The following is a 102,948-nucleotide window of genomic DNA, read 5'->3' as shown; positions in this document are numbered from 1 at the left end:
GAGCCCCCGTAAATGGTTGCCATGACTACACGTCTAGTACGTAGCCTTTATATTTTATCATACATGTTTTTTTTACCCGCCCACGGTGCGTTGTCGTCTGCGGCACCGAAACGGCGTGGAGCTCTACACCGTTGTATTGCCGGTGTGTGTACGGGTGGTCATGTTTTTATCAAAACAGATTATTTCCAATTCGTTTAACGAAAACATATGGATGCGGATATAGCCGCAAAGCTGGTGTGAAATCAGAGATGATTACTGTCCGAATTGTCAAAATATTCATACAAACTATTTGTCAAAATATTTACTTATGTCTAAATCCCTGAACATCCACGAGTACCACCCACTAGATTTTGACTGTTTAGCATGTTGTTCGTTGGTCATTATTAGACTGTTATCGTCAAAATTAGAGAGCAAAACATAAGGATATCCAGCCTTGTCTATTTACAGGAAAATAGCAAAGTTCTGACAAAATATGAAGACAAGATTACCGAGTGTGAGGCTGAGCCAATCGCGACTTGTGTAGTTTTGTTCTTTTAGACTGTTAATTAGAAAGCCAGACATTGATGCTCGGTTTCTGCCGTCGATTTCACCAAACTCTTACTAACTTAGGATTAATCTTAGGACTTTTTAGGACGAGTTAAATTCCGTATCCAAAGACGTTAGGACGCATTGAACCCATCCTAAGTTAGGACGAGTTACTCGTCCTAACTCGAGATAGGATTAATCCTAGCGTTTCGTGAAATCGGCTGCCTATGTCTATTAACATGATAGTCTGAAAGTTCTCAGACTATTATGAAGACAGACCGTGTGTGAGCCAATGACAAACAAATTGCGTCCACACACGGCACAACTCGGGATGTTTAAAATGACATCTTTGTCACAGATACCAAAAAAGAATCAACAGATATGACCATATCATTATTAAAAGAACACAAGTTTCTCTTAACAAAAATTGTGATGTTTAACACCCTTTAGGCTAATGTTAATTTGTATTCTCTCCTCGTTATTTATAGAATGTGACAACACCCATGCTGCTGCCAATTGTAACACCCGGATTCTGCAGTGCATAACTGAAACTTAATACTAGATATGGGGTTCAAAAGCAAAATGTTCCTTTGGTCGCTCATCATTCAACAACACGCCATCGAAACGTTTTTTAATAATTGACCACACAATGTTCAATAACAATTCGAATCGTATGCTCGCCAGGCTACACCCAAGTGTCTGAAATTGCTGTAATGTTAACGGATAGAGCTCAGACGCAAAGCTGATTATAAAAAACGGATCCATTTTATTCCAGCGATGTTCAGCGTTTAATTTGATTTGCTAGCTTCAGAGATGTGCTAATCCATAAAAGGCGATTTATATTACTGGACACGCGGCTCTTCGTCCAAGCCTTCGTGTTTAGAAAAACCAATTTGGAAATGTTGTCTCTGGTAGACGACTAAACTAATTTTTAGCGCGATAAACACGCTCAAGTATGGAGGTCTGAAAGGCACACGCAGAACCACAAAAATGTTCTAATGGATACCATGATATCTAAGGTTATTGGGAGTCCGGACATTTTGATGATGTCCTCTATAGGACACCGTATGAATTACCGTAGTGATTTCATCCAACTCCTTGTATTGTTTTATAACACATAAACATTTCCAAGAATGCGAAATCTTCCTGCTGTCAAAATTGTTCATGTCGGCTAGCTGGCCCTTTCGAAACACACGGCTTGCATGGCTTGGGCTCGTACTTCGTTTATTATTTTAAGAACGTACACTTTTGGTATGGGGCTTAAAAGAGCCTATAATTTTAAGGTAGCTAAAACACAACTATACGCTTACCAGAATAAATTTACCAGCCAAGGTACCATGTCACAAATACAATTTATGTTTGGTATCCTGCTCATTTTATGCTTAGCAGAAAATTGTTGAGCAATAACTCTATATGAAACTGGGCCTACGGCCAGTTGACAACATGAACAGCGTCGGAAAGTCCACAGAGAGACGCTTATAATCCTTTTAGTTATGAAAGCTCATGCAATTAGTATTGGCTTTATATCTATTATATTTTTTAACGACATTAAAACCATTATAAGCGCTTCGTTATTTATACACGGCTGTTGCATGTTGTATAATTCACACACAAATTGAAATTGTGACAACTATTCACGTGAAATCGAAGTTATCGTCAAACGTTGTTGTTATTGGGGACGAAAAAAGTATTTACTGATTTATTTTAAAAGAAGGTAACACGCGTTTGGCGTGTAAACTTAATTGAATTCGAGTTCACGGCTAGCTGTTACCACCAGAGGATCCAATGTGCCTAAAAAAATTAAGAGGTTTTTGTAAATAAATACTTATCAAGAAAAGAAATTGTGGTTTAAAAGAAATCAGAATTTAGTTATTAGTAATTTTCAGCTCACTTCAATTAATAGTTTGAGATAATTAAATCAACAGTAATATGCTGTAGTCTTCTGTTCAACTTCAGCCGGAACTTTAGGCCTTAATTACTGATGTAAGAACTATTTGTCAAAAATGCCCAAACCGCTTTGGTCAAAAACTGATTTCAAATCATTTCTTCTCTTCAATAAAGTCTTTTCTCCATTAACTTGCAACGGCAGGAATACTAATCTAATCTACCGTAAACAAACACAGCGGTGTCAGACGGAATTAAAAAACAGCTCACATGCCTTTTCAAAAACTGACATTTCGCAAAACACCACTGGCAATTTTTAGAATTTACTGTCTCGAAATTAAAAGGTGATATTGAATTTGACATTATTAAATCTCAGACTGTGGCTATATCTACTTGCTGGTCTCCTTAAAGACACTGGACACCTTTGGTTATTATCAAAGACCAGTTTTCTCACTTGGTGTATCCAAACATTATGCATACAATAACAAACCTGTTGAAATGTTGACTCGATTGGTCATCAAAGTTGTAAGAAACAGCACAATTAAGTTGAAGTCTTTGAGTGCGAAATTACCTCTTTCTCAAAAACTACGATACTTCAGACGGAGCCGTTTTTCACAATAATTTATACACTACCAACAGCTCTCCATTGCTCGTTACCATTTAAGGTTTTATGCTAACAATTATTTTTAGTAATTACCAATAGTGTCCAATGCCTGTAAAAGGTGATATTGAATTTGACATTATTAAATCTCAGACTGTTATGCGGTTATCTATAGTCTCGCACAGGTCTCCTTGAGTACGGAGAGGAAAATGCTCGTGTCATCGGAATTAATCTAAGAACCTTGCAGAGACGTGTCATGCAGTATTATTGTACACGATGTAGCCACTGGGCTTGCAGCTCGATCTACCGCGTGATGTGAATGCAGTTTCAACTCTTTTTGTACTAGAGAGATGAGTTAACTGAGGGAAAAAAGCAATAATTCTGAGCATTGCCGCAGATGTCCAACATGTCTCCCCTGTAAACACACCGTGACTGGAAAATGTATTAGACACAGAAAGTTCCCGCTTGACGTCAAACTGTGTCGGCCATCTTTACGAATACATTTTTTGAGCGCCAAATTTTAATGCTGTATCCCGTTTGATAAAGACACAGGACACTATTGGTAATTGTCAAAGACTAGTCTTCACAGTTGGTGTAGCTCAACATATGCACAAAACAACAAACCTGTGAAAATTTAAGCTCAATATTGGTCGTCAGGTTGCGAGATATTAATGAAAGAAAAATCACCCTTGTCGCACCATGGTCAAACGAAGTTGTGTGCTTTCAGATGCTTGATTTCGAGACCTCAAATTCTAAATCTGAGGTCTCGAAATCAAATTCGTGGAAAATTACTCCGTTCTCGAAAACTACGTCACTTCAGAGGGAGCTGTTTCTCACAACCTCTCCCCATTACTCGCAATCAAGAAAGGTTTTTTGATCATAATTATTTCGAGTAATAACCAATAGTGTCCACTGCCTTTAAGAATAATGGCAATACACACTTACTTCGGTTAGAAGTACGGCAGATTTCGATAAAGCATAAAGCATTTAGAGAATGATTTCACTTTGAATTAATGTGGTTTGGCCTATGGACAAAATATAAGTTTGTAAACCCAAAAATTTGAATCCGAAAAGCGCTACTGACAGTAAAACGTCTCTTAAATTGTGTTTTCCAATTACGGATTATTCTAACCGCGTGTCATCTTTGTTCCGGATTTTTGGCGATATCTCAATTCACAGGCTTTATTTATATAGGATTAAAATATTTAAACAGTTCAAAATAATTCCAAAGGTATTTGCCTTTAAACGCTTCAGGGCACGCTGGATCTTCATCAAAACAAAACATGATTGGTCGGTGAACCACTTTGCTGTCATAATAAGAACGCTAAACCCAAAGTCAACCTTAAGATCCTTTTTCGAAACTCCGCCTTGGGCTTGACAACATGAATTATCATCATTGCTCTGTGGTCATAATTAACCTATAGTTATAGTTCATTTGTTTTCTTGTTTATAATCTTCCCATCAATGGAACACGGCAAACTCCCACAAGGAGTTATTATGCCAAGCAACAGCCAATCTCTCCCCTTACAAACATTGTTTTAACATCAAGAAATTGTGATTCGATAACTAAAGACGTCATATATAGTCATTGTGAAATCAACGGTATGCTGTGGGGATTCGAACCCACAACCTTGTAATTTCTAGTCCCGCAGTCTGACCACTGGACCCTTTCGAGTCCCAGCAGCCTCACCCATGTCTCGTGACCCCTGACCCAAAAATTCTCATTAAAGATTACCCATTTGACGTGGGAATCTGTGTCCAAAATGACCCAGAAATGGGTCAAAGTGACGCAGAGTCCGAGTTTTAAAATCACGTGTAGAAACCAGTTTCCATCAGCTCAGCCTGATTCACAAATGAATCAGGCCTCCTGGTACCCTGAACCAGGTCAGAATTTACCCAGATTCTGGGTAAATTCTGACCCGATTGTTGTGGAAGTTTGGAGAGGGAGGATGATCAAGCCCTATTTAGTCCAAACCGTTGTATGTTGCTCGTTCGGATGGCGTCTATCGACACTTTTTTTTTTTGGGGGGGGGGGGGGGGGGGTCTTTTAACTAATCACATAATTCATTTGGGGTTTAGCAAGAAAATTTGTAAGTTTCCCTTGTGGTTTAAAACACGACCATTATTATACTCTCTGAAAAGGGGGTTGATTCATAAAACACATGACCATCCACTTAACAAATAAATTGACATTTCAAAATGATCTGATTCTTCGTTATCTATTATTATTTAGTTTCATTGTTTACCATTCAGCTCATCAACTGCAACACAATTCAAGCTTGTTCAAATCCACTGAATAACAATTTACATTGTCTGCACACCCTACAGCAATAAGTGACTCATATTCTATATTAAGCAGGAAAAGTAAAAGAGGCTTTAAAGCGACGTCAAAACCTTTGGTTTCTCTTTTAAAGGGGTTCATATAAACCTTGTATCAGATAAATATTATACTAAAGTGAATGTTAATGAGTGCAATGGTGAGAATATGTTCATTTGAAAGATGGAATGTGCCACAACGAGGCGAGGTCGAGTTGACTCAAACATTACACTTTTCAGTGAATGAAAGTAAATCTCGACTATTGCACGAATGCAAAACATTATTTGGTTTGCTTAAAGGAACACGTTGCCTTGGATCGGTCGAGTTGATCTTTAAAAAGCTTCCGTAACCGTTTGTTATAAAATGCATATGGTTAGAGAGTATTTTAAAAGTAGAACACAATGATCCACACAAACATGCCTCGAAATTGCGTGGTTTTCCTTTTACTATACGAACTAACACGGTCGGCCATTTATGGGAGTCAAAAATTTGACTCCCATAAGTGGCCGACCGTGTTAGTCGACGAGGTAAAAGGAAAACCACGCAATTTTGAGTGATACTTGTGTGGATCATTATATTCTAACCATGCATTTCATAACAAACGGTTTCAAACACTTTTCAAAGACCAACTCGTCCGATCCAAGGCAACGTGTTCCTTTAACATCAGTAGATCTCTGTCATTGATTTGGAGCCAAACATATTATTCAGGCATCCACTGTAACGGGTGCGTTTTGTGCTGCTGTGTTTAACCATGGAGGTAGGAATCTCCATGGTTTAAAGGCAGTGGACACTCATTATGGTAATTACTCAAATTAATGTTTAGCATACAAATAAACGAGTAATGGGTAGAGGTCGGTAGTATAAAACGTTGCGAGAAACGGCTCCCTCTGAAGGGACGTTGTTTTCGAGAAAGAAGTAATTCTCCACGAATTTGATTTAGAGACCTCACATTTAGAGTTTGAGGTCTCGAAATCAAGCATCTGAAAGCACAAATCTTCGTGTGACAATGGTGTTTTTTCTTTCATTATTATCTCGCAACTTCGATGCCCGATGAGCTCAAATTTTCACAGGTTTGTTATTTATGCCTACGTTGAGATACAGCGAGTGAGCAGAATGGTCTTTGACAATTACCAAAGGTGTCCAGTGTCTTTAAACTCCATGGTTTAACAAACAATGAGGTCTATATTATAGCGCGAGCAATATCCAGAGTAATGATATGACAATTAAACCACGCATGACCTAAAACCCTCCAATCAAATGACCAGAATATACATGTGTGTACACATTACACATTAAGGCCCTTTTCGAAACCACGGCTTCGGCTTTGGATTTGGTTTCAAGCTCCATCCTCTCACGCACGAAGCCCTGCATGAGCGCATACGCATAACACGCGCAATGGTCAAACAACCGCGGGAGCCAGCCTGAGCCGAATCCAAAGCCGAGGCCGTGGTTTCGAAAAGGACCTATTCCAGTCAAAATTTACCCGGATCTGGGTCACGTGGTGCTTGACCCAATTCTGGGCCAGTTTCACTCGCGGAATCTGTCTCAAAATGACCCAAACTTGAGTCAAATTGACGCAGAATCCGTATCATTCTTTAAAATCAGTTTTCGGTGTCAGCTTGACCCGGGAGTTTAAAGAGTGCGGGCCTGACCAATATTGGGATCAGGCTGACCGGAAACTGGTCAATGTTAATTTTGACTCGAACTTTGACCCATCATCGGGGTCAATGCTGACATAGCTTTTTTTAACTTATGGTGTAGCCCTGTGACATTTCATAAAAACCATAATTCCTGTTTTTGAAAAACTAATAGACAAGTTTAACAGTTTTAGATGTTGTTTCCTCTGACCTTAAACGAGGAGAAAGTTATAACACAATGTTCGATTTCCAACAATAGTTTTGACGATGTAACCTCTTTCAACTTATCTTTCTCATAATCATAATACAATGGTTGGATTGTTTTGTTTTGCAAGCTGCTCGGTTTTTTATCAATCAATATTTTGAACATTCCTAAAAAGGTCAAAGAAGTGTGAACATCGTTCTGATAAGGTGATTTCTCAAATATAATTTTCTAACAAATTAAACTTTCCATAAACAGACTTAAAGGTTGTTACCAAGGTTACACACTCCCTTCTGTTAAAGACAGTGGACACTATTGGTAATTACTCAAAATAATTATTGGCATAAAACCTTTCTTGGTGACGAGTAATGGGGAGAGTTTAATGGTATAAAACATTGTGAGAAACGGCTCCCTCTCAAGAGCCATAGTTTTCGAGAAAGAAGTAATTTTCATGAATTTGATTTCGAGACCTCAGATTTAGAACTTGAGGTCTCGAAATCAACCATCTAAATGCACACAACTTCCTGTGACAAGGGTTATTTTTCATTCATTATTATCTCGCAACTTCGATGACCGATTGAGCTCAAATTTTCACAGGTTAGTTATTTTATGCATATGTTGAGATACACCAACTGTGAAGGCTAGTCTTGGACAATTACCAATAATGTCGACTGCCTTTAAACAATCTTGCAAAACAATTGCATTTAAAATCAATTACCTTCTCAAAATCCTACACTCTGCAAAAAACACATCATTCAAAAACAAAATCAGCAGAAAAAGAGAGTATATGCCTATAGGGCAATAAAAAAAATCCATGAAAGTACAACAGTTTCGGTAAGTTTGTATCCAGTTTCCGGTCACTTTAACACAAACTCCGGATCATCAATGCCAGATCAGGTCAGACCCATTATGACTATGGATTCCCGGTCAACATTGTGACCAGGAAATATTTGAGATTAAAATTATGATTAATAAGTACATCATTTAAGAGTGTAATGAGTAATATTACCAATGCTGTTTCTTTCCTTTAAAATACATTATTGGAATAAATAAGAATAAACTGCTATCAGGTAAACTGAAAACATTGTGTATTTAGGTTTTAAACTAACATCGCTCAAGCCACAATATAATTAATTCAATTTTGCATGTACATGTCATAAATATAATATTTTACACATTTTTTACACAATTTTTTTTCACAAAATGGCATACATTTTTACACTATTTAGTCATTATAATGCATTAAAAAAAATGGGCTAAAACAATACGAAAATATAATTTTAAGAGACACACACGTGGGTTTTACACAAAAACGCTGGCAGGATGCCAATTTCATAAAAACCACTAAGATGGAATTTAATTGCTAAGCCAAAATGAGCAGGGAGCCAGTCAACAAAGAGTAAAGATCGCATTGCACTTTGGTTGGTAACCCGACGTGCTTAGCAGCTTTTTATGAAATTGGTCCATGGGTGGCAATGCAATACATAAGGTAACATCTTTTAAGCACACAACCTACGGGGGCTGGTAAATACAGTCAACATAATGAATAATTTTGTTCCACATGGGTAAACTATGTAGTTTTATGGAACACACTTCAAAAATTAACTGGCCTTTCTAGGACACAGTATTGTAAATATCAAACAAAGATCAAATTTAATGTCATTGAAGAAAGATGCAGTGCCTGACATCAATTTCTATCTGATGAATTTACGAGTATGTTTAAAACGGAATGTTTTCAATGTTTTGGACAAAAAATGTGAATGGGGCGCTTGAACTAAGAGTAATGCTCCACTAAATTATGATGAACATGGCAAATTTCATTGTTAAAGGGAAGGTACACGTTTGGTAATTACTCAAAACAAATATTAAATAAAAAACTGACTTGGTAACAAGCATTGGGGAGCTGTTGATAGTATAAAACATTGTGGGAAACGACTTCCTCTGAAGTAACGTAGTTTTTGAGAAAGAGGTAATTTCTCACTAAAATAATAAAATACTTCTAGCTAGAAGTCTTTTATTCCTATCTGAAAGCACACAAATTCGCCCAACAAGGTTTTTTTTCTTTCATCATTTTCTCGCAACTTCGATGACCGATTGAGCCCAAATTTTCACAGACTTGTTATTTAATGCTTATGATGGGATACACCAAATACTAATGACCAGAAAACCTTATTTGGTAGAGAGCACTGGAGAGCTGTTGAGATTACAAAACATTGTGTATAGCAAGAGGTAATGTTTTACCACCAAAGTATCGATCTGAGAAAGGCTTCGGGCATAATTTATGCAGCATTATTTTCTCAGATCCGAAAGCACAAAAATCTATGCTGCAGCACGGGAGGTTTTCTTGCAACTCTGATGGCCAATTGAGCCAAAATTTATTATAATTTCATGAATATTTTGGGATACACCACGTATAGACCACTTTGATAAATATGACCGATGTTAAGAGAGAGCCATAACAGGGATTGTCTTTAACATTTACCAGTACCCTACCTTAATATATTATTGAGGGTAGACTGAAAACAAAGAAACACAAATTAGAATGAACAACCTAAATTCTAGCAAAGGATATTGTTAGAAATATTACTGGTGAGGCAGTGAATTAGATACAGGAGACTGAAATATGATAATTAAGGGTCGCTTGTGCGTGGCTGCTTTTTAATCAAGTGCGCGGTGATGACCCGTATGGCTATATATCTATAGTCTAGCTTGATTATTCCTCTCTCATGGGACTTTGTTTTAGAAGCCTATGCATTGTATGTACGTGAAAAGCCTGCAGAGAACACCACCGCGAGCTGAGTAAATATTCACTTTTAAACTGAAGAATACAATGTTCAACTTTCATTGTTCACCATGATATTTCGTTATAAAGAAAGATGATAATGATAAGCTGGTGATGTCAAATAAGATTGAACTTGTGATTATTGTTTTTCAGTATACGTTATCCTTGCCAGAATATGCTTAAAGACAGTGGACACTATTGGTAATTGTCAAAGACCAGTCTTCTCACTTGCTGTATCTCATCATATGCATGAAATAACAAACCTGTCGGTCATCGAACTTGCAAGATAATAATGAAAGAAAACAAACTTGTAAAACGAAGTTGTGTGCGTTTAGATGGTTGATTTTGAGACCTCAAGTTCTAAATCTGAGGTCTTGAAATCAAATTCGTGGAAAATTACTCCTTTCTCGAAAATTATAGCACTTCAGAGGGAGCCGTTTATCACAATGTTTTATACCATCAACCTCTCCCCATTACTCGTCACCAAGTAAGGTTTTGTGCTAATAATTATTTTGAGAAATTACCAATAGTGCCCACTGCCTTTAAGTTAATTGCAGACGTTGCGGAATCGTCTGACCAAACATCATTGCAATGGTCTGAAAGCTTATTGATAATGAAGTTCAAACTGAAAACAATTTGTCTGTGAAATGTATCCATCTGAGACGAAGTCATATTAAAGAAAACATTTCAGTTATTTTTTAAAGCGCAGCTTATTAAGGCTGTTTCAACCAAAGTGGAGGACAATAATTGTGTTTACATGCTGAAAAATTGTGCATGTTTGTTTTTACCCTTTTTGAAAAGCTTTTATATAAATTTCAATAATGTGCTGCTCAATTTTGACTTGAGGTATTACAATTAACGTGTATATTCTGACTTTGTTTGAATTGTCTCTCTTAAACGCTAACACAATCCAAACAAATTGTCCACTATTATTTTGGTTCGGGGAAATTTTGGTAACCCTTAATTTTGTGAATTGTCTATTTGCAGCAACTGTTAGCTAATTACATAGACATTCATAACAATATTAATAATATACACATTATTAGTTATTTTTTATGGATATTTTGGGTTATTACTCATTATTTTCTTTGACAAATTGATACAGCCCATACAATAATATAGAACTCTGGAATACAATTTTCAAGAATTCTACGAACTTCTACGCTCTTTTTTCGTTAACAATAGAACTTGGACAAATACTGTGGTTTCCAATGGCAAGACATTAAATGCTTTGATTTATACAGACTGAATAAGACATCATTATGTACAATAATCATCTCAAACTCGTTTCTTCTGGAAAATGTTGAATATTTTGTACAGATATGTTAATACAAAACACAAGATGAAAATTATTGGCAGGGGGGGGGGTTAAATTCAACGATGTATGTAGTGTGCCTTGGTAGAGTTAATCACTGTGGTGACAATTTATAGTTCTCTTTACAATGCTTGAGAAATGTACCAACTCTGAGTGTTTCTCAATTTTGGATTAAATTTAAAGGAACACGTTGCCTTGGATCGGACGAGTTGGTCTATAAAAAGTGTTTGAAACCGTTTGTTATGAAATGCATATGGTTTGACTCCCATAAATGACTGACCGTGTTAGTCGAGGAGGTAAACCAAACCCATGCAATTTCGAGGCATGTTTGTGTAGCTCATGGTATTCTACCTTTACAATATCTTTCTACCCATATTTCTTTTTTAATAAAAGGTTACATAACGCTTTTCAAAGACCAACTCGACCGATCCAAGGCAACGTGTTCCTTTAATGACAACTTTCAAAAGTTCCCACGCATGGGATTGTCTTTTGTAAAGCATATTGTGTGAAACATCATCACGACATGTTGTAATTTTTGTACTTTTGTGTTTTCTATTATTATGGCATTTTTATATTGCATCTTCAGAATGTCACGGTTGAAATGAAAGTTTTTCTTTTTCAAAAAACTTGTTCTAATCCCCCACTAGACTTGTCAAAGGCTTTCGTTTGCTAATTTAAATCGAGCCACTGCCGGCCCGGAAATTCGGGCCTTTTTCATCTCTCAAAGAGCACTTCCATTGGAAAATCTTTAAGTTTATACAGGAGAGATTTGTAGCGGTACCGAGGCCAAGACCACTGGGGTCGATTTCACAAAGAGATAGGTCTAGTCCTAATTTAGGACAAGTCCTAGGAGATATACAAATTGCATGGATAGTCCTAAGTTAGGACGAGTAACTGGTCCTAACTCGAGATAAGACTAGTCCTAACTCTTTGTGAAATCCACCATGACACGGCCTTCGTGCGTGCAATTCCCTAAACTTACCGAGCACACAACTCTCTAGAACTTACTCAAAGTCCTTTGTGCGTTCGTGATGTTAGTAGGCCTCCTCTTGGATAAACCATTAAAAATGCAAAAGGCCTTGGACAAGTCTAGCTACCCCTCTCTAATTTATTTATGTTTAATATTGGAGATCGAGTATTGCTCAGCACAAATCATACATCTTCAAATATTATGTACATAAATCATTTTTAATTGCATTTTGTGCGTTCATTTACAATCCGATCAGGAATAAAATAATGATATGAAAATGACAAAGGATTCACAATCCATGCATTTCTAAATTTCAACCGTGAATTTTAAATGTCAATTTTTTCTAAGGGTAATGCTTTACCGGTAATTCGTCGTAAAAAATTGTAGAATTATCCACATAAATGGATATGAGTTACTGTTACAATTTGGTAATATTTTTGGTGGGTTTTATGAGTTTTTCAATTCATGTGAAAACCAATATTATTTCCGAATTATTGTGCCCTTTGAAGATTTTTGAAGTTGGTTACCGTTGGGCTTATTGTGAAATCTTTTTGGTTTGGAAAATGAAATCAACCGCGCCCGGGTTCATGGAGCTGACAATTCTGCTTGACAATTTTGTGCCTTATTTTATATATTTTTTGTTTTGTATGCAAGTCGCCAGACATACAAAACAAGGCCTGAAGGTCACTTCAATGTGTGGGCTACAATTACTTTATTCCAGAGGCCGTTGCCACCTACTTCTAGGGCTGAAACAGGGTTACCCCTTTACAGTTTATACATGTGTAGGCTTGGGTATGCAAAACTAATGAGCAGGGTCTGGTCAAAGATAGTGCATGTGATATGGTACTTTGGCTGGAACCTTATTCTGATGTTCTGATAATTTTGTCGTGCTTGATTTGGGTGAATAAGCATTCCATGAGATTGGGCCCAGTTTTTTATAATTAATTTATTCGTGAAACAACATCCAAGTGACATTTTTTTCACCATGCATGGATTGTGTTCCATAAACAACAAACAAAACCCGAGGATGAATATAAGAACTTATTTGAAATGATCTGTTCGTGAATTTTATCTTTTGAAGGAATCTTTTATCCTTAAACCCACCCTCCATATTTGAACACATTGACACAGTGAGTACCAAGGTTTGTGATTACCAACTCCCCAGTAGCCGTGATGGTCATCCCAAGAGGGCCACTTACGCCATCTGCTTCGTTGAGTAGATGTCTGATGAACATCCCTTCCGAGTTGAACAGCTGGACTCGATCCGCGCAGTCCGCCACGATGATGTTGCCGTCCTTGTCAATGCAGACTCCGGTGGGTCCGATGAACTGGCCGTTACCGGAACCACAGGAACCGAAAGTGCGAAGGTGGACTCCCTGAGAGGTGAAGACCTTGATGCAGTGGTTGCAGTGATCGGACACGACGATCTTATCGTTGTGTATCGCAACGTATCGCGGCTCGTTGAACTGGTTATCGGCGTCACCTCGCGATCCGAAATTATTCAAGAGCTTACCCTGTGCATCGTGGACGGTCACACGATGCTTCCCGATATCGGTGACGACCACATGACCATCGTTGGTGATCGCGATTCCGTACGGCTGCTTGAAAATCCCGTTATCTCCAAAGTGCGAGATGTACTTCCCGTAGAGTGTCAACTTCTGAACTCGGTGGTTGTACTCATCGGTGACGTAGATGCAGGGATCATCATCCATCGTGATCGCTGCGTCTAAGGGAAGCTCAAACTGACAGGGTTGGCGACCTCGGTTTCCAAACTTGCACTCAAATTTTCCCTTCCGGTTGTACACCTGTAACCGGTCGTTGTCGCGGTCAACGATCGCTACGTACTCTCCATCGACGCTGGACGCAACTCCGCTCGGCCAGTCGAACTCGCCCGCCTCGTCCGTCTCGTCTTTGAGATGGAAGATGAGTTGGGGTTTGGTGGTGGTCACAACTGGTTTGGAATCAACCACCCTCCTTGGTGATTTTGGAATGGATTCAGAGAGGGAGCTATCGCCTAGCTCTGAGGACTCAATTGAACATATCGATCTGGAATCACCCATTTCGGACATGTCGACAAAAGTCCGGTCCCCGCATCGGATTTCGCCAAGAAGGGGCAAAGGGGTGTCGATCATGTTCTCACTGGCGACAAAGTACAGCTGACTGAGCTGGTCCAATGTCAGGTCTTGCTGGGGTGAGATGTTGGAAAGCCCTTGTAGTCTGTCGATGACCTCATCTTTGATCGACAGGATGTCCAGCTCCGAGCCATGACCCAGTGCCTTCTCTGTGAAGTCGAACCCGCTCAAGAGGTTCTCAAGTCCGGTCTGGAGGCTCTTCCGGTGGGCATTCAGCTGCTTCTTGCGCCCATCACATGCGCGACTCAATTGGTGGGTGAGTTGTTTCTGCTGTTGTCGAAGTTGGCAGATGTAGTCCTCCAATGTCTTGGTGATGATGTACTCTGCCTGGCCCCGGTTGGCCTCAAGATTAGCCTCAGCCTCATCAACGTTTTTCATCGCTTCTTCAAAAGCTGCAATCTTATCCCTGACACCGTGCAGCAAAGTGTCTATTGTGTTCCTGTGTTTCGCAACTTCATCCTTCAAGAAAGTGTGGGAGTGATCTTTATGCTCGACTAGAACACAGTCTCGGCATATGGGTCGGTAACAAGACTCACAGAAAAATCTTACCGTCTCAGAGTTGTGCTTCTCGCAAAAAATGTCTCTCCTCAGAAGTTTCTTGTTCTCCGAGGCCGGCACGGAGATGATGTGGTGCTGGCGGCTAAACCTCGCCAGACGGTGATCATGAGATGGCGCACAGTTGTCACAGAGAAAATCCACACATTCTAAGCATCTGAAACTTGCCTCGGCTGGATCCGCACCGACACATATGGTGCAGACGGCTTTGCGCAGAGGTCCGTCACCCTTCTTAGCCGGCGCAATCTCAGTGAATACGTCAGATAGGTTGAGTATGAAGAAATTATCTTTCAGGCCGCTCACGCCATTTTCTGGGAGTTCCGTCTCCTGTTTGCACATTGGGCACCGGATGGAACGACATCCGGGCGGGATGTACCGCTGGACGCACCCCTCACAGAAGCTGTGAAGACACGGGAGAATTTTGGGCTTGTTGAATCGTTCGAAACAGACTTGGCAGAGGAGAAATTCCTCGCTGATTTGACTGAGAACGGAGAGTTGCGACAGTGAGGCAGCCATGATGAACGGTATTCAATACATTACTTAGTCATGCAGCATCATCATCTCTGCCGCTCCCCGTCCACTGTGCGCTTCGTGTATGCATCACCCAGTGCATCGGCGGCCTTGCATTTTCTAGCGTGATTATGTTGCCGGAAATGAGATGGTTGACGTCATTCGCTAATTATAATTTGTTGTATAGAGGGCGCTCTTTACACTTATTGGTTCGGCTCTACAAATAAAAATAACCCAGTCAGTTTCCCTTGTGGTTTACGTTGATTAGAATAATCTAAAAGCGGCCTAATATTGGTTACATAGAGCATAGAGCAAGAGCATGAAGGTAGAGCTCCCACGAACAAATTAACTACCAACTTGCGCCACCAGAAAAAGAAAACAAAAATGGCAATCAGGCCGCCGGGCCTATGACGAATCTGTGAAATTATTTTTGTAGTTTCGGCTCTACAGTAAGGTTTCAGCAGATCAGAACGAGAATTTTTTTCTTTTAATAATGAGGGCAAAATGCACGCACCCAGTCAATATTCTAGACCCGCCCCAGCCCCCACCCCCCCCCCCTGCGATTGAAAATAATTCCCGACCCTTGCAAGTATTTTTGCTATCATTTTATAATGCGCCAAACAATAAGTCTTAAAATTTAATAGTTTAGGGATGAAGGATGTTCAAGCATAGAAATTAACATAAGACATTGCGGAGTTGATTGAACGGAAAACTTATCATACACATTATACATTCAATGTTTATTACTAGAAATATTACTATAGTAGAGTTTTGTTTTACGTGTGAAAGTTATTTTCTGGCATTCTGGAAGAACCCCCCCCCCCCCCCCCCACCTCCTCCTTCTTCTCCCGATATTGGTAATTCTTTCAAATTGACGGTGGTTTTAGCAGTTCGTTATTTTAAAGAGTATCAATTTAAATTCATCTTTCTTGGAAACTATAGATATACAGATACTGCTGTAAGTGTTACATAAAACGGACCACCCCAATCACGCGGTGGTTAAACTTTTATTGAACTTGTAAATCAATACACATGTAATAATCCATTTGTTATGAATTCCATGAAATCAGCCTTCGTCAATTCACAGTAACGACTACTGCATGCAGAGTACTTCGGATACCGCCCCACCACCTGTGCCGGGGGAAAAAAAATTCACAGCCCATTGAATGACCGAGCATCCTACCTACCTCCATGGACCGAGGGTGGATATTTTAGAGAGAGAAAGTCACAAATTATTGACCACCATTTGATATGTGGTTTTCCCCACATGTTTACCCCCATTATTTCTTACCGGTACTTGTTGTTTGACCCCGTATCATAAGATTTTTAGAATTAACGGTGAAATAAAAATAATTGATTGGCTCTTGAATTTCAATAGCGCCACCACGAGTTCACAATAAGTACTTCAAGGCGTTAGTGTTGTTACAGTTGTTGTCTGATACTGCGTTCTGTGCATGTCAGTGGCACGCGCTGTTAGTGGTGCGTTTAGTTTTGAAAGCACACTCACAACTAACGTCTTGAAGCAAGTATAGCAAATGTCAGCTGTATTTTCTCATCGACTGTATCTAGTCGTGTGTGTGTGCGAAAGGCACATCGCACGTTTATTACATACATGAACTTCAACGAATATACATGTGCAAGAAGGACGAGTACATCGAGTGCAAAAGTGTGTGTGTGGGCTACATCCACTGCCTTCAAAGATGTCGTGGCAACAGTACTGTCCTCCTATTTATCTCATTTTATCTCTGTATTTTCTTCTCCAAACGCAAGGATTGACTATCAATCTTCAAGAGTCAGAAGGTAAGACAACATCAACATGATTTTGAGCATCATTACTTTACAATTGGGGGTCAAATGCAATAAATTATACGTGGTCGCCGAAACTTGTTTTCCGGAGAAGTGGGATGGGTGTATTCAGTTTGGCCGTGTCCGGGTTGTCTGCTGGTCGATTGTGCGCCGTGGGCAGACGGCACGGTTTATTCCCTGCGGCTCGGACCACCAAGGGATTAGTTAGCGATTATAAACCGTTATTTATAAATTCTCAGGGGACCTTTTATCTAAGACACTATTGTATCATCGGAAAAGTTTCCGTATGGCGCCACCACTTTTTCATTCTAAATAAAATAATATAGTATCTAATTTACCTGATTGATATATCCCTTTTTGTAAAAATGAGTGAAAAAGTGGTGGCGCCATACGGAAAGTTATCCAAATATTATAAACAATATACAGCAAATTTATAAATTATGTTGCTAAAAAATTAAGAAGGAATTTAAGGAAGCCAAAATTAAAAATAGGGGAAAATGATTGAATCAATCAATACTGAGACTGATAAAATAGCCATTCTGAGTTTCTTGTTTTGTTAAAAGAAAATTGTATTTTTCATTGCCATGTATTTAATTATTGATGTTGGTAAAAAAAGGGTAGATTAGCATTCTTGGTTGGTAGTAAAATATAAGGTGTAACAATATTTGAATCTGGCACGTTTCATACCTCATCGGGTGAATGTGAATGCGATAAAAATTCTGACATCACAAATTTGTAACAACTTTAAAATTAGCATCTGTTGACTTGTGCTGAACTAAAACTTAAAAAGCAAAACATTCGCTGCGAAAAACAACCCTGTGACGTCAAAATTCGTTTCGCATTCACAGGAAGTAGTTTAAAGGAACACGTTGCCTTTGATCGGACGAGTTGGTCTATGAAAAGCGTTTGAAACCGTTTGTTATGAAATGCATATTGTTAGAAAGATGTTTTAAAAGTAGAATATAATGATCCACACAAGTATCACTCAAAATTGCATGTTTTTCCTTTTATGTCGCAAACTAACACGGTCGGCATAAATGGCCGACCGTGTTTGTCGACGAGGTAAAACGAAAACCACGCAATTTCGAGCCATATTTGTGTAGATCATTGTATTCTACATTTACAACATCTTTCTAACCATATCAAATTTATAACAAACGGTTACAGGACGCTTTTCAAAGACCAACTCGACCGATCCATGGCAACGTGTTCCTTTAATGAACCAGGCTTTTACTTAGGATCTTTTTTGCATGGTCTAGTTTAATAAACTAAGTACTCTGCTAAAAACAACAAAATCCCAAACACCTTTTTTTAATCACATGGCTACTAAACACAACAAAATACACCACGATTTGAGATTTGAATTGACTGCCAATGACAATAAATTGCAACTTGATCAACTGGAGCATACAAACATGTGGTAGGGTGGGGGTTGTGGATAGGTTGTCTACATGTCATATTGATTCAGGCTGTAAACAAACGGTATTAAAGACACTGGACACTAATGGTAATTTTCAAAGACCCCCCCCCCCCAAAATACCCTTGTCACACAAAGTTGTGTGCTTTCAGATGCATGATTTCGAGACCCCAAAATCTAATTCTGAGGAAAACTACTTCTTTCTCGAAAACTACGTTACTTCAGAGGGAGCTGTTTCTCACAATTTTTTATACTATCAAATCAACCATTACTCGTTATCAAGTAAGGGTTTATAAAATGCTAATAATTATTTTGAGTAATTACCAATAGTGTCCACTGCCTTTAATGCATAATGATCAGACCAAGAATTACCCAAACAAAGCAACTATATTTAAAAAAAAAACACCTCAAAATCCAGCAGCATTGGGAATGCCAAAAAGGGGACCAAGTTTTAAGAGCAATCCCTGTAAAAAAAATGGAGACAAATGAACAAAGCTACACCATGGGATTTACTTAGCCAACAAAAACTACACTGACTGACTTATGGTTTTTAATGCAAGTTCCTTTCAGTGCGTGAAGGATTTTGGACAAGTCAAATGGCAAAGCTTTACACAAAAACATAGCTGAATAAATAAAGGGCAATCTGTGACATTATATGTCCTTGTCTGGATTTGAACAATGATGGAGTGTTAAACGCACTCTACTCTGTAATTATACAAAGTCCATACTGTATGTCAGCTCAGTGATGATGTCATTGACTGATTCAGAACACAATAGTTGAGTGTTGTTGTCCTTGAGGACTGGAGGAAGGCTTGTCCTTGCTCAGTAGTTTAAATGTAATGCCTGTAGCAGTGTTTACTGTTGTTGCTGTCATCTGTGTTTACTTTATGAATAAAGTGCTGTTGTTGCTGTCCTCTTCGCCTGGTTGCTTTAATTGCATTTCTTGATTTTTACCAAAAGTAATTGAATAAAAACACATTTTCTTGACAGATTTTGTCTGATGATGTTGTTAATGTTTCCAAACGAAAAAACTTTCACAAAAAGTTTGTTCTAAAACACACATCGGAAAAAAGAACTACATGTTGCTGTTGCAAACTGCTTACCAACCAGAAAGACCTGTGGTATAGTATTCAAAACATAGTTAGCCTGCCGTTTCGACTCCTAAAGACAGTGGACACTATTGGTAGTTGTCAATCAGTCTTCTCATTTGGTGTATTTTAACATGCAAAAAAATAACAAACCTGTGAAAATTTGAACTCAATTGGTCCTGTAAGTTGCGATATAAAGATGAAAGAAAAAACACCCTTGTCACACGAAGTTGTGTGATTTCAGATGCTTGAATTTGAGACCTCAAAATCTAATTCTGAGGTCTCAAAATCAAATTATTGTGAGTAATGGGCCATATTTTTGACCGCGTGAGGGCGCTCTCAATCACTTCCGGGGGTATATTCATTCATACACAAAACAGTTTTTAAAGATTGGAACACATTATAACCACAGACATCTAATCCATCACAGACAATAAGACTTTAAAAGGAGCCGTTATAATCCACCTCTAAAGCAAATTGAAACTACGGCGCAACAAAAGTGACAGAACGCCTATTAATTTGTGCAGGGCGAATCGCGTGTACCCCCGGAAGTGATCAAAATACTATTTATAGCGCCCCCGCGCGGTCAAAAATAAGGGGCATTACCAATAGTGTCCACTGCCTTTAATGACAACACAACAAACATGTAGGTAATTCGTACATCATTGTACACGTACATGTAACATGCGAGTACTATATTTGAACAATGCACACAATACTAAGTTACATTCCTCCATCATGCAAAAAATATTGCACGTGTGGGCTTACATGACAGTGGACATGGCAGATGTGTCAAAGACTGTAAATAATTCATGTTTAGTTTTTAGTTAACTACCCACCACACTTATCAATCACAGATTTGGTTTCCATGTAGTGTAGAACTTTTTTGGATCTTTAAAATTTAGGTTTATTGTTTCCAGTCAAATCAGCTCCCCTAAACCCAGACCTGGGGTCGATTTCACAAAGAGTTAGGACTAGTCCTAACTTTGACATGACTAGTCCTAGGATATTAAAAACGTACGGCTAGTCCTAATTTAGGACGAGCATAGAGCAAGGGGACGAGTAACCTAACTAGAGAAAAGACTACATGTACATGTAGTCTTAAAGGCAGTGGACACTATTGGTAACTCAAAATAATTATTAGCATAACTCACTTTGTAACGAGTAATGGGGAGAGGTTGATAGTATAAAACATTGTGAGAAACGGCTCCCTCTGAAGTGACGTAGTCAAAGATCTGAAAGCACACAACTTCATAATGATTCATTGTTTTTACTTTCATTATTATCTCGCAACTTCGCCGACCAATTGAGCTCAAGTTTTCACAGCTTTGTTATTTTATGCATATGTTGAGATACACCAAGTGAGAAGACTTGTCTTTAACAAATTACCAATAGTGTCCAGTGTCTTTAACTCTTTGCGATATCCACCCCTGGCATCTTTGATTACAAGGGCAAATATGTAGGTCAAGATATCCTTTGACAAGCATCAAGAAAGGATCCTGTTATATATGCCAGTTTAAGTTGTTGTGTTTTGTATTGTGTAATTTACCAAACCTAAACATTGACTTACAAAAAGCATTTCTCAAGGCCTTTTATTCAACAGCTATATTGCCATCGGTTACTTTTTGAACTGTTGTTGCCAAAGGTTTACATGTATATCTCTCTCTTTGTTTAGTTGACGTCATCAATTGCTAATTAATTATTTTTAAAATAGTATATGCATTTAAGACAAAGCAGATTGCTGGCCTCCTCTGTGACTCTGAACAATTGTTATTCTTGTCTTGTAGACAATTGTTTTGGATCCAGTAAAGTTTCTGAGCCCCTGTGTTCTTGTGGAATTACCCAAAATATTTGAGCCATAATAGATTTTTAATTCACTCACTGTAAATTTTGACACACTTAAAACTTAAAACACCCCAAAACAGTAAGACACATTGTACACCTGTGTGATCAATACCTTTATACTTCAATTACTAGTATGAAAATTTGATAAAATAAATACATGCTGGTCATTCATGTACATGTACTCATTTGTTTACTGTACACATACTTGGCAAAGTGGACTGCAGTGTACATCAGTGTATCTCACTGTACAGAGAGAATACATGAATCAATACAGCAAGTCATTAGATGACAAACCCATCCCACATTTCCAGGAAGGCAGTTTGATCACGTAGTGCCCCATGATAGAGCAAGGATTGTATATAACTTGTACTTAATTCATGCATGCTTGGGTAAGCTTTTTCATACAATACAGTTATTTGTTTGCTACTAACTCCAAAGGGGCAAAGTTGTTGTGTGTACTCTTTCATATAAATCCATGCAGCTCAAAATACCTCTGTAAGTCAACATGTGTGTAGTCCTTTACCAAATACCAGTAGACTTTTCAATCTAATGGGTTTTGAGTGACAAAAGTGGTATCTGAATAGTTGACTTGTGCAGGGATGAACTGTAGCAGGAAACTTCACAAGACTGCAGGGCTTGTACAGTGCAGCTCAAAATGTGTACTGGACCAGAATCATGTTTTACAAAACCAGAATTAAAATGAGAAGAAAAGCTTCTCCTGACGATGACTAGAGTAAGCTAGTCGAAACAGTGAGACCAATTCAAGAACTGACTCTGCGGTAGTGCAGTTAATTACGATCCTATAAGCTTAAGTAGTAGTCCTAGCCATCTTTCTATACCTTCCTCTCGGTACAAATGTAGAAGTAAAAAAGCAACTGACAGTTCTTTTTAGAACTGAGAAGTCTCCCGACAATCCGGTAGTAGAAATATAGAAAGACAGTTCTCTAAAGAAAAAACTCTACCTGGCAAGTAGACACAGAAACCTCACCTGATAAAAATTATTTAAAAAAGACAAAACAATATTACTGTTTTTATAATAATTATCTCATTTTGCAGTATTTGTTTTATTTAGAACAGTCATGACAGTTGTAGGCCTACTCCTATTGTATTTGGAGATCAAAAAACTTTGTAAAAAACTGAGTTATTCAAATTTGTTCTTGGATATCTGAATTTTCAGTACTTGGACACACTCGTACTCATTGTCCCAAGTACTCGAACCCGAGAAGTACTCGCCCACCCAACACCCAAGTGCTCGCCAGTACTGGATACTCAACTGCAACACTGATTTTGTCTTGTAATTTTTGCATGTTTTATGTTAGATTGTCGTGTTCAGTGTGAGTGTAATATGCTCAATTGCAGTGTGAACTTTTTGAAACAGTCAAATTCATAGTGAATTATTTGTTTCATATTATTTGCTATGAATGAAAGCAATATTGATTTCAAGGTTATGACGTCATGTCTAAATAAAAGGCGTGGAATGTCGGGTTAGTATTGTAGTTTAATATTCGTAGGTGTGTTTTGGATTTTACTGAGTCAAAAAAAGGGATATCTTAACAATAAAGAATACTTAATTGTTGTTGCACTTTGGTAAAAATGGAAAGTCTTTTTGGACAATCATCAGGCATACTAACCTAAATGTAAACTGAAAAAATATCGCTCACCAGAATATTATCGATGGTGATAACGGTTATTACCAATATTGTAGGTAGAATCGACATGCACACACGCAAGTGTGTAAACACTTGCAATCGTGGACCCTCCTTTGTTTAACTCTTTGTGATAGCAACCGTGGACCACAATGATTTCCTTTGTGATAGCAACCGTGGACCCATTGTCCCTTTTGTTATAATAGGTCCCCGGTTTGAATGTGGATACAAACCCACACACACTCAGTTGCCAACTCTCCCTCTGATTCTGTAAAAAAAAATCCCTGAAAATAAACCAATCTCAAAGCTGTAGACCTAAATGTTAAACTTGCATCGGGGATAAAGAATATAATTTGGGTTTTACCGCACTATATAGACCTACTCAGTACTTTCCCAAGTTCTGTGAAAAAAATCACAAGCATGTGGTTTTATCACCCAAAATTTGAATCTGAGAACACATTCCTCAGATTGAGAAGTGCAATTACGAATTTTCTGCAATGTTTCAAAAAAAGCGACCACCTTTTGAAATGAAATTTTCATGACTAGTTTAATCATTGTTAATTGTATGTTATGTATCTCAATTAATTTAAAACAATCAAAGTTCTTAAAAACCAGTATGTACATTACCTTTAATATGCCTTTTTGTTGTTGTCATTTTTGCTTGCGATCTTGTAAAAAATGTTCTTGTCTAATTAGTCCAGTAAAATTTTTGAGTACCAATACAATCCCCACATTCTTTTGTTTTTACCCAAAATTTAAGCAACTGGCTTTTATGTTTTAGTTTAGGGGCTTGGTTAAGTACGAAAAAAAAATATAGTAAGTACTTGTAACACAATATCATCGATGTCAGAGGGTCTATTGTGTTCAAGAAATGAACGACTGAAGTGTTGGCCTTTTACGAAGCGTCAGACGCCGTACATTTCCGTTGTCCAGAGACCCTTCATAAAAAAAAAAAAGCATCGATTCTTAACTCAACCTTTGGAGAAATGCATCATTGGGTAATATCTCAATATCCTGCTCTGCCCTTTTTATTGTCGTTATCAGAGTGGGTAATATCTCTATTTCCTGTCCTCTTATCTTTCAGAATGGGGCCATTCAGCAGGAAGAGCAAAGCAACTTGGGAAATTAAGAAATTATGACATCACAGAGCCGTACCGGCTGGACGGAAGACAACGCCGTGAAACCCATACCAAAACTGAGGTACATTCATTCATTACCACCAGTGACACTCTCTTAGATTTGTTGTTGTTGTTGTTGTTGTTGTTGTTGTTGTTGTTGTTTTTTAAACAACTGAATTTTTTGAAATAAATTTGTTAGTTGGTTCAAATGTGTCTACTTACATGTAGGCCTACTTGATGTGACTTTTCCTTAAATTTAAATAATCGAAGGTTAACTTAAATTTCAGGTCAATAAAACAAAATTGAAACAAGAATAGATTTTTATTTTTTTAGTTTACATGCCAGTGGAAAGAGATTTTCAGTTGTCTCAATCTGGCCTTTTTACACAGGCCACTTTAAATAAAAACATTGAGATCCAGACCTAAAAAAATAGCAATAATGTTAAAATCACCAGGATTAGCATACAATGTGTGAAAGGATTACTGTTACATACATTAACCTCGAACCCTTGTGCGCTAACGAACCCTTGTGCGCTAACATTATCCACATCAACTGAACATTGTCACGTGCAGAAAAAAAGGTGTTCAGGGAAGGTTTGAACAGTAATACCTTTGACCCCCCATAAAACAAGGGATAAACAATTTGCAAATGTGTGTTTTATGAAGTCATGTGAAAGCTTGTTAAACAGTAGTCTGTTGGCCAATCGCCAGTTAAAACACTTGAGTACCAGGTGAAATTCTCTCCAAGGGTTCATGCTGGCATTTTCGGTGCAGAAAAGCATCTCTGTTTTTATTCCAAATATGGACTAGTGAAAAGGTGGCAGACTTCTGTAAACAAATAAAGACCCACTTGAGCAAAAATTTAAATTTGTGATCTTTGCTGAATTTCATTTGAGGGGATCATCTGAACAAATACATACCCCGCTATAACTAAAAGTGGATGGATTCGACCCTTGTGAAAATACAGTTCCCTTTTGTTGCCATTTTTTCAGAGTAGACACTGTATTAGACTGAAACTTTCACATACATGTGACTTTCACCTGTATTATCTTTTTGATTATTTTGCCATATATATCAGCCAAGGTGTAGCGAGACCACTTTTAGTGGTGGGCAATAAATCAAATTTGGAAGTCTACCGATGGCAAAGGGATCAGCAAAATTGTGTTATGCTACCAAGAGAGCGTTGAATGGCCTTTTGATTGTGTTCTTTCTCTGTGACATTTGATTCTCCTCATCATTAGCTGTTTCTCAGATCAATGCAAAATGGACAATATTTGAAATCTGTGCTGGGCAGCATAATGTATTTTTCTCAAGAGTGCTGGGCAAAAATTGTGAGTCCTGGGCAGGCCCGCCCAGGACTGCCCACCGGTGGCTACAATACTGATATCAGCATTACTTTGAAAAAAAAATATCAATTTATCGAAGGAGAGTTAGAGTGAACTCTATTGGAAAAACCTTGTGTTCACTGATTGAATGCTTTTACCCAGGCACTTGAAGTAGGCCATAACTTGAAGTGGCATCATCACCATGGTGAACATTTTCAATCTCTTCAGATATTTGACAGTAACCTCGGTGTCAACTGCATTTCCTTCCTCTGTGGTTTCAGGTGACAGCTCCTGACTGCTTCTTTATCTTGCGTTTTGTCTTTTAAAGGGAAAGTGTATGTTTGGTAATCACTCTTAAAATTAATGGTGGAAAAAACTTTTGGTTAGAAGCCTACATTTACAGCAATGTTTGATAGAAAGCATTTTGAGAAATATTTCACCTCGAAGTTATGTGGTTGTAAAAATCTATCAGTTTTTATGTCCCAAATTTGAAACTGAGAAGCGTTACTGCAGTCACACTTGTCAGATTACTCTCTAGAGTGAAAAACACCACTCTTGTCATTTCGAGTTGTCCCTCGTATGGCTCTTTAAAAAGAGTGGTGGTTATTTCACTCTTTTAAAGGGGTTTCATTCCAAGACAGAGTGAAAAATCGCTTAAAAAAAGATGCAAACTTCAATCTAAAAGAGTGGAAGACCACTTCAAAAAGAGTTGTCCCTCAAATGGCTCTTCAAGGAGTGCTTTTTCACTCTAGAGTATGTATTCTTAAATTAGGAATTATTCTGTCTACCTTTTATGTTGAAATGAAATTTTCAGGCTAGTTTTATTGTAGGCCCCTAATGTCAACACAGAATCCAATGGTTCCAAAAACCAAAGGCATCCTCCTGCCTTTTAAGGCACTGGACACTTTTGATTATTCTCAAAGACCAGTATTCTCACTTAATGTATCCCAACATGAATAAAATAACAAACCTGTGAAATATTTAAAATTTTGACTCAATTGGTAATTGAAGTTGCAAGAGAATATGAAAGAAAGGATACCATTATTGTAAATACTTGTGTGCTTTCAGATGCATAATTAAAAGGCTTTAGGTTTGAAGTCTTTTTAATATTTGAGTGCGAAATTGCCATTTTTTTCAAAAACTTCAAAACATAGGGAGCAGTTTCCCACTATGATTTAACAGCTCTCAATTGCTCGTTGCCAAGTAAAAAAAAATTGCTAGCAATTATTTTGAGTAATTACCGATACTGTCCAGTGCCTTTAAACTGGACCTCTTCAACTCCCCTTCAATGTTTATCTCACAAGGATGTGACTCTGTCTGACCCCAGAGCCCCAGGGCTGTTCTGACACCTCAAGAAAGTGTTCCATCATCGTCCATTTGAATATCTTTTACATTCAGTCCGTGATTCTATCAAGTCCATCAGGAGTCCTTTTATAGAACATTTTTTTTTTTTTTTTTTTCGACTAGCGAGGCCTCCCTCAAGTTCATAAACATCTGGGTTTTTTGCTCATAAAAAATGCGAGGGATTGTACATTTGCTGTTTATGATGCAGTCTAAATTAAAGAGATGGTACATCATTCTTACTATTTTAGTAGGCTTGCATCTCTTTTTTTTAATGAATTAATGATTTGAAAGCGATCTTCTTTCAAGAACTATAAAAAAAACATGTGGACAGTTAATTTTTATTAGGTCTACCTAAAAAACAAAATTATGTTTGTAAAGTATATTATGATTTTTTTTTCTCTCCACAAATTCAATAAAATTACACATACAAAAAGAGAAACACTAAGTAAAGTCTAAAGACAAAACTAGACTGGGGAGGAAACAATTTTTTTTCCTAACACCTAAAGGTTCAGATTGCCTGTGAAGTGTATAGGCTACGTGTACATGTACACGTACACTACAAAATAAACATTAATTCATTATTATTAGCATTTTTACCTCCATGGTATTAGGTTAGGGCCTTAATAGTGGTGTTTGTTTGGCTTTGTGTTGAAATACAGACTATACAAAAAAACAACACAACATAACCTAGTTAATGTAGTTGAGCCTGGAATTTCCTCTTGGATAGAGCAATGGACCCTTCCCATGAAATATGCTTAAATTACATTCACGCATGCGTACAGACCCTGTTGGTTGGCAAACGCCTTAGAGTTGTGCACTAAGCAGACGCGCAATCGCGTCTGGGTGACGCACCCATTACCCATGTACAAAACAGCGCGATGTTCCCTCAATTTGCCAACCAAAACGTTAGTGCGCACGCGCTATGTGCAATTTCAGATTTCATGGGAAGGGTCTATTGGCTATTTCCATTCTATAATAGGGGCAATTCCTTCAGAAAATCTTAATGCTACCGGATAAGCATAATAAGAGAGAAAATGTAAATATCTGTTCTGCTTACCAACCTAAAGGGTCTACATGTATGGCATTTCATCATCAAGGAAGGAAGACTCTGCCATTTACTACTTTTGCATTAGTTTAAAAAATAAATGCTTTGTATAATCATTTCTTTGCATATATTTTTGTTTTGGAAAGGGCAGCGCATTTCAGACAATCGTTGATCTCAAACTAATTGAACCAGAATGTAGTACTAGGTTTAAATGTTTGTCAGTTTGTCAGCACAATGCTGATTGTATGAAATCATATCTTTATTATTCTAACTATGAACAACTTTGTAACGAGACTTTGATAATGTGCGACGGCAAGCTTAGCTATTATAGATGATTTGTACAGCCTTCAAAATTTCCCGGAGAGTCATTTGTTGACAAGAAAATTCTGAAATTCTGGATTCCCCATGATGGTCTATTGGAATTTGATGAACGATGGTGAAAGTCATCATACTGTACATGTGAACATTGATCAAACCCTTAACATGATGACAGGGCTCGATATTATTGAGAGAAAAATCCACAAGACAGTAGGGCCTGTATTACTGGACCAAAATTATTATGACAAGATCCGAATCAAACAAAAACAAAACGGGTATCTCCAAAGTTTAAACCAGGCATTATATTCAATCCTACTTTTAGGCTGATCACCGTTTGTTTGGCCTTTGGGAAAATCAGATAAAGTGTCTGAATGTCTATTAAAGGGTGTATGTACTTTTTGTAGGACAAAAAAAACACAGTTTCTACAGATTTACACTAAACTTACACAGTTTGAAGATAATGATAGTAGAAAGCTTCCCTGAAAATATTATGTGCTGAGGTGCTGTAGTTTTTGGGAAAACAATGTCATGAAAATAATTTTGGTCTCATATGAGACCAAAATTATTTTAAGCATTTACAAACGTATTTTCATGACATTGTTTTACTCATTTCTCAAAAACTACAGCACCTCAGTAAGTAATATTTGAAGGGAAGCTTTCCACTATCATTATCTTCAAACCCTGTGAGTTTAATGTAAATCTCAGAAAAATTTAGAAAAAGTGCCCAAATCCTTTAAACCCTACACTATCATTATCAAGAACAAGTAGTGATACCGAAAAACTTTCCTATGTCGTCAATAGGTGTCCAGTGCTTCTACTGAGGAAGTTTTTATGGTCATTAGTTGTTGGAGTAATTACCAAAGGTACCTCCCTGAGGTAATGTGCATTCCTTGAATGTTCCCCAAGGAAACAAAGTTTTAGGTGAAAAAGCTTTCAGTGTAGCTGGCCCAATGATTCGGAACAATCTCCCTACTGTCATTTGGGAGTCTGTTACTCTATCTACATTATAAAGTTATAAAGACTCTGCTTTCAAGTGCGCTATGATCTTGATGGAATATTATGTTATAATTTTTTAATTTTTTTTTTAATGCAAGTTCCCCCAAAACAAGGCTTAAAGCCACTCTAGGTTAAGAGCTACAAGGAAGAAAACATAGAAATGTAGTAACTCAGTAGAGCTGAAGGTAGGAATTGATATTCCTCTTAAAAGTTGGCAGATCAACGGATGAAGGGAAACATGCACCAGGCAAGGAGTTCCAAAGAGATGCAGTACGAGGGAATAAGCTACTGCATTAGTGTCTTACATAAAAAAATCTCAAAACGCTGGTAATTCCTTTACCAAACTCTGGGATAAAGTCAATTTTGACTACCCTGATACTAAATTCCATAATCTCCTTATCTATCCTCTTTATCAACCAACAAGGATGTGGAATTGTCACAATACGTGACGTGTATTTCCTGGAAGTTGGCACTGGTTTGTAGGGCACTGCACCCGAGCAGTGACACACTTCAGTGCAGAGCAGGAAGGGCTGTGTCGTCAGCCTTCTACATCCGTGGTCCTTTCTCTCTGGTTCTAACAAGGTTTTTAAAAATTTCTGATGGGACTTCTCTCAGGGTTCTTTGAGCCCAATTTCATAAATCCTGGACGATAAGCAAAAAACACTTGCTACATCTAAGCAATGAAAAGTATTGCTTAACTGAAACAAGCCCAAATTACATTAAGTTAACATTGTTGTGGCTGTTGTCCCACTCGATTTTTGCTTCAAGCAAAGAAGTTTGTCAAGCAGTAATTTCTGCTTAACAGCTTTATGAAATTGGGCCCAGGTTCTCAGTCACTTGATACCAATCTGAACCAGAAAGGATGTCCCACTTGGTGGAGAGGGTCATCGTGGGTTGAACAATCACTCTAGACCCTGATCACTTGTATCTCTGAACCTCTGTGGCTTCCTGACCCAGGTTCAGGACACCCTTTGCTGAGGGTCGTTGAGGCTTGAGGATGTGCTGTATAAATGACTCTGTCGTGGAGTTCATCAAATTGTTCATCAATTTAGAAAAAAGAGAAACCCTCAGAGAGGGCCATTGAAACAAGTTTCTGAACCTCAGAAATGTTGGGTCTGGTCGGTTTAAGCACATCCTGTGTCCTTGCTTAGACCTGTCAACCCAGAAAGGACAACCCCATTCTGAGAGGGTCAATGGAGGGTTAATGAAGGACTCTCGGACTTGTATTGGAAAGAGACTTTGAACTTTTACCACAGGGTTTTGAGAGAACTGTGACCCTCTTGTCATGCTTAAATCCAAGTCTTCCGTAAAATAAGTATGTGTTTTTTTAATGCAATTGAATCCAAGAAAAGGGACACTACTACACTCAAAATTACAGAGTTAAATCCAACACTTGCATGAGTTCGGTGAGTGACTACACTTTGAAAGTGTTGGATCCAGCGTTTTGTTTGTTAAATCTAGCATTTAATTTTTTTTTATCCAACGCAAAAAGTGTTAGTTCGACAATTTAAGTGTTATTTCAACATTTCTCAAAAAAAATTCCTTTGAATTGTTGGATCAGCTTTTTAAACATAAAACTGGTGCTTAAATTGTTGACCGAATACTTCAAAATGCTAGATTTAACATATAAAATGCTGGATTGAACATTTTCAAAGTGTAGTCACTCACTGAACTCATGCCATTGTTGGATTCAACTCTGTAGTTTTTAAAGTGTACGAGAATGGTTATGTCCCAATGTACGTGTTCTACTCGGGGTTCTCCCCAGGAATTTTCAAGGGTGGCATTCGGACCTAAATTAGGGCATCTGGCCAAAGAACGCATGCCGTCGATTTCACCAAACTCTTTCGAACTTAGGATTAATCTTAGGACTTAGGACGGGTTCAATTCCGTATCCAAATACGTAGGACGCATTGAACTCATCCTAAGTTAGGAGGGGTTACTCGTCCTAACTCGAGTTAGGATTGATCCTAGCGTTTCGTGAAATCGTCTGCTGAATTGATTGTTTTCTCCTTTGTGTTTATCTTGGTTTTAAAAACCTCCCATGCAATCTTGGGTATTCTAAATGGGTTTATCTTGATGATAAATAAAACAATATTAACAATAGTAATTGTTTACATATTTTTGTACTTGCCGCAATCATGCATATTATCTGCATTATTTTTTTGCCTTTTTGTTCCCTTTTAAAAAATGTATGAAAAACACAGTCTAGTTTGATTTTAGCGGCACACTGCTTTGCTGGTTCATTATGCAAACCAACATGTTCCCCCCCCCCCTCTATTTTCTCGGTCGCCCGTCAGTAGATTGCCTGCTGCTGACAGAGAAGCTTAAAAGAAATGTCACACTAGGACTACAAACTCTGGGGAGTTTTGCTCGTCTAACGTTTTCGGTTGGATGGTGAAGAGGGAGAGGGGTTCGGGCAGGCTTGCTCTATATTTTAAAATATTTCAGACTGATGGAAAAATAACAGATCTTGGCCCAATTTCATAGATCTGCTTAGTGAAACAAAAAAACACCTCAGAACAAACAAAATTTTGCAGACCAAAATTGGGATTACCAGCCAAACTACCGTGTTACACATGTTTAATTTGTGACTGGTTTTCTGCTAGCATAAAGTTGCTAAGCAGTTTTTATGAAAATTGGTCCTGTGCCCAATTTCACAGAGCTGCTTGTAACAAAATCTTACGGTCCACTATTTTGCAACACCAGTGTTTTTTTTTAGTGTTTTTTTTAGAACCATCAACTACAAAAGAGGGAGAGAGAGAAAGGATGGGGAGAGAGTGTTACAATAGTGTCACTCTAAACCATAGTTGCTCTACCATTGTGTTTTATATTTTCCCCATCACCTTGATTTTCACAATCAGGGATCCTTTCATGTAAATTGATTTTGATCACATGATCATGCTGTATGTTTTGATTTAAATTTATATAGTCGATTCATCACCATATGCTCCATGTCCCTTTTCATTTCTTCCGGGCGGTTGTTGTAAATGTAAACCTCGACCGAGACGATGGCTCGGTGTTCATTGATGGCGTACATGGTAAATAATGCATGCTGTGTACTCAGTGAGGCGTGTCTGCTTAATTGTAGCGTGACGATCAGCTTTGATTATTTCGCAGTTTTGTAATGATGGACTTCGGAAGGGAAAGGCACACACGTGAATCATTGGTGTACTTGAAGATAGTGTTTATTGTGAAGACAGTCTGAGTGTACTCATCAGGGGTTTCCCTTCGGAGATCCCTGCTATACGTGTTTGGATTGTGTGAATGATCGTGGCTCGTGGGCTCAAACCATTTGGCGAACTTAGAAATAATGTCTCTTTGGGTTTTTACCACAATACACGGGGTTCTCCTTAGGATTTTTAAAAATTGTTTTTGTCCTAACTTGTAGTTTTGTATTAAGTCTGTAACCCTCCTGCATTATAACATCCAGTAAGGTTCTGGGTCTAGAATAATTGGGAACCCAGGACTTGAAGTTATTTTTCAGGAATTTTCACAGTCGCCAAATATCCCTGCTGTATGAGCATAGGGCCTTCTGTATTTTGTGTGTTTGGTTTGAAGTATGCCATACTTACATTGTACTAACACACATCCATAGGACTGTTTTATCAATTTCCATGCATATATGTTGTATATTTTCTACAAATGTGATAATGGTACATTATGGCATGTTATGTATTTCCTCTAATAATATGAGTCATGCCTACATCTTCCTGAGGTTGTTCTCCTTATCTCTGACCAATGACCCACTGTCGCCCATCCCTGGTGGAATGGCAGACAGGCAAACCAGAAACAATGCTTCTGGTTTGCCAATGTTTGGTAACCTCAACCCACATTTGCTGATTAAAGGAATGTTACAGAATTGGTAAAAAACAAAATCATGAAGATCACAGATTTACATCAAACTTACACGGCCTAATGATGATGATTGTAGAAAACATTCCCTGAAATATTTCTGTCTGCAATGTCACATTTGATGAGAAATAACTTATCTAGTTTTGCGTTTGGAGTTAATCGCTCAGTGAGCGGTTTTATTCTTCTTTTTTGCATCGATGTCATGCAAAATATGTAATCGGTTTTTCACTATTTTCTCGTGACCCAGTAGGCTGATCGCTCTCAAACTTCTCCAGGTTTGTCAGTTTATGTTTGTGACGGATCACATTAAGTGCTTACACTGCCAGCAAATGTTTTGTAGTAAAACCAAATCTGTAATGTTCCTTTAAGGTGGAATTCGGAGACTTAATAAGAGCATGGAGCATGATAAGAGGAATCCATTTTCAGAAATTGTAGAGCTGACAAAATAGTAACAGTGTTCATGCTTTTTTTTATCAACCATTGACCCAATTCACCTGACGTCATCATCAGAATAATCTTGGATGCGCCATTTTGGTGGTCAATGTCACTGTGCGATATTTAGTGAGTTGCGCATTTTAGGCGACGCAGCGTTTACACGTAAACCTATTGACCACTAAAATGGTGAGCGTGGCACAGTCGCTGCAAGTGACGTCTGTGCAGGGGATCAATAGGCTATATCAAATCAGAAATAACAAACCTGTGAAAAAAGCCATAATCTCTATTTTCAAATATTTAGCTTTTCATATTTTCATCTTGGGACAAACTGCAAATGCAAGAGCGTATTTGTGTCATGAAATGTGTTTCCAAGAAATGTTGTTATAGCATTTTTTTCAACATGGGCAAGTTTTGTCATCAATACACAATGTTGAGTGTTCTTTTAAAAAATTTTAGTTTTAGAATCCTTGACTAAAAAGTCTGTTCTACATCATCAGAAGGTTTTTTTGTCTGCAATCTTCCAAAATACTTGCCATTTCTCTTAGAAGAAATGATTTTTTTTAGTCCTTGAAATGCCAGTATGACCACACTCTCTAAACTTCAGTGGACCCTTTTAATGACTACCATCAATCAGGAATCCTAGTGGACAGGAAATACCCTCTGGAGTTTAGACAATGAGTTTGTCTGTTCTGATATCGAAACAATTGCCTTATTTGTCCATCATCTTCTGAATGATGAATCTGTTCTTATTACCACAAACTTTTAAAGGCATCCTTGGTTGAGAAAAGAAACACTTTAGTTTTCAATTTTCATGTTGAAATAATCAGGGTGATTTTTTATAGAGCTGCTTATAAATGCACAAAAAGGAGCTAAGCACAGAAAATATGCTTACTGGAACTAGGTTTTATAAGTAATTTCATAAAGCTAAGAAGTGAAGCAGAAAATACTGCTTGACTAATTCCTTTGCTAAGCAAAAATTGAGTGGGGCATCATTCACCACAATGTTAACTCAATTTTGGCGTGTGACCCGTTTCTGTTAAGCAATACTTTTCTGTGCTTAGCAAGTTTTTGTGCCTACATGCTTTATGATATTGGGCTCTGATTCGGTCACATGTACAAAATGTAACTGGTATCCTGCTTATATTTGTTTACCAGAAACAATTTTGGAAACTTTGTTCTGCTTAAAGCAACCCTATGAAACTTTTGTTTATGAATTATATTTGCAAGATGCTTATGAATATGTATGAGGTATTACGTTCTTTTAAAACTTGTTTCTGGTTCTTTTTTTTCTTCGTCTACAGAATGGTCATCTTAACGAAGCAACATTTGTTCTTGAAGTTGATGGGGAGGAAATAATTGTAGACCTTAATTTAAATGTGTAAGTATAAATCAAGAATAAATATTTTGTATAAAGGTTTTCCGGTCTTTTTCAGCAAAAGAAAATAACCTCTGTTTCACTTTCATTCGTTCACATTAAAGTGATTTTGCCTCTTCAACTGAAATTGTCACTTGATTTCACTTTGATAAAAACAAATGTATGTACATGTACTTTAAATCATATATTTATTTTTAATTCATTCCGAAATATCTTTGATTTCCAACATAATGTTGTTGAACTTCATTATATTGAGAAATTTCTGTGTAGAATGTGCAGACCCTGTTTATTAATGAGATCTATTATGGCGTCATGCTTCAAAATTTACTCCTTAAGAGTATCACATAAGATTGTACTTTACACCATTCTTATGTGAGGTTAGAGACTTGAAATAATTGCCCCAATTTCATGAGGACTATGTCTATTATTAAAAATAATAGTAATAATAATACGATACAGTCATTTATATGCGCATAATGCAGGAGCCTCTACGCGCAACACAAAACGTAAAACAACAACAAAAATCAAATGAAATCGTCTTCTATCACACTTAAAATCTTCTTCTGTGGTGAAGAGAAACATGCCAAAGTATGATTAGTTCTTATTCTGAATTTATTATATAACAAAAAAAGTACTTAAAGCCATTGGACCCTTTCGGTAAACAGTATTGTCCAAGGCCCACACTTCGTGTATCACAACTTATATATAAAATAACAAACCTGTGAAAATTTGGGCTTAATCGGTCATCGGAGTCGGGAGAAAATAACGGAAAAACTCACCCTTGTATCCGCGCGTTTCGCCGTGTCATGACATGTGTTTAAATAAATCTGTAATTCTCGTTAACGAGAATTGATATTGTTTTACTGTTTTCTCAAAAAGTAAAGCATTTCGTGGAATAATATTTCAAGAGAAGTATTTCACCACTACCTTCTGTAAACCCTGTAAGTTATTTGTAAATCTGTGAATTTTTTTTTTTTCCCTGTACCGAAAGGGTCCAATGGCTTTAATGCAACTGTTACAAAAAAAGATTCATTCAAATGAGTCTTTATTGGGAAATGAGTGCATCACAAAACTGAATTTGACCTTAGATGATGGAGAGTGCCACTCTAACCATAAAGACTGTCCTTTCTCTATGCTCTGACCATCCACACATCAGTCTGGATTGTTGACTATTTTACCACGTTGACCATAATACAGTAGGGTTTGTATTGTTGTTTGTTGTTGGTGGTGGGGGTCGACATCTTGAAAATCACTTGTTTGCAATCGACCTCAACCTTGCAGTGAGTGTGTACTCTCTCATTCACCTTGAATTCATGAGGTTTCATTTCACACACAGTGATTTTTCTGTTGAATTGGCTCGGTCATCGCCATACCAAAGGGAAACTGAGAGGGTAGTGTTTCTGTGTCTGTTCTGAGGAGATACTTCTACATCTGTGGTAATAATTTGTTTGGGTTGGTGTGCAAACACGTAGGGAGAACCCAACTAAATAAACTCGCATAGCATGCAGTGCAAAATGCTCAATATTCAGATTTATACACAAAAAATATTTTGAAATTTCACACTCACAGCTTTTTACAGCGAAGGAGAAACTATCCATTGACTCTTGAACTTTATATCTCGATATGATATCATGGGGAGTCCCATGGTCAATGGAGTTATTTAAAAAAAAAAAAAAAAACTAATACCGATGTGATTTTCCAAATGTCAAAGCATGAAAAATGTGTTTAGAACCCTGCACTCTGTTGAGAAATGGGACACTGGAATTTATGCTCCAAATCTCCCCTTTTCTAGGGTTTATTGTGTAATCGTCAGGTCAGAATGCATTGGCTAAACTTCAACATTTTGAGTCCAGAATGCCAGGTTAAACATTTGGTTGATAACCCTGCACAGCGGAACCTGAACTACTTGTCAAGTTTTAAAATAGACCAACCCCCCATATATACACCGTGATAACGTAAACAAACTTAAAAGACTTCCTTCTTTTGACTTCTTTTGACAAATGATTCATACTTGAACTTAGCCAACAGAAGTCTCAGAGGTCATGTTAAAGTCGAACGGTTTCTGAGAGACTCTGAATGCGTCCGGGGGAAATTTCAGTTTGAACTGTGACTTAATGTCAAATTCGATTGGTTTATTGTGATATTGTCATTATGGGGACAATGGTGTTCTTAAGACTAAACTCCTTGAGTAGGGGGAGTCTGACGTTAAAGGCAATGGACACTACTGGTAATTGTCAAAAACTAGCCTTCACAGTTGGTGTATCTGTGTATCTCAACATATGCATAAAATAACAAACCTGTGAAAATTCGAGCTCAATCGGTCATCGAAGTTGCGATATAATAATGAAAGAAAAAAACACCCATGTCACACGAAGTTGTGTGCGTTTAGATGGTTGATTTCGAGACCTCAAACTCTAAACTTGAGGTCTCAAAATCAAATTCGTGGAAAATTACTTCTTTCTCGAAAACTATGGCACTTCAGAGGGAGCCGTTTCTCACAATGTTTTATACTATCAACCTCTCCCCATAACTCATCACCAAGTAAGGTTTTATGCTAAAAATTATTTTGAGTAATTACCAATAGTGTCCACTGCCTTTAACAGGTATCAATGTACTCCTCGGGGAGGGGAAACAATTATCCACACACCAGTGGGAGGTGCTACATGTGGGTTGCGTACATCAAGCTTGTGAAGGTTTTTTTGGTGTTGTGTACTGTCCTCTGAAACCGTCGGTTACACTCTTGAGTAACCATCAACTTCAGAAACAAAAGTTAGAGTTCAGATTTCCTGAGCTTTCATTGTAAATTGAAAATTTAGTTTTAACTCAATGAATTGGTAAGTGTTTTTTGTATCATGTATTGTGCTGATTGTGCAGCCACAGAGGGCGTATGCTATGCTTTCATTCTATTAGAAATTGTTCAACCTGTGTGCCCTGGTGGGGTGGATTTCACTGTTAGGACTAGTCTTATCTCGAGTTAGGACCAGTTACTCGTCCTAACTTAGGACTATCAATGCAATTTGTATATCTCCTAGGACTAGTCCTAAGTTAGGACTACTTAACTCTTTGTGAAATCGACCCCAGGGTCTCAACCCCTTCACCAGGGTTCACACCTTCACATGTATGTGTACATGTACATGTACAGTAAGTGCCTTGGGTCCCAACCAGGCCTGTATGCTTTGTTTTTGAAAGGGCAAGGGCACTAAGGCTTTTCTCCTTGGTTAAGGGCACCCTACATAGGTGTACATGCCCCGTCGAGGAAATTGTAAATTTCTACTGGAGCATTTCAAGGGCACCAAGGCAATGACCAGGGGGCATGGAGGCAATCACCTTTGAATTGCCTCCGAGAAGTATCAGGCCTGCCCAATTTCTGTGTACTGAATGGCCCAACCTTTGTGCCCTAGCGTTCAGCCTCTGTGCCCAACCTGCTCGATAATTCTAACCATTGTAACCATTCTAACCACAGTCCTTGGTTTTCATTTGTTCTCCTTTCCAGAGACCTGTTTCCTGTCCGGTATATGGAACGATCCCAGCTACCAGATGGGCGTACTTTAATCAGGAAGCCTGATCGATTAGTAAGTTGGCCTTACCCCCGGAACATTGACCCAAACAAAGTCACTACACACAGGTAGCTTTTAAAGGCACGCCTCTGTTTTTTTCATTGTTTCAATGTCCTGTATAATCTTAGATAAAACTGACCCGTGAAAGTACCATTTTGAACGGTGGTCAAGTTTTTGAAAAATCGTCGAAAAGGTGGACCGGTTATGTCCGATAAGAATGATCCGTAATTGGACTACACAATCAACTATAATAAACAGATCTGTCAGTAACGTTTCTCAGATTTAAATTTTGGAGAAAAAAAATGATAACTACTTCGTAGAACCACATTACTTTAAAGTGAAAGGATTCTCAAAAACATTGATACTATCGAAAGCCGCTGTGCTGCTATTGCTAACCAAGTAAGTTTTTATTGCCATCAAATTTTAAGAGTGATTACCAAACCTACATGTTTACCTTCTCTTTAAAGACGTCGAACAGCGTGTTACATTAGGATATCCTTTGCCTTCCTGCTCATTGGCAACATTTGTTGGCAAGTCATATCCCCCCAAACAAATAAAAAGAAAAATGCAAAGTGGAATTTTGTGGCATACAATTGAATGTCACAGAGATGAACATGATACTTGTGTTCATGACGCCTTTTCGATGTCGTGTGTCCCCTGAAGTACCAATGAGGCCAAACAGACAGCTTCACTTCTAACAATAAGGATTCAAGGCTTGAAACTTAGGGAGGGGGGGGGGAATCCAGAAGACCCTAGGGCTGAAATGTAGCTTACAGTATTTAAAGGCAGTGAACACTATTGGTAATTACTCAAAATAATTGTTAGCATAAAAACTTACTTGGTAACAAGTAATGGAGAGCTGTTGATAGTATAACAAATTGTGAGAAACGGCTCCCTCTGACGTAATGTAGTTGTCAAGAAAGAAGTAATTTTCCACGAATTTGATTTTGAGACCTCAGAATTAGATTTTGAGGTCTAGAAATCAAGCATCTGAAAGCACACAACTTGTGTGACAAGGATGTTTTTTTCTTTCATTATTATCTCGCAACTTCAACGACCACATGTTTGTTATTTTTGTGCGTACATGTATGTTCCGATACACCATGAGAGAATACTGGTCTTTGACAATTACCAGAGGTGTCTAGTGTCTTTAACCAGAGAGTAGTTTATGATGGATTTCTAGGAATTTTCGACCGGGGTCCAACAAGACTCCTTGTGGCTGCTGGGTTATTCTGGGGTAAAAATTTGACACCATGATTGTGGATGATGGCACATAAGTGAAAACTAAGTCAGACAGTGTTACATGAAGTCTGAAGATGTCTGCCTAATGTCCCAACTTCTCTTGGAATTCCTGCAGCTTGACACAAAAAGTATCTCTATAAATGTCACATCGAATTATAATAACAACAAATTCAGCTCTCGTACCGTCTTTATGGCTCCAGGGTTATCAAGTAAGGTCTCTTCACCCCTTGAATCATTCGTCTCCGTCGGATGCAATCATTCTCGCCATCATTCCATGATAGTTTGATTTCTTACCCTTTCTATGTTTTTTTTGCGATGTGGGATTTTTTTTGTTTTTGTTCAGCAATTCTTCCTGTGGCCCCCTTGGCTGCTTGTTAAAGACACTGGACACTATTGGTAATTGTCAAAGACCAGTCTTCTCACTTGGTGTATCTCAACATATGCATAAAATAACAAACCTGTGAAAATTTGAGCTCAATTGGTCGTTGAAATTACGAGATAATAATGGAAAAAAACACCTTGTCACACGAAGTTGTGTGCTTTCAGATGCTTGATTTCGAGACCTCAAATTCTAAATCTGAGGTCTCGAAATCAAATTCGCGGAAATTTACTTCTTACTCGAAAACTACGCCACTTCAGAGGGAGCAGTTTCTCACAATGTTTTATACTATCAACCTCTCCCCATTACTCGTTACCAAGTAAGGTTTTATTCTAATAGTTATTTTGAGTAATAACCGATAGTGTTGATACAATGTGCCTTTTGTAGATCAAGTTTTTGGCCACGACTTGAATCCCTACCCAATGTTAATGAAGATTTTGATTCTAAAGGGCATTGGTCTTTTTGGAAAATGCGCTATATAATTTATTGTTATCATTTTTTATAATAATAATGTAAAAATAATTTACAATGTACCTGTAATTTTCAGCTTCATTAGTTGTCATGTTCTTGAGAGAAAAAAGTGAAAAGTACAGAGCAATGTTTTCAATAGAGTTGCAAAACTCCGTTGTACAAGCTAAACTAATCTTTGTCTCACTGAGACAATAACTATTTTTCGTGAAATTGTGTTTATTTCGCAAACATTTCTTTAATGTGAAATACAAGGTTTTTTGACAAAGTTAATCGTCAAACAAATCATTGTTTTTTGTTTATATTTTCAGCATCATTGTTATTACCATGGTGAAGTGAGAGGCAAAAATTCATCTAAGGTAGCACTAAGCACGTGTGATGGTTTAAGGTAAGTTTGTATAGCTCAGCTTATATTTGGTTGGGTTACATTTATCCAAGTAAGCACTTCCAAGAAAACAGTGCAGTTATCAAATATAAAAAATGAGACGAACCCTGGCCGTAATTTGTGAAATGTCATTATCACCAACCAACAGCAGTAAAATATATTCCCCAAATTAAATATAACTAAAAACTATTCTATAGTAATAACACATTTGAAGTTGCACAAAACCCCTCCAAACAACAATACAAACAAACTTTAAAGGAACACGTTGCCTTGGATCGGACGAATTGGTCTATAAAAAGCGTTTGTAACCGTTTGTTATAAAATGCATATGATTGGAAAGATGTTTTAAAAGTAGAATACAATGATCCATACAAATTTGCTTCGAAATTGTGTGGTTTTCCTTTTACTTTGCGAAATAACACGTTCGGCCATTTATGGGAGTCAAAAATTTGACTCCCATAAATGGCCGAGTCAAAAATTTGACTCCCATAAATGACCGAACGTGTTAGTTCGCAAAGTAAAAGGAAAACCACACAATTTCGAGGCATGTTTGTGTGGATCATTGTATTCTACTTTTACAACATCTTTCTAACCATATGCTTTTTATAAGCTTACAAACGCTTTTCACAAGACCAACTCGACTGATCCAAGGCAACAGGTTCCTTTAATTAGTTGGTTTAGGAAAGTAATATGCACTTTGGTAGGTAGGTATGTATTAAAGACACTGGACACTATTGTTAATTGTTAGAGAACAGTCTTCTCACTTGGTGTATCTCCACATATATATATGCATAAAATAACAAACCTGTAAAAATTTGAACTCAGTTGGTCGTCGAAGTTGCGAGAGAATAATGAAAGAAAAAACACCCTTGTCAAACAAAGTTGTGTGCTTTCAGATGCGTGATTTCGAGACCAAATTCAGGGAAAGTTACTTCTTTCTCAAAAACTTTGTTACTTCACAGGGAGCCGTTTCTCACAATGTTTTATATTATAACACCCCTTACAAATACTCTGCCTTTTCATTGGTTTAAAGCGTGTCACATGATATGTCTTAGTTTTACTAGACGGGCGACCGTGTGATAGTGCATCGTTTGCCATCGGCTCCGGCTTTTATCACACGGCAATTCGACCCTGCCGGCTTTAAACGGCCGTGTAAGAACTCGTCGCTACCCTTTTATTTTCATTCCCTTAATAGTAAATCATAGTATATAAACATAGTTTCCCAATTTCTAAACACAAAACTAAATTTCCTGTTTTATATTAGTTTCTGTTGACATTGTTAATGAACAAATTTGACGAAAGACATTGACAGTATTAACAATGTCTGGTCAGTTTGTGATGGTTATAGGCCTATAGAAATGAATGGTTTTTAAAGGTTTAAACTATTTCTGTGATTCTATTGATGAAAGCATATATCATTTTTTCAAAATTTGTAGATTCTCGTTAGGCGTATAGTTCAACTTGAAAATGACTATCTTTCCCAAAATAACATGATGTGAAAAACTCAGCTGAAAACATGTTATGCTGCAATGCACTCGCCTTCAGCTTCTACATTACATGTCATGGAGCTTCGAATCAACACTTTCTGGTCCATTTTCCTTGACATAATGCCTGCGTGCTGTCAATTCCAAGAACTTTATTTCCAGACACTTTAACTGTACCCAAAGGGCCAGCCCTTGGGTGTCCCTTCCTCCATGGGTACACAGTGTACCTTGCATTCTTAATGTAGGTCATCTATTTCACCCCTGCTGCTGCTTCTCCTTAGTACTGTATAAAGATCAATATCCCAAGGTACCTCAAGGTATATTGATTGGCCCTAATTTTAGCCACAAATCCATTCAGTCACTAAACTAGGTTGGGTTGTGTGTGCTGCATGTCATCTCCACTGTACATGCTGCACATGTTATCTCCACTTGCTGGTAACTGAGTAACTGATGAATTTTCTCTTTTAGGGAAATACCATGCTTTCTAAATTAAAGTGACTGTTACAAACTCAATGTGCACGTATGGGGACAAATCCCCTTATAAGTTTTTAATGATTTCGTTAGTGAATTGGATGAACACAACATTGTGTTTTTTTGTCCATAATTGGAGGAGGTATTTGTTTTAGGAAAGATTGTACGGATGCAAAACGACTTTAAAACAGAAAATGACTTCCCCTTAACTTCACATTTTAGGCAAAGTATGCCTTTGGTTTTTGAACAGTTTGATTGTTTTAATCCCATATAAATGTAGTTATAAACAATCAAACTAATAATATAACCTGTGAACATTTAACTTTGAGAGGTGGTAGCATTTTTTGAGACATCGCTTATAATCTGGGGCGGCTATGCCCATGCAGGAGGAATAATCTGTAGTCTAGTAATACACAATCTAAGAAATGTTTCATGCAGAAACAGTTTGAATCCATTTATAAATTATCATTATCAACAGCTGCAGTGCTAGCCCTTTACCCAGAATGGCTTTTAGCCTTGTTTTGGGCAAACTTGCATAACAAATAAAAAAAATACGTGCTTCGTAGATTTTACAAGTAGGCTGAAGTTTTTATGGGAATTAAATTTTTGAGTAATTACCAAAGGTATACCCTCCCTTTAAAGGAACACGTTGCCTTGGATTGGTCGAGTTGGTCTTTGAAAAGCGTTTGTAACCGTTTGTTTAAAAATGCAATGGTTAGAAAGATATTTTAAAAGCAGAATACAATGATCCACACACATTTGCTTCAAAATTGCGTGGTTATTCCCTTTACTTTGCAAACTAACACGGTCGGCCATTTATGGGAGTCAAAAATTTGACTCCCATAAATGGCCGACCGTGTTAGTCGACGAGGTAAAAGGAAAACCACGCAATTTCGAGTGATACTTGTGTGGATCATTATGTTCTACTTTCAAAATATCTTTCTAATCATATGCATTTTATAACAAACGGTTACAAACGCTTTTCAAAGACCAACTCGTCCGATCCAAGGCAACGTGTTCCTTTAATAAGATTTTGTTCTTTTGTCTATTCTTTTTTGTTCAGGCATCTGATTTTAGTTTGCTTGTCGAAATTTACAGTGACAATAATGAAAGCAGACAATATTTATGAGACTTTTTTTATGGTGTTTATTGTTATACCAGCATCGTAATATAAAGAGACTCAAAACCTCAAAAAGTGATACTGAAACTGGGAGGAAATACTAGTCTTTAGTGTAAAGAGTAGGCTTTTAATTTATGGCTACCTAATATGGAAAGTTATACTAGTCTTTAGTGTAAAGAGTAGGCTTTTAATTTATGGCTACCTAATATGGCAAGTTACAACAGAGTAAACGGGAAAGTATATTGTGTTTTTAGGGGGAAGAGTAATTTAACTTCCCATCCTGTAGTTATACAAAAAAATACCAAGCCAGAATTGTGATTTTATTTTATCAAGTCATACACTAGGTTGATTATTGTCCTGCTTGCATTAATAATGATAACTTGTTATGCATCGTCAAGGATTATTTTTACGCTTGTATCAAGCTTAATATTGATATTATTACAAGTATATCTGGGCTTTTATTGTAAAGCGCCATTTCATTTTGACCGTAGCACTTCTATTATTTGTGTCTTGCAAGGTATGCGGAGCCACGTTCTTGAAGTACTGGTACACGCAATGTGCATGTATAAGACCTGTTTTCCTTTAAAGGCAGTGGACACTATTGGTAATTACTCAAAATAATTATTAGCATAAAACCTTACTTGGTGACGAGTAATGGGGAGAGGTTGATGGTATACAACATTGTGAGAAACGGCTCCCTCTGAAGTGACGTAGTTTTCGAGAAAGAAGTAATTTTCCACAAATTTGATTTCGAGACCTCAAGTTTAGAATTTGAGGTCTCGAAATCAAGCATCTGAAAGCACACAACTTCGTGTGACAAGGGTGTTTTTTTCTTTCATAGTTATCTCGCAACTCCGACAACCAATTGAGCTCAAATTTTCACAGGTTTATTATTTTATGCATATGTTGAGATACAGCAAGTGAGAAGACTGGTCTTTGACATTTACCAATAGTGTCCACTGGCATTAAATACATATTCATGTATACCTTCCCTTTAAGAACCAATTATTTTTTATATGACATCATCATTCCTTTAAAGGCAGTCAACACTGTTGGTACACGTAGTTACTCAAAATAACTGTTGACATAAGAACTTACTTGGTAACTAGCAATGGAGAGCTGTTGATAGTATAAAACATTGTGAGAAAAACGGCTCCCTCTGAAGTACCGGTAACTTAGTTTTCAAGAAGGATGTATTTTTCAACAAATTTGATTTTGAGACCTCAGAATTAGATTTTGAGATTCCAAAATGAAGCATCTGAAAGCACACAACTTCATGTGACAAGGTGTCTTTTTCTTCTGTTATTATCTTGCAATGACCAATTGAGTTCAAATGTTCACAGGTTTGTTATTTTGTGCATATGTTGAGATACACCAAGTGAGAAGACTGGTCTTTGACATTTACCAATAGTGTCCAGTGTCTTTAATGTAAAGAATAGGCTAACAAAATTATGGTTCGCTACTAAATATGAAACTACAACATTTTAAGAGTCATTACGAAGCATATTCCTTCCCTTTAAGGCATTCAATTATTTTCAAATGACATTGCTATCTACATTCCTTTAATGTGCAGTTGGCTTGGTTTGGTGCTGATGTCAAAAGTGTGTGCTTAACTCCCATAGGAGTGTCTCTTAAAATATCAAACCAAGCTGGCCTCAGGGCTAGGGTTGAGCAGACTATACTGGAATGGTGTCCTGGATTATCTGAGTGGGGGGGGGGGGGTTTGGGAAGTTGAATAAGTCATTCTGAGGAGAAAAAAAGATTGTTTTTGCAGAGAGGGATTGTCATAAAAGTGGTTTCTTTTACTTTGTAAAAAGAGAACATTTTGTATTGAGCAATATTTAAAGGCACTGGACACCTTTGTTAATTGTCAAAGACCAGTATTTCGACTTGGTGCATCCCAACGTAATGTATAAAAGAACAATCTTGTAAAAATTTTGACTCATTTGTCACCGTAGTTGTATATGGGCATGATGTTAGAGAAAAGTGAAAGAAAAAAGCCAAATTGTTGCAGTAAATTATGCTTTCAGATTAAAAACAAAAAGCTTCAGGGCAAAGTCTGTTATCAAAAACTATGTAACTTCAGAGGGAGCCGTATTTCACAATGTTTATTACTATCAACAGCTCTCCATTGCTCATTACCAAGTAAGTTTTCAGGCTAACAATTATTTTGAGTTATTATTTTGATTTTGAATTACAAATAATGCCCAAAACCTTTAGTGACAGACAGTTTCCTCAAGGGAACATCATGAGTGCAAGGGCTCACTCTTCAGTGTTTCCTTCCAAAGTCCTACTGAAAAACTACTTGTATGTCCCTGACGTCGCGAATTTTTAATTGTTAATTGTTCTTGATTAATCACAGCTGACTTTTTGGTTTTCAGTGGGGTCATTATCATAGATGGGAAAAGCTTTTATCTGGAGCCACTTCAAGACTCCAAGACGCAACATCTTGTCTACACACCGGAGAACGTCAAAAGAAAGAAGCAAACTCGAGGTACAGTAAGAATTGACCAGAACAATTTAATTCTATATCAAATTATCTTTTTTGGTTTTGTTCCTTATTTGTTTTTGAAAGGGGTTTGTCCGTGGGCTTTCAGGAGCTAAAGTAGGTTCAATCGAATTAGTCTTCGTCGTTCTTTTTTCTTTAACTGGTTAATTTGATTTGCTGAAATTGCTGAGCTGTATTTCAACGATATTAGACGAAGGTTTTAAAAGGTTAAAAGCTTTTGGGTGTCGTGTTTACATTGTACATAGTTTAATTGTTTGTTTTTGTTTGTTGGTTTGTTGTTGTTTTTGTGTACGAGAGGTTTGGGCTAAGACTGGCTAAGACTGGCTAAAACTGGGTCAAATGGAGTCAAAAGGGGTTAAATGGAGTCTAATAGTAGTGGGGTCAAACTCACCTTCTGAAATATAAAAGTGTACATTTAACCTTGTGATTATATTCTGTTAAATCGCAATCATATGAGGGTCTCGTTTAAAGGCAGTGGACACTATTGGTAATTGTCAAAGACTAGCATTCACAGTTGCTGTATCTCAACATATGCATAAAATAACAAACCTGTGAAAATTGGAGCTCAATCGGTCATCAAATTTGCGAGATAATACTGAAAGAAAAAACACCCTTGTCACACGAAGTTGTGTGCGTTTAGATGGTTGATTTCGAGACCTCAAGTTCTAAATCTGAGGTCTCAAAATCAAATTCGTGGAAAATTACTTCTTTCTTGAAAACTATGGCACTTCAGAGGGAGCTGTTTCTCACAATGTTTTATACCATCAACCTCTCCCCATTACTCGTCACCAAGAAAGGTTTTATGCTAATAATTATTTTGAGCAATTACCAATAGTGTCCACTGCCTTTAACAGTACAACTTTTCGCAAATACCATTGCGTAAGTACAAACTGAGGTCAGCCCTGATACTTCACGACGGCAACGACGGCAATTGCCGTCGTTGCCCCTACCGATTGCCGCAATGCCCTTCAAAAAACCAATTTTTCACGGCAATGATTGCCGTGCCCTTTTCTCATCATTGCCGCCGTGCCCTTCCTCCCGAAAACAAATTATATTCAACGGTGTCAAAGTTCGAAAATAAGCCAAAAAGTCCCGATGTCTGTGTAAATTTCACGCAACGAAATATACCCCAATTTCACGCACGTAAGGCACAACAGCAGATTTCAGGCCCGAAATACTCGAAACATCAAACGCTAGAGGGCGTTTCGGAACAGAGCGATAGCGTGAGAGTAAACGCCCTCTAGTGGTAAAATTACGCGAACCAACGCTAAACGCCTTGAGAAAAAGACTCGACGTGCCTTTGCATGCTGGGATAGTGGTTTTCCCCATGCTTGGTACATGTGATGTACCATCATGTACAGCACAGTCGTCGCGCACCGCATGCATTTATTCTGTCAACATCGTGTCAAAATGGAGCAGTTACGTGGGAATTTTAGCGTCTCTACGAAAAACTACACAACGTGCATGACCAATAGTAGGATTACGTATGAACAAAAATTATTTAGGAATTGTGTATTGTAAGTTCTTTATTGTTGTTCTTTATTTTGTTGAATTAGATGAATGCTTTCTTTTTTCATTGGGTAACAGTTAGAAAATGGAAAAATTGGAAGAACTATTTTTTATAGGCAACTCGGAGGTTTTTTTTCAAACTGCCGTCATGCCCTTCGCAACTTTTTATGATTGCCGTGATGCCCTTCCAAATTTTTGAAAATTGCCTTGGTGCCCTAAATTTTTACAAAAAGTCAAGGCAAAACTGCCGTGCCCCTTAAAAGCCGAAGTATCAGGGCTGTGAGGTGCATTGTGGGATAGCTATGGATCAAATTTGATCACCAGCTAGACCACAATACACCTAATTCCAAGCTTTACGCGCGCCCGAGTATTTGCGAAAAGGTCTATGGTCCACTTGCCAAATGCCAGTTAAAACACTAGAGGGCCAGTCAAAATTCACTCCAAATGGTCCGGCTGGCTATAGTTCAGTGCTTTTTCAGTGTTAGCAAGTCTCCCTGATTAATGCAGAATAATGACTTGTAAAGATTGGCATTGGACTATATGTGAAATGGCAAGCTAACTGGTCCCGCATATGCATCCAATTTGTACAATTATCTTCTTTTTTTTTCTTTTTTTTTTATTCCATCCATGGTTGTGGTCGGCTGAATTGTTGTAGTTTTTGGCAAAGTTGTAATAACAAGATACAAATGTAGCCTTGCTTGTAATGAGACTAGAATGTCGGTGTGAAATTTTAATTGATGGGCCTTTCTGTGTGGAATAAATGAGTCAAAGGTCCATTTTTTCTAGACTGCCTTATGGGATTGGCTCTGGCTTGGGATTCAGCATAGGCTCCGGCTTATCATTCGTCAAAGTTCTTCATGGTCAAAGTTAGACATGAACCAGCCGTCGATTTTACCAAACTCTTCCTAACTATGGATTAATTCTAGGACTTTAGGACGAGTTAAATTCTGTATCTGAAGACATTAGGACGCATTGAACCCATTCTATGTTAGGACGGGTTAATCATCCTAACTCGAGATAGGATTAATCCAAACGATTCGTGAAATCGACTGCAGACCTGTTTTCTTCATTTTTGAAAGGGCACCCTATGAGGATATTGTAAATTTTTACAGGAGCAATTCAAGTGCACCAAGGCAATGACCAGGGGGCATGGAGGCAATCACCTTTGTTGCCTCCATGAAGTATCAGGCCTGATGAATAGTGCACAGTATTTCATGATAGTGTGATGCAGTAGTACGTATGTAGGTTGCAAGGGAGAAAGTAAAAGGTGGGAAAAAAAATACTTCAATTATTCTACCATATGGCAATCATGTGACTGTGTGAACATGGCATCCACGGTTGTTCACATACAAACGGAATGTTTTGTTGACCGGGGTAAGGCTGATAAAATGAAAAACACATAGTTTGATATCTATGAAGGTTAATAAAGTCAAAAGAAAAACTTCCTTGAGATGTTTGATGACGTCGTTAAAGGCACTAGATACTATTGGTAATTACTCAAAATAATTGTTAGCATATTGGTAACAAGCAATGAAAAGCTGTTGATAGTATAAAACGTTGTTTCAAAGTACAAAGCTTTTGAGAAAGAGGTAATTTCTCACTCAAGTGTCAATATACAAACATCTGAAAGCACACAAAGTATAATGCAACAAGGGTTTTCAAAGATGTGTTATTTTATGCTTATGTTGGGATACACTAAGTGAGAATGCTGGTCTTTGACAATCGCCAAATGTGTCCAGCTGACCATTTCACCAGACTTAGGACGCGTTCAGTTCTGTATCCGAAGACACATTGAACCCATCCTAAGTTAGGATGGGTTTAAACTCGTCCTAACTCGAGATAGGATTAATCCTAGCATTTTGTGAAACCGGCTGCAGTGCCTTTAAAGAAAAAAAAAAAAACTTGACTTGGCACGTCTTGTTGTTAATCCATACTTAGGTTGTGTATCTGTATTAGTAATCACACTAAAAGCACTGTCTGCTAGTACAGGGAGATAATGTTTCAACTAAGCATAAAAAATGGAAAGGAGAAGGGATAAACGATTACTCATCTGGGATGTGATGAGCAGTGCTGAGTCACCGTCACCTGATAGAAATTTACAGCAACTGATAAAAAAAGCAATAAAACCAAAAACCTTAGAACACACCCAATGCTCTAGGTTTATCTACTAACCCCATTTTTGCTCGACGGAGAAGGGCTATTCAGAATAGTTGATGTTGAAGAAATTCTCTGAAATTGTTTCGACTAACCCACCCACCCCAAATTTTTGTTTTAATATTATAATGGCTTCATAATGGATTCTATACACTGGAGAACAAAGTAATGCCTCAAATAAAGCAGATATGTTTGATCAAAGTCTCCAACATCAGTAGTTTCCAATGGCCTTTTCTGGCCTAAAATTAAGCAGGAATGAAGTTGTCAATCTCTGCTGGTTAGTTTTTCTTCTTCTTTTACGATTGATAATTGTTTTGTTTTTTAAATAAAAACTGAATTTCGATATTAAATTATTTTAAAGTATCTTTTGAACCACCACCCACAAATGTTTTCTTCAATTTTGACTATTCTGAATGGCCCTTAAAGGCAGTGGACACTATTGGTATTTGTCAAAGACTAGCCTTCACAGTTGGTGTATCTCAACGTATGCATAAAATAACAAACCTGTGAAAATTTGAGCTCAATCGGTCATCGAAGTTGCGAGATAATAATGAAAGGAAAAAACACCCTTGTCACACGAAGTTGTGTGCTTTTAGATGCTTGATTTCGAGACCTCAAGTTCTAAATCTGAGGTCTCGAAATCAAACTCGTGGAAAATTACTTCTTTCTCGAAAACTATGGCACTTCAGAGAGAGCCGTTTCTCACAACGTTTTATACCATCAACCTCTCCCCATTACTTGTCACCAAGAAAGGTTTTATGCCAATAATTATTTTGAGTAATTACCAATAGTGTCCACTGCCTTTAAAATTTCTTGCCCCAAATATGAAGACAAAACTGCCCTGAATCGTGCAACCTTGATTACTTATAACGAAAAACAAAACCAAACGAAACAGGAAAACAGAATCCTTGAACCTTCCCATAGAATGTTATAGGCAAATCATGAAGAAACAGCGGGTGTTATTTTAACCTGTTTCCTGCAATTTTCTGCCAATAATCTTGTTTGTGCAAAATGTTGTCCTGCTTTTTGCTCATCCCAGCTTTGGGTGTCAAACTTGGCCAAGTCATTGGATTTATAAAACCTAGGAGGGTTTGCACCCACACAATCTTGCTTAGCGGCACATGTACTACACAGTATGTTGTCAGCCCAAAAATGACATAAGGTTTACAATATAAGACTGGTGCCTTACAATTTTTTTTTTTAAGCAAAGAAATGTGCTAAGTGGTACTTTTCTGCTCTAAATACATGGTAAAGCTTTCAAAACCAAGGATTAGTGTTTGTAAGCAGGCTCTGCATTTGCATTTTTTTTTTGCTCAGATAGCTCTTTTTTTTTTTCTTCAAAATTTATCGCATCCCTGCACTACTGAAAAAGTCCTCCGTCTTCCACAACCCAAGACACCCTCCGTAAAATCCCCAAGACAACAGATGGTCAATCCATTGACTCGATGATGACGCAAGGAGTTCAAGAGTATCTCAGACTGTCAGGGATGTAGACCAATCTTTAACAAGCGACGACGAATACCTCAAATGTGTCAGATGCTGCTCAAATGTAGAGCAAGCATGTTTGAATTATTTATAAACTGTGGAAGTAAAAAAAAAATTCCCAGCTTTTTGGGTCAAGTTAAACACTTGTGGTTTAGCTTAGGGGGTTGCTTAAAGTGGTACAGCTGAGCAAATTACTCTTGAAATTGTCGCTAATGGTGTTTAGTTAAACACTTATTCTCACAATTTTTTTGCGAGTACAAAGAAATCAGCATCCTGTGTGATATGTCGAGATAGTAACAACTTGGCCTAATTTCCTGGCACTGCTTACCGGTGAAATCTACACTTGCGATTACCATTCTACGCTTACTATGCAAGTGCTGAAGTTCTGCGCTAGCTGTGTGCACGCACTTGTAAGCAAAGATTCCCTGCTTACCTGTGAAGTGGCTTGAAATAAGCATGGAGTTCCCTGCGTCGGTGAGCAAAAAATGTTTTTTGCAGTAAGCAGGGCGGATTTCATAAAGAGTTAAGACTCTTTGATATCTCCTATGTTTTGAGTTAGGACAAGTCCTAACTCTTTGACCGCGTTCCCACTGGATCCACATTTGCGAGATCGGGATCCCGCAACAAGATTAGCTGCAGGCGTGAAATCGCAGTCGCGTTCCCACTTGAGTTAGATCGTGCATTGATCCCCCTTTTTGGGAACGGAAGTGGGTTCAAAAGAACACTGTTTTGCTAGCGAATTGCGGGGTCTGATCGCCCTTTGTGTTCCCACTAGACTTTTGATCGCCCATTAATCCACAAGGGCGATCAGATCCCGCTTTAATCCTACTCCCGAGGAGGATCAAAATTGCACGGTCAGATCCTGATCGCCCTCGCGTTCCCACTGGAGCCTGTTTCTCTTTGATCACCCTTTGATTGCCCTTTCGGGGTCTTGATCGCCGTTTTCTCGAATTGGGAGATCAATGCGGGGTCCAGTGGGAACGGGGTCTTTGTGAAATCGACCCCTGAGCCATAAAATTAAAGGCCTGGCTCGTGTTATCTGTGCTATCATCCAAAAAGCAAGGGAAACAGGAAGTTGTCTATACTGTTTTTTAAAAACCACAGATTTTTCATTTAGGCCTACACACATGTATGTGATTTGGTCAAATCTCCTCCTTTTACAGCATTTTCACCTTTGGTAATTGTTAGAAATTCTGGCGTACTATTCCATTTTTAATGTACTATTCCATTTTTAATGTCTTGATACTAAATCGAGACCTTTATTTATTCTGAATCATCAGAACATGTTAAAAATATCCTTAAGAAAAGGTCAAGAAAGGTCAACACTGATCCAAGAAAGGTGATTTAAAGACCTGGACACCTTTGGTAATTTACAAAGACCAGTTTTCTCTTTTGGTGTATCTCAACATATGCACAAAATAACAAACCTGTGAAAATTTGAACTCAATTGGTCATCAAAGTTGCGAGATAATAATGGAAGAAAAAACACCCTTGTCTGGTCACACAAAGTTGTGTGCTTTCAGATGCTTGAGTTCGGGACCTCAAAATCTAATTCTGAGTTCTCGAAATCAAATTTGTGGACAATTACTTCTTTCTCGAAAACTACGTCGCTTCAGAGGGAGCCGTTTCTCACAACGTTTTAAACTATCAATAGCTCTCCATTGCTCGTTATCAAGAAAGTGTTTATGCTAGCAATTATTTTGAGTAATTACCAATAGTATCCACTGCCTTTATAATACGAATATGTGCGCTATAATATCCATGTAAATTATGTATTATTTATAAGTATTTTTTATTTTATTTTTCTTTGCATAATTAGTATATGACACTGACGAGTACGATGAACAAAACTGGAAAGAGCAGTTGAAGATGATGCAGGGGACGACTCGAGTGAGAAGGGACGCCTTTGATGAAACTAAGTATGTAGAGTTGGTCATCGTAGCCGACCACACCGAGGTAAGAACTTAAAGGGGCTTTGGTTGGACATGGAATTATTCACGCGAGTGCAGTAACTGGTTCGAGTTCATAATTCCATGCACAGCCACAGGCCTGCTTTGATAATGACGCGGAACTCCTTTAAAGGCAGTGGACACTATTGGTAATTGTCAAAGACCAGTCTTCTCACTTGGTGTATCTCAACATATGCACAAAACAACAAACCAGTGAAAATTTGAGCTCAATTGGTCGTCAAAGTTGCGAGATAATGATGAAAGAAAAAACACACATTTGTCAAACAAAGTTGTGTGCTTTTAGATGCTTGATTTCTGGACCTCACAATTTAATTCTGAGGTCTCGAAATCAAATTCGTGGAAAATTATTTCTTTCTCGAAAACAACGTTACCTCAGAGAAAGCTGTTTCCCACAATGTTTTCTACTACATTGTATCAACAGCTTTCCATTGCTTGTTACCAAGTAAGTTTTTATGCTAACAATAATTTTGAGTAATTACCAATAGTGTCCATTGCCTTTAAAAGGACTGTGGTTGGACATGGAATTATTCACGGGTGTGCGGTAACTGGTTGAGAGTTCATAATTCCATGTACAGCCACAGGCCTGCTTTAATCAAGACGGCACAGCTCCTTTAATGAGCCTTTTTGAGATATGACGGACACAATGCTATACAATGTGTAAATTTGTGTGTACACACCCAAACCAAACAGCACACTCCTATCACGTCCGCCATACCTCAAAAAGGCTTATATTTTGATTTTGTTTACCTTGCTGACAACTCCTCAGTGGTTCAACAGAAATTATTAACGTGATAAGCAAATACCTAGAAGGACCAGTCTCAAGTATAGTAGCTTTTTAACATGACATTATGTCTGGTAACCTGTCTCTGCTGTGGAAAACTCTTCAGTGCTGAGCAAATTGTGTAAAAGTTGAATGAAATAACGTGGTTTCTTTTGGCTGTTCTACCCAGAATAAAACAATTTAAATTTAATAATCTTGTCGCAATCTAACTGGAATCTTTCAACTCGTGCTTCAGATTCTATCCTTGACTTCTTGACTGCGTTCGACAGGAAATACCAAGTCTGGTGTTTGGCTTGGCAGAGTTGAATAATGCAAGACAAATCTCTATTGTTTTAATTTTGTAGCCTTGACTTGAGTTTACCCTCGTGGCGAGACAGAGGAAGATCAATGCATTTATAAAAAAAAAAAAAAAAAAAAAAATGTGTGTGAATTGGGCGTAAAATTTTAATTGAATGGTATAGATAATTGTTTTAAATATGTAATAGATGTTAAATTTGCATCGGGGATAAAGAATATTAGTTTTGGTTTTTACCCATACACCGATGTGTGTTAGCACTGTATATTGGTACTTTACCGAGCCTTGTGAAAAAATATCACAGGCATTTTACTCGGGGGTAATTCGAACCCACAACCCTTGCAACTCTAGAGCGGTGTCTCACCAACTAGACTACCGAGTGGTTAATTTTATTATACAGTACAGGATTGGTAGAGCTGACAAAATAGTTGCAGACAGTATTCATGTTTCGTGTGATTGTATCAAAAGGTATACTTTACTTTGCCTTTAAAGGGTCTGGGTACTTTTTGTAGGACACATGTCCACAGATATTGACCCAATTCACCTGACGTCATCATCAGAATAATCTTGGATATTTGGTGGTCAATGGAATATTCAGTGATGTGCGCATTTTAGGTAACGCGCTGTTTACATGTAAACCTATTGAACACCAACATGGTGAGCGTGGCATCAGTCGCTGCGTGTGACACGCGTGCAAGGGGTCAATACATCAAACTCACACAGTTTGAAGGTAATGATTGTAGAAAGCTTCCCTTAAACCTGCTATAGTTTTTGAGAATTGATTCAAACAATGTCACGATAATACTTTTTACATGCTCAAATAATTTTCGGGACTTGTTTTAATATTGACTCATTTCTTAAAAACTACCGCACTAAGGGAAGTTTTCTACCAACTTTATCTTCAAACTGTATGAGTTTAATGTAATTCTGTGGACATTGTGTTCTGTGTCCCACAAAAAGTACATAGACCCTTTAAAGGCAAAGTATTCCTTTTGATACAATCAATATTATTAAGTCCAACCACAAATGGTGTCATTCTGAAGTGAATGAAGTTTCAGATTGAATTACTAATGGAGTCGGCTGTTCTTGTTGTGTTCTTGTAGTACATTGACCAAGGAAGGGACAAAGACAAGGTGTTTTCAAGATGCAAGGAGATGGCCAATGCAATGGATTTGGTAAGAGCACTTTAAAACTCAAGCGTGCCATGTATAACCCCCCGATCCCCCCCCCCCAAAAAAAAAAAAATCATAATAATAATAATAGAAAGAAAAAGCCATAAGAAGGCCAATGACAGTCCGGGGCTATATACTCCCCAGGGAGGTGAAAAAGATAGCAGGAATGTTAGTGGTCAAAATGCGAGGGCACTAATGTAAAGCGCATCGATTCATTATTGTTAAATGTGCTATAAGAACTAGTAATTGATATATAAAGCACATTGAGTTAAGGTCTTTGTAGCCTGAACATCTGACGTCACACTTCGCGGCTCGTGAATAACGCCAGAGACCTGCCTCCAAAACCGGCGTGTAGATTCACCTTTGACCTCAGTCATGTCACATAGAGATGCCCAGTCAAATTGTATTGCGGACGTGACAGGAGTGTACTGTTCTGGCATCTATAGCTCATGTGACTGTGCACGTTTATCCAATATCATTGTATCCAATGGAATCACTGGATCTAGCGGCAGTGACCTGTCTTTATCTTGCCGATAAAGACAGGGTTTGTGTTGTATGACAGTATGATTTCTGTCTCATGCTGTAAACTCATGAGGGCGCTCTTTCAACCCGTAGATATACCGTCCGCTGAGCATGCGTGTCGCCCTGATAGGTGTGGAAGTTTGGAATGAAGGTGACCAATTTGAAGTCAGTACCAACCCAACGTCTACCATGATGATGTTTCATCGATGGCGAAAGGACCACTTACTTCCCGATACGTACAACGACAATGCTCAATTCGTCACGTGAGCAACTTTTTGGATTTGAATTTTTTAAGTATCAACTATAATCGAGACGCAATCAAATTCCAGAATCCATTTTCAAAAAGCTGCCAAAGCAACTTAATACCATCATTTAGTTATAGGATTGGAATTTTTAAGTGTCATTCTTAATCGAGACGTAATCAAAGATCGATCGGCCATCTGGGTCACCAGAAACTACTTAAAAACTTATTACACATCTTGCATGACATCAATTAATTTTAAAAATAAAATTCTCACTGAGCAATAAACTCAAAATGGGAAATTAGTTTTATTTATTTCTCATCAAATATGACATTTCAGACAGAAACATTTCAAGGGATGTTTTCTACTATCGTCATCATAGACCGTTTTATGTAAATCTGTGATCTTAGTTGAGTCTTTTTCTTACCAATTCTGTAAATCCATTTAGTACTTTAAAAAATCAAATGATGCTTGTTTTTTCTTCTGACAGGGGTAAATCTTTTGATGGGAACACTGTTGGTATGGCTTCCCTCGCCGTCATGTGTTCGTTAGATCGTTCTGGTGGTGTCAACGAGGTAAATTTATTGGATGTGGAATCACACAAATTTATTTAAGCATGTAAATCTTTACCAGTTATAGTAATTATACCATAACTGGTACATACGTTTTACATGCTAAAACGGAGACGGAAATTATTTTTGTGACATTGTTTGACTTATTTCTCAAAAACTACAGCACCTTCGCAAGTAATATTTTAAGGGAAGCTTTCTACTATTATTATCTTCAAACTGTTGAAGTCTAATGTAAATCTGAGGACGTTTTACAAAAAGTACCAAAACCCTTTAAAGCCATTGGACACTTACATTGAACAGTATTGTCCAAAGGCCCACACTTCGTGTATCACAACTTATATATAAAACAACAAACCTGTGAAAATTTAGGCTAAATCGGTCATCGGAGTCGGGAGAAAATAACAGGAAAACCCACCCTTGTTTCCGCAGGTTTCACGTGTCATGACATGTGTTTAAAAGAAATCCGTAATTCTGGATATCGAGAATTGATAATTGTTTCAATGTTTTTTCAAAAAGTAAGCATTTCATGGAATAATATTTCAAGAGAAGTCTTTCACCATTACCTTCTGTAAACCCTGTAAGTTATTTGTAAATCTAAAAAATAGTTAATGGCCTGATTTTTGCATTTATACCCTCGGTCTATTTGGTTGGTAAGTTGTTTGCAACAGCTAATTCTATTTTCTTATTTGTAAATCTGTGAACTTTTATTTTTTTTTCTGTTCTGAAAGTGTCCACTTGTTTAAGTAAATATATCATTTGATTTATTTTCCTCAGGACCATGGAGTCAATGCAGCCGATGTAGCATCCACTATGGCCCATGAAATGGGTCACAATATGGGCTTTGTGCATGACACCGCTGACAGAGGATGCAAATGTGACGCCCCTGCGGACACAGGCTGTGTGATGGAGCCCTCTAGTGGGTATGTCATGTACATGTACATCTTTGTGTGTTTTACGGCGGTTTCTTTTTGTAGGTTCTAAGGTCAGTCTAGGTCAAGGTGTAGGCCTGGTTTTTATGGTGCTGTGTATCAAGGAATTCTGAACTGACGCCCCATAGAATTCAGAAGGAATTTGGACTTGATTTTTGGGGTAAAATCAACAAAACTACTATGTCGGACACGGGCTGTGTGATGGAGCGCCCTCTAGCGGGTTTGTCATGGTCATCTTTGCAAATGTTTGGTGGTTTCTTTTTGTAGGTTCTGAGGTCAGTCTAGGTCAAGGTGTAGACCTGGTTTTGTATGGTTCTGTTAACCATGGCATTCTGTACTAATGTCTCAAAGAATTACAAAAATTTAGAGAGAATTGGGGCTCGAGTTTGATGGCAAAATCAACACAAACACAGGGCTTGTTGCTCGAAGCTTACCCTGAATCATGTTTCAAAGCAACAATGTCTTTAGTCTGTGAAATAATGGCCAGGATATTTTATAAGGCAAAAAAAAAATAATAATACCAGTCGATCATCCCCGCCCGCATCCTTTTTGGGGCCGCATCCTTTTTTTTTTTTTTTTTACTATTTTTTTTTTTCCCGATTTTTGTAAATCTGAGGACGTTTTACAAAAAGTACCAAAACCCTTTAACCCTTTCAATACCATTGTCGAGTTTACTCGACTGCGCAATGCAAGCGCTTCCTTACCATTGTCGAGAAAACTCGACCGTGCGTTGTGTAGTCGCTCCGTCCCAATGTCAAGAAAACTCGAGATTGTATTTATTTAGTTTGGCGCCCTCTGTTGTTAGCTTTTATATAGACGGGTTGCTTGTTTACCAAGCATTGCAATGGTATGTATTGTATAGGGGGTCGCCATTATGATTTTCCGAGAAAAGTACACCTCAAAATTTCACGCTTCCGTTTTTTTTTCGACAAAAATCACCATCATGTCTGCTCACTGCACGGAGGTTTTGGCTTTTATGTTTGCCTGTAGTGACTCAATAAAAAGACTTGGGAAGTTCTGACAAAGAATCTAGTGAACATTTGGCAGCAAATCGTGGTATTTCGTCGCCAGACATGCAGTCAAAAAAATAAAATAAAATACCAGTCGATCATCCCCGCCCGCATCCTTTTTTGGGGCCGCATCCTTTTTTGGGGCTGCATCCTTTTTTCTTTTCTTTTTTACTATTTTTTCTTTTTCGATTTTTGTTAATCCATATTTTCAAAAGGACTGGCCCAGGAGCTTTTCCCGAATCTAACGTGATGCCCTCAAATAGTGTAATCCGACCATGTTAATAGTGAGAACACAGGTCCTCATGCAACAAATAGGTATAAAATAAGTTTGCGGTGGGTTCAAACTGAAGAATTGGTGGCCTGTTTGATTTGAAATACGAAGCGGCTATCTTGAAAAATAAATAATCAATAATCAATAAAAAAAAAACTCATCCTCTTTTTTGAAAAATCAGGAAGATAAACTGGTATTTTTGTTTTATTTGGCCTAAAGCCCTTTCAACCAGAGGATGCAAAGCGCTGGAAAAGAAGAGAAAGCCAGACTGGATAAACCCAGATTACATGTGACCAGAAAAGATGGGTATTGATGGCCTTTTTAAAAGTAGTGAAACCAGTTGAACTCCTATAATGTGTTGGAAGTTAATTCCACAGCCGAGAGCTGCAGAGACAGAAAAAGCTTGGTTAACTGGTAACTGGTGACCAATTAAATAATTTTACCAGACACTAATAAAAATCTAACTCGCAAATGGTTTCTTTCTGATTGTTATATTTTTTAATTGATACTATAAAATAGATGACTTTGTTCAGAGAAATGTTCGAATGAGGAAGAAAAACTTTCACATCCTGTTTCCTTTGATGTTAGATTAACGGGAAACGCGACTTGGTTGCAGGAAGCATTCTGGTGACAGAAAATATGATTCATTAAAAATAACAATCATTTGTAATTTCGACAAATGTCCTTTTCAACTTTTACAATCAGCTCTATTTTAATGGTCGGGAGGAACAAGCATTGAAGAAAAGACAGAAGAGAGAAAACCTCTAATAATTTCCTCATTTTCTGTACCTTTTCTGTGGGGTGTCGTGGCCCAGCGGATAAGAGCACTGGACTCAAGCTCTGGTGTTTTTGTTCAGCAGAGGGTGGGTTCGGATCCTGGTAGTTACACTTGTGTCCTTGAGCAAGACACTTAACTTTAATTACTTCTCTCCACCCAGGGGTAAATGGGTACCTGTGAGGGCAGAGTTGGTTCATGTGGTTGGTTTAGCTTAGTGCGCTACATTTGGCAGCACAGGCTGTATACTCCCCAGGGAGCTGAGATGGTTTAAAGAGGGATTTACAGAGATACCAACATACACGATTTGGGCGTAGCAAATACGATTTCGAGCCGTGACTACGACGCTACGATAATACTCAATAAAACACGCTAAACAAGCCGCCCAATATAATTTTACTAAATCGTACAATACATGCAAACAACGAATGAACTATTAAGTGGAAATAAAAATTAAGAAAAAAATCAAAATAATTGTAACAGAAGAGAAAAAAAAATTTTAATTTTAGAACGCAGTGTTGAATAATAGCGGCGAATTCACTCGAACAATATACGTGTCTCGACGTAATGATTGATGCGTGCCCTCTCCCCCGCTGGCTGGCCGGATGAGTATTTTTACGCTAGTGCATTGCTGCAAGATCGTACCCATTGATCTCTATTACACCATTGGGAATAGTGCACACGTGCGTGGGGAATGAGGTTGTGTGTGAGCTAACGTGTCACAGTAACCTCATTCCTCATGTATCCACTATTATTGTGCCCACGCTGTCTGTACATGTACTTCAATCGAAGCTTGGCACAAAAAGTAAGAAATAATGGCGGCAAAAAAGGAGACCTTCTGAACAAAAATCCCTTCAACTGAGTGGCCTGTGAGATCTAAGCTAGACAGTTTCCCTGCTTTCTTACTAGTAATTGTAGCGCCGATGTCCAGACAATGCCCAAAATACGGACACGTATTTTTTGCCCAAAATCCGGACACGCTTCTTTTTTTTTATCTCTCTCCCAATAGCTTGTTGTTGCATTTCTGACCATTAAAACAAAAACATTTAAGTAAGGCCACCTTTTGTTATGTTTTTTTTTTAAACAAAGTCAGAAGATGAGGGAATTTTTTTTTTTTTTTTCACTGGCCATTATAAACATTTGTAGCTGTTCTGGTGGTGCATACAGAGGTAATTGTTATTTCACAACAATGCCTGAAAATGAGCTAATTAGCATTGTAGAGGGTAATAGAAAAATCGGTTTAGGGAGCCCAAGCCACGCTCGCCCTTAACTTTTGGGAGATGCTACTCTTTTTTTAAATTCAATGTTGGCATCTCTGGATTTAAGGCCCAGCGACCAGGGGTAATAATGTGCGTCACTGCACGGAACCTGAGCACTATATAATAAGCCACTGTTATCATAACACTTCTATGACGTCAACATTTGTATTAAATAATGGCCTTTAAGCTTCATTGTCCTTCTGAGTATTGTTTGGTTTGAGAAGAGCTTACTTTGCAAGTGCCATATTTCTGTGTTAGCTGTGCAAGCAAAAAAGGCTTAGATACATGGAGTATCATACACGCGCACAAGCAAAAATTCCCTGCCTGTGAAATACGCATGTGTATTAAGCGCAAAATTTCCTGGTTCCTGAACGAAAGATTCTTAAGCGTTCAGACTGCTCTTTCCTTCAAAAAAGGTTGTCACTATCACTTTGGTTTTGCTTTTCTCCTATAAGCACCTTGTATCCCATTGGTAATTTGCACTATTGCCTCAAGCTGCTAGGTAATCTCGATGGTCTACTGGGTAAGACATGGCTGTAGAATTGCAAAGATCATGGGTTCGAATCCTACTTGAGTAATATACCTGCAATTTGGTTCACAGAGCTTGGGAAAGTACTCAGTATACAGTGCTAACCAACAGCGACGTATATTTTTGAAAATTTGGCCTTTTATCTGTCTGTGGTTCACTTTTTAACTCTGTATTTAGGTCCACTATTTCTCTGTCGTAAGGTTTAACCCCTTTTTAACATCGACCATTTTACTGGTGACTGTGTTTTTATGTGAGCAAAAAGGCAAAAGGAATTTCCCATGCTGGGACAATAAAGTTTATGGTGTATTGTTTGTATGGTATGTTATGGTATGTATCTAGGTGAAACAAGAATTAATGTATAAATCCAGTAAATCCAGACGTTTTCCTCCCAACTCTCTTGCCCACAGATCCCTGCCTCCGACCATCTTCTCCTCCTGCAGCGAGGATGACTTGGAGAACTCCTTGCGCAAGGGGCTTGGAGCTTGCCTCTTCAACTATCCAAAGTCCATCTTCCAAGGACCTCACTGCGGGAACGGGTTCTTGGAGAATGGAGAGGAGTGTGACTGTGGTACTCCTGAGGTGAGTCTTCTCTCATGGAGACATTTGTCAACTTTTTTTTTCTTCGAAATTTTGATTTTTTAAATCTAGTTAGGTTTGCGGTAACACCATGTCATCTTTTGTGAGTTGTGGTGATTCTGAAATAAACTGGTGGTTTGTCAACTGTATGTTTCAATCAGAATGCTCTGCAGCCGATTTCACGAAACGCTAGATTAATCCCATCTCGAGTTAGGACGAGTAACCTGTCCTAACTTAGGATCGGTTTAATGCGTCCTACGTCTTTGGATAGGGAACTTAACTTGTCCTAAATCCTAAGATTAATCCTAAGTTAGGATGAGTGAAATGGGTGAAATTCTCCTCTTCAGGAGAAAACTGAGCATACAGATTGAAACGTCAAGTTGTTGAACCACCCATTCTTTTTCAGAACCATCATAGACATTATTACATGGTGTTACCACAAACCGTAATAGATTGTATGTATTTCCACCATGCAAAGTTTCAAACTCTTACTGACCCCTGTGCTCTGTCGATCCTTAGGAATGCACCAACGATTGCTGTATAGCGGAGACGTGTACTCTTGCAGAGAACGCAACCTGCGCCAACGGAGAATGCTGTGAAGACTGCCAGCTCAAAATCTCAGGAGTTCGATGCAGGGACGTTGTGAACCAGTGTGATCTACCGGAGTACTGCACAGGGCTTGACAATCAGGTATTGACTCAATTCAGCTGACAAATCAGGGCAAGTAGTCAGCCTCGCTACCAAGGGCAGCGCACCATATCACCTGTTAACTCTGCGTACGCCTCTAACCCCTGGCAGCATTGTTGAGTGTGCACACAAGGGCGAGAGAATACGGAAAAATATAGCACTTCTGGGTCCAATATCCAGCGAGGTCGATGCAGACATGCCATGTTTTTCCATAGCATGATAAAAAATTTCTTCAAGCAAACTTCAAGCAACGCATGTGACAATCAGCACTTGAAGCCAACCCGCCACTTTTTAATTTACATTAAGCCGTATGTGTTGCATACAGCTTTCAAGAGCGCAATACGCGTTAGAACTACACGTATACATACGGTGTGATATGGGCCGTGCAATATAAGTCGATATTACGTGCTTTGTTGCTATGGATTGAGCAACCAGAATCAAGGATTCAAGCCTGCTTGAAGATAATATCTCATATTGCAGACTGGCATACTTTTGTAATTCTTCAAGAGTTGATATTAAATGGTCACACAGTAGGAGGGTTGATAATCTAAGTCCTATTTTTCACACCAGTGTCCAGCGAATGTGTATCGTCAGAATGGTGAGCCATGTGCCAATATGGACGACATGGATGCAGTCTGTTACAATGGACAGTGTGTGACATACGATGATCAATGCATGGCGATATGGGGGGATGGTAAGTGTTTAGTACCACTTTCATTGCACTGTTTACCACAGAATAAGCCATTTGCGTGTTAGATTTAAATTTTGTCTTGTACAATGACAGCATCATTCCTGAAATATGTTCATTTGGAGTTGATGAAGGCATGCCACGACCAAACCAAATCTCAACACTTGCCCAAGATTGTCGTAGTTAGAAGAAACTTGTAGTCGCCTGATCCGCAGCCGAAGTATGATGATGAGGCATTGACGTGATTAATCAAAAGAAACTATTTAAATTTAAATTCCTCCAACTATAAAGACTTCAAACAGACTAAAAGTGGATTTAAAGTTGGTCGCTTGATCACCGGATGGAAATCTTGACGCCCGTTCATAAAAAACACAGTTATAGGCCTCAGCGATGACTATAAACTGTGTTTTTTAGGATCGTGCATTCTTCTTGCAACCATCGCGCGACCGACTATAAACCGACCTTAAAATGTGGTTCCTACTTCATGCGAATGCTAATTTGAAGCACATTTTCACAAATTTGACACAAGCAATTTGTTACTAGCTCTACCGTCGGTGAGTTTCACACTGAGTGAGTGCACTGAGGCCTTCTCGCCTTGCCCAAATTCCGGACAATGACTTGTTGCCCAAATTCTGGACAAACATTAAATCACTGATAAATTTTCAAAATTTTTCATTTTCACCCTTGGTAAAACCATGTGTAAAATCTCTTTTGAGGGAGTGTTGGCTCTTAAAAGAGCCGGTGGGTCAAACAATTTACTCGGCTCGTCTTCAGGTTTTCATTTTCATTTTTTATGCCAAACAGGAGCCAGGAAAGCGAATACACTTTGCTTTGAGTTCAATGGGCAAGGATCTGACTTTGGTAATTGCGGTGTGAATGAAGAAGATGGAGGGGTGATTGTGCAACCTGATGAGCGGAACTTTATCTCTTGTCCACTCAAGTAAGTACACGCCTGATAATAATAATAATAATAATAATAATAACAGACCTGCCAACTGTCCAGGTTTCTGAGTTTTGAAGACCCGTCGGGACTGTCCCGATTTCTCAACTTTCCCGATTTTATTTTTAAAAAGTTGAAAGTTACTGGTGAACAACTGAAAACAAGTCTAGTTGTATCTTAGAGTCAAACAATAGTTCCTTGTCGCAATAAATGAGGGGTACGCTGGTAAAATCCATGTTATACAAGCACAGGCCGTCCAGAGAAGGGCAAAAGTTAAAAAAAAAAAAAAAAAATCAAAAAATTTGTGCCCTCCCTGAACTAGCTCATAAAAAGGCAAAACTTGCTTTTGCAATAATGTAACTCGCCCCAATCCTTGATTTGACTTTCAGGGATTTCGGTTGTGGTAAACTGATGTGCGTCGGCGGGGCTGAATTCCCCATCATAGGGTCAGTCGCCAGAGCAAGTAAAGGGTATCGTTACGATAGCAATATGAACAAGTACACCTGCAAGTCAGCCTCTATAGACCTCGGGGAAGATATTCCAGATCCTGGGTACGTGAGCGATGGCTCATTGTGTGGAAGCTCTACTGACGAGGTTTGTGGACTGTTCTTTTCAAGACACTAAAACCCTCTTGTTAATGGGCCCTTCACTCTTTATTCTTTATATATATATTTTTTTTTTACCCATACACCGATGTTTTGTTAGCACTGTATACTCAGTTCTTTCCCGAGTCCTGTGAAAAAATATCACAGGCATGTTACTCGGGTGGGATTCGAACCCACGACCCTTGCAATTCTAGAGCAGTTTCTTACCAAGTAGACTACCGAGGTTGTTCGGTAGCTAGAGGCAGTTCGAATCCTATGTTTAGGCAGCGGGTACCGCAACGATTTTAAGAGGTGTTAAATTTGCAGCGGGGATAAATAATATTTATTTTGTTTTTTTACCCATACACCGATGTGTGTTAGCATTGTATACTCAGTACTTTCCGAGTCCTGTGAAAATCCTACATCCTAGAGAAAAGTGAAGAGCCCTACTTGTGCTTTCTTCATCCGCTGCAGAGTTCACAAGCCTGTGCATTTTTTGTTGTTATAGTATAGTCATTGGCACAAGCCAATTTACTTTTAACTTGTATTTATAATTTTATTTTATATTTCTTAATGTTTTTCTGTTATTTATAAAGAAAAATCGGTTTGTAAACACAATTCAGGCTTTGGCTGCAAAGTTTGAATGTTTTTAATAAACTAATAATAATAATAATAATAATAATAATAATAATAATAATAATAATAATAATAATACCAGAACCAGGACCAGAATAATAATACCAGAACCAGGACCAGAACCAGGACCTGGCCAGGGAACTTCGTAAGATTTGGCAGGTAAAGGTAAAAGTAGTCCCCGTGGTGGTTGGAGCACTTGGCACCATTCCCAAAGCACTGGGGAAACATCTAGATGAAATAGGGACAAATGTGAGGGTAGATCTATTACAGAAGGCAGCGCTTTTGGGAACAGCAAGGATCCTGAGAAAGACCCTTGAGATCTAAGGCTACGGGACGTAGCCCGGCTCGAGGAGTTACCGGCACAAAGGAAAATGAGATCTTTCTTTTGCATGCTGTGATAAAATGAAATAATAATAATAATGTGATTTTATTGCAAAACAGCTCATCTCTGTACTTTTATCAAAATGAGTAAGGGGCGAGCTTTATCATTGCATTGTGGAGTGAACCATTGTTTCAGGTTTGGAACCATAAATTCTTCCAACAACAGGTAAATATGTTCTGAACGATCTTTTCTTCCTTCTAGTTTTGTGTGGAATCTTCTTGTAAGAATAAGACAGATCTGAGGATTAGAGATTGCCCGTATAAGTGCTACAACCACGGGGTAAGTTCTATTCTGTTTTATTCAGGGTGGCTTGGCCGAGTGGTTTAGAGAATCGGGTTCAAAATCTGGTGGTTAAGTCATAAAAGGGTAACCCGTGAGGGTAGATTTTGTTTGGAAAAGTCTTTGGAGCGCCACGGTAGCTTAGGGCTGTATAATCCCATGGAGCCATTGAGAAAGATTAAAGGAAAGTTTTGGGCACAATGAACCGGGCCCAATTTCATAAAGCCTGTCAATTCAGAGGGAGCCGTTTCTCACAATGTTTTATACTATCAACCTCTCCCCATTACTCGTTACCAAATAAGGTTTCGTGCTAATAATTATTCTGAGTAATTACCAATAGTGTCCACTGAAACGATTAATTTGTTATGGAAACATTCTTGTGCATCCCATTCTTAATAAGCATCACCATATTCCCTTTTGTCTTTTTGTTAATTGATTGAAAACAGGTGTGCAACAGCAATAATCACTGTCACTGCAACCCAGAGTGGGCCCCTCCACTCTGTAACAGTGCAGGGTATGGAGGTAGCATCGACAGTGGGCCGGCAAGGCCACAGGATGACGGTAGGTTCAACCATCCACCAACAAACTTCACTTTACCTATTAAAAAATGATTTTGGGGTTGAACATAAAAAAGATTACTAGAGTGGGACTCAAACCAACGACCTGGTAGAATGCTCACTGGCATTTTAGTCGGGAGGTTGAAGGTTTGAGTCTCACTCTAGTCAATTAACTTGCTTTTTATCTCACTGATGGAATTAGTTTAAACTAGATGGTTTGAGGAGCCTGCAAGCCTTTTCAGTTGTCCAAAAGTATGGACAAGAATTTTTCAATTAAATCTCTTATTTTTTTTTAAAAGTCTTTCAGTGCCTACTGTTTAAATGCCCAGCTTTTTGTAATGTCCGTTTTTTTTTTGTTTTTTTTTTTTTTTTGGAACCTAAAATGCCTATCTTCTTTGGCTTTATCAAAAAATTGTGTATACATCTTTTTCCAAAGGGGTTTCTCACAGAACACTGATCATATGGATACAATCATGACACTTACAGAATACATCAAATAGATCATACATGTACAATCTCAGCTTTGAAAATATCAACTATTTGGATTTTTGAATCCAATATAAACTCTAAAAAGACCCTATAGTAATAATGGTTTTATTATTACAAGAGATTGCACTTTTTGTTAGCGTCTGGTTCACCGAATGCCTACATCTCTCCTTCTCTCCTGTAGACTATCCCGGCCCCCGCCCTGAACCCTCCTTGAAACCCTTCTTTTCTACCCCACCAAGAGCTCCCACCACCCCTATCCCATCAGGACCTCCCACAAACCCCACCCCAAAATCTTGCCAACAAGACAAGCTCTTTTGTCTCGACATCATAAAACGGAACAAAGGTAAAACAAAAAAAAGCCTCTTTCATAATTCAGCTACCATCATCCATCACTGTCTTGGGTCACATGACATCATACATGGAGTCACATGACATCACACATACACATCTTCATCAATCTTGTTCCCAATGGTTGACAATCTTGCTGTGTCAGCACACCTTGCACAATCACAACCCCTGGAAGTGTTTGATTCAAATATTACCAAATTAAGCCAGTGGTGGATCCACTCCACAAAGATGAGATTGAAAAATCTGGTTTAAAAAAAAAAACACAAAAAATTGTTATGTATTTTTTTGCAATATTTCCGGTTAAAAATAGAGAATTCACATTTCTGAATTTAAGTTAGGAATGTGATTTTTTAATTATTTTTAATAAATATTTTATATGATAACGAAGATTATCACCCAGATTGTAGAATAGGGCTTTCAAAACCAAAGATAAATGTATGTAACCTGCCGTCGATTTCACAAAGAGTTAGGACTCGTCTTATCTCGAGTTAGGACGAGTAACTCGTCCTAACTTAGGATTAATCTTAAGGTCTGCATGCTACAGTGCAGGATTGGGACACGTCCTAAGTCCTAAGGTTAGTCTTAAGTTAGGAAGAGTTTTGTGAAATCGACGGCAGGCTTTGCACTCTGAGGCTTTTAAGCTCGCAAGCTTTTACGTTTTGCGCTCGCCTACATGTATACGTAACATCCCATGAAGTTTATTCCACAAAGAACGCCCCAGATTGCTGAGTACTTGTAGGGCTTTTCAAACCAGCTTTCACGCTTTGTACTTACAGTTTTCTCCCAGCAACTTATCACACCCCTGCATGCTGGCCTGCTAAATGCTTAGGGGTCATGATAATAACATGGTTCATCCTTTAGCGACAATAGTGCACGCAAAAATGAGCTGCAAGATCTGACCATTTTCTACTCGACCAAAGAGGTCAAAGTAAAGGTCACGTCCTGAAGTTACATTTGCCAATGTTTTCCATGTTAACAGAGTATGTAGGTTTCTGAAACACAAACAAATTGCTGTTTCATATTATTTTGTTAAACATTTCAAGAAAAAAAAAGGTCGAGAAAAGCCCAACAGTAATAGCCATGTCTGTGCGTATTCATTTCCCTTACTTACTTACTTAGCTGCGTAGGACTGGGTGTCCCTTGGCCTCCTTTGAGAACCGTCCCCATTCATGTCTATTTTTAGCTAAATGCTCTGCCTCATGAAGTGGAATGGTGGCATCTTCCTAGAGTCTTCTTCCTTGGCAAATCTCAAAACTTTCATGTTCACTTCCATGATTGATTGCCCTGGACCAACTATCTTTCCCAATATTTTCACAGGACTCGGGGCAAAGTACTGAGTATACAGTGCTACACACATCGGTGTATGGGTATAAAACCAAAATTAATATTCTTTATCCCCGATGCAAAATTAACATCTCTTATATCAGTGCTGTACCCGCTATTAAAACATAGGATTCGAACTGCCTCTAGCTACCGGGCAATCTCGGTAGTCTTGTTGGTAAGACACTGCTCTAGAATTGCAAGGGTCTTGGGTTCGAATCCCACCCAAGAAATATGCCTGTGATATGTTTTCACAGGATTTGGGAAAGTACTGAGTATACAGTGCATACTAATATCGGTGTATGGGTAAAAACCAAAAATTAATATTTTCCCAATATTAGTGCCTTTATTAATTATTATTTGCTTATTGTACTGTTTTCTTGTTGAGCACTGTGGTACCCAGATTAAGACCACTTCATAAATGCCTGTTATTATCTTTATCATACAGAATCTAATGGTCTATTAAGGGTTCACTTCATGCCCACAAGGCGACCACTAAAAAAATGTTCACTTTTTGAAATGCATGAAATGGGGGATGATATGGCCCGTGGGAACAAGGTTGTATCACAACCAAGAACAGAGTGTCCTGAGGGATTGGATTGCAGCACCTAGGCTCTTATCACTTAACTCACCCCTGGCGCAAGTCTCTGGGATGTTCAATTTGACCCAATTCACCTTAGAAAGATTTGCACATTTAATCTCAGTTGTGCCATTTTTGGAGTCGGGGTCTCCTCTCCTGTGCTTTTTTTGGGCAGCGCACGTTTTTGGCAACACGTGTGATGGGGCCGATTTCACAAAGCAATTAAATTCATCGCAAATACTATTCTGTGCTTAGCAAGTTTTGTGTACTCGCAGGCTTTATGAAATTGGGCCCTGATCCATTGTTTACAAAGACTGAAATGAAACAAAATACTGTTTATCTTTCTTCTTTGAAGCAACCCTTTAAGGAGATTCTATCAAGTAAAGACAATGAAGTTCCTATGTCAAAACATTCAAAAACAGAAATGCCTCATTTTAGTTATTAGCACCGATACTAACCTTTCACTCCTTGGAAAGCTTGCAGGGCCTGATTTTTGTAGAGCTGCTTAAGCAGAAAAATGTTACTTTATTATAAAGATATCATGGTTTGCTAAGCATAATCAAGCAGGATACCAGTCAAGTTTTCTGACATGATTTTTTGGCAGCTAACCTGAGCTACTTCTTTCAGCTTAAGCAGCTCTATGAAGTTGGGCCAAGATGATAAATTCCTGAGCTAGGTTTACTTTTCTGACGTATTTCCTTCTGTATTTTTTTAACAGAAATATCCGCCCAAAGCAACGCTGTTGTAGTTCTATTGGTGCTATTTCTTGGAGTCTTTCCAGCACTGATCATCATTGGAATTATTATGTACTACAAACGAGTCCAACTCCAGCAAATTCTCTGCAAGGATAAGTATGTACAATTAATTTTTACAAAATTTTGTTTGTAGTGGCGGGCGGTGTTAATAATAGCGCTAAGAACCGAGAAATTCTGCCTTTTTACCGACCAAATACCTTGCACTGTCTGTGACTGGTTGTCTGAAACATTTTGCTCGGCAGGTGATCTTTGCTGAGTACTTTTACTGCTGAGATCTCAAGTTGGTTTTTTGGGATCATGTCTTGCCTTCCACCTCTGGAACCCAGGTTCAAATCCCACTGGTGCACTATGTGGATTGGGTTTTCAGTCCCTACCTGACAATGCCTGATTTCCTGGGTTTTCCCTGGAATAATTCTCTGTGATTTCCCCCCCCCCCCACATGTAAAAACTGACACTTTCTAACTTGTCTTCTCTCCATTTGGTTCTTGGCTCAAACAATTCTTAAGTTCACTTTTTTGAGAGTCCTCGGCTTCACAATAAGATTCAATAAATAAATAGTACTTAAAATTTACAACCTGGATTTGTCGTGCAGGATTTAAAAAGGGCTCTTCCAAACATACCTCAGGGCCCAATTTCATAGAGCTGCTAAGGACAAAAAATTGCTTAGCATGAAATTTCTTCCTTGATAAAAACAGGATTACCAACAAAATTTCCATTGGTTGCATATTTTTATTACTGGTATTCAGCAGTTGTTTGCTTATCCTGAAAATCACGTGGACATTCGGTTGGTAATCCTGTTTTTATCAAGGAAGAAATTTCATGCTAAGCAAATTTGTGTGCTTAGCAGCTCTATTGGGCCCAGGTCTTGTAACCTGCATTCTTGAATCTTGTCTCTTTTGTCGTGACAAGATCCTGCATTTTTGGTCTTGAGGAAATTTTCCTTTTTTAATTCCCCCAATTTCTGAATAAAGTTCTGTGCCAGAATAAGCATGTTGTCGTCATTTCTGCAGATGTAAATATTTAAGCAACTTTTGTGTCGTGAAAAATATGATTACTTTTACATTCGGTTTGCATGAAGCAAAGCAATAGCTGTGGGGGGAAAACAAATTAAAGTGGGGCTTCAAGATCAAATTCAGGTTTGCGATGCACTCGTTTTCCAATAGGTAGAGTCCTTATAAACAGTGGGGGAAAAATCTATTGGAAAATGGATTGCCTCACAAAACTGAATTTGATCTTGGGGCCCCTCTTTATACGAAAATTGGAAGTTGTTTTGCCGTCTGTATACATTTTTATGTTCTTTGAAAGATTTCCTGTATTATCTGTGAGTTGTACTGTACAGTGCAGTAGCATTGTTGAGTCTGTACGCTCACAGGCACAACAAATGTGGACTTGCTTTCTGTGTGAGATTTGCTATACTATCTGTGGTTCTGTTGTGTTGGTTCTGTACTGTCGAGACGATATGCTCACAGGCAAATTTCTTTTAAATACAGCGTGGCACAGCGCAGCCAACCACCTAAATATTCCCCTGTTAAAAGGCAAGGGTAAGTAGCATGCAAGGTTGTCAAATGCATCTTCCTGTATGTTTGCAAAAATGTTGCACCTCATAATATTGCTCCTTTCTCCTCATGGTTGCTTCAATCCTCATTCCCCCCCCCCCCCCCATTACCCCCCAATTCCTCTCCCATTCATGCATCATGTCAAATTCTCTTGTTTCCATTTTCGTGATGCAATGTTTGTCAGTTATCATTTTTCTTCAGAATAAACAATGTGTAACAATCTTTTATCAAAATTGTTTTGACCCCGACTCCAATTTTTTTTTATTTTAAATGTTGACCGACTATTACCCAATGACTTTGACTATATACTCTACACACTGAAGAAAACGAAGTAAAGTAATCCCAGCTCAGGAATTTTCAACAGCTTTTCTTGTCTTCTAGATCTAGCATGCAATTTTTTTTCCCTTTGACACAGACGAGAAATTCCTCACCATCTTCCAATCAGGGCCCAATTTTATGGCTCTGCTAACAGCCGATTTTTGCACTTACAATCACTGTCCTTTGCTTACTGTAAAAGCGCCAAATTTCTGTGCGAGCTGTGTAAGTTAAGAGTGCCTTGTAACGTGGACTACGCACGCGAACAAGCGGAAATCTGCTAACCTGTGAAATACACTTGACGTAAACAGAATTCCCTGCTTCCTTAAGCTCTGATTCTTTGCTGCAAATACAGCCATGATACTGGGCCAAGGTATGGAAGTCAGCAATTGAAGCAAGCTTGGCCATTAAAAAAAAACCTTCACAGACAGTCCTTCAATTATTTGTATTGAAAACTGAATTTCTTTTGACCCCACCAGCCACAATTTCGGGGAAAATAAAGATCAACATTTTCAAACATTGATTATTCTGAAAGGCCCCTTGTAATGAATGCAAAATTGAACTAAGTTTTAACTCTGTCACTTTCTCTTGTGGTTTATAACCTGATATTTAATTTGAAGCTGATAAACATTCCAGCCAACTGTACAAATATTTAGGTGCTGCAAAATTTTTCTGAAAACTTAATTATTACTTGACTTGAAAAAGTCTCTTGCCAAAAAAATTGCAACACATTTTTAATAAAAGTGTCCCAAAAGCAATTTCGCTAAAAGTTGAAAGTCATACTTCTATATTTAACTGTTGGGGGAAAACTGCTTGTTGAAACGAGCTAACTGCATGTGTTGAACACCAGGAATGAAGTTTGCATTTTGGAATGATAATAATAATAATTGCATAGCTTTACATTTATACAGTTGTATCAAATGCCAGTATAATTGCAACATTATGTGACCTCCTAGTATGTCTTCATTGTGTAATGGGAACCTCAGAAATTCTCAGGATTTAAGGGGGGAGGGGGTACTTCTGTACAAGAGAGAAAGAGTGGGTTAAAGCATTGGAACATTTGGGGGTGGGACATTCTTTGCCACATATCGGGCGTGGTATAAAAAAAATGGCAGTCTGGTGATGAAGGTCCTTTTTACTTATTAAGATCTGCCACGAGAATTAATCGGTCTGGTACATCCTAAGAATAATCATTTGAAGGTTATAGAAAGTAAACAGCAACATAGAGTGTGGGTATGTTTAGGCCAATTGGCAGCTATTCTTTGCCACATATCGGGCATGGTATAAATTGCAAAACCATGTGATGTAAAAATGCATTTTTTTCCTCTTATTATTTTTGTTGTTGAGGGTTTATTTTGTGAAGAAGATGAAAAAAGACGAAAACTTAATGCAGCAGCCTGTTCAGTTTGCACTCCATTATTTGAAGTGCTGCACAAATGCAATGCTATTTGTTTGTACCACCAATTAATAGTACTGCACGTTTTACTTTGGGGAAACTTTGGATGATTCCGAAGCAGGAAAGGAGTCAGTGGTGTCGTGTTTATGTTTTTTCGACATTTGGATCTTATCTCTGCTAAGCTGAAATGTCTCATTTAGCCACTGTCATTATTAGGAAGTTAAGCAGATGAGTCCAATTTCATAAAGGTGGTCAGCAGAAAAGCACAGCTTGGCAGCTTTTTTTTTTGCTAAACAAAAATTGAGTTGGGAACCAGTGACAACAATGTAAATTTTTTACTGGTAACCAATTTCTGCTATGCAAAATATTACTGTGCTCTACTGGTATTATGACATTGGGGGGTCTAGCTCATGCTAAGGGATCCAGATCCCTGTTGAGGTGAGAGGAAAAACTAAAGTGATGTTCTTTGCTGTCTTACTAAAAATAAGAAAAAATGAAGGCTAACTTTACATTGACCTTGTCATTCAGGAATTCCTATTAACATGATTAACCAACTAAATTCACTGAACAGCTATTGTATTATTTTAATAGATGTTAAGTTTGCATTATTTGTGTTTGAAAGTACAAACAGTGCGCAAAGGTAGGGCCAGAAATCTTCCGTTAAAGCTCAAGTTCACGCCCATTACCACCTTTTGACCTTTCAGCATTTCACATGGCTGGCCTTCATGATTCTGGAGATTCGTAGTTAAATCGGACGTACATGCGTGTACATATATAAACTAATTCCTGTCTTATCCTTGCGAATAAAAATAAGGATAAGGACAGGGGACCAGTCTAACTGTACTGTAAACTAGCTGCCACTGACACGTATCATGCTATTGCCATCCAAGTCATGTATCCTGTATGAAGGAGATGTCATGAATACTAATTTCATCTTGTAAGAAAGGGGCAAGACTATATTCCCCACCTCCAGCTTGCAGAAAAAAAGTTCAGTCTGGTGATGAAGGTCCTTTTTACTTTATTAAGATCTGCCACGAGAATTAATCGGTCTGGCACATCCTAAGAATAATCATTTGAAGGTTATAGAAAGTAAACAGCAAAATAGAGTGTGGATATGTTTTGGCCAATCGGCAGCTATTCTTTGCCACATATCGGGCGTGGTATAAATTGCAAAACCATGTGATGTAAAAATGCATTTTTTTCCTCTTATTATTTTTGTTGTTGAGGGTTTATTTTGTGAAGAAGATGAAAAAAGACTTTATTAAGATCTGCCACGAGAATTAATCGGTCTGGCACATCCTAAGAATAATCATTTGGAGGTTATAGAAAGTAAACAGCAAAATAGAGTGTGGGTATGTTTTGGCCAATTGGCAGCTAAGATATGGCTGGATCGCCATCATGCATTGAATTTCAAGATTTCCTTATAAATCAAGATCCTTGGCTATAGCAGAAGCTGCCAGTTCGGATATGATCTTAGCTGGCTGTTAAGTTTAACAAAGTCTGCTCACAGAATTCATTTTACCTGTAGCCCGCAGAAAGTCTTTGCTAAATTCATTTAACAATCAGTACTGTAACTAAAAGGTTTTGAAAAATCATGAGGTATCTGGCTGGAAAATGACTTAATTAATTAATTAACATTATTTAGAGCAAAGACTTTCTCTTATTCTTCATGTTTTTCTGTTTCATAAAGGTGGTCAGCAGAAAAGCACAGCTTGGCAGCTTTTTTTTTTGCTAAACAAAAATTGAGTTGGGAACCAGTGACAACAATGTAAATTTTTTACTGGTAACCAATTTCTGCTATGCAAAATGTTACTGTGCTCTACTGGTATTATGACATTGGGGGGTCTAGCACATGCTAAGGGATCCAGATCCCTGTTGAGGTGAGAGGAAAAACTAAAGTGATGTTCTTTGCTGTCTTACTAAAAATAAGGTATCTGGCTGGAAAATGACTTAATTAATTAATTAACATATTTAGAGCAAAGACTTTCTCTTATTCTTCATGTTTTTCTGTTTCATCTTTTCTAGGTTCACCAATGTTCCCCGTGACGCTAATAAGACAAATGCAAGCAATGGTAGCCATAGCAATGAACCAAGATCAAGACCAGATATTGTCATGAGCACGAGGCCATCAGCCACCAGGGGTGCAAATGTTGTCTATAAGCCAACAACAGAATATGTCGATAGTAGACCTTCCTGGAACAGACCACAGCAGAATCCAGAAGCGCCAAGGCCGCCGGTTGCCCCTGCCCCTTCTTCTAAAATCGTGAGGAGAGAGTCATCAAGGTTAAAGCCCACAAATCCTCCACCCCCAGTGCCGGAGGCTCCCTCTTCTAAAACTACACAGCCAAGTCCTGTGCGGAAAGCACCTACAAAACCTCCTGGACAGTCAACCTATCCCACTCCTGCACCCGTGTATCCCACTCCTGCACCTCTGAAGCCCACTTCTGCCCCTATGAAACTACCAGGTGGACCTTTAAAGCCCACAGGGGCAGCAGCTCTTAAACCTCCTCTGCCAAAGCTGCCCACATCAGCATCCTCAGAGCCAAGTAAACCCAGTGTAGCCCTCAGACCAACTGCCAGTCGACCACCTACAGTGCCTAGGCCAAAGTTTAATGCCAACAACTCAGCGGAAACTTCGTCTCCATCGGAGAAGGCAGAGAGCAAACCTAGCAGGCCAGTACCACCTCCAAGACCGGAATCCCTACGCATAAAAAATGTTGCTCGGCCCAAGATTCCGCCGCCTGTACCCCGGAGGCCTGCCAGCACAGGAGACCCGTCAGTATGATACATGCTTCCTAAATTATGAGTCCTTTTTACTTCTTAAAATCTGCAAGAGTTTGCTCTGGAACAACTGGTTCACAGTAAATCTGGAGCTCTTGCATCATTTTGAGTCAAGAAACTTCAGTACACGTCAACCTATTAACGGTTGGGATAAATTTGTTCTTCTCAACTATTGAAGTTTTGTTTGGTCACTTATTGTTGTCTTTTTTTTTTATTGATTCATGTCTTTATTTATTTGTTTTTTTCTACTTGCATGAATAAAACTGCATGGCAATAAAATTGTGACACTGTTGCCCTTTTGGCTGTCCTACTTCTTGTACTATGTATGTTGCAGGAATAAGCCTAAATGAACAGGGGTATTAATAGTGTAAGGTGCTTTGGTGCAATACTTGAAAGCGTCTAATTATTATTGGTAATGAGTGTGTGCAGTTTACATGACCAATTATTCTTTGCGTACACAGCTAGCAGGCCCGGAGTTATCTGCTGGTCATGTCCTCTGTTTCCCTGGTCTTTGCCTTTATGCCTTGGTGCTCCTTCAAAAGTTTCAAATAGACTTTAAGATTTTCCAGTAGAAGTGTCCTTTGCCCTCTCAAAGATGAAATTCTAGGCCTGAGCTAGGGCGGACATTTTGCTCTAACCTTTTATGCGGGGACTGATGACAGAAATTAAAATTTTTGTGTCAAGCATCCAAGATTATTGTGATGATGGCGTTACGTGGCTTGGGTCAAAACACCATTACAATGCTGCTCCATCTTGGTCATGTTCGGCGTATCCATACACAGTAATTGCTGCTAATGTTTCCTGCAAGAAAAGGAACCAGACTATTTCTCCTTCAAGCCTTGATTTGGTTGTATTGATTTGAATGGGAGAAATCAAGATGGCTGCCCCAGGTATATTGAGACTGTGAAGTTATAGGGTGTATTTACCGCCCTTATGATTGTCTCATAATTATAAGTACTTAATGTAAGAATTAATAAGTAACTAAACATTTTGTGATAAAGCCTAGTTTCTGTAACTATGTTACGTTGAATCAGGGTAACATAATCCTTATGTAATAATTAAAGTTAGATTGTCAAAAAACTGTAATTTTGTTTAGGGGTTTATTGGATTAAATCAACATAGGGTGGCTTTAATTTTTTAAATTCCTAATGAGCTTTCACTTGTGTGTATCGAAATAGTTATTTTATTTTCTTGCTGGCAAGGAAACGGATGCAATAGTTATTTTGGGTTCAAACTATTGAAGCACCTTGATACTTTATTGCTGGATATGTGTGCTTTATAAGACTATTATTATTAATATCATTGGTAGAATATTTAGTGGGCTGGAAAAATTCTCTAAAAAAATGCAAAACTAGCAACTCATTTTATTGTCTATAAATCTTGTATCTTTTTATTGTAACCAACGTTAAAGTTCCTAAAAGGTTGAAGGACAGGGTGATTGGAAACAGGGTGATTAGATAAATTGTTTTGAATGAAGATTTTTGCCGCGCTGAATCTGGATATGTGTTTTTACATCTTCGTTTCGAAAATCATTTAGGCGAAAGAAAAGTATATGTAAAAGGAAATATTTATTTAAATGGGTTGCTTTATTGACGTTAGAATTGTGGTAAAATAAAGTAAAACTGTTAAGCTTAAAGACTCCCTTTAGCCATATTAAGCTTGTCCTCTCCCATACTAACCCATTACTTTAAAAACCAATTACCATAAAAATATACTTGGTACAGAGCATACAATTTGAATTAATAAGCCATTTTGAGATATGGCGGTCACAATGTTACAACACTAGAAGGTTTGGGTAAATTTGTGTGTATACACCCAAACCAAACAGTAGACTCCTAGCTCGTCCGCCATACCTCAAAAAGGATGTTGTGGCTTTAGAGAAAAAGTAAAGTTTTCAGCAATCTGGGAAAGGCTTCAGGCATGAAGCTTTTTTTCAGGCATTTGAAGCACGCAATTCTATGCAACAGGGGTGTGTTTTTTCTCATTATTTTCTTGCAACTCCGACTGTATTTGAAACCTCTTCTTCTCATCTATTTGATGAGCAAAATAAAACAAGTTTTCCAGGGCCTTATTTTATAGAGCTGCTAAACACAAAAAGTTGCTTAGCATGAAAATTTCTTCCTTGATTAAAAAAGGATTACCAACCAAATTTCCATTTGTTGCATTTGCTCGGTACTGGTATTCATCTGTTTGCTTATCTTGAACATCACATAGAAATTTGGTTGGGAAATCCTGTGTTTATCAAGGCAAACATTTCATGCTAAGCAAATTTTTGTGCTTAGCAGCTCTATGAAATTGGGTCCTGGTTTAGAGTAGGAGCTTCATATCATTCTTCTGATAAAAGATGACAAAGGTGCTCTGCTCAGTTTAAATATTTCTCTATTTTCTGCCCTACTGCAAATAAATTGTTATTGTATATGTCGCTCTGCTGTCTTTCAAACTCTGAAGTATTATTTCTCACTTTTAATCTCCTGATTGTATATTTCGGTCAATTTTGATTTAGCTCAGCTCTGCGTATTTAAAACAAAAGTTTGTTTTTTAACTATCTGCCTGTGGTTTAAAGTAATGTACATTTCTAACAAGAACAGGTTTTCCATAAATTTATTTTATGTCCAGAAAAAGAGAGACGATTTCAAATCAATGAAGTAATTTTTAATCAGTTGCAAAAACAAGATGCTGAAAAGAAATTTTGCAAGACCTTCTACGCAAACATAATTTTAAAATAAAGGCATTTAATAATTCAATTTCATCACAGAACTTTACAATGCACTTACATTTATTTGGGTGTTAAGTTGAAATTAATATACAGAAATTTCAGACTTTCATCTGAATTCAAACTTTTTAAACGTCTGGAAACAAAAATCAAACTGACATCTTCTTTAAATCACTCAAAATTCTGCAGACGGACCCTTATTTTGCATTCCACATCATCAATGCTTTTCGTTTCTTTATTGTAACTTTACAAAACAATTGGAACCAATTATGAACAAAGGTAAACTCATCTTTTTATATAAAACACGTATTTGAAAAGAAACTTAAATGTGTTAGGAAAAGTGATACACTCAAATATTTAACGTACATTTAAGTATAAAAAAGTCTTTCAAATGGCTGCTTTTTGCATCCAAAACCAGCGCCCATTGTCAAGTAAACCAGTAAAAGTTTCTCTTCTTTTTCGCAAAATATGTTAATTGTTGCAGTTTTTTTCCAAGGCACTCTGAATAAACTTCATCATGTACAACTGATGACCAAAATCCCATTACGCTAATTTTCTTCGCAAGCGATTTTCTTTTTTTACGATTTTGTACGTAATGAAAATACAAACCAATGATAAATAATGTCATAGGTCATCATGGAAGACATATAAAATATACTCGTAGGAAACAAGTGTAACGTATTATTTAAAGAATATTATAAACTTGTGTTATATACAAAAAATCGTAAATTTACTACAAATGTACATATTTATCTCATATTAAAGTTTATTAAAACAAGGCTTTTAGGCGGGGGTTTGAGTGAAGTTATTTTTGAAACTATTTTGTTGTATTTTAAATCTTCCATACATTTTATTACTGACTCCACAAACTGATACACACATAGATACCAGTAAAAAGAAGCAACTAAAGAAAACAGCATTTAAAACGCTTTTTAAAATCAAGCTTTCCCACAAATATTCAGAGTGTTCAACTAGTTTTCTGACAATGGAGGCTTGATGCCTTGAAGGTGCATTTTATTGATTGTCGCCTGAATTAATGAGCAATAAAATGAGAAGGGTATGTGTCAGATTGTGGTGTTGAAAATGTATGCAAAAGTCGCATCATCATTGTACTTTAAGCTCCTGAAGTGTTTAAACATCATAAAAATATAGGCCTCGATGAACATTGTTTGTACATGTCAAAAACTGAAAACTTACAAAAAGTGGTTTTGTACACAGTGCAACAGTTTGTGGAGTCAGTGACGATTTATGTATGTTGACCAAAATACCTAAAATTAAAGTCGCCTTTTTATACAAATAAATCAAAATATTGGTGTATTAAATATCCCTTTTATTGTTAATTTGTTAATCATTTCTAAAAACATACTATTAATAAATAATTGTTTGTCAATTGGTTGCGGTACTTGTTTTTGTTTATTTTAGAACATTAAGTTACCGAGATGAACTATGAATTGTTTGTTCCTCAATTCTACTATCACTCCCCGCTGGACGAAGAGCCACACTTTTCTTAACCGACTGGTGTTTATAAACGCCTTTGAAGGTTCCTTGTTGAACTTGCACTTGGATTGATCTCAATTTCACATAAATAGCTAAGATTGATCTTAATTATTTCTGTGCCAAGGTTGTAGGCGTACAATCCAATATTTTATATGTACTGAAAAAGTATCATACAACCCATAATACACATGTTAAAGGCAGTGGACACTATTGGTAATTACTCAAAATAATTATTCGCATAAAACCTTTCTTGGTAACGAGTAATGGGGAGAGGTTGATGGTATAAAACATTGTGAGAAACAGCTTCCTCTGAAGTGCCATTGTTTTGGAAAAAGAAGTAATTTTCCACGAATTTGATTTCGAGACCTCAAGTTTTAAACTTGAGGTCTCGAAATCAACCATCTAAACGCACACAACTTCGTGTGACAAGGGTGTTTTCTTCTTTCATTATTATCTCGCAGCTTTGATGACCGATTGAGCTCAAATTTTCACAGGTTTGTTATTTTATGCACATGTTGAGATACACTAACTGTGAAGGCTAGTCTTTGACAATTACCAATAGTGTCCACTGCCTTTTAACAAATCAGCAAGATACCTTTTGTTTTGTGGGAAAGACTTTTTTCCTTCAAAAACAGAATTTAGAAAAAGCTCAAAAAATTGACCATTGGTTCAACATGCAAAAAAAAAGGACACTGCAAGAGTTAAGATAGGAATCGATCTTAAATACTGAGCAAAAGGTGGTGTCTTACAGCCAGTTAGGCTTGCGTGTGTTAACGCCGCGCCGCTTAAAATGCGCACTGTACTGCATAACCACAGCATAGAGTTGTATATAAAAACACACAGTGAAGTTGCCCACCAGTATGGCGCATTCAAGATTTTTCTGATGATGACGTCGGGTGAATTGAGTCAATAGACTTTGGAATTATTCTGTCTCAATGCACGACATAGTGAGTAGGAATGTTCTTATAGACGATGTATAAATGAAATAAAAATAATAGTGACTTCTCATATAGGGTTTAAATTCTTCACGTGTTATTAATTTCTTAAACCACATCAGCTCCCATGGGAGTATACAGCCTTGTGTTGCCGAGTACTGCACCAAGCTTAATCAATTACAAGAACCATCTCTGCCCTCACCAAGTACCTTTTTACCACTGGGTGAACATATGAGCAATTCTAGTTAAAATTATAACACAATTGTCATGACCGGCATTCAAACCCACACCATGATAACTCGGCCCCCAGATCTGGAGTCGGATACTCTAAACCGCATAGCCATGACACGCCAGAATTGCTTTGCATTGAGGGGAATAATAACCATGGCACGTTGGTCACCTTTGTCAACTGTCACCTGTGAAATCTGCGCCACCACCTGAACCCAAATCCAGGTCATGTAGCTGCTTCTGTGGACTGTTGTTCGATAATGACACAGCTTTCTTTACTTGACGAGTAACCCTTGGTGGAGATGGCCCGCTGCGTAATTTCTTCCGTCCCCCGCCGTTATCAAGGGATGATGAGGGTGTTGCCTCCCGTTTCTCCCTGACAACGATAACGTTGTCATACTGCTGCATCTGCTGGAGTAGCTCTACCATCTTAGTGGTCATGAAGTCCATGGCGCTTGAGTTGGTCACATGCTTGGAAACCTGACCCAGCCTCTCCAAGAGACTGTTACACGTTGTTTGTTTCACGTTCAGCTCCAAGGAGTCACTCACGACGTCGTCCATGTCATCCATGTCTTCGCCGGCCATGTCTTCGCCGGCTGTGTCGGCATCACCGTCACTGCTCATATTGTGTTCTAACACCTCCTCCACTGCTCCGAAGTCATCCATCGCAACCTGAAAGAACTCCTTATGTCTGAAGATGTCTGTTTGGGCCTGGTCCCCGCATCTGGGCGTGTCCTGAAAGGGCAGGTCCAACTGCGACTGGTCAATTTTGAAGATCGGGTTGTCCGTATACAAGGGGGAGAGTTTGCACCAGTGCCAGTTGATGCACTGTTTGAACACTGCGCAGAAGTGCTCACAGATTTCCATCTTGCTCTTCCAGGTCCAACAGTCGCATGATGGGTACTCGTCCTCGGTACCGAACGAGACCCGGAATCTATCGTCAACGTCCTGGAAACTGACGAGATATCGTCCCTCGGATATCAGTACTACCTGCATCATCGGCGTTGAGGACAGAACCTCGTTGATGAATGGGCGGACGGGTACCGGTAGATGTCGGATGTACATCGGAAGCTTTGGGTTTACCTGGTACCTTGTAGCGGCTTGCATGGAGATGTTTTTCTTTGTGTAGCTGGTGATTTAATAAACAAAAAGATACCTATGGGTAAACGCAACTCCTCCGACTCAAATTGAAATGGATCAATGGTTTAGTGTTTATTTTGCTTAATAATGGGAATGCTGAAATTTGTTGTTCAGCTAAAATGAAAGTGTGTTTGAAGTGCCTCAAAGTGGGGCCAAATTTCTCAGAGGTGCTTAGGCAGAAAAATTAGTTTAGCACAACAAATTTTTGCTTACCAGAATAAAGTGACCAGCCAAATTACAATGTCGCGTGTACAATTTATGCCTGGGTATAATGCTCTTTTTTGCTTAGCAGCAAATTGTTAAGCAATGTTTTTTGTTTGAGCAGCTCTATGAAAACATGATTTGAGGCATTGCATAGTGAGGTATCAGTATATGTTGGTTTGCAGTAACACCATGTGTGTATCTTTAGAGAACTGTCTTGCTATATAATCTACTACTGCGAAGTAGATTTATCGGATTGTTGGAGAGACTTCTCAGTCCTTTAACTGCACTATCATGGAGTGAGTTCTTAAATTGGTCCCAACGTTTGACTAGCTTGCTCTAGTCATCGTTGGGAGACTGAAGAGATAAGAGAGAAGTGGGCTGATTTTCAGGGGTTCACAGGTTTCATTGTAGAGTCAGTCGATACTGATTGATTCTCCTGAAAGGAGAACTGTGATTGAAATTAGGCCCAGATATGCAAGGAACAACTACACACAAAGCATTCTCCTGGTTTTGATGTGTACCTCTTGAATAATCTTGGCAGCTCGTCCATGGCCAGGCAGGTTAGCAGCTCGCTCAGGCTCCGACTACGGACATTCTCCAACCATGTATACTCCAAAGCCTCACGTAACAAGTCCAGACCATTGTTGGCGCACATGGTGAAAAGAGTTTCTTCACTGAAGAATGCTATCGACCACTTCTGTAGGAGAAAAACAAATCCAAAGTTGTTTTAATATAATAATATTAATAATATCAGGATCTCTATACACCATTCCATCTAGATCGTGGCCCTCAGCAAAAAAAGGCAATGAAAAGCGAATACATTTAAAGAGGAACTGGAAACCAGCGAGTTTTTAAGATGTTTTTGAATGAAGAAACAGTGTCCATGACGAAACAGTGGATGACTTATAACTAATTAGCCGTTGATTTCACAAAACTCTTCCTAACTTGAGACTAATCTTTGGACTAAGAACGAGTCCCAACCCTGCACTGAAGCATGCATACTTACTCGTCCTAACTCGAGATAACCCCTGAATCTTTCGTAGCTTACAAGTTCGAATAAACCTGTAAACAAGGGTACTTGCTATGTAAACCCGAAACACTGATATTAGCTCAGACTACTCTTCCATATTATAATAATAATTCGGGAGGCTAATCATCCTTACTCGCAGCTAAGAGCTGAATTGCGAAGGACGCGGCTAAAACGTGTTCGAGAAGCAGGCATGCAAGGGCGCATTTAGCTGCCAGCCACATCAACCCATAATGACCACGGAGCACAGCCAAGATCGAAAGTGTTTGATTTTTCCCGAGGGAGGAAAACCGGATGTTCTGGAAAACCTTTGTGGCACAGCAGAGAACCAACGCACAACTCAACTCACATATGGCCCTGGCCGGGAATCGCACAGGGGTCACCTTGGTGAGAGGCGAGCGCTTTACGCACAAGCCAACCGTGCCACCATGATAAGTGATAAGTGTTCTTGGTTCTTTTTTGTACACTACCAATCCTAGTACCAATGTACGAGTTGATCTGCTATCTGCCGAAGGATATTATCAACAAGTATCTTGCTAAAAGCACCTGAATGACATGACCGGGACTCAAACCAACACTTGGCTATGACACAAAAGACTCATGAAAGAGTAAAATAATTAGTTTTAAACAAACCGGATAACATGGCAGCCATCTGACCCTCATCCAGAACTGAAATCTCTTGTTTTCCGTCCATAGAGGGGTCTCTTGAAGGGCCTTGAGGGCATCGTTGAAGTCTTCCTTCGTCTTTGCAAAGAACATGGGATCTAGAAGGCTAAGGACGTAAGACTGGTCCTCCTCGTTGGAAAAGAAGTCAAGCCACGCCCTCTCACGATGGACGAACGAGACCAGCACCTGACATTCTTTTAAAAATTGAATAGAGAAGGAAACATTTTACAAATAATGGATAAGATAAGATAAGATAAGATAAGAACAATATTATCCCACACTGGGGAAATTAAATATTTCCACACTCAGATTTGGCCAAAACTCGAAGGTAACCAAGAGTTCTGGAAGTCTCCCTAACTCAGGCATGCAACTTTTCCATACATCAGATGATTTCCTTTTTTTTATCTCAGTTTTACCATTCAAAATCGAAAAATACTGTTCAAAACCATTAAAATGTTTTTGTTTCAAATCTAACAAAAAAGTCTTAAAAAATAATCATGGAAATCCATACCTGGGAAGAGCACCTCCAAGACTGGTACCTCATCCTCGATCATTTCAACCAGTAAAGCCTTTGGCTGCCAGTCAGGGTTCCAGTCCTTGATGACCTGCATGGCTTCAACTAACATGTTACTGTTCCAGAACTGCATGATGATTGTCGACACCACCTGGTACCCGGCGTTGGTGCGTACCAGCAGGAAGTACGTCGGCAGGACGGTCTTCCCGTGGGGGCTGTCCAGAACGCAGACTGAACCGTAGGTATGCAGGAGCTGGCGTTGTCCCTCGTTCTGACAACAGAAGAGGAACGTCTGCTTCATGTCGGGATAGTGCCCAAGCAGTCTCTTGTTTTGCTTGTTCTTGGCGCGTTTGATCGGGCCGCATGATGCAAAGGGCTGATAGTACCAGCTGTCGTTGGGGAAGTCTACCTGCCAGCCGCTGATGAGGCGATGGCAATGGCCGAGATCCATCTCCAAGAGACTCGTCACTTTAACAGCGTGGGAGATGAGGAAGTGCTGACAGTTTAGGCTTGGGTACAACTCGGGGCAGACTTCCTTGGACGGCAGCTCTTCATCTGCAAATTATGGTTTACAGAAAAAAATTATCAAGTGAGATTTGCAGTGACAGATGTAGTATCCTTGCACTGGACACTCACAATTCGGGTGGCACGGTTGGCTTGTGCGTAAGGCGCTCGCCTCTCACCAAGGTGACCCCGGTTCGTTTCCTGGTCGGGCCATAAATGTGAGTTGAGTTGTGTGTTGGTTCTCTGCTGTGCCACGAGGGTTTTCCAGACTATCCGGTTTTCCTCCCTCGGGAAAAAATCAAACACTTTCGATCTTGACTGTGCTCCGTGGTCATAATGGGTTGATGTGGCTGGCAGCTGAATGCGCCCTTGCATGCCTGCTTCTCGAACACGTTGTAGACGCCTCCTTCGCAATTCAGCTTTAGCTGCGAGTAAGGACGATTAGCCCCCAAATTATTATTATTACACTGATAGAGCTACCCAAGTCTATAGACATGTGTTTATTGCTCCATGGTTTACCTCATCACCATTCCAATCATGACCCAATCAATGAATAATGCCTGTAGAGACCACCACCCCATACAGTGATACCCTTGAAACAGTAGCCCATTGAATGTATATCTTATGTGTATTAAGCAAGACATGTGTGAGACACAATGGGCCGTATTCATAAATTGTGAAAGAGACCAGTATTAAAACTTCTTTAGTCACATTATGCTGGAATAGAGTCAACATGGCAAATTCTTTGAGCAAGTATAGTATCTAGGATTTGAGGCATTGCATGGTGAGGTATCAATGCATATTTGGTTTGCGGTAACACCTTGTGCGTATCTACTTGCCAGGTAGAGTTTGTTCTTAGAGAACTGTCTTGCTTTATTCTACTGCCGCGGAGTAGATAATTGGAGGTTCGGGAGACTTCTCAGTTCTGAAAAGAACTGTCCTGCTTTTTAACTATTACCAGGGCGGATGGTATAGAAAATAGACTGGACTACTAATAGGATCGTAATTAACTGTAGTATAGTATCAGTATCATTTCTATCTGTGGTTCGAGTCAACGTACAGATTTGAGTCTTACAACACTAGTTACTCACTAAGAATGAGAACATTTCTCACTCAAGTGAGGTTTGCAGTCATATCCTGTGAACTCTCTCCATGAGCTGTGGCGATTCATTTCATTTCAGATGCATTTATTTCATGTCAACACCAATCAATATATTAATACTATTGTTCAGAAAACATGTAATAACATGTACAAATGAAAACTAGATCCAGATAATGAACAATGAATAGATAATAGTGTGACATTAACATGTAGGGAAAAGGAGAAGCAACTGCTTTTTGTTCCCCTTCCGTAAAGACAAAGACAAAATAAAAAATACGTACACAAACAAACAAATGGGACATGGACATTATGCATGAGTGAGACTGGGCAAAAGATAAATAATTACAAAACAATTAGGTTCACAACTCCGTGTTTTGATCAGTATGCTCTGAACGTCTTCAGGACAATGCGACACTGATCGAGCACACTGATCAAATTGCCTAGATGTTAACAACCAATTTTTCTTGAAGAACTTGAAGTGAGTTGTCAACATGATGTCTCACCAAACCTCACTGATTGTTTTCCCTTCGAGCAAAGTTTTACACTACTAAGAGTCTTTGAGTCATCAAAGTGAGTATTAGAATCAGTCCAAGGCCTGTATGCTTTGTTTTAAAAAAGCAAGGGCACAAAGACATTTTATCCTTGGTAAAGGTCACCCTATGAAGATCTTGACAATTTCTACTGGTGCATTTTAAGGGCACCAAGGCAATGACCAGGCAGCATGGAGGCAATCACCTTCACTGCCTCTGTGAAGTATCATGCCTGCAGTCCATTTAGGGTCTTTTGAGTCACAGTACAGATTTGAGTTTTACAACACCAGTTACTCACCTTTATAAAGCTCCTTCATAACAAAGTTTTCATAATATTATTAGTGGATAGTGCTACTGCTTAGCCCACAGGCGGCCGGCCGGCCTTTTCCTTTCGTTCGACCGCGGTCACATCACTCACTAGCTTCGGCATCTTGCAAACTCGGCACCTTGCAAACTCGGCACCCACAAACTAAGCACATTTGCACAAATACAAACTCGGCACCCAGTCCCCCAAGTTGAAGCAAACTCGGCACCCAGTTGTTGGAAAGTCTCCTAGCCCTGGTAGGACGTCAGTCAGTGCCACTGCACTGACGTCCTGGGTATAAAGGTTCTTTACAATGCGAACACAAGTTTGACTACAATTTTCTTTATTTTTTACCTGATTTGAGAAGCTGAATTTCTGCTTATATATTCATAGTGTCCCTCACTATATTCTCAACGAGTTCACAGCTAACAAATATATACAACACCAGTTACTCACCTTTATAAAGCTCCTTCACATACTTCTCAATCTCTTTGTTCATATCAGCCAATCTCAACACCCCTGAGTGATATAACTCGGTGAGTTTATAAATGAGGTGCTTCTCTACTCGTAGAGTTGGAGCTACACTATCCTGTGATTGAAACACAAACAAGCAAGACAAAACAAGGTTAGTACATCCGGTGGTATTTATTTTACATCATGAGAGAATAAGTTGAAGCCTGGGCCCAATTTCATAGTGCTGCTTAACGGTAAGCAAATTTGCGTGCTTACTGTAGCAGACAAATTTGCTTCAGCCTTAGCGTATTTCACAGGTTAGCAGAAAAATTGGGAGGTCATATTGGGTGTTTAGCGCAGATTTGCATTGTGACGTCATTTATTTTCAAGCGCTAGGCACCGGAAGGTTAGCATGCCTTTTCGTGTGCTTACTGTTAGCAGCGCTATGAAATAGAAATTGCAAAGTAAGCACAAAATCGGCCGCTAAGCAGCGCTATGAAATTGGGCCCAGGGCACTAATTTAACAAGGGACAGCAGGTCCGAGGCCAGTAGTTTTAGACTCGGGTCAATAAACTCAGGAGTCAAAACTTGACAAGTCAAGTGGTCTTGTGTTTTTGAAGCACTAAAAAAAAATCACAGTGTTCTACAAAATCGAAACAAAATTATGGTTATTGGTAACTTTTGAGTCTGGTGAATACCTTTCAGATATGTTGGGTTTTAAAGCATACTAATATAGGTTTTCTCGGTCAAATTCGGTAAATGACCAGCCAATTTCATTTTCATGCGTTCGAATTAGAGCTGTTTTGCCTCTCCAGTTGTTACTGCGTTTCAAATTAAGAATTCGGCCATTCAACTTCGTTTTGAGTCGAGTCAAATTCTTTTAACACTCTGTTCAATTTAGCGTATCGACATTCTTTTTCGTGACACACACGCCTCAAGAAGCGTCTTCGAATTTGAATGCTGCTTTGATGAATTGTTAAATTGAATGATAACTTTGTTAAATCGAATGACGCAGCATTACATTTGAGCAACCTTAAAACGAAATCGAACTACCCTTTGGAGTAGCATTCGATTTCGCGCGAAATAGAATAGCTTGGTGGTTAAATTGGCTGCTCATTTGCCGAAATTGACCGAGAAAACCTATAGTTCTTTTAGACACAATAAATTAGATACTTTCTTTCAGTATATAATCAAATTAAAATAGTTGACATGTACATTACCGTGTACGGTGGAAAGTTCCCTCTCTTTACATTCAGAGTGGATTTCACAAGACTTGTCTTATCTCAACTTAGGACTAGCCTTAAGTTTTTAATATCTCTTAGGGCAAGCCCTGGGTCCAATTCATAGCGCTGCTCAGCACAAGAATTTGCTAAGCATAGAATTTCTTCCTTGATATAAACAGGTTTACCAACATAATGTCCATGTGATTTTCAGGATAAGCAAACAAAAGCTGAATACCAGTAACAAGCACTATGTAACAAATGGAAATTTGGCTGGTAATCCTGTTTTTATCGAGGAAAAAATTTAATGCTTAGCAAATTTTTGTGCTTAGCAGCTCTATAAAATTGGCCCCTGGTCTAATAAAATAAACGCTGGTCCAGTGAATACTGTAGCGTACATGCCCTGCAGTCTTCACAATTTTGTTGTGCTTGATCCTTAGGGATTTGAGCCATTGGAATTTATAGGAATGAATTGTACCTGAGGTGGATTTGTCTCATGGATGTGTTCATCTAGCTTAGACAGGTTGATATAGAAACGCTGTTCGGCTTTGACGATACTGTGTTTAGACAACAAGGACAGTCGGAGTCTCCTCAGTGTCTGCTTGCGGTGAAACTCACTCATGTTTGGTGACATCTGTAGAAAAATTATGATTAAACAAGTTTGTTTTTTTGTTTTATTCATTTTTGTTTAAAGGCACTGGACACCTTCGGTAATTGTCAAAGACCAGGCTTTTCGATTGGTGTATCTCAATAAATGCACAAAATAACAAACCTGTGAAAATATTAACTTTATTGGTCGCCGAAGTTGCGATGAAAGAAAAAACATCCTTGTCACACGAAATTGTGTGCTTGATTTTAGGACCTCAAAATCTACTTCTGAGGTCTCGAAATCAAATTAATTGAAAATTATGTTACTTCAAAGGGAGTCGTTTCTCACAATGTTTTATACTCTCAACAGCTCCCCATTGCTTGTTAACAAGTAAGTTTTTATGCTAACAATTATTTTTAGTAATTACCAATAGTGTCAACCGCCTTTAAAAGTGTCTTGCCAAAGAACAAAAAATGTCATAAAACAGGATTGGACCTGACACTCAATCATCGGAACTTAAGTGCGATGGTTTAGACCACTCTTTCATGAATGGTATTACTTTATCATTACCGGAAAGTCACGGAACTTGAGAATATGAACACCGCTAAGCGTCGCTGGACATCCAAGTTTTTTTGACGAGCGGATAAGTGGCCACTTGTCATCGGTGCCCTCCTGTGTATTGCAAGAAAATACCAAGAACATTTCAAACAAAATAATTGTAAATAACAAGCCTGCATTGAGTGGATTTTGGTTACCTCGTCCCATTTTCATAGAGCTGCTTAACAAACATCTGCTAGGCAAAAAAGAAAACAGGAAACCAGTCCCAAAATGTACTATGAGAAATTGTACTATTGGCTGGCAACCATTATCAGGTATTAAAGCACAGTTGATTTGTGCTTATCTAATTTTGTTTAGAAATATCTTCCGAGTGAAGCAAGGTTTGCAGAAGCTCTGTTTGAAATCTCTTTTGAGTAGTTGTTGGTTCTGAAAAGAATTTTTCAGAACCAACACTACTCAAAAGAGATTTCACAGGGTGCTACAGCAAACCTTACCTACTTAAATACTACTACCACCATGCAAAGTTTCAAATTCAACTTAAAATTATGCTTGTGAACCAAAAAATTATTAGATAGTAAAATAAAACAAACCTGACTGTCATCCTGCAGTTTGGTTCGGTATTTAATCTTTCCCGACCGACATTTGTCTCGTCCAAGATGACAACCCCAGCTTTTACGCCCAACCATAATGAAAGGCAGCCCGTCAAAGTCCGGAAACACAGCTTTTCTGTCGTCTTCTCGTCCTCTCCAGAATATTTTGAAACTGCTGAGCTTGATATCTTAGGTCAAATGTAATTGGAAACCGGTAATTATATTTAGATCGCATGGCACTACTGGCATCTTTAAACGAACCCAAACGAGTGGTCAAAAACACTTTACTTGTTCTGGGCAATGTTAGAGATAGTGGCACTTTGGTCTTGGATCTAAAATTGAGATTTTAATTTAAAGCGTAACTTTTTTTATTTTTTTTATTTAAATAAACTATTTAAATTGGAAGCAGCTTGTTTGATGTTCTGTTGTTTTACTTTCATGGAACTCAGTTGGCGTGGTGGCACAGATTTTCTTGATTTGAGAGAACTCGTAATTAACAAATAAAATTAAAGTTCAAACCAAATATAAAAATAATGATCTTTTTTTTTTTTAATTCAAAGTAACAAAATAAATGACTCAAATATTTTCTAAACCGGAGCAATGAATTTGATTGCAATATAGTCTGATTTGTCCGATATGTTCATACCATCCATTCTAACTTTGTTAACAATTACTATTAAAAGTATACTATTAGTAAATTAAACAAATATTTCCAACGAAAATTACAACAACAAATTAATTCAACTTTAAGCACAATATTCAATAATTTAACTGTAATCAAAAACAATTACAGAATAACAACAACAAAACAGATCAATGTCAAATGTCAAGTTATTTTATGAATCTTGCTCACCAGTTGAACTGAACAGTTTATCTTTTGCTGACACCACCCATCGGGAGTCAGTTTCTTCCGTGTACATTTTGATGGCTCGTTCTAATTCTTCATGGCTGGAGAGATAGCCTTTGTACGGGTTTGACCACACGCCTATACTGGTCCAGCTTTGATCAAACTTTGCCTTTGTAGTACCTTTAACTGGTTGTAGAATATCAGCTATTGCTTTTGACGAGACAACAGGCTGTGGTGAGGAAAATAACGCCGTTGGGTGGACAGATTCTACGGCATCGACAGCCGTCACACACGGTAAATTGATAATGTCTAACTTTTCGTGTGAGGGGTTACTCTCTGCCCCTTCCACATAGTCGTGATCATCAGTCGCAGACGGTCTGGGAATTTCGACTTCTTTATCGACTGCTGTGCTTCCTTCTTCTTCTTTTGAGGTACTTTGAGGGGTTTCTTCAGACATTTCGGTAAGGCATTTCACTGCCTCAGATAGGTTGTCCGATTCAGCCATGTTGTTGTGCAGTAAATTTCTGGCGCCTTGTCGCCGATACGTTTGAAAGAAACTTGATTCAAAGATGATTGCGATGCAAAATGGATGCGGCAGCGAGGAAAGTTTATCATCCTTGGCACCCGGCAATTACTGAAGCCCGTGTGTAGTTCTTATTCGGAAGGATTTGGGACCATCTTAAATTTAATGTGATCATGACGTAGGCCTTGCTGAGTGATGCTATAACTATGCCAACACTTAAACATATTATTCTACTAATTAGATGAGCAAGGAGCTACACATGGCAGAACACGCGTACCAAAAATCAGATAAAAATTCAACAGCACCCTGGTTGTACAATTTAAAAAAAACTGGTGGAAATTTTGAGAAATATTGGTTAAAGAACCAAAAGTAGAAGTAGAAGATGTGCAATAGAAGACTCCGTAAAAATTTGCTCACCCGATTTAGCTGGTTTATCCCTCGCTATGCGATCACAGAACCAAGTACCAGTTATTTATAGTCTGGTTCAAAAGTTTTTCATTAAACCATTATTTCTATTCAACAGTATGCGCGGTGCCATACTTCCTTTACACAAGCGACCGGTCGTCCAAAAATTATCGGACACGAAAACCCAAATTTAAGGTATGAATTATACTTTATGTTGTGTTAATATGTGAATAGCGTATGTATAAGATGTTGCTCTATCACCATGTTAAGTTACTTTATTTCAGTTTTACCTTTTATACAGTAATTTTGGAAAAGTTTTCATATGGGTGCTGGGCCGGCCGGCCTTTTCTTTCGTTCTGTTTTTGGGTGTCGCGGTCACTTTTCACCACTTCGGCACCACTTCGGCACCTTGCAAACTCGGCACCTTGCAAACTCGACACATTGCAAACTCGACACATTGCAAACTCGACACATTGCAAACTCGGCATCCATAATCTCAGCACCTTGCAAACTCGGCACCCACAAACTCGGCACATGCACAAATAAATACAAACTCGGCACCCAGTTCAGTTGAATTGAAAATTGAAGGCTGAAGCAAACTGGAACTCGGCACCCAGTTGGGGGCTAATTATTTTCACAACCGAAACTGCCAGAAATCGTGATGAAAAATACGAAAAATACCACAGAAAAATACCATCATAACAAAAACATCAATACGGCTTAATTTTTATCGATCAAACTTGTAATCCATGGAATTATTGAGGAGACTGCACGCACTGAAACACTGGGTGTGCGAGTCAACCAGCGTTACTTCTAGAAACTATAAGGCTCCCCTGTGAGCCTTTAGGGGTCTAGTATTTTGGGCCTCTTTAACGCTATACGTTTTTCAAATCAGCGTTGATAGGTGAAAGTTTTACGACCGTTAGCCAGCAATAACTGCAGTTTCTTTTGTACTACACTACCAAAACTTTCCCTACATACTCAATATACACAATGCTTGTATTTCCTTTTTGTTGAGTGAAATTAAAAAACCTCGTCAAAAAATACAATTTTCTGCTCAGTACTCACTGTTGTTTTTCTGCCGCATCTAATTGGCTTGTTTGAATGAATTTTTGCTCTGATTTTCATTCGGAAAAAGATAATCAGAACTTACGCAACTTTGTTTTGGGTTGGAAAAGTATTGAAACAGTATATTTTTTAATTGATTTGTTTGAATCAAAAACGACCATCAGATACGTAAATGAACGAATTGAATGAATTTTTACCATGTTCTTTTGGGAACACTTTAGGGCAGTTCCACGGGGTCGGACGTACATTTCGGACACTTTAACAGAGTGTATTATTACAGTGGTATAAATAAAAGGAATTTTTATTCTGGATAGAGGTATAAGGCAGTCACTAAAGTTATTTTATCAAAAAATTATTCATCCATGTCTTTGGATATAGATGCCATTCGCCCAAAACACCATGGTGTCGGACGTACTCAGAGAAACGCCTTTTTATGGAAACCAATATTTGTAGTTCAAACTCTGTGATGTGTTTGAACTTTAAGGCAATTTTTTCTTATTTATGGATTCATCAGACCTCTGTCATTACACTTTACCATAAGACATTTGGTTTTTAAATTTGAATTTTAAGGAACAGCATTTAATATATTGGTGTCGGACGTACATTTCACAGTGTCGGACGTACTTGTCCGAAATTGCATTCAAAAATGGGTAACAATCAGTTCAACTTTTCACTTTTGTTATAAAATAATGATTTAATCTACCAATTTGGTGTTGTAATATCAGATTAAATCATTATTTGTTGAAAAAAGTGATTTAATTGTCAAATTATACAACGTTTTGAGATCAATAGACACAATGTGCATGTGTAATGCAACTTGTACATATGATGTACATGCGTATCCTTATGCATTGCTGTGGCAACCAAAACTGGCAAAACACCCAAGTTTCAAAATGTTGCCTAACAATGAAAGATATGAGTCTGCAAAATAACATTTGGTCCAAATATATTGTAGATTGGACTTGTGTTTAAAAAAAATTTAAGTTTAAAGTTCTTGGTGGGTAACTGTTGCTGTGAAAGGTCACCAAGAATTTTGGTGTTAAATGTTTTGATATTTTCTCTCAAGAACCAACTTTAGAGCATTGTCAACAGTTTACTAAATGAATAAGTGCTCTATCCTTGCTTGGGGGTAACCACATGTACCTGAATTTAACAAATTTACTGCAAAAACCAAGCTTTTCTTATATTAATTATAAGTACCAGTGGGTTTTGGAAATGGAAATTAAAATTTTCTGCGGATTAAAATTATTGTGTTTTTAGCAGCCAGTAGAAAAAAAGGGGAATGAAATACACTTGTTTGGAGGCAAGATTTGAGTGATTTGGGTGAGAGTTAAGGCATTCAAAAAGGCTTTCACATAATTATTTTGGAGGTGTCGGACGTACTGGTGTCGGACGTACGAACAAAATGCACGTCCGACACCAGGATTTTGTACGATTAAGAAGATTTTTTTAAAGAAATAATTCCATGTTTAGATAGAGGGCATCAATTGTGCTTTGTAGTGTTAATTTGAAAATTTTCTGCCCACGGTTGAAAAAGGGAGATTAAAATATTCACTATTTTGGTGTCGGACGTACATCGGAAAAGTAAGTTTCCTAAAATATTGAATATCATAAAATGTTGAAAGATTTTTTTATTTTTTTTTCCATCATTGTGTTGTTACCATAGCAAACTTCAAACAGGTGCAAAACCAAAACAAACACTATTTAACCACAGTAAAAATTTTGATTATTTTGGCAAAACATTATTTTTGAGCAAATTTCACTATTTTTAAAGTATTTTTTCAGTCGAAAATAGCACTTGAGCCGCTGAATATTTTCAGTAACAAATTATATTTTATTAAAATTCATACAATTAGCTACAAAATGATGCCTCATTTGCCACATTAGTGCCATTTTGAAATTTTGGCACTGAGGTTTACATTTCTATGGAACTGCCCTTTAACAAGAAAAACACCCAGGGAAATATGAACGTTTGCGTTTTATACATCATATTTTTCATTGAAAATAGTTTGTTTTTCAGCAGAAAAGAGAGGAACTGTTTAAGACATTTGAAGAATATTACGGTAAAACATTTAAAACTAAAAGGAAACAACGTGGATCTGAATGAATGTCCTCGCGAAAAAAGCAGAAACGAGATGAACATCTAACATTATTAAAAACGAAATTTGTGAGAAGGTATAATTATTAATAAAAGTGAGTATAGCGAACATCATTTTTATTTCCCATCGCTTATAAAATCACGCCACACGGAAATTCTCTTCTGCATACAATGTATGTTATACGGTACGAGTTGACTTGGGTACGAGTTGACTTGGGTACGAGTTGACTTGGGTACGAGTTGACTTGGGTACGAGTTGACTTGGGTACGAGTTGACCCGTTACGGCGATAACGTAACCCTCCTGCCGACGGTGGAGACGGAGGGTTACGAAGCTTATTCGAGTGAAAAAGGCGAAATAGTTTAGTCAACAGATTTGCTCAATTTTTACCACTTTCAAAAATCATGACAAAAAAATTATAGGAACACGAACTTGATCCTCAATGTCTTATATGAATAACAACACTCAAAAACACAATTGAGAAAATATTTTGGGGAAAAAAGGACAAAAACTTACCAGATCCCAGAGCGACACAGTCACAAATTTCCCAGGTTCTATTTTGATGAACCTGTCGCATCGCCATTTTGTGACTTCTCGATATGTTCAACGCTTTATTTGTTGGTCACCAAGCGCTGAACCACAGGTACCAGCCAATGGAATTGATGACCTGCCGAGCCGCGGCCGAGTAGGACTAAACCATTCTGTAAAAGGGGTGTTACAATGGGGGTGTTTCAGTGCGGCATTGCGTGCGCGTATTATGAGTGAACGGCGGGCATAGTAAACAGACAGCGCACACGCACTGCCGCACTGCCATATATCACCCCTTTTACAGGATGGTTTAGTCCAACTCGGCTGCGGCTTGGCAGGTCGTCAATTCAATTGGCTGATACCTGCGGTTCAGCACTTGGTGACCAACAAATACAGCGTTGAACATATCGGGAAGTCACAAAATGGGTGTGCGACATATCAACCTGGGACATTTGTGACTGTTTCGCTCCGGGATCTGGTAACTTTTTGTACTTTTTTTCAAAACATTTTCTCAATGGTGTTTTCAATGTTATTTATTAGATATTGAGGATTAAGGTCGTGTTCATAGAATTTGTGTCACGATTTTCGAAAGTGGTAAAAATTGAGCAAATCTGTTGACTGCCTGTCGAAATTGTACGTTGTTACCATTTCGCCCTGCACAGATTGCGGATGATTCGTAACCCTACGGCTACGCCGTCGGCACGTTATTGCAACTACCACATTCGCAGGTTCCGAGTTTGCAAGGTGCCGAAGTGTCCCGGTGGTCGCCAATTGGCAAATCACCCTCTTTTAAAAAGCAAAAAGTGTGCAAGGTGCGGAGTTTGCAAGGTGCCGAAGTCTGAACCCCCACCCCCCAATTAGTAAAAAAATTGTTTTATTGTTCATAAGCATATACTCTTATGTTTGAAAGAAAACACTTCTATTTCCAGGTGACTGTAAAACTAAAGTCCTGCCTACATTTATTTATATTCAGAGAGCATCATGGGAGGAGGAGCACCAGTTGACGAGTCTGCCTTCGCTCACTATGTAGGCTTCAAGAAATATTTTAATTCAGACACAGTCTTCGGGAAAAGAAACGTAAGAAAAAGACATTTATAAATAACAATCAAAAGATTTGATTTTTACGTTTGTTGAGCCTACTGGACCAGTAACAACAGGCCTGTAATTACATGAAGGTGATGAAGGCCATGGTCTTATGCTTGGTGCCCCTTTGAACATTTCCCTTAAAGGCAGTGGACACTGTTGGTAGTTTCACAAAAGAATTATTGGCATAAAACCTTTCTTTGTGACAAGTAATGGGGAGAGGTTGATGGTATAAAACATTGTGAGAAACGGCTCCCTTTGAAGTAACGTAGTTTTCGAGAAAGGAGTAATTTTCCACAAATTTGATTTCGAGACCTCAAGTTTAGAATTTGAGGTCTCGAAATCAACCATCTAATCGCACACAACTTCATGTGACAAGGGTGGTTTTTTTTCTTTTATTATTATCTCGCAAGTTCGATGACCGATTGAGCTCATATTTTCACAGGTTTGTTATTTCATACATATGTTGAGATACACCGACTGTGAAGGCTAGTCTTTGACAATTACCAATAGTGTCCACTGTCTTTAAGATTTCAAGTGGAAGTGCCTTTTACAGGATGAAAATGGCCCTGCTTTCTTCTAGGCTTTAACCATTCTCCAGAGAAACGATTTTGTCTAAAATACTTGTGAGTTGAGACAGAGGAAATGGAAGACTCCACAATCACTGATTTGCAAATAACTTTGCATCACAATTACAGTTCTGTTTTCTAATTTGACTGCCTGTATTTTAATTTGGGCTTTACCCTTACACTGATACTGATGTGTGTTAGCAGTTAGCATTGTTATACCTCGGTAATAAACTGTGAAGTTTGATGTTACATGGCTCGGGGGTCGGGTAACATAAAAAGTGATGTACACTGGTGTACATCACCTTGATCGTTCCCAGTGTTGGTCGATTTCCAGCGCTGTGTACAAACACCTGCGGGTTCGAGGGACTAGTAAGGAATTGTTTCTTGTTCGTCTGCTTATTAAACAATGAATACTCCGTCGTAATATTGTTTGAAGATGACAGAACTTCAAGAAGAAAAATGTTAATGTTACCAAGGTTACAGGTATAACAAAACAATTGTTGCACGCTGTGATTGGGGTCCATGGGTTTCGTACACCCTCTTGTTTAAGGACACAAGTATTACGGTAAGAAGCCACGATTAAATTCTATCTTTATGGTGTAATACTGCACAGTTCTTCCTCTTAATATATCTTACATGTGTTTTTGTTTTCAGTGTGTGTATGCAGTGTATGGCATTACGTTCTTTTCCATCTGGTATGTACGCCGGAGGATGGCTAAAAAGAAGGCTCTAGTAGCAGCTGCAGCACCATTGTCTTAGTCTCTTCTACCTCCATATCACCACCCCAGATAGTCTCCTCTCAAGCAGCTAGCTATCACTGATCTCAGCAGTCGAGTTGCACCCATCCAGATTCAGTTACCCTGCTAAGCAGAAATAGAAGTTCTCCCAATGACTGGCCGACCTGGCTCATGTTTTCTGCTCAGCAAGGCATCTTTCAGCTTAGCAGATATGAAGGCTATAAGTTACTAACACAATCTCATCAGCTTTGACTAGTGGATATATGCAAGCAGTATATTTAAACTACCGGTTTTCCCACATATAAAACACACAGCTTGTTTTTGTCTGGTTTCAGTGAAGCTAACACAATATTGTTCTTAAAGCTGTCAAAATGTTCATTTGTTCTGAGCAATAGACTGTGATATATACTACCAATTGATTGCTGTTATTTAATTTGACGTGTTAATTTAGATATTTCCAAGAACGACATACAAGAATTAAAAAAAATAAAATATGAAAACATCATTTCATCATCAGTATAAACAATTCTAGGCAATTCATAAATTGTACAATCTTTATTCAGAAACGGAACTGACCTTATGTAACTACAATATTTTGTTTGTTAATATTGTGTGAGCAGGAACAATGTTGGAGTTTTGAATTCAGTTTTTAGACTTTGCAGTGTCTATGCACAAACAAAGTGAAAACTGGTTGCATTCATTAAAGTAAATCTTGATTAAACTTTGTTCAAATGATTTCAAGATTTGAACACTGGCTGTTCACAGATTTTAATTAAAAAGTATCCCCAGAGTGTATGAAATGAATGATATAATAGTTGAGCAAAATAAATATTATTTTGTTGTTTGAAAAAGACTTTTGATTTGGATTTTACATTTGTTTGTGCCTTAGCTTAACACGTAATACAGGCCAGTGCTGGTGGACTACAGTCCAGTCTCAAAAGGTCCATTTCTTGTGCACTCTGACTTGGACTAGTTCCGGGTCCCTGAGCACCATTGAGCCCGGTTCATACTTTCCTGTTTCAAATGAGAAGCACATTTTGATGTCACATGGCTGTTTTCACAGCAAATATTTCGCAGGAGATGAGCACATTTTGACTGTTGCAAGTTATTCGTTGCAAATTAGTGACATCAAAATTCATATCGCATGCGCATTCACAGGAGGTATGAACCAGGCTAGACTCAGACATGGACAAAAGCTGACTCGAATTAATTTGGTAGGACTCAGACTCCGGACATTATGGACTCGACTACAGCACTGACGCTAGCCTGGATTTACCTGGAGAGGCCACAGATGCCATGACCTTGGTTGCCCCTTCAAAAGTTTCCCGAACAACTCTTTGATTTTGTTCGTTTTTTTTTTTTTTAAGTGTTCGGGCAGCAGCCCGAACAACTCTTTGATTTTTTTTTTTTTTTTTTTTTTTTTCCTTGACCTTTTGACCTTTTTAAAACTGGAAGTGCCTGTAAAAGGCTTTGAAAAGGCAGTAATTAAAGGCTTTTAGGTTGAAATGTACACTTTTTGATGCTTTACCATAAAATTATTTCACATCGAGAAAACTGTTTGGTTTTGATTTCTTTGCAATTTGACGAGCTATTAACAACACTTTTTCATTGATTCAAACACTGACCCAACAATAGCCGAACACCTAGTGTTTGTTTTTACAAACACTATATCTAGTATTTATTTTTATTTTTAAAAGGGCACTTCCATTGTAAAATCTTAAAGTCTATGGGAAACTTTTGAAGGGGCACCAAGGCCAAGACGAGGGCAATGGCGGCCGTAGCCTACGTGGCCCCTGTGAAATTCTAGGCCTGCCATTTGTGTCAATTATTATTAGGGCTTTAAGTTGTGTGAAGGCCAAGGGTACCCACATCATTTTAGGTTCTTGGACTTGTTGAGAAATTCTGAAAAGATGGAATAACTTTATGACCTTATCCAATTATTTTACACATTTGGCTCGTGGTTATTTTGTATTTGGAAAATCTAAATAACTTTTGTTAGGGATAATATTTTCTTGTCCTTGATGAAGGAGTTCAGTTTTGTTTAGATTTGTTAGAAACTCTTGGGAGCGGACACTTCTGGGCCAAAACTCATTGAGCACATACAAATTTCTAAGCACAAAGCAAATTTTGCTTGCCAGAACAAGATTACCACTCAAATACAGTTGTATGTACCTTGTAGGACTGGTTTCCTGCTTTTTTTTTTTGCTCAGAGGAAATTATTTGTTGGCAACACTTGCAGCTCTGAAATGGGCTCACCAAGTTGAAGCCTTTAGGGGCCAATTTCATAGAGCTGCTTAAGCAAAAAAATTGCTTAAAGGAACACGTTGCCTTGGATCGGACGAGTTGGTCTATAAAAAGCGTTTGTAACCATTTTGTATAAAATGCAAGGTTAGAAAGATGTTTTAAAAGTAGAATACAATGATCCACACAAGTTTGCCTCGAAATTGCGAGGTTTGCCTTTTACTGTGCGAACCAACACGGTCGGCCATTTATGGGAGTCAAAATTTCGACTCCCATAAATGGCCGACCATGTTAGTCGACGAGGTAAAAGGAAAACCGTGCAATTTCGAGGAATGTTTGTGTGGATCATTGTATTCTACTTTTACATCATCTTTCTAGCCATATGCATTTTATAACAAACGGTTACAGAACGCTTTTCGAAGACCAACTCGACCGATCCAAGGCAACGTGTTCCTTTAAGCACGAAAATAGCATGCTTATTTTATAATTTACACATGTTACTTGCCAAAATTTCATGCCACATACATTGCTTGTGACTGGTATTTAACTGTTGTTTACTTGGCAAAACAATTGAGTAGAGTCTTGGCCGGTAATCTGATTTTACTATGCAAAGATTTTTTCGCTTAAGCAAAATTTTGTGCTTAAGCACCTCTATGAAATTGGGCCCAGACTACTAAAGACAGATCATGATTTATTGCCTTTTCTGCTGGCACAAGTTGTACACCAATGGATAACAACACAATCTACTGCTGGGTATTATGAAAGCGTTTAATGGACTTTGAGAGAAGAAATCCATTTGATATCATGGCTTTTTGCATCACATGCTTGGGTATAAAGTCTCAAAATGTAGGCCTAAAGGTTCTGTTATTTTCCTAGTGTCAGTCTGTTGCCTGTCTGGTTAAGTCATGGAATGTACAAGGTTATCAACCTGTCTTTATAAACAAGCTGTCATAACTGATATTTCTGACATAAATTGTTCCCCTTGTTAATAATTCCCCCCCCCCTTGTTAATAATTCCCCCCCTTGTTAATAATTCCCCTTGTTAATGGAACCCCCCGAACAAAGATAATGACAAAAT

At 38.3% G+C, this 102,948-nt stretch overlaps 3 protein-coding genes and 1 long non-coding RNA gene across 5 annotated transcripts; 2 read left to right on the top strand and 2 right to left on the bottom strand.

The window, feature by feature from the left end:
- Positions 1–12,930: 12,930 nt before the first annotated feature.
- On the bottom strand, positions 12,931–15,492 carry LOC117295027 (tripartite motif-containing protein 3-like). The gene has a single exon (XM_033777588.1). It carries the CDS (start codon positions 15,434–15,436, stop codon positions 13,328–13,330), a length of 2,109 nt encoding a protein of 702 aa, XP_033633479.1. The 5' UTR covers positions 15,437–15,492; the 3' UTR covers positions 12,931–13,327.
- Positions 15,493–17,114: 1,622 nt separating this feature from the next.
- LOC117294456 (disintegrin and metalloproteinase domain-containing protein 12-like) lies at positions 17,115–78,442 on the top strand. Of its 2 annotated transcripts, XM_033776863.1 has the most exons (21): positions 17,115–17,230; positions 24,317–24,432; positions 34,966–35,042; positions 38,533–38,611; positions 40,997–41,073; positions 46,527–46,639; positions 53,622–53,758; positions 55,952–56,023; positions 56,636–56,805; positions 57,275–57,359; positions 58,131–58,276; positions 62,537–62,708; positions 63,225–63,395; positions 63,963–64,086; positions 64,885–65,020; positions 65,410–65,614; positions 66,824–66,901; positions 67,348–67,462; positions 70,914–71,046; positions 72,441–72,491; positions 76,243–78,442. In XM_033776863.1, the coding sequence occupies exons 1-21, from the start codon at positions 17,131–17,133 to the stop codon at positions 77,000–77,002; spliced, it is 3,117 nt and encodes a 1,038-aa protein (XP_033632754.1). In that variant the 5' UTR covers positions 17,115–17,130; the 3' UTR covers positions 77,003–78,442. The 2 variants fall into 2 exon arrangements, with proteins under 2 accessions (XP_033632754.1, XP_033632755.1); XM_033776864.1 differs by lacking the exon at positions 72,441–72,491.
- A 3,332-nt stretch (positions 78,443–81,774) lies between these two features.
- Positions 81,775–93,188, bottom strand: LOC117295146. The gene is made up of 9 exons (XM_033777711.1): positions 92,626–93,188; positions 91,773–91,960; positions 91,195–91,296; positions 90,514–90,669; positions 88,819–88,951; positions 85,920–86,477; positions 85,376–85,602; positions 84,237–84,412; positions 81,775–83,500 (listed from the first exon to the last, which is right to left on the bottom strand). Exons 1-9 carry the CDS (start codon positions 93,122–93,124, stop codon positions 82,549–82,551), a joined length of 2,991 nt encoding a protein of 996 aa, XP_033633602.1. The 5' UTR covers positions 93,125–93,188; the 3' UTR covers positions 81,775–82,548.
- A 478-nt stretch (positions 93,189–93,666) lies between these two features.
- Positions 93,667–100,482, top strand: LOC117294338. The gene is made up of 3 exons (XR_004519515.1): positions 93,667–93,742; positions 98,214–98,317; positions 99,547–100,482. It is a non-coding gene; the product is annotated as an uncharacterized LOC117294338 (long non-coding RNA).
- Positions 100,483–102,948: the final 2,466 nt, after the last annotated feature.

This window comes from Asterias rubens, chromosome 9 (assembly GCF_902459465.1).
Source record: "Asterias rubens chromosome 9, eAstRub1.3, whole genome shotgun sequence".
Lineage (NCBI taxonomy): Eukaryota > Metazoa > Echinodermata > Asteroidea > Forcipulatida > Asteriidae > Asterias > Asterias rubens.
The sequence above is the reverse complement of the archived record's forward strand: the minus strand, read 5'-3'. Positions and strand labels throughout refer to the sequence as shown.

What these genes read in the sequence shown, in the direction of transcription:
- LOC117295146 (XM_033777711.1), bottom strand. Translation starts at nt 93,124, where the DNA reads ATGGCTGAATCGGACAACCTATCTGAGGCAGTGAAATGCCTTACCGAA. An exon ending in AACTGCAGGATGACAGTCAG is followed by an intron (nt 91,297 to 91,772) that starts GTTTGTTTTATT and finishes TGCAATACACAG; the next exon opens with GAGGGCACCGATGACAAGTG. An exon ending in TGTGAAGGAGCTTTATAAAG is followed by an intron (nt 86,478 to 88,818) that starts GTGAGTAACTGG and finishes CATAATTTGCAG; the next exon opens with ATGAAGAGCTGCCGTCCAAG.
- LOC117294456 (XM_033776863.1), top strand. Translation starts at nt 17,131, where the DNA reads ATGTCGTGGCAACAGTACTGTCCTCCTATTTATCTCATTTTATCTCTG. An exon ending in AGCACGTGTGATGGTTTAAG is followed by an intron (nt 41,074 to 46,526) that starts GTAAGTTTGTAT and finishes TTTGGTTTTCAG; the next exon opens with TGGGGTCATTATCATAGATG. An exon ending in GTGATGGAGCCCTCTAGTGG is followed by an intron (nt 58,277 to 62,536) that starts GTATGTCATGTA and finishes TCTTGCCCACAG; the next exon opens with ATCCCTGCCTCCGACCATCT.
- LOC117295027 (XM_033777588.1), bottom strand. Translation starts at nt 15,436, where the DNA reads ATGGCTGCCTCACTGTCGCAACTCTCCGTTCTCAGTCAAATCAGCGAG.